Source organism: Lissotriton helveticus, chromosome 7, assembly GCF_964261635.1.
Source record: "Lissotriton helveticus chromosome 7, aLisHel1.1, whole genome shotgun sequence".
In the NCBI taxonomy this organism is placed as follows: Eukaryota; Metazoa; Chordata; class Amphibia; order Caudata; family Salamandridae; genus Lissotriton; species Lissotriton helveticus.
This window is the reverse complement of record NC_136068.1, coordinates 1,285,841,985-1,285,986,163: the sequence shown is the minus strand read 5'-3', so window position 1 is coordinate 1,285,986,163 and position 144,179 is coordinate 1,285,841,985. Positions and strand designations below refer to the sequence as shown.

The window sequence follows — 144,179 nt, the reverse complement described above, 5'->3', positions numbered from 1 at the left end:
AAGCAACAGAATTCTTTGGAAGGCAGGGGGTCTCGCGACCCCTGGCCGCATTTATTAAAATATGAAAACAAATTAAAATTTAATAAAATAAAATTATTTACATAATTATTAAATTCAAAATTCAGACATTAGATTTACAGCAAGTTAGACAGGTATGATGGGCTAACCTTAACAAATGTCCAATACAGCGTTTTTCCTAACCAAATCTAACATCCTACATATCAATTTTGCATTCTAATAATTTCTGGTCCTACGGCAAGGTCGTTAACCGGTGTCTAATCCTTTACCCAGCTACGCTCTCACGTCCTATATGCGCATGCGCAACAAGGGCCCGGTTACCAGGAGAGTACGTCCCTCTCCTGGTTGCCCTCGTACGCTCTGTGAACTCCATTTAACCAAAAAGGAGGGCCCTTACACTCGCGCCATTTGCTGACGTCATAGTGTATGTGCGGGGTGGCTACCAGCCCGAGGAAAGCGTGACTCCCTCCCCCGCACCCTTCCAAACGGATATCCTGCCCCTGAAGTTCTAGGAGAGACCATTGCCCCCCCCCCCCTGGGCAGCCCTATTCGCTAATGGTGCCGCCCCATAAGGACCTTAAATTGCTGCTCACCGATTATGACCTTACCACCACAGACCAGCATAGTTGACCGACTGTCTGGCCCCCCCCAACTGCCTACACTGAAAGGTCATACCCTCCTAGCAAAACCTTCTACCCATGCTAGCATGTTCCTTATAAATAGGGCATTCCCTGACTGTCAAGTGGACCCCATCCCGCAAGTAGAACTGTTCCCCCCAAATGCAACCATGAGGTATACTCTGTAGGTAAGAAGTTCAAAATAGCTTGTCTATTTTATTGTTGACCCTCTTTACCGAGTGATTCAACGCCCTGACTGATTCACCCCCCCTCCACTGCAGCCTCGGTATCAACTGTGACCACACTATAGTGCAATCCGGTAACAGTTTCGCCAGCCAACCTGCCGCTGAGATGATTTCTTCCAACAGGACCCTTCTGCCCAAGTCGACTAAATCATTCCCCCCCAGATGCAGGATGACCACTGAGGGCGGGGAGGTGTGTCTTTCGAGCAAATCTGACATGTAGCCCCTAAGCTGCCTGAGGCGAAGCCCCCCTCCGCCATGGAAGGAGACATTGAAACCCCCGTACTCCGCCCTCCGTCTACCCGCTCCTGAAAGGAAAATTGGTTTAGCACGTTTCACATAAGAATGACCGACTACCCATACTACATGTGTCCTCCTTTTGTCTTCCTGCTGTTGCCGAGATGTTGATGGTTGGTTTTGATGACCCTGTGGTAATTTCTGCCCTGCGTCACAGGCCTGAGAAACTAGAATATAAACATAGACAAAGCAGGCGTCAAGGGGTGTCAACTGACCCTTACAACATGTGCAGCCGCACATAACGCTTATAGGCATTGGAAGACCACCTCCCAATCCTCTTCACACTATTGACATTCAATCCCCTTGCAATGGCCTCGGTGGCTGCCCCTATCCGGAAAAATTCCTTGGGTTTTAAACCTGCTTTGGCAATACTCATAGCTAAGACTCTTTGGAATTGAAACCTGGTCAAAGGGGTACCATCCGCATGCATTAGCAATGCTCCCCTTGTCTCATCCGCCCGTTGTTTGATTAACGCTTCTACATGTGACACTGGGCAGCACGGGTTATTCGGTGCCCTATGTAGCACTAAACTCTCTCGTCTGGCCTCCTGATCAGTCTTGGATTTCCGGATGGTAACCCGCATTGTGTCGCCCTGAATACTGGTATCTCTCAGCTGAAGGCCACCTACCTTGTCGAGTTTGTTGCTAGCCACTAATTCGCCCACCCGGAACGCCCCGTAAAAAGCCAGGGAAAAGGCAGCCTTGAATAATATTACCTCTACCGAAGAACTGCATGTGTCTGGCAGGGCGAGGAATACTACTGTTAACCGTTCTAGACCTATCGGCCTTCTGCTTTCGGCGGTGGTTGCCTGTAAGCGCCGCCACCCCTTCAAAGCCTTTTGTATTAAGAAGCTGTTCGTAGGATCCCTAGCTCCCCTAGCTTGTGCGAAAAAGGAAACAGCTGCCTTATGTCTGCTAGCTGTCGCCGCTGAGCGCCCTTCCTTATGTAATGTGTCCATGTACCCATTAAAACTAGCCTCCTGATCCCATTTGTTCTCCCAACCCTGTCCTAGAAATTTACAGTAAGACCTGAACGCCCCTTCGTAAGCTGTCCTGGTCCTGGGAGCTAGGCTGGCTGCCACGAGGTCGTGTAGTTGGGGGCAACAATCTGCCAAAGTGTCGATGGGAAGTGAGGCCTCTGCAGCTGGCAAGTGTTCCCTGAATGCCTGCATCTTAAAGCGAGAAAGGGCGTCAGCTGCGTTATTCAAGACACCTGGAACATGTGTGGCCCTGAACTGTACATTCAATTTCATGCATCTCAGCACAATCTCCTTTAACAGAGGCAGTATGAACTGACACCGTGCTGCCTGTTGATTGATGCATTCCACCACGGTCATGTTATCTGACCAGAAAATAACCGATCGATTAGCCTATTGCTCGGGCCATACATTTAACGCAACCCAGATTGGGAACAGTTCAAGGAACTCAATGTTTGCTGTCAAACCGCTCTCTTCCCACCAGATGGGCCATCTTTGTGCCACCCACTTATTTCCCAGTATGGCGCCAAACCCCACACCGCCTGCAGTGTCAGTACATAGTCCTAACTCTGCTGATGTCAGCGTGGGGGCACCCCACAGTACTCTGCCATTGAAATCCTCCAGGAATGCAATCCATATCCGCATGTCCTGGCGAACCTCGACTGACAGTCGTGTGCGATGATGCTTTTCCTGCAAGCCCTTCATGGCTTGCGTAATTGAGCGGGAAAATGGGCGTGCCATACGGATGACCCTCAAGGCAAAATTTAGCTGGCCAACTGTCTGCTGCAACTGCTGTAAAGTGACTTTCTTCTTTTGCAAACATAGTTCAAGGGTTGCCCTGAATTTCTCGATGTTCTCTTTGGGTAACCTGAAAACACCTTCCACGGAATCCAATTCAATTCCCAAGAATTCCAGACATGTCAATGGCCCTACTGTTTTTCCTTGCGCGAGCGGGACCCCAAAAGCACGCATGAGCACGCAAAATTCCTAAATGCCCACGCGCTCTCCTGTGAGCCCGCCAGACCCAGGAAAAGAAAATCGTCTAAGTAATGCATGACATACTGGTGGCCCGTAGATTGTCTCAGAACACACTCAAGGAAAGAGCTGAATGTTTCAAAGTAAGCACATGAAATAGAGCAACCCATGGGCATACACATATCCATGTAGTATTTGCCTTCGAAGGAAAAACCTAGCAAGTGTTGGTCTGCTGGATGCACTGGGAGTAGTCTGAACGCTGACTCAATATCTGATTTCGCCATCAGTGCCCCAGGACCCAAAACTCTCAACATTTCAACTGCCTGGTCAAAAGACACATATTTCACACTACAAATGGACTCATCAATTGCATCATTCAAGGATAAGCCCTTCGGTGCAGACAAATTGTGTATTAGCCTATACTCGCCCTTTTCCTTCTTTGGGACCACTCCTAAAGGCGAGCAGACAAAATTCTGTACAGGGATGTTAGGGAAAGGCCCCGCTACCCTACCTAGGCGCAGTTCCTTCTCTATTTTGTTCACTACCACCCCGGGATTGTTCTTAACTGACAACTGGTTCATACACTGTGGTGTCCCGGTATAACCCCCAGCTGGAATCAGGAAACCATGTGTGAAACCCTCTTGGAGCATCCTTGCGGAAGTATGGTTAGGGTATCTATTAAGCCAAGGGATCATAGCCGCCACTAAAATAGGTGAAAGCGCAATAAGGGGGTGTCCTCTGCTATTCTGGTTTCCTCCTCCCTCTGTTACCTGACGCACTACCTTTTGACCGGCATGTCGCTTCTGGGTGGGAAGGGTGGCCGCATATGTAACACGCGTGCCTGAATTTGCAAGTGCCCGGTGCCCTGTTGCAAGTTCGCCTATTGAAATCCCAGCAGACTCCTTTCCCACCCGTATTACCTCTGGCCTTATTGGCCATTTCCCCACCTTGCGCTGGCTGAAAGGGCTGCTGAAAGGGCTGCTGGGGCTTGGGGGAATATCCTTTGTTCCAGTTAGCGCTAGTACCTGCAGGTTGCCCCCTCTCAAACTGAGAATGACAGGAAATAGAGTCAACTTTGTCCCAGGCTAAAGATCTGTTAAACTCCCTCGATTTCCTGAAAGCTATGTCATATTCTTTCCATGAGTCCCTCCCATGATTCTCATTAAACATTGTAACCCTACTCTGATAGCAAGCCATCTCAGTTTGCATACCGGGGAAACGTTCAGCGGTAACTGCACTAAACACAGAAAAAGCCCTGATCCAGTTGATGAGCGTCTCCTCTACCCTAAATTTGTACAACTAAGATCGCCATTCACTAGGCAGCATCATCTCCTTCTGTGATTTAGCATATTCCCACTCCCTGTTGTCAATCAGCAATGAGAAAATATTAATACATTTGTCTGCCCAAATCAATTCCTTCACACTTTGAGATACATGCTGTGCCAAGCTCTCCCCCCTGGAGGGAATCGCGCCCTCGCCCAGTACCGGCAGGGCAACCTCCTTACCACTTTCGGCGGGTTGCGTTGGTTCTTGACTGTGTCCCCATTGCTCGCTGGACCTGTTTGGGGAGAAATCCGTGCGCCCGGCGTGCTACTTTCACCCCTAGCCGCCAAAATTTGATCAACCATCCTCTGCGCTTCTGCTGAAGGGTCTGCTGCGGGAGGTAACATTCCCCCAATCCCCAACCATGGAAGCACTGCTGCTATCTGTGCCGCTAGTTCTGGTGGCACCTGACCCGGACTTGCTGGAAGTACCGGCGGGACAATGACCGGGACTGGGTTAATCGGTGGTGCGACTGGGGGCGGGAGAATGACGGGGACTGGGTTAACGGGTGGCATAACTGGCGCTATCGGCACGCTTACTGGAAGTTGCGGGGCAGGCGTTGGTGACCCAGGTGCAACAGGCGCTCCATTCGGAACTGGCCTCGGGGACCCCTCTCCCCCTATGTCCCTGGGGGGGCGACCACCAACTTTCTTAGTTCTGGCACGTTTCGGTGGTGTTTCGAAATCCCCCCTTGTTTTGGGCGGCACTATAGTCCGTTTAGGCCTTCCCGTTGGTCCTGCCTGTGCATCCACCCTCGCACCCAGCTCAGCGACAGTCTTACTCAATTTGTCCACTTTCCCCAAACTATTGTCCATTGCTGACATTCTGCGCATCATGGTCTGAAACATTAGCTCCACGTTCGCACTCCCTGCACCCCGTCTGGCAGACATACTGCTCTTACACCTACACTGCTCAGTGCGTTAGTTATTGGCACAATGTGCCTTGTACCTGTTCAAGTTGGAGGTTCACAGGCTGGCCGTAAGCACCACGCAACTGTGACCGCACACACCAGCTAGCCTGGAGTGTTTGGGCGAGCGAACTCTAGCCCCGCGGCCCGCCAGAAGCAGTGAAATGCAGGCCTGCCCGTGTCCTCGGATTTCGCCGTCCACCGTGAGCTCCTCAGCTACCCAGTCCGCAGTGACCCTTGACTTTAAGCCTAAAATGAGAAAATCGTTAAAACCAAATTTTTGCTGCACAAAATTAGAGGGGGTTGGTGATTGGTGATTGTCCTCAAAAGAATGCTGCTAGAATTTCACCCTCATAGCCCTACTGATCACCTTAACAAAGGCTGCCACTAGGCCATGATAAACAATATGCCAGTGCAAAAGAAACTGTCTCATAAGTAATTTTTTACAGTGCAAACTTGACCTAAACCAGCTAACACGGTGCTTCACTTAGCCCCCATACATTCATGAGGATACTTTACTTTCGTTAGGTACATTGGGATTAAGTGATTTGCCCAGAATCACACCTTATCACGACTTGTCCCGCTTCCTAAAATGCCTTCTCCGGCTTTGTGACACAATTTACAATGGGCCAGTGAGATTAAGTGATTTGCCCAGACTCACACCCTAACACAATTTGCACCGCTTCAGTCTTTGTGACATGAATTAAACTATGCCCCCCACGTACATACACAGCGTTCCGTTTTTTATGCACACAGGGGCCCTGTACCCTTCTCCCCTCAATTCGCTACCGAGGCCGATCCTGCTTTGCCCGTGAAAATCAGATGCCCAGATGATAGCACACGCTCCGATGGGCCAGACCTCTATCGGCCGTACCGCGGAGCCCGCCACGTACCTTGTGGTCAAGAAAACCTGTTCTCTACCCGCTCGCTCTCTGTGCCTGCAGCTCCCCCTCCGCTCGACCACGGTTCACCGCCGCTGACTCGGCTCAATTGCCGTCTCCGAAAGGCGACGACTCGGTTCCGCTGCAGTCTACAAACGCGAACTCCCGCTCTCCTACACAGCGATCCGCTGATACTTGAAACGCCGTGGAACCTAAAATATAAAAGCAAGAAAATTACAAGCCCCACAGCGGGGCGAGGAGCGAGCCTGGGAAGCGCGGGCACCAAGAGGATGCTTCCCGTGCTCCCCAGGCTCTTAAACCCCCCCTTTTCTAAAGGTCCCGCCTCCTTGACCCGGAAGTGTAAAACTACTTCCGGGTCAATGGTGGGACCCACGGACCAATCAGGGCGGGTGAGGGGGGCTGGGCCCAGCCATGTGTGCGTGGGGGCCGAGCAGCCCCCCCCTTTCCTGTGGCCGCTCTTCAACAGCCCATCAAATTTCTGCCGTGTTCCGCTGACGATTTGGCACGAAGGTCGGTGCAATGGCTCATTTATTCTATTGATGTTTTTAAAGCTACCTTATGCTGCTTTCAATTTCTTTGGGCCGTTCTGTAATTTAGTGGGCCTCTGTTCTAAGTGGATATTTTGTAAAGGAAGCACTTTGTTCAAAGTGTTTATTAGTAAAGGCAGCACGTTTATGTTCTACTCGCTTATTTGTAAAGGCAGCGCTTCTCTGTTCTAAGTGCTTATTTATAACCCGCTCGGTGCGCCTCTGAAAGGTAGTGCGTCTCATTTATGTATTTCATTCAAGGTTCCACGGTGGGGGCTTTTAACATGGCTATTTACAGCACATGGCTCTTGTTCTTAATCAGGCGTCACCTCGTCCGCTCCGTAAAATGTGCGCGCTGATCTCTAATGGAACCAGATTTATTCCAGGTTCCACAGCGGGTGCTTTGAACGTGGTTCTAGCAAACCTCCCGTGCAACTTAATAATGTTAGGTGCACAAAACTGATTCAGCGGCCCGGACTGTGCTCTAGCTTTCAATGTGCTCCGATGCCATCAGGGAAGTGAGGCCTATGTCTCAACTTCAGAGGACTATCGGCTTACCTTACAACAATCTATCTGCATTCTCGTTTGCTTGAGCATTTGAGATGCTGGTGGTATGTAGGGGTGAAGCGACGCCCCCTGCTGTCCTGCTCACCTCTGTGCTCTCGACTCCTCCTCTTCTACACTCATCTCGGTATTTCTGCTCCTCTTTTTATGCACCCATGATACTTCATCCCTTGATCCTCCTCTACTCCGCTCAACACCTTAGTCAGTGGTTGACCCAAATACCACTTCAGGACGCATGGCGACTCCTGCACTCAGTGGACTGTGAGCAGGGCACAAGTCCTAAAAAAAAGAAGTGGGGGGACGCTGACGTCACAACAGGCAGTGACGTCACGAAAGGTGGCTTGCACCATTAGACTCATTGCCTCCCCTCACTCACCCCTTAGATGCAATTGCATCAGAGAAGCCAGCGCGTGAGCAGCGTTCTCAATGAGCTCCGATCTCGCCCCAGAGGCCAAAGAGTGAATGTGTGGCTCCATTTGCTCCAGTTATTGAGCTCCCAGTAAAATAAGTGGGGGGACGCCGTCCACTCACGTGGTACCCCGACTCGAGCCCTGACTGTGAGTACTCCTTATGCTCACAAGTATACGACGTACACACTAGAATTGATCTACTGCTAAGCACGGCCCCACTTGGTGCCCAGTTGACCGGGGTGGAATTTCTAGAATCTATCATGTCACATCATTACCCGTTGCTACTTACCCTACGATGGGGACTACCTACTTGGCGTCTACAAGTGGAGGCACTACACAATACTGGTACTGCGGCCTTGCAGGCTGTTGAGTGGGGGCCCACAAGTTGGTGGTATGCGGCCACTGCCTATCGACCTCCTGGGGGATACGTAGGGGGTTATTAGAAGACCTATTGACCACCGACCACAACCTTTTCTCCCTGGAAATACTGGTGACCAACTAGGCAGCCTCAACTAAACAGCTCCATCAGCTGCGCAGATGGCACGGTGAGTAGAGCAGACCTTAAGCAAACATGATTACTGGTGTCGCGTGGCCCTGCATCACACCAATGGGGACCGCTCAGGGAGACTGCTAGCGTGGCTTATGCACAGGGCTAGCAGCGCACTCCCAAAGGTGCGATCTGCTCGGCAAGGAGAATGTTGCTTACTACGCAGTGGACATCAACTGGGCCTTTCGAGACTATTATCGAGAGCTTTATGCTGCCCCGGCCACTCCACCACTACACTGCATGTGGGAATTCTTTGATGTTCTCTAGTTGACACGACTGAATGCCTTGCAACAGGCCGATCTGGATGAACCATTGCAACTCGTGGCAGTGCTTAGAGCCATATCATATCTCAGATTACACGGTACAAGACCCTGGGCACTGGTGGCTTACCAATTGAGTACTACACCACTTTCCTTACCCAGACCACCCAACGCCTCCTTGACACCTTTAATGAAGCCAAAGTGCGGGGACACCTGCCAGACTCGCTCTGTGAAGCCCTCATTGTAGTTCTCCTCATGCCCGGTAGAAACCCATTGGAAGTTTGCTCATATCGCCCCCTCTCCCTGCTTAACTTGGATTGTAAAATCCTGGGCAGGATCCTGACAAACCGTCTCCTCCCCATCATACAGTTACTGGTTCACACAGATCAATTGGGTTCATCGGTTTATCCATTAACGCAGCACATTTCTGAACGTACGCCACCTTCTGCTCCTCCTACAGAACACACCAGGGGATGATAGACATAGAAAAAGCATTCAACACCCTGGGCTGGGATTTTCTTTTCTCCGCCCTCCCAAACATGGGGTTTGGACCAGATTCCTGAGCTGGGTATGTACCCTCTACGCTGACCCTGTGGCACGCTAAAGATCAGACAGGTGATTTCACATAAGTTCAATATCTGCAGAGATACAAGACAAGGCTGCCCCTTATCCCCTCTCATTTGTGCACTGGCCATAGAGCCCCTGGCCTGTCAACTTCACCAGCGGGCAGCGAAATACAGCATTTATCAGTGGGATATGTATCACATAATCTCACTGTATGCTGACAATGCCCTGATCTTCCTGCAGGATGTGGGGTCTTCACTTCCAGACCTAATGCAGATCCTCGAGGGCTTTGGCGCGGTTTCACACTTACGTTTAAATTGGCCTAAATCATGCGTGCTTCCCTAGTACACATACCGATCAAAGACCAAACGGTAGCTCCGGAATCTTGCCTGCAATGGTATTACGACACTTTAAACAAGCATTTACAATGCAATGGTCTCCTCTTTGTTAAAGTTAGAGCTATTGGCATTGCTCATGACATTTTTTTATTTTTTTTATTTTTTTAAAGAACCTTTATTTCAGTTAGCATGAAATTACAAATACGGGCCTACAACCAGTGTGGCCGGCCGCTAATCAAATCGAGCAAAAATTGAGTAAGAAGTATCACATCAATCCGGCGCTTAAAGATAAAGCCACATCCAGGATATAGCAGAGAATCAAGATAATACGTGATACCAAGGATTTGAAACGGTTCATTTTTAAATAACCAAAAAGTAAATCGTAAATCGACATCGCATTGTCATTCCCGCTCCCAACACAGTCAGCTAAAACACATTATCACTCCGATGATGAACATAGATTGAATGGGAACGGAGAAGAGCACCAAAGTCAGGATAAATGCAATAGTCACGTACCAAGCACGGTATGCAAACCCCACCCCTGAAAGGGAACGTACTATGGGAGACATGAAGACGACGACATCGAAGAAAGAAAAGGGCAAAGGGCCATAGAAACAAAAAAGGAGCAGAAAACAAACCCATCCCCCAACCCCCCACCCTGCACCCCTGCGAAAGGCTACGGCCTACCCCCCCAGCAGCGTGCCTGTCGCCCTAAATGAGAGACCCGAAATATAGAAAAGAAGGAGAAAAGAAGAAAAAGATTTTGAGGAGAAGAGCCGGCGATTCGGTTACCCATTCCCTCCCACCCCCGCATACTAGAATCAGATAAACAGAAGCAGTATAAAAGTATAAGTATCAGCAAGCACATAAAACGCAATCAATTACAGCCCCACAAGACGTGCCCTTGAATCACCATTAACCAGCAAGAAGTCCCTCCAAATCCCAAACGAGGTCACCCCTGGCCACTTCTGTCAATAGTATCAATGTTGAACAGTCCTGCGGATGGGATACAATTCGGTACAAAAGGTCCAATCGTTCCAATCAGACCAGGTAGCGCAGCCGCCCAATATGGTCGTAGCCACCGAGAGACAACTGACGATGCATGGCGGAGGTCGGAATGCAACAATACCCAGACCACCAACAGTCTCAAGTCCAAAAACAGGTCCGCCAAGCACGGAACGGAAAGCACAGGATGCGGGAAACAGCGCAGCACAGTCCGGGCCTCGTGTACCATGGATCGATGTAGCTTCTCCACTCGCTGGACAGAAAAAGGCCCCGGTGAGACAACCACTTGCGGAACAGGTGTAACAACAGTAAGCTCAGAAACCAAATCTATTCGCGCCTCCAAGACTGTAAACTCATCCGGGGAATATGACACTGTAGCAGAGGGAGACGCATCGGCACCAACTCGAAAGCAACCCAGTCCGCTACAAAATGGCGGGTCAGCAATGGCGGCGATCCTTCCTTCCAAGTCCCGGGCTCCCCGGAGCAAGGCAGTCCGCAGGGTTGTCAGTGCAGCCAATACGTGGCTACGCGTAAGCGTTTCCCCACATAGCCAAACTTCGGGGGTCTCAAGTTCAGCAGTTTCTCTGTCCCCGGGAGGGGTGCACCCCGAGGCGCCATCTGCCATTTCAGCCATCTTGTTCTCTTCCTCTTCCCCTCCACTTCAGAGTCTCGTCCGACCACTGGAGTCAGCAGGCCCCTCGGCTGGATCTCGACAGTCGGCACTTGCTGCAGAAAGGAGAGTCACCGAAAGGCCGGACGTGCTCCCCGCAGCTCGCCGGGAGCCACCCGCTGGATCCCGGACGGGACTATCAACATGGCCGGGCGTCTCACCCAAGGGGAACCGGGCAACATGGGCTCTCTCCGGCTCGGCAATATCTCGGGTTCATGGGGCAACCCACTATTGGGAGTGGGTTGATACCAACTCTCCCGGCTCGCGGCTCACAGGCTCCCACTGACCGGCTTCTCATCCCAACCAGGGCCGCCAACGCTGCGATCACTGCAGGGCACCCTCTGCACTCGAGGCCCCGGCTTCAGCGCCACGAAGGCCGGCAAGCAGACGGGGACGGTTCTTCGGATCTACTGCACGGTGGAGCCCCAGAAACAAACGGTAAGTGATTGCTTCCCTTCAGCAACTTAGATCAGTGAACCTTGCTCAGGATTATCTTCAGGATATACGTGCGGGGAGGAAGGGCCCACGGAGCCAAGCGTTTATGCAACCGTTCCGATCGCCATCTTGGCTCCTCCCGCTCATGACATTTTTGTTTTTAAAACATATAAATAAATGGCATTGTCATTTACAATGCCAATAGCTTAATCTCTCGCAAATGCGAGACCTATTGCATTTGCACCCACACACACACAAAGCCACACAGACAGAGCCACACACACACACAGACAGAGGCACGAAAAAAACGGATCACAAGCAGGGAACAGAGGCACGAGAAAACCGGATCACAAGCAGGGAACAGAGGCACGAGAAAACCGGATCACAAGCAGGGAACAGAGGCACAAGAAAACCGGATCACAAGCAGGGAACAGAGGCCCGAGAGAACCGGGTCACAAGCAGCGAACAGAGGCACGAAAAACCGGATCACAAGCAGGGAACAGAGGCACAGAAAACGGATCACAAGCAGGGAACAGAGGCACAGAAAACAGATCACAAGGAGGGAACAGAGACACGAAATACCGGATCACAAGGCTTGCCAGAGAGGTGAGACTGAGGGGGGTCGGAGAGGTTGAGAGCGCTTGAGTCGTGCCCCCACCCCCCAGACGGCGGGGAGGGGTGATCGGTGGAGAAGCGGCACGGCTGGGCCCGACTGAGAGGAAGCTGAGATCGGGGCACTCTGAGGGCCCTTACGAGTAGCACAACGGATGAAGGACCAGGTTGGCCACAGTGCAAAGAGCACCCCCCCGACTGAAAGGCCCAGAGAGCTCCTGGGCTTTCCTGCGTTGGGCACCTCCGGCCTGCAGAGCACGGGCGTGCAGAGGCCTAGACCGGAACTCAGGGCACCGGTATCGAACTAGGCCAGGAGCGGGGCCTAGATCTCAGGGCCCGTAAGTACAGCACAGGTGAGGAGAGGCCGGGGAAGGGACGTGGGCCATACGCAGCACTGGTGGAGAAGTTACCAATTAAATTCAGGCCAACGGGCGCCAGAACGCCACCGCCGAATCACCTGGACCACTAGGGGGAGGGGGGGCGGGCCAGTGGGGGCAGAAGGGGCCCACCTATTCAGATTTTGCACAGCGGCTGCCCCGGTTCCTTCGGCGGCTGCTCAGCCCCAGAGGCAGCCCCGTTGCTCTCACCACCATATAGGGAGCGCGGGACTGCTCTTCAGAGCCTGGGCAGCGTGCAGGCGGCTCGGGTTGGGCTGGCTGCGGTGGCTGGGCTGGTGCTGCTGGTCCTCGTGCTGCTCTCGGCCTGGGAAGGGGGGGGGAGGAGCCGGCACATGGGAGCCCCTACACGAACCACGACGAGGAGGCAGGAGGAGGGACCCTCGCCGTGTGAAGCCACAGAGGGGCAGTGGAAGAGGCGGCAGGGGGCTAAGAAAGACTGGTTTCAAGGAGGAGCGAGAGAGGTTGTTAACAGTTAGCGAGCTCCGGCTGGAAAGCGGACCACGCCATACACACCGCCATGTTTCTCCGAGGCGAAGCACGAATGCCTCGGAGAAACCACCGTCATTTTCGGGGCGTGTTTTATTTTCTCTCCTCTTCCCATTGGCTGGAATGTAAAATTCCAGCCAATGGGAAAAGGAGAGAAAGAACCTAAAAAAACACGCCCCTCAATCCCAAAAACACAGAGCTTAAATGGACAGACGCCCCTCTCCTCCAATAGCTGGCCTCCGTTTAGGAAGCCAGCCAATGGAGAAGAGGGGTGGGTTCAAGCCCCTCACTGAAAAACATAAGATCTCGCCTACGCAGGCTAAGACCTAAAAACGTAGGCGAACAGATATACCATACCGAGCGAGACCTTAAAGAGGGAAATCTAGACAAAGCCATCGGATCCATATGCCGTTCACTCCCCTTCTGGTGCTCGCTTCCCTTAACCCTACTGGGTCATGTAGCAATCTCCAAAATGCTTGTTCTTCCCTGACTGTTATATTTTTTTGCTGCTTCCCATTCTACACCCTAAAAGCTACTTTCGCGAACTCCATAACTTCTTACTGTTATTGATATGGAGCTCGGGTTGCTGCTGAGTCACACTACCCATCTTGCAACACCTACTCACTGAGGGCAGATTGGGGGCACCCAATTTCGAGCTTTACTAAACCGTGGCACAATTACAGTGGCCAATGGCCTGGCTGAGCACGCCATAACAGGCCGAAACTTAGTGTGTGCGCGCAGCGCTACAGGGAACGAGCACTTGCACCTAGCTCTCTGATCCCACCGTCCGCCCAAAACATGAATTCAGCCAGGTGGCGATTGCTAGTTCCTGTTGGCATTGATACTTACACCCCAAGGCCCCAACACTCCCTTATTCTCTATCAACTTCTATTTGGGATTTACCGTATCTATGTCGCGCAGCACAGCATATTGACCCGACCCGATGGAGCAAAGTGACAGTCACACAAATGGGTGATATCTACAATGAGGGTACACTTATGTAATTCCAGGGAATAGTGGCGACATATTTATCTGAGTGCCGGTAAGTTCCTAATATATAGTGCTCTTCAATGTGTGAGTCATGAGACACTGACCACTGGGAAGGTTGAACCACCTATATCACAGACATTGAACACATTGCTGACCGCCACATCCTTATACACAACCCTTAATATTCCTCTGCCTGATCATGCAACGAGTGAGCGCACCAGATGGAACGAGGTGTTGCAGCAGCCACTCTCTGATGCGGCCAGGGCCTGTGTCCTACAGATGGTAAAGAGTGTGTCTCGCAACCCTAGTTTCCGTTTCACACAGTTTACCTACATTCACCATACCCACCTCTCCCCAAAACGCATCTAGGGCATGTTCCGCTGAACGCCTGATGTAAACTACAGAATGCAGATTTGTATCACATTTTGTGGGCATGCACACAACTGCAACTAACATGGACAAGGGTCACCGCAATGGTGACTGAATCAACAGCACATCATCTCACTCCCACTCCTGAATCTTGTTTACTGGGACTACGACCCTGGGCAAAGGGAGTTGAATGAATGAATGATGAAATTTGTAAAGCACTGGCCTTCACTCCACTGGAGCATCTTGGCGCTAAGAGTGAGTAGACTGAGTGTCAGGGTGTGGTCTCTAATGTCTCCATGGTCAGATGAGAGATAGGGCCAGACTATCTGGAACTGTGAAAATCCAAGTTTTCAGTTTTTTCTTGAAGATGGACTCTGTCTGAGTTAGTCCCAATTGGGTGGGTAAATAATTCCAGGCTTTTTTCCCAATTACAGCCATAGATTTACCTCCTCCGGATTTCAGACAGAAATGGGGGAGGGGGGGAGTCCTAATAGATTTTCCTTGGAGGATCTCAGATTACGTGCAGGTATATAAGCTTTTAATCTTGTCCTAAGGTATGTAGGACCTCTTTGTTTTACAGCTCTGAAAGTTATCACAAGGATTTTAAAGAGAATTCTCTTGTGTATGGGTAGCCAGTGAAGGATTTGAAGAGCCTCAGAGGCAGAGGATCCCTTTGGTAAATTCAGTACCATACGGACTGCTGCATTTTGTACAGTCTGCAGCTTTTTCAGAGTACTTTTCTTTATACCTGCATAGAGACTGTTGCAATAATCAAGTCATGATAAGATCAAAGCCACTGCCATGGGCTTGTGAGCTATTGCTGGGAGGAGGTCAAATAATTTTTCCTGAGTTTTTATCAAATGAAAACAAGTTCCTACTACCGACAGGGCCTGCCGATGAAAGGAGAGGGATGTATCAAATCAGACTCCTAGATTTTTAGCAGTGTCAATAGTATTGGGGGGTGGGGCTGCATCTGTTGGCCACCACATTTTGGGTGAAAAGATATTATATTTCCCCAACAGCAGAATCCCCGTCTTTTGGCTGTAACATTCAAATGGTCGGTCTTCATCCATTCGAAGACAGCCGAGAGACATAGTTGAAATTTTCTTCAGCTGCTGTGGATTCTTCATCCAGGGTAAGAATTAGCTGTGTATCATCAGCGTAAGACACAGTCTCAATATCAAAAGATGCTACTAGATCTAGCAGGGGTACCATATATATGTCAAAAAGTGTGGGGCTCAAAATTGAGCCCTGAGGCACACCTGAGAGCAGCTGCTTCTCTGTTGAAGTATAGTTGCCGAGTGTTACTGATTGTCTTCTGTTTCCCAGGAATGATGTTAGCCAAGCCAGTGCCTGCTGTGAAATCCCTGGTCTTCTTAACTGTTTGCCCAGAACAACATGGAAACAGTATCAAATGCGGCTGAGAGGTCCAACAGAATTCTCACCGCCATCTTTCCTTGATCCAGTGCGAATTTTAGCATCTCCGCAGTGTGTAGGAGGGCTGATTCTGTTGAGTATCAAGCCCGGAAACCTGATTGCCTGGGGTGTAACCCGTTGTTTAATAGCAGGAAGTCATTTAGTTGCTTGTTTACAAGTTTCTCCGTTATCTTGCTTAAGCAGGGGAGTAAGGAAATAGGTCTAAGATTGGTCACGGTGGTTGGATCCGCAAGATGTTTCTTTTGAAGTGGTTTAACCGAGGCAATTTCCAGCTGTAGTGCTGCCAGTCTGAGTGAAGAGTTGATGATCTGTTTAATAATGGTATTAACAGTATCAATCAGCGCATGTAGAATTTTGGGGGGGCAAGGAACGCCTGGAGAACCCGATCTGCATGTCAAGATAGCCTGTCTGGACTGTTCAAGGGTGATCTCATTGAAATGATTCAGCATCGGTCTGTTTTCTAGATTCAGAGTTGACCCTTCTGTAGATGGTGTATCTGTTGGAAAATCCTTTCTAAGGTCACTGACCTTTTCATCGAAGTAGTCCGCTATCTGATCACACAGTTGTTGTGATGGGGGAATTTCCTGATTAAATATCTTAGGATGAGTTAATGATTCTACAATTTTGAAAATCATTTTTTGATCATACGCTGCCTGCTTAATGAGGTTAGTGAGATAAACACTTGCACCGTTTCATAGACCTGACCTTTGTCCTGTTCAAACGCAACATAGCCATGGCTTGGAAGTCCCCCACTCCTCCAGATATCCAAGGATGGCTTCGCGTTTTACTCACATGTACCAGGGCCGAGGTGCACACCCTCAGAATATTCCGCAAGAAAGGCGATTCCAGCACGGGGTGAATGCTGGGAGACTTTTCTGCTTAAAGTGGAAGCCAAAATGGATGAACGAACACCAACAGCAAATGACATATCACTCATACCCACCCGTGGCACATCAATAGATGGTATAGTGATTGCCACACTGTTACCCCTCACTGCACAACATACCCCATCCTTGCGGCACTTCCACAGACCGCCTTATACAGCCCACCCTCAGTGCGTAGCTGTCCAAATGGCCCACCTCCAGTAATCCTGTCACCCGTTCCCTTTCCTTCCTGTGGCATGCAAGGCAAACAACTGTCCCACAAACTTGACACCCCTATGTAGTTGTACACACACAATAGCTAGAATGTTGCACCTGTCCCTACCGCGACTGTAAGTAGAACTCGTGATGTTTCCATATCCTACTATATGTCTCTCATGGACTTCAGAGCTCTCCAATTGTTTTTTTCTATAATTCTTTTTATTGACAGTCATTGACATAAAACATACAGTGCAAAGGATTGAGCATGTGTTCATGCAGTGGAGTCAGACAAGGAGTACAAATACAGCATTACTTTTCACTGGATGCTACGGAGTAGGTCCTTCATCCTCTTCGACATTCCGGGGCAGGTTACATATATTCCCCCGGTACGAATTCCAGGGGTTCCAGATTTTGGACCACTTTTGGGGGCAGCCTCTTGCTATGTAGACTGTCTTTTCCCTGTACATACACCAATCGAGATCTTTATTCCAGATATTAATGATAGGGCTTGTCCCCTGATCTCTGATTTAAAGGCTTCCCACAAGATTTGAGGAGATTTCACCATCCCCACATTTTCCCGGAAATAATCCTCAATGGATTTTATCAGTTCTTTACGAATTTGGGGGTCTCATAGATACCATGGGTTGATGGGGGCAATTCTTCCCACCTGTGTTCCGTTAAGGACTAAATGCACCCATAGTGGGGAGTGGTCAGAGATACCCCTGGCTAGGTGTCTGATTTTATGGATGTTAGTGATCTGCGGTGCGGGGACTATAATGTAGTCCAGTCAGGAGAGACTATTGTGCGCCCCGGAGTGGAATGTATGTTGTGTTTTATCTGGGTTGTACGCTCTCCACCCATCAACCAGTCCCATGGCATCCAAAAATTCGGTAACCGACGTGACGACTGCCCCAGTTCCCGGGGGGATTTGGGGGGGTAGGGAGGGTGTTGATCTAATGTGTCTGAGACTATGAAATTAAATTCACCGCTAAGCACTAGCAAACCATCCGGTAGTTCTAGGAAAATAGAACTACATTCTGTAAATGTGGCAGCTTGCAGGCCCGGCGGTACCTAGATTGACATTAGTTTAACAGTCAGTCCCTCCCATGTACCTGTGACCCCAATATAGCTGCCCCAATCATCAGACCAAGTAGAGTTTACCGTGAGAGGGAAAGATTTTTTCATCATAATGCCCACACCTCGTAAACTAGACGTGAAGCCCACGTGTGCAATCATTGTGAAACCCCATCGGTTCAATGCCTTACACGAGTTCCCAACCAGGTGTGTTTCTTAGAGCATAACAATGTCTGGTGCGTATCTCCTGACCTGCTGGAGAACAACACTACCTTTGATCTTGTCCCCAAGTCCGTTAACATTCCAACTTAATATTTTAATATTCTTGTCCCTCTGCGCACACATTATGTTTAAGATAGATGTCTATGCCCTCTACAGTGAGGTATACCTGTATTGTTGACGTACAAACCGAAACAATGAACAAACAACAATCCCCCACCCAACAATCCCCCTCCCTGCTCCCCTGCGCCTTAGGTGAGAAATTGCCAATTGACAACTTGCAGAGTGCCTGTCGCCCTAGTAAATAACTAAAGGTAGTTAAAGGTGGAGCGTGTTGTCCCGTCCTCTATGCCTTCCCTTTCAAATTGTCATTGTATAGTCCCAACAAGAAGGAAAGGAGTCATTTTCAAAACGTATAAGGTGGCTGGCCCCAGAAGAGGCCCCCCAAACGATCCATAACCACTATCAGCCCCCAATACCTGAATATTAGTCCCTCAGTGTCACAAGTGCCCTTGAGTGTCGGCCCGCATGACATGTCTCTTCAGCCCCAAGGTTGGGAGGCCGGATCGTCACAATCGCCGTGGTTGTCAGTGGGTCAGGTTATCCTTCTCTCAAGTCCGATGCAGCCTCTGGGGGCTCGAAGAACTAGGCTCGCCCCTCAGATTCTACGCGAAGGCGCGCCGGGAAGAGCATCGCATATTTAAACCCCTTCTCCCTGAGTTTCTTCTTTACCCCCAAAAAAGGTTTGTCTCTGTTTCTGCACCATTTGTGTAAAATCTGGGAAGAAAGTGATAGTGGCGTTGTCAGTGTGGAGCAGTGGCGCTGTTCTGGCAGCTTGAAGGATCACATCCCTGTCTCTGAAGTTTAGAACTCTTGCCAACATTGGGTGCGGGACCCCTTAGCCTAGGGCATCCCCCCAGAACCCTATGCGCCCTCTCGACGACAAAAATAAAAAAATTTACTGAGGCCTTTAGGCTGTAGGCGTTTAAGGATGAGGTCCTCTACGAATAGGTCTGGTGACTGTCCCTCTGCTTTCTCTGGCACTCCCAAAATGCGCAGGTTATTCCACCGAAGCCGCCCTTTGTAATCATCCAATTTGAATTCTGTGAACTTACGGAAGGACTGGAGGTCTTGAATGTCGCTCTGGATCTGCGAGACATCCCCAACCAGGCTCGTTGCTGTGATTTCCAATTGCCTGACCTTCTCGTTCACTTTAGTACTATCTGCATGAATTAGGTTTACGTCTATGGAGAGAGTGGCCATTTTGTGCTCAGGGAGGTCTTTATGCCAGTGATAACTTCCATTACATCTTTGAGGGTCAAGTCTGGACTCTCACCTATAGGTTCAGCCATAGATTTGCTTCTGGTGTGGGGCTCCTGCGGTGACTCCCTGTAGAAGGTGTAGTGGTCAAGTTTATTATTCTTGGAGCCCTTTGACCCAGCGGGCTTGGTCCTGTCCATGACAGCGCTCGTCCGTGCCAAATTCAGATTTCGTCCACCTCTATGGGTCGGAGACAGTGGTAGTGGCACAGACCCTCAAGGCCGAAGTCCGGCGGGTCCGTCCAGCGAGTAGATCTCAAGATGGCCGAGCGCTCTTCCTGCTTCTGCACACGAGCTAGCCCCGCGCACTTGTGGGAGGTCGTGCAGCACACAGTGTATGTGACCCCGGGGGTACTCCAGAGCCAGCCCCGTTTCAGCTGGCTAATATGTGGCACTCCAGTTGTAGTACGCAGTCAGGCCAGAGGGGTACTTCCCCCTCAGTTCATCCCCTCACTCCCCGATCACCAGAGTGGTAGCTTGGGCCAGAAGTGGGAGAGGGCCCATGGGGGCGGGGGGCTACGAGAATGCCAATAGGTTTCACCACCGTAGTGCCTCTTCCTCCTCGCATCCCCTGAGGCGCGTTATGGTAGTGCCTGCACCGCCTCGTTATTGCACTGGCTCCTCCGTTCTGTGTCACGATATGGAATATATTAATCCCCTCCGCCTTTTGTGTGTCGTAGGGGAGGGCCGCTGGGCATCCCCCCTGCCTATAGGTTCTCAACTGGCCACAAATATGACCCCGGATCTTGCAGCTATGGCGATACGCCCACCTCAGTCCCTCCGCCACTCACCCACGGCACTCCAGGCTCCGGCTGCTGGGTTCACACAGGCCCAATCCGATTAGGTCTCGAAACAGGGGCAAACACTGAGGTCGGATGTCGGGAGACCCCGACCGCAGCCCGCACACGTTCGCCACAGTTTACCTCTCGTGGACGTCGGATTATGTCTGCGGATAGTCGCAGGGGAGACACGGGTGCCCGGAGAAGACGAGTTAGGCGGCCATCGCGGTCCGCTGCTTGGCCACGCCCCAAGCTCTCCAATTGTTGATTTGTTTAATGTTCCTCATTTGATTGTTCTTTACTCTTTCCCCTTCCTTATTTCTTTACATAGTTGAAGGCCGCACAGTAAATACGGTAACTATTATCATGAACTGCGCAATGATGCATACAATTCTAATGCAATACATTTACCTTGTTGTTATAATGTATACTTGCATCATATGGTGGAAGCTTCACAGACATTTGCTGTAAGATAAAAACGGTGTTGTCAATAAAAACATGTTTTAAACTTGTGAAAATGTATAAAAAGTGGGGATATGACTGGAAATCAATCACTGTACTATATCTCTGCCATGCTGGTGTCCTGGCTGATGCTCTGGAAGTCTGCATTTCACTAAACTGTCTCTATTTTACCATGAGATGTAATTTTTCTACTAATAGTGAAAGTGGAAACTTAGTAGGAAATTGTATATGGGTAGGATTATGCCTCCTGACTCAAATTAAAGAGACAGAATAAGGGCCATTCGTCTTCAGGAATAGTAGCCGTGCAACCAATAGGCTGCACCACATTGCGAAATAACTGAACCAAATGACCAAATGACTAAACAACAAGAATAGAGTGTATTTGGACTCTCTTTTTTAAATTTTTTTTTTTTATTTTTTTATTTTTATTGGAATAAAAGGTGCATTAAAAGGACATTGTAATTAATTTGATACAAACAAACAGAGCCAGGGCTCGCGTCCAGCATAAAATTGATACCAATATACACAGAATAGCAATGACAATCAAAAAGATAAATACAGAATTGATGATAAAAGCACGATGGTAAAAAACGATTCCCATGGGCCACCCCAACTAAACATCTTAGGTATAACATTATCATATTACCTCCTATATCACACTCTTGCTTCTCTCCACTCTGTAATCGGGGCACAAATACGTCTCCCATCTCCCGTTTTTTTGCCCCCTTCAATTCATATAAACTGGACTCAATATTATGTATACCCAATAATCTAGAGAGCCACATCTGGAAGGAGGGAGCAGTAACATCTTTCCAGCCCGCAGAGATTAAAATCCGAAGCACTGCGACTGACATAAAAACTAGGGCCTGCTCGTCCTTCCCAAGGTTCAGCTTAGAGTCCGTGACGAATAGCATCAGGGTAGGGGATAGGTCGATCTTATGACCTAGCAGCCCCTCCCAGAATTTCATTATCTCGTCCTTTATTGGAACCAGCCGATTACAGTAAAAAAACATATGTAATATATCAGCTTGGCCGAAGTTACATCTGGGGCATCTATCATTTTCCCTTACACCCCAAGCAAATAACTTGGTCGGCGTATGATAGAGGTTAAAGATTGTTTTGTAGTGCTGAGCCCGGAGGTTAGAAGCCCGAAATATCTTTTTATTCATGCAGAGAGCAAGTTCCAGGTCGACATCGGGATTCCCCAATTTAGTTGCCCACTTACACTCCAGCTTCTCGATATCATCCTCGATCCTCTCTACAAGAAGATTATACACTACTTTGATCCTCTTGCAGCCTCTAGCTAATATCTCGACCAGAGGAAGATCCACCGTGGGGGACAGCTTTGGTCTTAAAGCCTTAAGGGTTCGAGCTATTTGACCATAAAGAAGCCAATTGTTGGCTGGAATACCAAATCTGCCTTGCAGAACATCGAACCCAAGTATCCTGTCCCCCTCCATAATATCCCCAAGGGTCTTAACCCCCAATCACTTCCAGACATGAAGATTCCTATCGGCTCTCAACTGAGGAAAAAGATTAAAATTACTCAGATGTAAATAAGAGTTCAACTTGGGGGCATTAAAAAATTTCAGAATTGATTTCCAGACCAGCCACGCCCCGAATAAGGTCTCAAGTCGAGCCTTTTTTATAAAATCTCCGTTCCACTTCACACAGCAGTAGACCAGTTGCCTTTCCCCCCAACAGCATCTTAAAAATCGGAGGGGGGGGACTGTACCCCTGGACATTCCACCCCGGTGCCCAGATCACATTGAAAGAAAATAGACATTTAAATCAGGAGGCAAGACCAGTGATACAGTCTTAAATTCGGGAGTGCCATCCCACCCCTTTCCCTAGGTAGCGACATCAGGTTGGTGGAGCGCCTAACCTTACCGTATTGCCAGATGAATCTTATAAATAAGGACTCCAAATTTTTCATTATTTTTTCATCAATAAATAAGGGAATAGCCCGAAACAAGTACAGTATTTTGGGAAACATGACCATTTTTAATGCGTTAACCCTCTCTACCAATGAAAGATGCAGCACATCTATTCTTTTTAGTTCAGCTTCTATAGATTTGATAAGGGGGGGTAGTTTTCCTCCACAATTCTGTCCACTGACGCATTAATTTTCACCCCTAAGTAAACGGCAGAATCCACGAATCTGGAATCAGATTTAACAATATTTTTCAAGCATATTATCTGAGTTTTAGATTCATTTAGAAAGTACCCAGAACCGGAGCCAAAGACCTTTGCCATCTGAGCCAGAACAGGAAGCGCCTGCTGTGGGTTAGTAGTAATCACAACCAAATCATCTGCGTACACCAAAATTTTATTCGAATGGCCATTAAATATCACAGGGGTTATCCTAGGGCATTCTAAAATTTCCTGGATAAAAGGATCAATAAACAGGGAAAAAAGAATGGGGGAGCAGGGACAGCCCTGACGAGTCCCTCTCTTAATGTTAATTTTATCCAATACCTCACTCATTACCATAACTCTTGCTACCGGATCTAAATACATGGCTTTAAGAGCTCTGATCATTTTCTCGCCAATACCTCTCCCCGCCAGAATACCCCAGAGAAAGCTCCAAGCAACGCGGTCAAACGCTTTCTCTGCGTCGAGCAGGATCATGGTCATCTCCCCCCCCCCCGCGGCAGCCTAGGCATCAAACAATGTAATTGCTCTGCATGTGTGGTCTGTCGTACCCCGACCGGGGACAAACCCATGCTGCCACGGGGAAACAAGACCGCCGATGACCCTACTCAACCTTTTAGCCCATATCTTAGAATACAATTTTGTGTCCGCGTTGATCAACGATATCGGACGATAGGACCTAGGTTTTTCCCTCGGTTTCCCCTTTTTATTGAAGATTATGATGTTAGTTTCCTTCCAGGAATCCAGGACCACCCCTGAGTACATAACCCCATTAAACAAATCTACCAAGAGAGGAGCGATCTCGGATTCCATGGCTCTGTAAACCTCCTGGGGAATCCCATCTGGACCAGATGCCTTACCTGGGGCTAATTCCTGCAATGCAGCTATGACCTCGCTTTGTGTAATATCTTTGTCAAGTTCTTCTCTGGCTGCATCATCCAAGCAGGGGCCCCTGTCCACAAGTTCCTCCCCCTGATTTCTACCGGGATCTTCTGAGTCATAGAGCCTCTGGTAAAAATTCTCAAAGACCCTCAATATGTCCTTCACTTCGGTATACTCATTCCTGCCCTCCTCTATACGGGAAATAATATTCTTGGCTTTTTCTTGCCTTAACCGAAGAGCTAAAGCTCTCCCAGCTTGCTCCCCTGTTTCATATCTTTTGGCCCTAGAGGATTGGAATTCGCCAATCGCCTTCTGGGTTACCTCCTTCTGTCGCACTGCCTTCAACGCCAATAATACATTTTGACTTTCATTGCTATCCCCCCCTAAGGCAATATCCTTAACATGCCGTTCTTCCGCTTTACCTAGGTTCCCCATTAACTTCTCCACCTCGCACCTGTCCTCTCTTCTAAGCCTGGCTGAGCAGCTTATAGTCTCTCCCCTTAACGCAGCTTTAAATGCCTCCCTGACCCCATTCCGGGAAGTGCTATATCTGTTTGCTGCAAAAAATTAATCCGCCCATTTAGTAAGATGGTCTGTGAACCTATTATCTGCTAATAATCTTCTTTCAAAAGTCCAAGTTGTCCTTTTCGTTACCACCCTTCCCAGATCATACGTTATTACCAAAGGGTTGTGGTCCAAAATTAATCTCAGGAGTTTTGTAATACCCACTCTATTAATTTCAGAAGATGATATAAAGATGTAATCCAGCTTCGTATATCTCTGAGCGGGATTTGAGAAATATGTAAAACCATGATTCTGAGGTTCTTTAGCACCCCACACATCCTGCAACCCATGCGAGCTAATAAGAGCCTGTACTGCCCTAAAAACTCTGGGTTTCCGCCCAGCGTAAAGTGCTGTATTACCCCAATCCACTGAGATATTAAAGTCTCCCGCTACTACTAGAGGGGTAGGCCAGCTAACTAGTTCTGCTTCAAGATGGTCAAAGATCTCAGGGTCATCTTTATTTGAACCATAAATTACACTAAGCGTGAAGCCCAATTCCAATTCAACTATTGCCCATCTTCCATTGCTATCCACTTTAACATTTCTCGCTTTTCCCAAGGATGTTCGTACTAGGATAGCAACCCCCTTATAGTTGAGGTTTGCGTTGAGCATGCCACCAACTCAAAACCATTGAGGAGCAGCAAATTCCTCTTGGCCCATGGGAGGTGGGTCTCTTGGAGGCAAAGAACGTCTATTCTGTTATACTTCACGAGATATGCCAATCTCTGTCTTTTCTTCCAGTCATTCATACCCCCATGTTAATTGTGCAGATTCTAATGTTTGCCATTCTGCTGAACAAAGCCACCTACAGCAAGAAACTGATCCTTAATCATCCTCTTTTTAATCAATCTTATACCTTGTCCGATAATGCACCTTTCTCCTTTTTTCCGAGTTTTCCCCCAGCACCACACTTACCCCCTCCCCCACCCTACTGACCCGACCACCCCTTGCACCCTCCACCCCACCCCCACCCCCCCCTGAACCCCCTACCCTCCCTACTCTGTGAGGCGCTCAGACCTAGTCTGTGCATGTGATGAAGCACAGTGATAGCGGTGAGGGCTTCAAAAATAGCTACAAATCAATTACCTCGTCCAGCGTGAAGCCCTAGAATTCCAAAAAACAAAACAAAACCAGAAACATATGAGGATCATCCATCAGCCAGATTCACCCAATCCAACAATCTGTCGCCACTAAACTGTAATTAGAACTTCCCATCTAACTACCTAACTACCTAAGGAGTCCATATATTCCTTCGCCTTTATTTCTGAAGAAAAAAACAATGTTCTCCCGTCGTTGATGATTTGTAATTGTGCCGGGTTTATCAGGAATGCCTGCAGATTTTTGTCCTGGAAGGGCTTAATCATCCCTCTTAATCGCCAGCGTCTTTCTACTGTCGAATGACAGAAGTCAGGCCGGGCAAAAAATGAGATCCCTTCACTACTTTGTCTGGCATTTGGTCTGGCTAAATCCGAAATAGCCTGTCTCAAAATGAAATTGCAGAGAAAGATCAGGACTGCCCTGGGCTTATCTCCGTCCTTTGTGTTCCTTCTGATTTTAAAGGGGGTGCGGTGTACTCTCTGCACCTCGGTGGTCCAGTTCCAGCTGCTCAACTCGGGGAATGCTTGTTCAAAGAGCTTAATGATGTACGCCCTGATGTCTGTGCCCTCGGCTCCCTCCGGGATTCCCAATACCCTCAAATTATTCCTACGAAGCCTATTTTCCATCTCCTCAAGCTTCCACTGTATGTCCACCACTTGGGAGTGTTGTGCATTAACCTTGGAGACAGCCTCAGCCACCTCCGTCTCAGTTGATACTATCCTGTCTTCTAGATTTGAGACTCTGTCCCCAGTGTTTACACAGGCCTTTGATAGCTTCCTGACAACGCCCTGCATTTTTCTCATGGCTGCCTGAGATTTCCGTTTGTCCTGGCGCATTTCCTCCCTATGAGCAATAATTTCCTGATGTATTGTTTCTAATAGTGACATTTGGGCAAGCTCCGTGCCAGGACTACCCTGCAGGGGCATAGCGGAGGAATGATCCCAGCTCAATTCGCGCTGGGTATGTGCCTGGCCTTTAACCGCCACTCCTGAGGCCTTTAAAGCAGTTGCCGGTTGATCCATTTCAGGGTCTCTCTCTGAGTCCAGATAGGAGCTACACTCCTCATCCTCCTTGGACCAGCCGGCTCCATCCGAAGCCGAGAAAAAGGCTTCACTTGGAGCAATCTATCTCCCATCCCCAGTTCCACCGACTGCCATTTCATAATACAGTGGTTCCCTGCTCTGATGGCTCTGAATGTTCTGCCAGAATAGTGACCATATCCATCTGTGGCAGCAGTTGAGGATCAACAATATGTACCCCAGAATCGGGAAATCCCAGATGCCCATCCTTCTCCCCCGATAATACAGCGGCATCTCCGGGGGTCACTCCATCGATTGGACCCTCCACTTCCACCTCCCCCTGTAGGTCATCTCCCTGCAGCGTGGTCTCAAGTATCGGGGAAGGGATCTATGGGGAGGGACGCTGCTGGTATCGGTACCGCCTTGATGGACCTCCGCATCTACATCAACTACCACCTCCAGCGGAAAGCCCCCTGACTCCTTCAATGTCACCTCGACCGCCTTCTCCTTACCAGTTTTGGCAAATAAATCAGCAATTGATGTGGCAGCCAAGCGGGTCCGAGCAGTGGTCTGCTGTTTCTTCTTCGATTGCTCCGCCGGCAGGGGTGTTTGAACTCCGGGCACCTCCGCCGCAACTTCCTCACGTTGGTTCTTCTTTTTCCCCGCCACGGTTTTAGTGGCCGAATTCACTTTGGGGGCCATAGCTCGCTTCAATGCCGCACCTTGCTGACCCAGCACACTCAATTCTTCAGGTGCTCCGGCTTCTGTCCTCCTCTGTTGCGGCAGCCTTCGACCCTGACTCTGCCCTCCTGTAGGTTAACGCCGCTTCCGACCAAGCGAAAGAGCAACAAGCATGGCCGTCAACTCCTGCAGCAGTTGTCTCGCTGATCCGCGGCACGCCAGAGTCGTCAGCATACCTCCAAGGATCACCTCTTAAGTGCTGTGTTTAAACTCCGATAAGGTAACTCCTGGCTAAAACAGAATCTCCATTTGGCTCCATCCACTACCAGCCCTCACCGCTCCGCCGTTACGGCCACAGCTAAGCGGCCGCCATCTTGCCGTTTGATTGTTCTTTACTTTTTCCCCTTCCTTATTTCTTTACATAGTTGAAGGCCGCACAGTAAATACGGTAACTATTATCATGAACTGCGCAATGATGCATACAATTCTAATGCAATACATTTACCTTGTTGTTATAATGTATACTTGCATCATATGGTGAAAGCTTCACAGACATTTGCTGTAAAATAAAAACGGTGTTGTCAATAAAAACATGTTTTAAACTTGTGAAAATGCATAAAAAGTGGGGATATGACTGGAAATCAATCACTGTACTATATCTCTGCCATGCTGGTGTCCTGGCTGATGCTCTGGAAGTCTGCATTTCACTAAACTGTCTCTATTTTACCATGAGATGTAATTTTTCTACTAATAGTGAAAGTGGAAACTTAGTAGGAAATTGCATATGGGTAGGATGATGCCTCCTGAGTCAAATTAAAGAGACAGAATAAGGGCCATTCGTTTTCAGGAATAGTAGCCGTGCAACCAATAGGCTGCACCACATTGCGAAATGACTGAACCAAATGACCAAATGGCTGAACAACAAGAATATAGTGTATTTGGACTCTCTATGATAAGATGAATGTTTTATTGGTTAAATAAATGTTACAGTATGTATTACAGAAAATGCTGTATGCATATACTATGTGAAAATGCTGTATGCTATGATGTATGGATGTGAAAGTATGTGTGTAACATAATCTGAAACAATTCTTCTCTGAATTATACTGTCTGTCCAATAAGATGGTATTTTGTTGACTAAATAATTTGTGAATTCATCCGTACGGAGAAACCCTCTTTTGCTGCAGCCCTCTAATTGGCCAGAACATGCCGTGTTCACTTTCTCTTCTGTTGGCTGCAGCACGGAACAAGTACTGATTCCTTCAGCTTGATTGCATTCCTTTTACCGGTCACGCTGTGATTGAGGTACTATTTTTTTCTCCACGTTGCTTCTTTCTATCCCACCCCCATGTCCGTATTGCTTTTGTCCTCTCCCTTCCTCTTGTCCGTGTTGCTTCTTCACCTCCCACCACCCCCTGTTGTCCGTGTTACCCACCCTTCACCCACCATAAGAAAAAAAGAGCTATCATGGCCAGCACTGGCTCCATCATTGTGCTTTTTTATGCCCTTTAACTCCCTTCCTCCCTATGTGTTGGTATTGTCCGTTCCTTCCCTCCCACCTTCCCGTTGTCTGTGTTGTCCATTCCACCTGCCATAAAAAAGCGCTATGAAGCAGTCAGCGCTGGCAGTATTATAGCGCTTTTTTAATAAACGTTTAGCCATACTGCACAGGAGCTGCGCTGTTCTACAACATGGCTGAAATACATTGACAAAGCCAATAGTTTAGCATTAGCAAGACCTATTGGCTTTACCAATGCTTGTTTAAATAAATGTTGGGTACGGTCCCCATGCCCCTTCATGGGAGATGTAATCTTGATTGGTGGGCACAATATATGGCTAGGGTTGAAATATTTTCTATAGCTGTTTTTTTGAGGTTTCGACAGTGCATGCATGCGCTGTCAGTGAACTCTATTGTTAACAAATAAAAAGCTTAAAAACAGGCTTAGAGCGCACCTATTACTTATAATTGGCTGGCTTCCACATCACTTTCGTTTCCTTGCTTCTGATTGGTCAGTGCCTCCCGCTCCTTCCTGCTCACTCCAGGGGCTTCAAGTGTTGTTTCCTGCTGTAGAGCATGGATCTAGCACCGCTACCTGTCTGTGTCTAGGGTCCTTCCAGGTCGTGCGCTTGTGCAGGTACTTTTTTTTTTTTTACTTTCGGACATGCATTGTGAAGGTTGCATGTCTTAATTCCATCTCCCACCCCTCCCTAGTGTTGTTTGTGCCCATCATCCTCAGCCCGCTGTCCCTTGTGCTGCTGCTCCCTCTCTCCTCCCCCGTTCTGCCCTCGTGTTCCTCCTCCCACCACCGTCCAATGTTGCTGCTCCTACCCTTCTTACCAGTTACATTACCCAAGGACACATTCATTTTTTTAGGTACGGGAAGATTACCTGAGCTTCATTTCCTCATCCTGTTATTGCTGCTCCCACCCTATCCTCCTCCCCGTGCCTCCCTTGTGTTGCTCTCCCTCACGCCGCTGTTCATTGTTGCTTCTCCGTCCTTCTCGCCCCCACGCCTCCCTTCTATGGCCTCCTCTACTGTTCGTCTAAACTATAAAAAAAAAGCACTGTGACGCTAGCCACGTCATAGCGCTTTCCTCCCTTTACTTTAAACCATGTTGCACATCTGCCTGTGCTGCTGTGCAACAGGGTTATTAAAAAAGTGCTATGCCGTAGTTAACGCTGGATGTGTCATAGCGTTTTCCCCCCTACTTTGTGCAATGTTGCACAGCAGCTCGTGCTTCTGTGCAACATGTCTAAAAACACTGATAAAGCCGCTAGATCTCGCATAGGCGAAACGTATTGCCTTTGCCAATGCTTGTTTTTGATCCTAGTTCAGGCCTATGAGCGTACATAGTGGCAGAGTTGTTCGTCCACAACTTCATGAAGTTTTATCAAAACGTTCAAGCATTGCCACCTTTCTAAAGTTTACATTATGAGAAAAAATCTCGCAGAAGCACTCTTGTGAAAAGAAACCTCAGCAGAAACCAGTGTTCAGTGGGAGAATCTTGAAATGAACTTTTCGCAGAAAAATCAGTCCTCAAAACATTCTTTGCAGGACTTTTTGCCTTAGTATTAGTATTGTGCAGCTTCCCTGAAGTGCAAGGTTTGTGTACTATGTCAACCTTTGCAAGCAAAATATTTATAGAACCGATTTCAGATGTGTCTTTACCCCATTCCACCTCTATTTCTAATGGCTTCTCACTCTGGCAATGCCTCGAAAGTGGCCTACTTTGCAAAGTAATAAAATAGCAGGTATGACTTCTGGTGTGGGCGCAGGGCGGCTGCTCGCGTTACGCCAAGCACCCTCTTAGAGCGGCTCTTGATCGCAGACATCAATGAGGCGCCACAAGGAGGCCCTGGAGCCCAGAGCGGGGAGGAGAGAAGAAAGGAGATCAGACAGCATCTTGGGAGCATTTCATCTCCTTTTAACCGGCTCACCGAGAAGTTTAACCCATTCTTTCTCGGATGCTCTTTTTCTGTCAGCATCTTTTGTCCCATCCATTTTTATTTCCTATCCTTCACATGTTTATCTCTTGCTACTTCCATCTCTGTTCATCCGCACCGTTTTCCCTGTACTCTTTATTTCATTTATTCTCTTTCCCTCCCTTCTTTTTTTTCGTGCAAGTCGCTGCTCCACACTGAAACAACTCTCAAGAAGATAGACAGCTGTGATTAGTGTGGTATAACGAAGGGCGCAGCCTTTTATTCACATCTTCACGTGATAGCGGTGAAATGATAACCATAGCAAAGCAGACATCATTGTTATGAGAATACAGGACGTTAGCAGCAAAGACATAATGATTATTATTACGAGAATACAGTACATGCATCAGCAAAACAGCTCAAAGAATACAGCATTTGTCTCCGCCGCCCATGACCGCGTAACTCTTCAGAATGCGAAAGTGCCAGCAGGCCCCTTTCTTTATCCATCGCCCCCGCCCTCAACAAGGGCATCCACAGCATACCTTAGTGGCAACTTCCCCCATCACTCAGAGGGATGGGCAATATCCGTAACTCCATACCAACACATACTCCAGGGCACCACATAGAGCGTTGGTCCTTCTGGGGTGTCTATCACCAGGCAAATCCCCTAAAATGTTCATCATTCCAGGCATCTCAGGTTAGGGCAGAAAGGTCCAGGACCACCAGCACGTCAGCCCCCCTCATGTCTGCCCACTGCCCACACAAATCTGTACTCCTCCAGTGTGCAAGTTCAGTAAACCAGCCCAGAATTTTAGGTAGCCCCCTTTTTCTGCAGCAAGAAATTCCACCACAGGATGAAGAGGTCACTGGCGATCTTACACTCCCCCAGTCACCACGGGGGTCTCAGTGACGTCCCATGCACAGCGTCTGACCCCCAGATGACAGATCTCCATTCTCCTGTATACCTCTGCCCCAGTTTACATATTGGGCAGATGTGCACTGGCTGACTACACCCGCACCTTGAACCGTATGCCACACCGCAACCATGACTCGATGCACTATAGCACTGTCAGTACACCCGCCAATTGCAGATTCCTCCAATTAGAACGGAGGAGCGTCAGCCGCCAGGAAGGTAAGGGAAATTACTTTTTCACTTTTTTTTTAAACTCCTGCCCCACCTCTATTGCCCTGTAGCAGCCTGTACCGCTATTTCGGTGTGACTATGAACATTGCACCAATGGCAAGCTTTCTTTTGCGAGCATATGGCGAAAGCAGCCTTATCATGGACTGGCACATTAGAATATTTCAGTCCAGCGTACCAATGGTGCTGCTTAAGTTACAAAAGTGGCCCAGTATGTTGGCATGTACGAAAGTGTTATGTATTTGTTGGGTGGAATTAATGCCCCGATTACTTACCGGTAATCTTCATTACTCCGAGTCCATGTCTTCCTCGCCACAGTAATTACACATGAGCCTCCGGCTCCACACAGAACTCCAAGCATAAAAAAACAATGCTCTAGTCTCCCTCTCCCTCCTCCAAGATGGCCCCCAGTGGCTCCAGCCAATCCCATAAAGGGATACAGAAAGACCAACACGACCTGAAGAACCAAGCCGCAGACATGAAGCCACCAACAGGGCCGGGAGGGAAGGGAAACTATACTGTGGCGAGGAAGACATGGACTCGGAGTAATGAAGATTACCTGTAAGTAATCGGGGCATTACCTCCTCGTCCTGTCTTCCTCGCCACAGTAATTACACATGAGCCGATACCAAAGCAATCAGCTTCATGCAAGGAAAACACTCCACAGAAATCATGCAGAGAAACAGAATGAAATCACAAGAGGCAAAAAAGTCCACAGAACATACACCTCAAGGAAATCCCAGCCGACAGTACATAAGAGGCAAAGGAAACAGAGCCCCCATCCTGAAGGCGAGAACGGGACACAAAAGAATGCGAGGACGACCAAGAGGCAGCCCGGCAAACATCTACCATGGATACCCCCATAAAAGTGGTCCACGATACAGAAACAGATCCGGTGGACCGACCCGGAACAGGAAGAGGGGGAAGACCAGAAACAGAACCATAAGCCAACAGCAAGGCCTCCACAAACCAACGACAGACAGTGGACAGGGAGGGCAACAGGCCCTGCCGAGACAAACCAAAATAGACAAATAAATCGTCAACCTCACCAAAGGAGAAGCGCGTGACAAAGAAACCAACAATGCACGACGCACTTCCAACAGGTGGATAAGGCAATCCTCAGCCGAGGAAGGACCAGGACAAAGAAGCGGAAGAACCACTTCAGCAGAATAGTGAAAAAAAGAATCCACCACAGGAATAAACGTAGGATGAGGGCGCCATACCATACGATCAGACAAAAGGACCAAAAACAGGAGCAGACCGCAGGAAGGCACCCAGCACACCAACACGCCCGGCATATGCAAAAGCCATAAGAAACACCACTGTGAGTGTCAAGAACCTCAGCCCACCGACTCCAAAGGCTCGAAAGGAGCCGACCGCAAGGAACGCACTACCAGAGAAAGGTCCCAAGGAGGAGAACAGAAGATAGGACGGGGACGTTACAAATAAAGCGACTTAAAAAGCCGAGCCACCAAAGGAGAAACACGAACCAAAGGCATGACATGAAATGCCCGAATGGCGGCCCATCGAGCCCTGAGAGTGGAAATGGCCAAGCCCAAAAGGAAACCATCATGAAAAAATCCAGAATTCGAGCAGGGTCTAAAGAAACCAACGAAAGCCTGTGACACACACATCAAGAGGCAAAGTGATCCCAATGCTTAGCGTAGGACATTAGAGTAGCAGGCCTCCGAGAGTGCGAAATGACGCCAGCAAACGCAAAGAACAACCTCCACGCATCAGCGATTCCCTCTCAAGAGCCAGGTCCGTAGACCCAGGGACCGGAACACAGGCAGAGGCAGAAGAGGACCCAACAGATGAAAAGGCACGAATGGGAACGGCCAGCCCTGATATACAGCCAATTCCAGCAACAGGGGAAACCAAGGACGACTGCACCACCCCGGAGCAACCAGAAGGACAAACGACCCCTCCCACCTGAACTACCGCAAAACCATTGGAATCAGGGGAACGGGAGGAAAGGCATACAACAGGCCCCATGGTCAAAGGAACGACAGATCGACCACACTCCAAGCATCCAGATAATGCACAAACGTGTAAAAACAGCGGAATGTGGCAGAGGATCGGGAAGCAAAGAGGTCTACAATCAGAGACCCAAACATCCACCGCAACCATCCGAACACCAAGGGTGGCAGGGACAAAGACCCCATGGACGGAAAACACACGGCTCAGACAATCCGTCACAAAGCTCTCCCGACCAGGCAGGAAAAGCACAGACAGGGACGCCAGGCTCATCTCCGCCCAACAACAAACCGACGGCCGAGGCAACCGAGGGAACGTGACAGACCGTCCGGACCCACACACGGGGACCCCGCGGAGAACCGAAAAGGACAACAGACCCAACAGGAAGGACCCAGCCTCTCATAGTCGGAAGAACAAGACAACACCGCCGGAGGCCAAACCCCCGAAACATAGAAACCCCCAGAGAAGAACCCAACCGCAGCAGGCCGGAATCGGCACCGACAACCCGGGAGGGAACAACCAGAAACGGGCGGCCCCTGGACAGACGACATTCGGCCAACCACCACACCAGGACCACCCGAACCCCCGGGGACACAGGGAACAAAACATACATAACTAGGGAACAGGGGATCCAAATGCAACAAAGTGCGGGACACCCACAGACATATGTGAAGGCGAGCCCATGGTACGGTCCACAAAGAAGCAGACACCAGACCCCGAACCCGCAACCACAGGTCCACAGGATGAAAAAGGCCACGACAACAGGGACCGCACAGCAGACACCAGGGACAGAAACCGAGCAGGGGTCAGGAACACCATCCCCAACCAAGACCTGAACAGAGCCCCAACGAAAGTCAACACCAGTGCCGGAACCAGGGAGGAAGTTGGAACAACACCCAGAACCCTTGAGGCACCAGGACAAGGCACACCCACCGGACATGCAATTCCGCCTCCGAAGAGAAGAAGCAGAGAACAAAATACCGGACATAAAGGGAAAAACACCAATGCCCTGCCCTTGCAAATGGCATAGTAAAAATCCAGGGCGAAGGTACCCGGACACCAAAGTGATGACCCCGGATGCAGAAACAGAGAAACCTCTAAGAATCCGGGCGAACAGGCACATGCAGAGAAGCATCCCTCAAGGCCAAGGAAGCCAGTAAATCCCCATGAGAGATCAGAGGGAAGGAGCACCTGGAGGGAAACCAAAACGAACGACGAACGACGAACGAGAGAATGCACCCATCACAAATCCATCACAGGACTGAGATCCCATGCGCGTCTTGACACCAGAAAGAGGATGGAACAAACCCCCAACCCCAAATGAACGTCAGGCACGGGAACGACGGCCCCCAACAGAACAAGGGACTCGACACCACTCAAAAGAGCCACACGCAACAAAGCGTCTCTTGGAACAAGGAGTGGACATGAAACCGTCCGGGGGAGCCAGGGAAATCCAAGAGGAACACCCCCAGATACCACCTGTAGCACCCACTGAACTGACACAGACCAGCGCCAGGACACCACGAAGAAAGTGACGCGACCCCTAACCGGACCCACACCAGTAGAGAACCAGTCAGGATCCGGAAGCGGGAGCGGAGGATGAGGAAGCACCCGAGAACCGGGAGCAACCAAAAGAAGGCGCACCACAGACACGCCCCCTCCCACGAAAGGGCAGACCAGCCTGACCCCCATAGAAGGACCAAAAGACCTCCGTGAACCAAAGGCCCGGAATCGACCAGGCCGTTCAGGAGCAAGCAGTACACGGCCCTCCGCTGGCCACTGCACCATCTCGTCCAGAGGCGAACCAAAAAGCGTAACCCCAGTAAAAGCGATCTTCATAAGCAGGCATTTGCAGCGCAGCATCCGCTTTCCATGAACTGAGCCATAACTGTCGCCTTGCAGCCACAGAAGACCCTGCCGCTGAAGCTCCTAATGAAACAAAGGAGACATCTGAAAGCAGACGAACCTGCTGCTGCATCATCGCCAAGGCAGAAGAAACAACCACCCCCTGGGCCATCAATCCCGACAGAGACTGAAAATCCGTAAGCAAGGATCGGATAGTGTAAGATGAACAGGTAGCAGCCCGATAGAAAAATTCGCAGCCGCAAAAGGGCGTTTCACCGCACCATCCACTCAACGGTCAACAGGTTCAGCAGGAGAAGAATCCCCAGAAACAACAGACCCATGAGAAGACATGCAGGCCAACAAGAGTCAACCTCCACTGAGGAAGGGAATTACACAGCAAAAATCCTGTAGCGGGTACCTCTCACTCAAAAAACGCGGAAAGGAACCCAAGTCCACATCCTACCAGTCAGTTCTCCAAGACCTACAAAACAGAAGAATGTAGAGGGAAATAACCAGGCCTGGGACGCCGATACTGGGAAAACAGAATGTCCACCAGAGGTACCACAGAAGCTGGAAACACCAAGTTCCCACGAATGCGACCCAGTACCTCCTTAAGGTCGGCACCCCGCACAAAGCGACCCCTGACATCAACTCCAACCACAATGCCAGAATCAGCAGCAGCAGCAGCACCAACAACCTTCACCTCCTTAGGAGGAACAGGCACCTGACCGTGTAACGCTGCAGACTCAGTAGAATTGATCATCAGACGTAATAATTCCAGAGAAGGAACATGCACCCCTGAACCAGAAGCTCCATTCAATGAACCAGGAGCACTAAGTGCAGAAGAATCATCATGACAGCCACACATGTGAACGAGTGCAAAAACAAACACAGGCAATGAGTAGAACAACCCGCCCGGTAAAAAAAGGCCCTGAGGTTGCTAGGCAACCAAACAAACCACACCATAATACCAGCCGGAAGAGCCGCGCGCACACTCAAAAACAGCCTCAGACCGTCACGTGCCAAACAGAGCCCTGAATGCGCCCCTACCGCAGAAGACACAAGACGAAGAGGCAGCAAACACAGGCTGACGCTCAAACCGGCAGTAGGTAAGGAAAGCGAACGGAAGCCTCCGGCCCCCATAGTCAGCACACCCGGCCGCGCAACGTCCGCTCAGCAGGACGCGCGGCCGGCAAGGAAAGATAAAAAATAAAGAAGTGGCAGAGCAGGACCCAAGACGTCCCGCACAACGGTAGAAAAACAAACACAGCCGCAAACAAACGCCACGAAAGTCCGCTAAGCAAGACACGAGGCTCGGAGGCAGAAGAAGGGGAAAAAAAAAAATACAATTGAAACACATCAAATAAAAACGCCATGAACATACATATTAATAAAAGAACAAACACTACTTTCCCCCAACTAGATACCTAAGGACAGAAGGGGTTGCTTAAGCAAGACCCCAGTCCCACTCACCTGACCAGCAGGGAACACAGCACTTGGAAAAGTGCAGAAAAAAAGAACAGGTCGTGTTGCTCTTTCTGTATCCCTTTATGGGATTGGCTGGAGCCCCTGGGGGCCATCTTGGAGGAGGGAGAGGGAGACTAGAGCGTTATTTTTTTATGCTTGGAGTTCTGTGTGGAGCCGGAGGCTCATGTGTAATTACTGTGGCGAGGAAGACAGGACGAGGAGGTAATGACAGGATCCGTTTTTAATTGTTTACTGAAATCTTCGAGACCTTTGCTAGTGTTTGTGAAAAGAAATGTAGGCGCATCAATGGAGCAAGATAGCCTTGTTTTTGGTGTCAGTATAAGGTGGTCCAGAGCTTCCAGATGCCCTCAGAGGAGCCCGCCCTCTTCACATTCGCAGCCTACCAGATGTATCTAATAAGTGACGTGAGCGGTGTTATCCCTTCCATTCTGTCTCTCCGGCAAGTTTGTTCTTTCGCTTCACGCTCGAGCCGTGGCTTCGCTGATGGTTGGAAGGGCTGCAGCTCTGTTGTAAGGCTGTGGACTTAAGTGGCTCAGCTATTTCATATGGAGTCGGGCTGAGGAGAGGTTCGAGCGCTGGCGGTCCTCCACTTCCTAGGGACTGGCCTTCAGGGTCATTGTGCTACCTTCTTTCATCTCTCTGACTGGAGCCAGTTAGCAGGAGAGCCGTGCTTAATTTGACCCAGTGGTTTCCTGTGCTCAGCACTAGTACTTAATCATTAACACCGTTGGTTTTCGTGAGCACTATTTAAGGATACATTAGCTTACAGGGAGATAAATGATTTGCCAAGAAACACAGGAAGTTGAGCCTACGCCGATACTCGAATCTGGTTCTCCAGCTCTGAAGGCGGCGCCTCTGGCCATTACACCACATCCTCTCTCCACTTTCATGTTTAGCTTGGTTCTGTTTTAAGCGGTGCTAACAGGAGAAATGAGCTGGTGCATGCTGCCTCCTGACGAGAGCCCCAGCACGTATTTTTATACAAATTAACCACTGTATGAGAGACACAGAACATGGTTCACACCAGGCCCAGCTTCCCCTCTGTGTCATTATAGACCCTCAATATAGGCCCTAATAATATATATTTTTTTAATTCCATAATTCCCTCACTATTGTGGGAATGATTACTCCCCCTCCACCAATGAGCACTCCCGGCTGGGTCTGTACAAGCCTGTATCCTCTAGGCAACATTAGTGGCACCAAATGGGTGCTTATCCCTCATACCTACAAGTTAACCGTTGTCTTTTTCCTTTTCCTCTTGCATAGTATCTGAGATACGTGGATTAGTGCACGAGGTACTGTCGGCAGCTTGATCTCCATGGCATAATGATGATTAGAGAAGGTATGTAAAAGCAATGCTGCTTCCCCATTCGGGAGAGCCGGTGACAGGCCATTGAGCCCTCTGTTCGCTGTACAAGCACTAATGCCTTGGAGCACCCGAAAAGGAAATTCCTGTTCCTGGTTGCAGCACAGAGCTAAAACCATCCTACGAGAGAAGAATCAGGACTATCTTGAAGGAGCCACAGGGGGAGTGTCGGCTCCTCCGCTATGGCAGGGGAGCATTGCATCACTGCTTTTGAGCAGTCCAAAGTAAAGGAAATATAAAATGATAATAACTTTTGAGGTATTATCATTTTATGCTTCCTTTGCAGGTGGGCGGATAGGCGGTTTGCTCTGCTCTTGGAGCAGGGCTGGGGAGGAGTAGTTTGCCAACTCCTAAGTACGCAATAACTGTTTGGTACAAGGTAAGTATATATATATATACTTTTTTCCATCACGCAACTCCGGTGACCCCCACTTCCTCTTGCCCCCCCCGCCCCGCCACACACGAGTCATGCCGGCCGCCACCGCACAGGGGCGTCTGCCACCTGCTGCACACAGTAAGGCAAAATAAAGCCACCATACTTCAGGTTCTGTGAGTGCTTTTGAGCGACTGAGGGAAGCATTCCTGAAAAAAGCACACAAACCCCAGTCCATATCCTACAGAATACAAGATAACTGCAAGAGGAACCTGGATTTAAGGAATGCCCCTGGCTGTCCTGATGGGGACTCAGATGATGGGGCTAGGACAGAAGGGGACCAAGATGAGGTCTAGGGTGAGGAACACTGGCCCAATAGACCCTGGTGCCCAGATGCAGGGCTGAAAAAACTAAGAACCAAAAGCCAAGACTTAGTTGGCCCTCCAGCTAAATAGGGATCTGATATCCTAGATCTAGAAGATCTTTACTGCCTAATGTGATTGGACTGTATCCAGGCAGAGAAGTTGGAGGAGGGCCTGGAGGGTTTGATGGTGTTGTATGACATTACCAGACATGTAATACCATGTGTTGCATATACTATATATATATATGTGGCAAAGGTCCACAGTGATATGCCACAGGTTGTATTACATGCATAGTTATACAACGCATGGTATTAGAGAGAGAGAGAGAGAGATAAGCCAGACACTCAGGCTCCACCCCTTTAAAAAAAGAAATTCCAATTCCGCAAAACTTTCGCAGGAGGCAGCACGAGGGGTGTGGAATTCCTATAGCCTGACTCCCTGGACATATAGTTTGGGGTCAAGGATAACATGTATTTGTGTTTATTCTGTTCTTGGGTCCATAAGGCCCAACATCCTGCTGCACAAATCCTTTGGCTGCCACTTTACAGTACTACATTATGGATCAGAGAAGAGCATAGCCTTCAGTTAAGGTAATATTTGTATCCATATGTTATGCTGTTTGAACTTGTATTTACAGTTCAATAATGGAAAGCCTTTATTATTAGGGTGAGCGCTCTAAGGAAATGTTGTAAGCTCGAACTGCACTGCTAAGAGTGGTCCCAGTATAAAAATGTGTATACACGCTTGCAAAGTTTAAGAATATGCGGCTACGTATAGAGTGCTCAGAATGCTCTCTGATTAGAATTAAATATTTGCAGAGGCTTGAAAGCAAGATTGATGAGCCATTGTTTTCAAAATAAAATGTACCCAAAAAAATGTAACTAGGAAATAAAACGTTTTGGTAAACTAAGATGAAATTTTAGGTAGTAGTAGTCCCAGGCACTGAAATAAGCTACTTTGTGTGCGGAGATGCTCCTTGCAAAAGAACGGAATGCTGTCACTCATAGTGAAGCCAGCCTACAGATAGAGAGACAGAATTGTAATAAAAACAAAAGGTCTTGGTTAACTCAAGACCTTATTAGGGACCTAATTCTTACATTACGTGGCAAAAGTCGACCCATGGTACATGTCCTTGCAGTAGTGCAGATTTACAGCTTTCTTGAATTCACAATATTTTTACATTATGTAGTCCAGGAAATAGTACTACTAGAAAATATTTGGGAAATTCATTTTAGCATGAGCAAATATGCATGTGTAGATTTGCTCTTGCGAAAATCTGTTGAGCTTTTTCAAGTTCACTTTTCTTCCAACAACTTTTTTCCCAACCCTGTAAGAAGTTTTACTTCTGTCCTTGTCCCAACCTTTCTCAGTATGGGGAAATATTAGAGAAGAGCTGGTGAAAACCCCTAAAACATGCAAGTTAGTAGGTCTGCACAGAGACAAAAGTGCATTCCAAACCTGAAACTATTGCTTAACACTACCTTCAACCCCAGTATTCATATCAGTGGAAAGGTGGCAAAATAAGGGAATTGCCAGAATTCAAGCCCTAGTATAGTATTTGCCCTCCCATTATCAGAGAGGATATCAGAGCTCTTATAAAATGAGATTGCTGCCATAAGTTGTTGTTGATCTACATGGCACCAAAGGGACAGGTGGATTTCTTTGCAGGACAAGTAGATTTATGAAGCAAACTATCCCATGGACAAGTAGATATATATTAAAGTTCACACCGCGGTAGATTGCTCTAGTATTGAAGTTGCGCGATCACGGATCTCTTGTGGGCCTTAAATGAACCCAACCATCTAGATATGCAAAATATTTGAACCACAATTTATCAAAAGCTGCATAACGTATTTACACCAAATCACAAAAATCACGCTTTCTGGACCAAGATCTAGCTCTCGGCCAACTCTGGTGTAATTCTGTTCAGCCATTTTTGCGGTATCGCTATTTCCTATGGAAAATTGCAAGGGGAAATTGCATTTTGTGACTGCCTCTTTTTTCTCGGCCGCTGACGTATCACCCCTGAGCTTAAAAGAAAATGCTGAGGTTGAGGAAACTTTTTTGGGGAAAGTTTTGTGAAGATTCGTCAAACAGTGCTAAAGTTATTAGCCAACAAAAAGCACTCTTCCTATGGTAACTGGGTCCTACTATAACTATACTGTGGTGGCTGTAATATGCGTGTGTGTGTGTGCATATATAAATATATATACATCTTTATATATACCAGCATATTTCCCTGAAAGTGAATCCAAACAGGAACCACAGCGGTACGCCAGGTATTACAAAAATCACTGGTATTGATGAATTTCATTATGTGGATTAAAAACAAGTGCACTGATATATATTAATTTTACTTTGGGGGACCATCTCTTTAGCTATACCCACCATTAAGCCCTAAAATCACAGTTATCTCCCTCTACTCTAACTCAGTCTTAAACCACTTTTAAAAAATAACACAAAAATGATGTAATTTGAAAACAAAATACTAACCTGTTTCATAAAGTACTGTGTGGTAAAAGTAGAAATACTTACATGTGTGTAAAGGTATGCGTGGTAAAGGCATACATGGCAATGCATGCTGTTCCCTGTAAGGTGGTTCTTAGTCCAAGATTGATGGCAAGATGACAACCTTCTTCCTGAACATATTTATTGTCACTGTGGGCATGCCAGGATAAAAGATTGGATGTTAATGGCCCTCTTACCAATATATTGGATATGACTGATTTGGCCAAGGAATCAGATAGTTTGTTTTCCTGGGCATGATTTTTGGTGGGCCCAATGGGTGGTCTTTTTTTTAATTAACACAAAATGTGCTTTATCAACAGAGCATAGACATTCACTGCTGATCAAAATAGACCCCTAACTCGAGGATATAGCAACATCAGAGGACTATGCATGAGAGAAAGCTGCCCTTTACTGGAAGCCTTTCATTAAGGAGCTTGGCAAATGTGTCCCTACATTCTCCTTACCAGACAAGTTCTAAATATCTATCAAAAAAGTGTTTGGACAGAAGATTTGTACAGGTGTTTATTGCTCCCAGGGAGTTTGGCAAGTCGTTCTATCTTCTCAGGCTCTCAAAGAGGACATGGAGAATGGCAAGGCAGTCAATAGGAGGATCACAAGATGTTCGGGAGTTGAACTTCTTTTTATCGAGAGGCTGTGTTTGAGGCAGTAGAGGAAGATTCAAGGGTGTAGCAAATGCATCACGTGGTTTGTCTAGTAGAGATTACCCTTTTTACCCAACCAAAAGTAGAGGGCTGATTGGCATACTTTGCTCACAGGTGGCACCTGATAACAGAGTTCTTTGGTCCCTCAGAAGATCAGATGTCTTCAGACAGAGTTGTGCAGAATTTCAATACAGAGACCCTGTCCTCTATCCTTATCACATGTGGAAGAGAAATTGATAGACAGATGACAATTTTCTCAGAAGGAGTCAGTGGTCAGGACTACCCTTTAACCTGGAGGCTTTTTGAGCGTCATTTCTTTAGTAGAGTAGAACCAGTCATCAACCTCAGGGAGTTCAATGAGTTGTTGATGCACCAGCATTTCAAGATTCAAGATGGAGTCGAACCACCTCCTTTGAGACATTTTTTGCCAGGGAGATTGGGCCTTCCGACTGGACCTGAAGGACACATAACTTACAGTACCGATATTCGAACTATATAGGCCTTTTCTCCAGTTTATATGAAGAGAATAGGTACTCCAATTTGTGGCACTATCATTGCACCTCTCGGAAGCATGTTGCTGCTTCAACAAGGTGCTGGTAATAGAGGTCTTGAAGTCTAGAGGCTCTCGACTCATGGTGTATCTCAATGACTTTGTATAAGGGAGCAGTATCGCCACAAGTTGCAGGATCATCTAACGATGAAGGTGGACCTTTTTCAGAGTCTGATTTCCTCATTAAAAGGAAGAAATCAGAGCTAATTAATTACAAAATGTTACATTCCTGCGTTTACTAGTGAATTTGGAGATTGCGACATTGAAGCTCCCACAGAAAAAGATAAATTATATGCGAAAAGGACTGAAGCGGTCACTCATGGAAAAGTATGTATCTCGAATGCTGTTGGCCAGACTAGTGGTCCTCCTGGCTTTATCCATTCAGAATATATTTCCATGTCCCCTCCATTACAGGGCACGCCAGATTCTGAAGGCCACACACCTAAGAAAAGGCCTAACCTGCTCAGAACAGATTAAACTGTTGAAAGAAGCCAGGTTGGAGATTCAGTACTGAATGAACCACACGAACGCCTGAAGCAGTAGAGCCATATTTGGAACAACTCCAGATCTCATCATAGAGTTGGATGCCACTCGACTTGGCTGGGGTGCAAGGTGTAGAGATATTTCAACTGGAGGACAATGATCAGGGCAGGCATTGGATCTTTATATCAACAGATTAGAACTCCTAGTGAACTACTTTTTAGTGAAATCTTTGACCAAGGTCACATGCGCACTGCTTTTAAGGATGGAAAATATATCCTCTGTGAAGGTATAGCAACAGAAGGTTGGCACTTGGCCCAAGGCCGTTATGGAGCTGGCTAAAGGCTTCTGGCCCTTCTGCTTAGACAAGAGGATCTTGGTCATGGTAGAATATCTTCAAAGGGAGCAGAACTTGGTGGCAGAATGGAACTCCAGATTTATCAGGGATTCTAGTGACTGCCAACTGGACCCAAGTGTGTTCCATAAGCTGATGGGCCGGTAGGGGTCCATGTGAGGTAGATCTTTTTGCTTTGATGTTCCACATAACTCCCCAGGTACTGCAGCTGTAGCCAGGAGCTAGGGCAGGGGCAGTAAATGCAATCAGTCAGGACTGGGGGACAGGACATATTTACCCATTGCATCCTATCATTATGATTGCCAATCTCACAGCTCTAGTGAGGAGGCACTTAGAGGTTCTTGTTCTGAAAACCTCACTTGGAGGTCATATGTGTAGTTTCTGATTCTCTGGAACTTTCCTGGGATTCTGCAATGCTCCTTCCCCAGTCCCTAAATCGATTACTAGGGGAGATCGCACTAGCTGGCCCTAGCAGGATCTCTAGGTGTGTTGACATGTAGGATTTCTGGCGTCACTGGGGAATCCCAGGCCTTTCACTCCAGGGCGTTGGTCTATATCCAAAGAGTTTGGGCGTATCCTACAGCCAAGCAGTACAGTGCCTGTAAAAGTTGGGTTATAGATGTGTCATATGGAGTCTGGATCCCCTGGGGGGTAGGTGTTGTCCACAGAAAGAATCAGCATAGAGAACAATCACTGCATGCTGTTCTGCCATTTTAGTGGGTCACATCCCTGTCAGGGAATCCCAGTGGGGGAACACTTAATGGTATGTCAGCTCCTCAGAGGTATTTGGTTAGCAGTTTCACTGATTGAAAAATACTTAAAACTTTGGGACATCAAGGTGGTCCTTAATTTTAAACATTCATGGTTGGAGAACAAATTTCCATTAAGAAAAGAGCTCTCTGCGAAGCTGGTAATGCAATGTGATGGGTAGAGTGCTTACTCCACAGGGGATCATCTCCAAAGTCCAAGTCCAATACTAGGACTATTTCATACTCTGTTTTCCCTGAAATGCCTGAACTCTGCATGATCAGATATCTTAAGATTTAACAAACGAAAAATAGGTAGTAGTGTTCCCTGAAAGGGAAAATCGCACATCAATAAGAACAGGTATTGAAAGAACTAACATTAATCAGCGTGAATAATAATCAAAGTTGCTGTTAGTACAGCGAGGTGCTCAACTAGCTTAAAATACCCACTGCCTAAGGGTGCTATCAGCACGTTAACAAGATAACATGCAAATTGACATCCAAAGTTCAGGCTCAATACATGGACATTTTGAGTTGACACCTGTTCAATATCAGTAGTCGTCTGTCACATTGTGGATCCTCTGTTGACAACATTGTTATTACTTGGTGGGTTTCTTACGTTTGTCGATAATATTTTTGGATCTTCATCACTTTGGCTTAGTGCTTCTTTTCTTTCTCTTGACACTAGTTATTTTAGTGGGCTTATGAGTCCCACTCAAGTCTTTCTGTTTTTCTGTTCTTATGGTTACGGGTCTATTCTGCTTTACTTTCATCACATGATTCTCTCTATTGGAGATTGTGTTCCTGAATGTATATTCTTGTTTCTCTCTTCCTTTCTTGCTTTTTATTAATCTTTTATCTATCAGAACACCGGTTTTTGCCTGTGTATTTTATGATGATTAACTCCCGTTGTGAGATTTGGTGTTTGTTCTGGGAAATGTATTATTTGTTGTACTCATTGATTATATGGCTGCATTATATATTGATTGTATTGATTGTATATATGTCTATTTTTCCAGCCTTGAGAAAGTCTGAGTACTGATGAGTACAGACGAAAAACCTGTTGGCTGCATTGTTTGCTGGGAATTGTTTTGAAACCAATAAAAATAACTTTTCTACAGAAGATGTTTGTGGACTACCTATTATGCCCTGCATAGTATTGGATTTGTTGTAATAATCTCCTGATTGCTTTGATTGATTGATTTAAGATTAGGATGAACAAATGTCCATAACATTTCTTTGGATCAATTTAAACTAAGTAGGGTGTGCTGGATTATCTTTCACTTTGGATCTTGAGATTTAAGAGAACCAAATAGCTGAGGTTAGACCTCCAGGTGTATAACAATTTATTTCTATAAGAAAACTCTTTGTGGCAGTGTCATCTCGTGCTATTGCAAGATGGGTCAGTAAGATCATTACAGAAATTGATGTCTCTATTATTGGGGTTCATTCTGTGAGTGGAGGTTGTCTGGATGGGGTTTGTGATGGGAGGTTGTCTGGATGACATCATGTACGCAGCAGATTGTTCAACCGATTGGACGTTCAAGAAATTCTGTGTCAGGTCGCGGGACTCAGTAGGTTGTATGGAAAAGCAAACTTGCAAAAGATGTCTGAGTTGCAGCCCCAACCACAAGAGGACCAGACACACTGACAAGATTCCAGGTCAGCAGTGGCAATTAGAGTTTTAGGCCAGACTTATACTGAGCTCACTTCTATGGCAGCAGTGGTTGTTGTGACTCCCCGCTCCTTGCATCAGTTCACACTTGCTGTGATTCATTCCTTCACCTTAGATGTTTTTTCCCCTGTTCAGTTCCATCGGCTCCCTTTCTCCCTCTCATTCTGTTCCTAATATTCCTCTTGCTTGCCCACTGTTGAACTATATTTCACATGCAGTCTACTTCCCTCATGATGCGGCAGTGGTCTTTATCTTCAGCTCCTGTGTTGCTTTTGTGGTATACTGGGGGCTAGTTACTACCAATTGCTTTCAATGGATAAGTCCCTGTCTGTGGTGTTTGTTTTCATACTTACATCCAGTTTTTAGACCTTCTAGTAATTTATGTTCTTTCACACATAGGTTGAAGCCTACCTTTAATACTTCTGACTCGAGAAACTGTACCCGGCAATCTACTCCAGATCTTTCAACTACCAGCCTGCAGAAGTGTCTCTCTCTCTCTCTCTCTCTCTCTCTCTCTCTCCCTCTCTTTCTTTTTTGTTTTCCCTTGTGCCTGGATCTTCATCAACATCCTTGACCTCAGACAATATGGTGAGTCATCCTCTATGCGGAGAGCGAGGGATTGGCTTCAACCCCATCATGCTTGCTTGCAATACCGAGTCTGTGATATTGTATTTCAAATGAGTGATGTGGGTAGCATCATTGGATGCAAGCGTTGAAAAGGCATAATCTTTGCCTTGAGTCCTGACATAGAATTTAACATGTTCTAGCTATTGTGAAGAAAGGTTTACATTTTATTAAGGGTGCAGGGTCGGTTTAAGTACATGATTTTATTTCAATGTATAACTACACAATTACGACATGTTGTAACATGTTCAGGTTTTCTTTGTATCTGTAATATTATCTTCTAGGCTAGAAAATCAGTTCTAATGCTAGATGTCTGTTGTTTAGAGTAGTAGCAGAGACGAGACTGAGTATGGAAGACGATTGACGCAGTTCAAGAGGTGACTGGCACAAGGAAAGAGGAAGCGCTGTCCTCTTCTAAGCTGTTCATCTTGGGGCTCAAAATCAGCTATTGGCCAGTGCTTAATTTGAGCAGGTACTTTCAGGTGCTCAGCACCGGCACTTCTTTCACAGGGCCGGGGCTACAATTTCTGCAGGTGGTGGTCTCAATACTAATTGTTCAAATTCAAAATAAAAAGAATAACATACATTGCATGGTGACTGGCTGGTAAATATTCATAGGCAGGCCGGCATACGCCTATCATGGCAGGCTTAATTGCGTATCACCACGTTAGTGATGATGTCATCACACTGATCACAAATCCAAGAAGTCATCGACAAACTATGGCTTGCATTCTGTTCCCCTAGTCTGCTGCACCCTGCCACTGCCTGAGCCTAAACCTCCCATTGGATAATTGTAGCTGGGGGCTGGCTCAAGATGGAGTTAAGGCAAGGAAGCTGCAAGAGCGCATTTGGAACTTGGGAGTGAGTGCTCTTGAGGAAGAATAAATGAAAGTAAGCGTGGACTTTCCACTTGTTACGTAGCCATAGTAGCATATCCGGCAACCCCGCATTGCTGCTATCCTCAATGTGCTCAATGCGGCAGTGGCCCAACACAACATTTGTGTGCCATGGCGTTACCTGTAGAATCTGTGCGCTGCACCCCAACATGGTAATTGCTGAGCGTGAGTAAGTCCAGTAGGCACCAGAGCCATACTTACCGTCATTGGCAGCATTACTGCTGAGGACAATGCCTGTGCTGTAGCAGGCAGGGTCACAGTAAGCTGAGCAGTGGATGCCGATGCCGTCGCCATCCCTGGACCTACTAATTACAGACAGCACTAGCAGTGACATGACCTGCTGTGCTAGAGCAGCCGCCTGTTCTGCAATAAACCCAGTCATACCACACTGATTAATATAAGCAAAAAAGCATTTTCATTTGGTGTACATTTAGTTTTTGCACTCGGTGTAGGTAAGAAAGTAAACACGTCATCTTCCGCTCCTTTAGGAATGACAACAGGAAAACGCAGAGTACAAAATAGCAGGGACCTGTACAGGGGTCACAGGCAGCAGCAGTGTTAGAGATGAGTGACAGCAAGAGTAAAGAGGAGAAGAAACAACAAAAGATGAGAGAGATAAAATGGAGCAAAGTAGAAGAAAAGGAGGAGAGCAAATTAGATACAAAGAGAAAGCAGCAATGATGTGAAGAGGAGAGCATTAAGAAGAGAGAAGATACAATGAAAGGATGTGGAGGACAGGACATAGGAAAAAAAGCTTACGAATGATAAAACGGAGACACAGCTAATCACTGCTAGAGAGTGATAGTAAAGAGCCAAGATTGAGGGGAGAGAGAGCAGAGCATGGATAGAAGTGAAGAGAAAAAAGGGCAGGGCTAAAATTAATAGAGGGCATATCAGAAATACAGGGTGTGACAAAGATGATAGAAAACAATTAGAGCGATGAGAGGATAGACTCTTAGAGCAAATACTTAGGGGACAGACAACAGATCAAGGCTACAAGATACAGACTGAGGCAGTGCGAGTGTTGAAAGTGAGGCTCACCGGAGGAAGAAGTGAGCGATGGCCTCCTTGGCTAAATTTTCAGCACCTGCACTTCTTTTTTTTACAAATTAAGCACTGCTATTGGCTGATGCTGATGATGAGATGCATAGGTCGTGTAGTCCAGAAGTATGTTAATTTATTTTGTTGCAGCTGCTGAGAAATAATGGAACACACCTAAATCCAAAGTCCTCACCTCTGCGTCCTAAATATGTCCTAAATAGAATTGAAACTTTCCTTCACAGTAGCTAGGAAATCTTATATTGTGCTTTCTTCTAGAAGGTAAATGATCTGTCTGTATGTCCAAACCTTAACACGTTGCAGTGTCTAAGACTTTCTAGCCCACCTAGACTCACCTATCAACCTGAAGGCATTCTGTCTTGTGTAGAGCAGTACTCAGACAATCACTTGCAGAATGAGAATACATCTCCGCAGCACACCTTCACCCCATGTTCACAATTGAGACATTGTCAACATTTTAATGGGTGTCTTTCAAAGCCCTGGGGCGACAGTTGGGCGGCATGAAGTGCTATACAAATACTCTACATAAAATAATGGTGAAATAATTTTTGGATGCCCTATTAATTCAGTTTACGATTTGCCCAGTACATTTTCATACTGATTGTGTAATAAGGGGAGCACACAAACAGTCATACATTAAAGGCGATAAATGGTATTGTCCTTTCTTCCTCATCTTTTAGTGTATTTACAACCTTCAGTAAATCAGAAACAGTCACTGATTTGAACACCCACGTGTTTTATAGAGACTGGAAATTCACTAGTGGACTAAAATATGAATACTCCGCAATAGAGCCTAACATAGCCCCTATGGTATGGCAAAGCCACTTTGAGGCGTTGTATGCGGAGGGAGGGGGGGGGGCAAAATAGAGCTGGTATCACAAAGACATCTAGCCCCACAGGGGTTCCTTTTACTGAAAAAGAGGTGAGGGAGGCCATTAAAGGCCTAGCTGCTGGTAAAGCCCCGGGACTTGATGGGGTGCCAGGGGACTTGTTCAAGCAAGAACCAGGGATATGGGCACCTTATTTTACATTGATATTCAATGCCATTCTGGGGGGAATGGAGGTACCTGATACTTGGTTGGGAGCAGAGGTGGTCCCAATTTACAAAAAGGGATCCCCTCTGCTTCCTGCCAACTATCGTCCCATCAGTCTTATCGATATATCCCAAAAACGTTTCGGAAGACTGATTCTGAATCGGCTCCAGGCCTGGATTGAAGAGATGGACATCCTGTCCCCCTATCAGGCAGGATTTAGGCAGGGTGTATCGACTATAGACCAAATTTTCAGGCTGAATCTCCTTTATTGGAGAACAGCGGTAATCGAGGGCGGCACTCTGTATACTATTTTTGTAGACTTACGTGCCGCCTTCGATTTGGTACCCAGAGCGAGACTGTGGAGAGTTATGGAAGAGCTGAACGTCCCTGGTGATATTTTGGCAATTCTGATGAGACTACACTATAACAACTACGCTCGCGTAAGGTGTAGCAGAGGTGGAAAGTTAACCGAAAGGTTCCCCCTTTCGCAGAGGGGTTAGACAGGGTTGTGTGCTCGCACCGACCCTGTTTTGCCTCTTTGTGAACGGGGTTGTTGCCCACCTAAACAGGATTGCCAACACTGATGCCCCAAAGTTGATAGGCAGCAGGGTGCCAGCAATTATGTTTGCAGATGACACCCTGCTGCTGTCTAAATCCCCTATGGGGATCCAATGCATCTTGGACGGTTTTTTAGAGTTCTGCTCTGAACGAGGATTGGAAATCAACCCACAGAAAACTAAATTTATGATTTTGAATCCTAACCCCCATAATCGAGCCCCACCTAGGCTAGGCACAGCCCAACTACAACGTGTGCACAATATTGAATACTTGGGGATTACTTTAAATGAACATCTAACGTGGACGACTCACCAGACTAAAGTGACCATCAAACTGGCTCAGTTGGCGGGTGGCACAATGCGTCTGGCGAACAAATCCTCCTATCGCCCACTAACCCCAATCATTCATATCTACAAAACTCAAGCCCGTGCAGGTGTCACATATGGGGGTGAGCTCTGGGGACACTCTCATCTCCCTAAATTACAGTCAACTGAAAATAAATTTCTGAGACAGGTCGTTGCCCTCCCTCAGAGTACTCCATTGCTTCCCCTTAGACTAGACCTGGGAATTCGACCGATAACAGAGGAGCTAGGACTTAAACCCTTAACATTTTGGAGGCGTCTGTGGTGTAGCCCAGATCTTATAAACTATAGAGAGGAGCTGCAGGAATTCTTGGAGCTACGGAATGCCAAGAGGATCCCGTGGTTGATTTATGTCAAGAGAATGCTAGAGGAGATGGGCTACCCGGAACTTTGGACGGATCCCTCAAACACCTGTCTAAAGACTCCAAAAAAGGCACTTGTGAGAGCATACCGAGAACTGATGCTCACAAAAGCTATCGACGCCACTCGTGAGGGATCCCTGACACATTTGTTCCTAAAAGTGAAAGACTCCTACTGTCTCGAAAGTACTCTAGACGCTATGTCTCCAGTATTAACGAGGAAATTATTTTTACAATGGAGATACGGAAGCCTCCCTTTAGCTTCATTTACAGCGTCCTGGTCATGCCGCTCCACCACAGAAACATGCCCAGTGTGTGCTCATCCGAAGGAGGATGACGCTCACGTTGTCTTCTTCTGCAAGGGCTATGAGAGGAGCAGGAAATACTGGTTAGTCCCACTACTTAGGAACTTGGGTTTTAGATCTTTTCAACCTGCTTATAGAGTTTTAAAGACGGACCTCTCCCCCACTGTAGTCTTTGCCCTCTCGAAATTTTTAACATCTATGTGGTTCACTCGAAGCCGTTGGGTCAAAAGACTTGTATAAAAAGACTCCTTGATAGTTATATACTGTTTTCGCAGCACCCCTTGTTTTAAAATGTTTTATATTAGATCACATTCTGTTTAATTGGTTTTTAATTGTGTATAAATGTTATGTATCTTTTATGATCTGTGATCGAAATAAAGATTTTTTTGGAATGGAAAATATGAAAACACTGCACCACTAATTATCACTATTTTCCTGAATAGTTCACATACAAATCTTTAATAATCATTTGTGAATGTCGATGTGCTGCTCCTATAAATTAAATATGTAGATCAGGGGCAAGTAGTTCCACTCCCTATTCAGAGTCTAACCACAATAAGATGTGAAGATTTTAGCATTCTTTACGAGCACAAGGGTACTAGATTGTGATTTTGCTGATTTTGTCAAAGTTACCTTAGTATGACAGCCACTGCTGTGGCATGGACCATACCAGTGGTAACAAGAAATGATCCACCTTTAAATTACTTTGGGCCTTATTTAGATCTTGTTGGACGGGTTACTGCGTCACAACAGATATCCCGTCCACCGAAACATAAATCCCATAGAATGTAATGAGATTTATTTTTTGGCAGATGGGATAGCTGTCACTGTTGTGACAGAGTAACCCGTCTGCCAAGACCTAAATCAGTCCTTTTGCTCCTTCCTTGGCTTGTTTTGGCTTACGTTAGAACGAGTCTTCTCAACCTGATGCTAATGCCTCTGTGAAGGAAGAGTTGTAGGATCTCCAGTGGGAATCAATGGATGCCCTGAGTATTGGTAATTATTTCAAACAGACATCTACACAAACTGCTTGGGTCGAGAGACCTCTATTGACACTTCTTAAAAGACTTTAAATGTAAATGTAGAAAATATTGGTTGGCCTGGATGGACTGATCAATTTGATCTCACAGATTGCAACTTGATTATAGGAAAGAAAACAGTGAAGTGAATGGGAACAATGTAAAGTTTTTCATCTCTTCTACAGATGGTTTAAAAATAGTAATATTTGCATCACGTGTTGTCCCTAGTCCATTTGAAAAACATACATTGACAGTGGCCTGTTTTCAGATGAAAAGAAGGCTGTGCCTCATTGCCTGATGTGATGTCTTTATTATTGGGGAGAAACCTAATTACTCCTTCAAGCCCTTTGAGGTTTTCTCAAGGTTGTGGCAAGAGGATTAGACTAGGTGGTTGGAGTGAGTACTTTGTTACAAGCTACAGCTTACTTATACCCCAATCACAACTTCAGCTTCTGTAACTCCTCGATTCTGCGGCTTCTGGTGTTTGAGCTGCTCAAAAAAATATCGCCTGTGCTGTGGGTGGGATCCCCAGTTACTGCCCAGTTGTCCTCAATAGTGTAAGGAACAATTTTCAGGAAAACCTTCATATTGGTTTTATTGTTCCTCGTCATTTGCTTGCAGGTGCTTGGTTGGTCTTGTGCTTAAAAGATTTTAGATTGTCACTCGTATTGATCAGAGAGAGTTCAAAATACTAAATGTTAGGATTTGCTCGCTATAAAAAGCGATATTTGTGATTCTGTAAAATGGTCACTGTTTCTTGCAAAACTGACTATCCGTCTTACATGTTATTTTTTTACAAATTAAGGACTTATGACAACTAGACAACATTCATTAATACTTCATTTTGTCTCTGAATATATGGTAATGCATTTTGATTTGTGTATTGCTCTAGCCAATTTGCAATGTATTATGGATTCAATATTTTCGGATCTTTAAAACCAGTATATTAATATATACTACCATGTTGTATTTGATCTGTTTCTTCCTTTCTTGAGGTAGATGGAAGCCATGTCCACAGAACATTCTTTAACATTACTGTCATAACCAGTCGACAGAAACATCTCACTAGTCTAAATTTCAGGAGTAGTCTGTGAGATGTATTAGATTTGTTTGAGCATGTGTTGGTGCTGACAGTGGACTTACCCTGGACCCTCCCTCTCTCACTGTGCCTGTTCACTTGGAAAAGGACTTGCACTCAAGCAGTCTTGCTTTTTGCCCGAGTGTTTGTTCTTGACTAGGTGGTGGGGCCCATTTATAGTGTTTTTAGTCTTTTGTGAAAGAAGTGGAGTGCATACCATCACGGGTGACAAGAAGTGCTCTGTAAATCTACTGATTGATTGACAAATCTTCACAATTCCTCAAGACGGTGATTACAGTCAAGGTGTAAATATTTGACTCAGAAGCCATAATGGCAGTCAGTTAATTCTTCTCATGGGATCAAGATCAATACTTTATGGCTACTTTTCAGCTTGTCCCTACCTGTCAAGTATTTTCTGTGTTTGGGGGGTATGAAGAATCTTTAATTAGAGGCTGATTGTGTTACAACTTCAGATATTTTAAGCCACCAGGTTTCTCAGACCTACATTCTTTTCTACACTCAGCGTCTCGTATTTAAATCCGTGACCTGCTTCACCGTGGCTTGTTTCTAGTTACTGGCTACTCTTTTATACTCCAGTTCAGTACATGCCTGAAAAACAAGCAATTATTCAGCCCTTTAAGGCGTTTCCTTTTTTGGTACTATTTATTAGGTCGCAGCCTGCCAAACAGCTAAATACATCATGGGGGCATTCAGAATGTTGATCTAGGAATACATTCCTTCTGTTGCTTACCATTGGCTTTGTTGTTTGTAACTCACATTTTCTGGCTTTCTATTTGCTGGCTTTAATTGCTTTAGGCTGTCCAGCCCAAGTTCGTTCCTCCTGTTGCCTAAACCTTGTTTACTGCATTCTTCAACAAACTCACTTTCTGTAAAAAGGCCTTTAAATCGTGTCCCTGTCTTGTCACATTTGCTGTGCATTCAAAGACGCAGGTCAAATGTCAGGCTGTGTCTTCCAGGAAGGTTGGTGTTTATTTTTCTTTCTCATACTTCAAAGTCATAGTGCGAGGATCAATGTGGCAATCATGCTGGCTACTGGGAGTCTACGTGAGGAAAGCTGCACCATGTTAATTTTTTTCTAGCACACCACAAAGTTTAAATGTCTGTAAAGTAACTGTGCTGGTGAGCAATCATATCAATACATTTCGTGATGACATTTCCACACAATATCGTTGAGTCCCAATGTAATGGTCATTTCAATTGGACATGTGTTGTCTGTAATGACAGTATGCTATTATAACATGTATATTCCATGTTACCCCATTCCACTCTACTCTGCACCACTCCACACCAATGCACTCCACTCTGCACCACTCCATACAATACCACTCCATACTGCGTCACAGCACTGCAATCTGCACCACTTTAATTTACATTTCTCTACTCCACTCAGCTCTATGCCAAAGCATGCTACCCCACACTACTCTACTGTGCACCACTGCACTCTTCGCCACTGCACTCTACACCATGCAACGCCACTCTATGCCACCCTACTCTGCAACACTGCACTCTGTGACACTGCACTCTATTCAAAAGCATTCTACTCTGTACCACTACACTGTACGCCAGTGCACTCTATGCCAACCCCCTCTACGTCACTCTAATCTACTCTGCACCACTGCACTCTACTCTGAAACAATTTACTTTACACTACGGCACTCTGCACCACTCCACTCTACACAACTCTAGGCCACTGCACTCTATGCCAATGCACTCTACACCACTTTACTCAAAACCAATGCACTACGTCAGTCTACTGTACACCACTACACTATACGTCACTATACCCTATGCCACTGCACTCTACGCCATTGTACTCTGTCATTCACTCTATACCACCCTATTCTACTCTGCATCACTGTACTCTATCCCACGGCTATCAACTCCAATACACTCCATGCCACTCTGCTATACCCCATGCACTCCAGGACAGTATACTCTGCTTCACTGCACTCTCTGCCACTCTACTCTGAAATAATATACACTAAGTCACTGCACTCTATGCCATTGCACTTTATGCCACTCTACTCCACTCCACTCTATGCCACTCCACTCTGCAACACTGAACTCTGCGCCAGGGCACTCTATGTCACTACTCTACACCACTGCACTCTCCCCTGCAACACTCCACTCTGCCCTGCACCACTCCACTCTACACCACTCCACTCTACTCTGAAACAATGTACTTTATGACAATGCACTCTATACCACTGCACTCTTCACCACTCCACTATATGCCACTGCAATCAACGCTTCACCACTCTACTATAAGCCACTCTACGCCACTGCACTCTACGCCACTACTCTATGCCACTGCTTTCCACTCTGTGCCACTATACTGCACCCTGCACCATTCCACTCTACTCTGAAACACTGCACTGTACGCCACGGCACGTGTAGTCATTCTACACCATTGCATTTTATGTCACTGCACTCTACTCCACTCTATGCCATCCCACTCTATCACAATCTACTCTGCTCTACACCATTCTACTCTACAACACTCTACTCCACTCTAGCCAACACCCTCTATGCCACTCCACTCTGCATCACTCCATAACACTCTATGTCACTCCACTGTACGACACCCTATTCATGTCTGACACTGTACTCCACCTTCCACCACTCAACAATAGGCCTTCCACTCTTTGACACTCAGCTCCCTCCACGAAACTCCATAACACTGTACGCTACTCCATGACACTCCACTTTACTCCTCTCTACGCCACTCCACACCACTCCACTTTGCACCACTCCACTCAACTCTCCTTTATCCCACAATATTTTAGCCAAGCTGCATAACAGCCATATTGGCAAAACCAATAGCTCTTGCATAGGAGAGACCTATTGGCTTTGCCATTGCTTGTTATTACTGTACAGCCAACATCGTTTGGAAAAGAAATTCTTTACCACTCCAGGAAGGCGCTGCCCCTTCTTGAGGAAGGTTATGTGTAAGCTACTACATATGGCCCTTGACAGTGCAGTTCACACGGAGAGGTCAACCGTTTGTCAGGGATGCCCAAGGATTGTGTCATGGGCAAGTGGGGGACTTTGTTGCCTGGGAAACTTCCACTAGGTTGTGTGATGTGAGCATAGGGAGGTCATACACGTATCCTGGACATATCCCAGGATGAATGCAGTATGCCAACAGGGACTCCAGACCTGTGTCCGGAACTTGTGTAGTTTGTATTCTATATTATGTTGTTTTGCAAAAGTAAACATTAGAATAGTATCAATGCAACCGTTCCAGCAGTTTCCATTGGCAGTAGACACCCCAACAATACCGTACAGTGCCGTTGCGCTCCACAGCGCGGGAACGTGTGCAGCTGCACACGTCTGGAGTGTTCCCGCTCACTCTGTGCTCGATGGGTGCGTTGCGCAGTACACAATCTCGCCCCTCGAGGCACACAGCACAGGCTGGATCCAAGCATCCACATGTTGCAAAGGCACAATCAGAGTCCGACACCCAGTCAGGATTCCGCACCAGTAGATTTTATTCACAAGTGGAACATTTGGTCATGCCATTGGACATACCACACAGAACTGAAACACAGACCAAACCACAGATATTACATGCAGGGGGTTATGGCCCCACAAGAAACAAACTTTACACCTCAAAAATGGATTTTGAACAAGCCCAGACATGGCATGAAGAACAAATATAACCGGAACCCCGGAACTCCTACAGATTCAGGGGCACTGACCTGCTGCGTAACCAGGAACATAAAGCAACCATTGACTAATGGGCATGGAGCAACACAGAACATGGCCTACACAATACATAGGTGCATGGACTCCCCAAGAGTCAGAGTCTTGGCTACCCATGGATCTACTGATATGGACCACCCACAGAACCAGGAGCATGCTGGACCCACTAACCCTGGGGAATGGACCACCCAATGCATGGAATACTCATAGGTCTGGGGATTTGGAACACTGAGAGATCGAGGCGCCTGGAGCATACACAAACCCAGGAGAGCAGACCACCCATAGATCTAAGAGTTCATTGGCCTGGAAGCATGGGGCAGCCATAGGGTCAGGGACATGGATCACACACCGAATCGGGGGCCTGGAGCACAGTAGAACCAGGGGCATGGAGAACCAACAGAACCAGAGCATGGACTACCCACAGATCTAGCGAGGTGGCCCAACTATAGAATCATGGGCATGAGCCACCCACAGAACCAGGAGCCCAGAACACCCACAGATCTAGTAGTGCAAAGGCATGAGAGAGCAATGGATACAATGACATGGAGCCCATTCAGATTTAGGGACATGACCCCTGTCTACAGCCTGCTGTATGGAGCATCACAGACCAGGGGCATGGAGAACCACATATTCAGGTGCATGGAGTCACAACAGAACTAGGGGCATGGAGAGGCACTTATCCAGGTGCATGGACAACCCATACCTGGGGCTTGGATAACCACATATCCAGGTGCATGGGCAACCCACAGAGCCAGAGGCATGGAAAACCACATATCCAGGTACATGGAGAGCACACTGAACCAGGGGCATGGAAAACCACATATCCCGGTACAAAGAGAGCACACTGAACAAGGGGCATGGAGATCCACCTATCCAGGTGATTGGACAACCCGCAGAACCAAGGGCATGGAGAAGCACATAGCCAGGTGGATGGACAATCCACAGAACCTGGGGCATGGACAACCACGTATCCAGGCATGGACAACTAACAGAACCAGGGGCATGGAGAAGCACATATCCATCCGGGTGCATGGACAGCCCACAAAACCAGGGCCATGGAGAACCACCTATCCAGATGCATGGACAGCCCACAGAACTAGAGGAATGGAGAACCACCTATCCAGGTGCATGGACAACCCACAGAACCAAGGGCATAGAGAAGCACATACCCATCCAAGTGCATGGACAGCCCACAGAACCAGGGCCATGGAGAACCACCTATCCAGGTGCATGGACAGCCCACAGAACTAGAGGAATAAAGAACCACCTATCCAGGTGCATGGACAGCCCACAGAACAAAAGGAATGGAGAAGCACATCTCCCGGTGCATGGACAGCCCACAAAACCAGAATCGTGGGCTACGCACAGATCTAGGATATGGACATACCCACAGAACCAAGCACATGTGACAGACCAGCCCCACTATAGCCACCCGAGATTAAAAAAAACTCTTAAAAATCAAAAAAGCAGATGCACAAATTACAATAAAAAAAATCAAGAACTGTTATTTGTCAGCAAAGTAAACCGAACGTTTATCTGTTTTGTCATTCTGTGAAATCCATTCAACGAGACGCACTTACTAGAGAGTTATGCTAAACCACCCTCACTTCACCCAACTGTTTATTTCATTTCTAAGGTGAGTTTAGTTTTAATACATATATGTAGTGATTTGTGCTGCCGGGCTGAGTGCTTGGTAGCACTGTAAAAACATATAATTTAAAAAGGTGACTTTGAATTCCATGTTGAGGGAATTTTAATATATGAATACAGACATTTTAATGTTCCACTCACCACCACCCATGCCACTCAGAGCTGGAGCCGAGCTCAGACACTCCTCAGATGACTCTGCAACACCTTACCAGATGACCCTGTGCCCTCACGGATACAATTCTGCCTCCATGGGATTTTCTATGTGAAGGTTTTTGTTCTGCTGTTTTACTACAATTCAACCAGTTCTAGTGAACCTTGACCCGGTCAGGCTTTAAGCATGAGATCCGGCAGAGCCTGGTAACAATCCACCCTCATTCTCCAAATCATGGTTCTACTAGGACAGGCAGGATGATATACTGGAGGGAAGAGGGAAATGGGATTGATGGAGATTTGGGAGACAACCAGGGCTTCGCAGCCTTTCCAAGGGGTTTCTCGCTTCTGAGCGGGAATATCACAGACTGCCTAGGGTGACCAACTGACATGGAGGTACATTCTGGGCAGGAGTGTCAAATTGTCAGAACAAAGAGTAAACATTCATGACAAAGGATTGAAATTCAGGACAAAAACTCAGGACAAATGGTCACTTTTACAGACACATCCGAGGAGAGGCCACAAAGCACTATTTTATCAGTGCATTTATCTACTCGTTTCTACGTAGCATTATTTATTCAAAATGGCCTTTATGTGATTGCTTCTAATTATGCTGCATTCAGGTAGCACATTATGTCCTTGTTCAAAAGTTAATTAATGCCCTTGAGCACGCTGTTAATAGCATCACCCCTAACCAGATTTACCCCAGCTGTCTTGAAGAGAAGGCAATAGCAAACTTTTGATTACGTTTCTAAACATTTTAATACCTCTGTCAAACAGTTTAGGAAATATTTAAGTAAGCGGCCATCTACTAGTTTAGACAAGTTGAATAAAAACACCAGGCTCACCTCAACCTCCAGTCAATGTTAAACCTAAAAATAAATAATGAGGCAAAGCAGATGGTGTTGCGCATTCTCACACCTAATGTCAGGATGTGAGGTATCCACAATGTGTATGCAGTCTCACAGCACGAGAGTGTGCTTTCGGGACGCTATATGTAGTTCAGAACTGGGAGCTCAGAATACCAGACAAATAAAATTAAAGAGCAGAATGAAATTGCGATCAGATGCGAGATCCACAGCGACTGATTCAAAGGGTTGTTGCTAAGAACCAGGAACATTATGAAGAGAAAAACAAGGTGGGACAATTCCGAAAATTATACAAGGCGCGCCCACCATGAGTATCGGAACGTATTTTGGACCTGGGGATTTGTCTCAGCAGAGATGTTAGAAACAGAAGCGGCACTGTCAAGTGGTTGAACAAGCAGCACCCACTCTGGCAAACTCTGCTGTCGCAATGGTCCGTGGTTGTGCTTGTGAAGAGTGAGCAGGGGCCAGACCCTCTGGAAGGTTGTGCCGGGCAATTACCCACTCTGTCCATGTCTTAAAATGATTCTGCAGTCGAGCCAAGGACGAACCAGTGGTCTGGCTCATCCTTAAGTGCCAAAGTACATGCGGAATCTTTCAAAAGTACATGCAGAATCTTCAAAATATTTAGGACGTAAATTATACAAGCAAAATTTAAGAGCATAATAAAGATTTTATAATGTAAGGAGTGTTTCTTTAACATATAGTAGTGTTTCCCCTTTATATACGGTTAGACCCCAGAATGACCTGGGAATCGGTTACCTTTCAATACCTAGGAATTAATATCTACCATGACCCTTCTGACTTTCAGGATGAAAATCTGAGCAGAGCAGAGCGACACGGTCCTTCTGAGACCAGTTTCCTTTTTGGTCTTCTCTTCCACTTTCAGTAATGAGCCACGTTGAATCACGATGTGCTCTTAAAAGATGTCCCAGGTTCAAATTGAGAGGATGTCTTCACCTTACCTTCCTGTTCTCCATGAATACACTTACCAAAATATTTAACCCAAGTTACAGGGGTCTGTAAATAAAAAAATAAAAAAATGTTAAGTGTGCAAAAACGCTTTTTTTGTGGTGAAGCGCCATGCCAAGCAAAAAACATGTAAATGCCTGCTACAGAATAACAAGTAGAGGAACCAATGGAGGAGGCGGTGTATAAATAAAGTCCGGTGATGCCGAGGGGCATAGCAGCACACGAGGGAGAGAGCAACACAGAGCGGGGGCAGAGAAGGAAAGAAGAGAGAAGAGCACATGAGGAAGACAGTAACACGGATCATGGGGAAGAAGCATACGAGATAGAGCAGCACTAACAGGAAAGAGCAGAACAGAGTGTGCAGGTGCTTGAGGGAAGCAGCACACGAAAGAGAGAGAGCTAGAAAACACATGCACCGTCACGGAGTGCTGAAAAAAAGAAACATTGTAATCCTCTAAAAGGGAGCAGTAGAACGATACAAGTGTCTGAAGCAAATGAATGTTAATGACACTTATCCAGGGGAGGGTGAACAAGTCAAGCCATCGAGTAAGAAGAAAGTAAATGAGAATGTCAATAAAGCTAACCAATGGAAAGCAATGGATGAGTCCAAGTCCACTGTGAGCTTTTGGAAAGCCCGGAATAGGTCTTTTGCATCCAGGTGGCTTGTGCTCTCTGAAAGGCGAAGCCTAAAGAGGCAGGGAATTTGTATTACTCTGTTGTCCTCCTCTCTTTTCTTCCATAAAAAAACATTGGCAAAGATTTTCCCCCTTGCTAGAGGGGTCCGTCAAGGTTGTCCTCTTTCTCCTTTCTTGTTTAATCTTGCCCTAGAACCTTTTCTTTTGCGAATTCGCCAAAATGATGCCATAAAGGGCTTTACGTTCCATCAATCCACAATCAAAATGGCTGCTTATGCAGATGATGTCTTATTATTTTTGTCTGAACCCACAACTTCCCTACCTGCTTTTTTAAATGAAGTCAATTCATTTGCCTTTGTTTCAGGTTACAAATTAAACAAAGATAAATGTGAAATTTTACCTCTTACCAAATTTACTTATAAATCTGACTTCATTTCCTCCGGCTTCACGTGGAATCCTAATTGCATCAAGTATTTGGGTCTTCATTTCACCCCCACTCTTTCAGGTACGGTTTCCCGCTGTGTGGATGAATGCATTAGAAAGTTGACAGATCTCACCACTAAATGGCATCCCTTATATCTTTCTTGGTGGGGTAGGCTGGATACGATCAAGATGATGCTTTCCCCCTTGGTCTTGTTTATGATTTCCAACATTCCTTTCTCTATTCCTTTATTCCATTTCAAGAAAATTAACTCCATCTTGTCTTCATTTTTATGGGGTCGCAAGAAGGCTCGTATGTCTTTATCTAAGTTAACAAGACCAAAGGAGGAGGGTGGGGTGAATTTTCCAAATTTTTCTTTGTATCATAAATCTTTTTTATTACACCAAGCTTCTAGATGGCTCGATGTTTCTCCTACCTTCTCTCCCCTATGGACAACACTTGAATTGGAATACATTTCTCCCTTCTCTTTCCTAGAATACCTCTCTTTTTCTCGTTCACCACAATCTATTTCTACTCCAATTCTTAAATATACCTTAAAAATTTTACCGCCTCCTTTGATCTCTTCCTTTCACGATCAAACCATATGGCACAACTCTTCGATTTTAATAAATAATAAGCCTTTATTCTGGAAGTCATGGAGAAATCGTGGTCTTATATGGGTACGTCAATTATTCCATCAATCATGTATTCTCCCATTTTCTGTTATTGCAGAATCCTTCCGTCTCCCTTCTTCCTTTCGCACCAATTATCTCCGATTAACACAAGCACTTCAATCTGCATTTGATTTGCATGTCCGGTTATCTTCTACACCACCTCAGGAGTCTCCTAGTATATCTCAATTACGAACTTTACTTACTAAAGGATCCAGGGCGTCAAAAATATATTCTTTCTTACACGCTCCAATATCACTACGCATCAAGACAAAGGTAGAGGAGGCATGGGAAGATGACATGGGCCTTTCCTGGCCTGTAGATCTTTGGGATAGACTATGGGTTAAGTTACGAAAATCATCTAGGGCTGCAAATACTATTCAAACTCTATTTTTCATCTATAATCGACTCCTACTTTCCCCATTAACACTTAGTAAAAGATATCCTGCCCTATCTCACGCTTGTTGGTCCTGCTCAACTCCTCAGGCGGATCTACTACACATGCTTTTTAATTGCAAGCTGGTTCACCGGTTTTGGGTTCAGGTTTGGTCTCAAATTAACAAAATCTTTTCCACTACACATCGGTTTCATATATCCCATATTTTTTTAGGTAGTATTTCCGATATCTGGAATCCTTACAATTTCGATATAAAAATAATTGACCTACTTCTTGCGGTAGCTTTTCAGCAAGTTACCAAAGCTTGGAAAGATTCCACTAAACTCTCTTATCAGGCTTGGTGGTATGCTGTGTGCTATAATCATAGATTAGATACAACATATGTTTATCCACCTGTTTTAGCTCCAAAACGAAAGCAGTTGTGGGACCCAGTTACTTTCATTTTTTGATTCTTGTGCCCTTCGTTCTCTGCCTAAATCTCCCTTTCAACAAGAAGTTGCTAAACCTCCTTGAGTTCCTCTTTTTGTATTAATTATTTATTTATTTATTTTTTCTCTTTTTCATAACATTCACAAAAATGCTATGTTGTTTCTTATTATATTTCAAAGTAATGTGTTATTCTTTATCTCGTAGCTGGTATTTTTCTTTTTTTTCCTTTTGTACTTATCTCATATGAACTGTTTTTTCTTATCTATTTTTGATTTTTGATTCTCGTTCTCATGTGTTTCATTTATTATTTCTGTATCAAGTTCATGCTTTCATGTATTTAAATTGTGTATATGACTTTTTTCAAAACTTTCAATAAAGCTTATTTTGAACTTAAAAAAACATTGGCAAAGACAATTACGTTAGTACATTACATTGAAACAGATGTGAGGGAGCCAGCACCAGAGAACAGAAAGAGTTTCAGAAGTAAAGTAGTGCCTTCTGCAGTTCAGTACAACCATCCAATGGAGATGGAAGGGTACACATAAACAGCCAGTAGCACAGGAAGACACAAGAATACTCCACTGCACTGAGACAGCACTTGATTGACAGAGTGTCAAGCCAATTAGTGAAAAAGGCTGGTTGAAGAAAGCCAGTTTTTGAAAGGGGTGGACCCAAAATCCAATCAAAGTGTATAGTAGTGTTCTTTCACAGATCAGCATTCAAAACCCATAACTACAAATAAAACCACCAAAAGGGGGTTATGGTACATACAGAACTAGAATTCAAGCATAGAATTTGCAAAACCCATGACTTCTTTATCACACAAAACATCACACCTGGAAGAAGGACTGAGGAGTAATTTCTGCAAAAGGCTGAAACTGTAGCCCTTGTGGCAGAAATGTGAATTTTTGGGCATCTCTCTATTCAAACAGGGATGTATGACATTACAACGCATGCTTTTACCACGCATGCTGTTACGACGCAATTTTTACAACGCATGCTGTTACAACGCATAGCGCTTTGGGGTGCTGGATAGTGAATAGTTTAATTTACTATTCCAACTCCAGTCCCTGTGGATAGTAGGGAAGGTGTTGGATAGTACATTAAATCTATTCCCTATCCTAGAGCGCCCCCAAGCGCAATGCGTTGTAATGACATGCGTTGTAATGGTTGCGTCGTAAAGGCACTGCGTGGTAAAAGTTGCGTTGTAAAGGATGTTTCCCTTCAAAGAGGGCATAAGGTATCACTTGCAAGAGAAATGGGAGTCCTCATTCAGAAAAAGGGATGGCACATTTCATAACTGAGATGACAATATAATAACACCAATGGCATAAGCAATAGAACTCTAAGAAAAGGTGCTACATTTCTCTACATGAAAAGCCTGAAATTTGCTGACTTTCCTGACAGAAATTGTTGCAAAAAAAGAATGTTTTCCATGAGCGGCTGATGGAATCACAGCATGATATTGTCTCAAAAGGAGAAAGCAAATTTAGAATTCACTAAGGTGCTCAGTGTTAGCTAGTGCCAGCTAGCAAATCCAAAGGGCTGGCAGCCTGTCCAAGGGATATTCAGCTGCTTTGTGTTTTAATGGCAAATATTGTCTGAACCGGTATATCAGTATCTCAAAAGATATCACGCTCTCTCAAAGATCAAATGCTGTTTTGTAGTGTAATATTTCAAAGAATGAATATACATACAATGCTTAAGTCGACTACAAAAAGTGTTGCGTGGGAAACAGCTTGAGCTCCGCGACCCACATTTTCAAGTTCACATTTTTAACTGAAAGGTGAAGAATCAAACATTTCTGCTCCGCCACGAGGTTCAGCTTTTGGATGCGGTCCAGGGTTTTGTCTTCATGAAGTGATAGTACTTCCAAAAACAATTGCTGGTTAGGCCATGTTAAATCAATAAAGAGTTGGAGCTTCTTCTGAACTGCTTCAAAGCCCCATGAAGCATCACAATGGGAAAAGAGATAACGGGGGACCCTAGCTCACTTGATGGGAACTCAGTCCCCTCTGAAAGTCAGACTCCAACCCATCCAGGAGGTACATAGGAAAGCCAGATCTTTGTGGCAATGAAGAAAATATCTGACAGAATATTATAAGTGTTGATCATATGCTAGGGAGCCTGGTGGTTCAATTTCCATTTAAGAAGCGGGTGCCAATGTCTGGGAAGCATACACTTCCACATTATTAACTTCCAAAAGGTGGGTTCAGTAACAGTAGAAACATTGCTGTACATGTGTCACTGGTTCAAAAACTGTATTACTGGTCAGAAAAGTTTGTTTTCTGCTGCTTTTCCTTGGAGAAGACAGAGAAATGATTTGAGTGCGTGGGAAAATGCATGCATCTTCAAGAGGTTTCAATAGGCGTTCCTGTCTGACCAGGGAGTGAACGTTCAAATATGGTGCCAGTGGGATCCTCAACCCTACTTAGAAAAGTTAGTGGCGATGCAGATCTGTAGAGATCTGTCCTCGAAGGGAAAACTCTAAAAGGTTGTCTTCCTGATCCAACAAGAGTGACATAAAGGAAGGGTGTTTAATCCTTTCTTCTTGTGCTATCCTATTTGGTTTCACCAAGAAGAGATGTGGAATTGTGTTTTCAGAGGAGACCTACATACCACTAATTGTATGATTCTTGGAAGCGACAAACATATTTTTGGGATCTATCTGCAAATGTGCTATTTTCTCTTAAGAACAGGACTCTCTCAGAGGGAGAAAAAACCTGACCATCATTGCTCACAGCATCTTAATGAACTTTCCGGACACAGAATTTAGGCAGAATATGAGACAGTTGTATTGCTGATAAAGACCTCTGATCACTGGTTTGATATAATTTCAAGCACTTTCCCTTAATAAATGCCTCCTACTTTTCACTGGCAAAATGTGTCTGGTAAAATTCTGGATTTGTGTTTTTTTCCACAAAATTCATAATCCTGATTTGGTTAGAAATTCCAGTTTACGGCTGAATCAGGATTAATGGCAACCTTGTTATGAGGACCATATATTTCTAGTGTACGCTGAATCCATGCGCTCACAAAAAGTCACTGTGTGGATGTTTGCCAATTAGCAGAGCTGATGTAGATTGTAAAGATGTCAGAAGGTTTTTGAATCATGATTGTTCCCTACTGTGACCTGTCTGATCATCTGGGCTAGTTCAATGACTTTTAAGGGAAGAATACTTTGGCCATCAGTGAGAAGATCCGGGTGACCTAGCTTCATAAACAATATAATGAATCTTTAGAGGCAATACCTCCAAGAAGTGTTGCCTCAATAAAGTGCGCTGCCAAGATTTTAGTAGACTTTTTCACCTAAATATTCCCAGTCTTTAAATTCTTTGTCCCACCTTACAAAAACTGGGAAACTCGACCCTTATTTCTTTGACTAAGCTATCAGTGACAGGAACTAGTGAAGTCTGTGCGATAAGATTGACAGGAAATCTGAGGGCTCATCCTTTAGTGTATGTGCTTCATGCCAAGAGTTGTTGAAAGACAAAGGTGAAGTGTTTCAAATAATGATTTTTTTCTGAGCTCAACAAAATCAACACTAGCCTGGATTCAGTTAGACAGCACAAAAATTGGTGGGTCGAATGTTTAAATGAATCACAGCCTCTGGTACTTATTCTGGGACACTTTACAGTTCATTGTGGTTTTTTTTTTACTTTTGTGCCATTACAGACAGAGACCAGACATATGCAAATCAGTCGAGGCCCTCCACCATGAACTGTCCAGACTGACTGCCATACCACATCCCCTCTGAATAGACATGGAGCTACCACAGACCCGTGTCAGCCCTGTTGGGTCGTCTGCGAGGTGTAGCGTACGTCCTCTGGTGCAGCCATTTCAGGCTCTTCATTTAGGCTTACCCTGCTACTTAGAGTCCTAAGCCTCTGATAATTTCTCTTTGCCACGTTTCATTAGTTCATTTTTTACCCTGTCTGTGGCATTACAGGCAGAAATCATGATTCCAGGACCTTCACTCAAGACAGGTGCTGGCACACTTTCTTTTTGCTGTTTGAGAGAAAGCACTTCTTAGTACCAGAGGAGGATTTGATACAGAACAGACATACATTAAACATGTTTGGTCATTGCTGCTCCACTTCTTTAACTTCCGTTTCTGCTTCGGGGGTTTTCTGCAATGAAGAAGAACATAGGAAGGTGTCATTGGAAGATTGGACCTGACGTTTTGCAAAACATGCTTCTTCCTTCCTCTTGGATGGTCTGCAGTGGGGCAATTCACAGAGCAATATTTGAAGGGTACTTGAGAAGAAACTAGTGCAGATAGTTGCTAAATAAATCCAAGCCTCAAATGTATTTGACTTGTCTGGTCAACCCAGCAACATGTTACAGCACTGTGAAATAATCTTGCAGAAAGAGCTCTACAGGGTCAAACACAAGCATAAGGTCAGCGAGCGATCGGAGAGTTGGCTGTTTATGAAGGTGCTTTGCGATGTGGTGTTCTTTGAAGAGGCGAGGGGCCACTTCCGTTCTTTCCTAATTTGTAACAGAGTGGGAGCTGCTGCTGTCCTGATGGATACAGGAATGATGTTTCAGATCCTGGGTGCATACATGGAGAAGGCCTACTGGCTTGTTTTTTCTTTTATACACTTCTTAGTCTGCAGTCTGATGGGTCCTGGCTGGAAGCATACAGAGAATCTCTAGAGATGGTGAGCTTGTCTGCAAGATGAGCGGGGGTTCTTGTCATGATTGCTTTGTAAATATTTCATCTGGGTTTGAAGATGGTGTATGCCAGCAAGTGAGAACGTGCAGTGGGATGGGATGGTTTCCAAGAAGGGGCCGTAGGGAAGGAGGGACTGAAGCCTTAATGGTGATAAATGACATGTTGCTTGAGAGGTAAAGTTTTTAGATCTTTTGTCGAGTTAATGAGCCCAATTGTAGAATGATGTGACGTTGGGTGAGGTGAGGTTTAGATCCTAGCGGTATAACTTAAAAGGATGTACGTCCTAGTTTTGTCGTGACTGCACTTTGTTTTCCCACGAGTCTGGCAGTATGAGTATTGCAAAGGCACCCTGAGATGGTAAACTGTTCTGTGATGAGGTTGGTTGCACAATCAAGAAATACGTTTTCTTAGAGACAGCGAGGCAACACTTGCGCAAGATGGGCACTTGGTCACAGGAACAGACTGGGATGCCTCGAGAAACCCACAGACGTCCTTCAAGTAGCCCCATGCGCTGCGAACATGACCTGTGCAGAAGTGACTATGAAGAACCAGTGTTTGTGCACAAAGTGACTGGAATACAAATAAATCCAGGATTTGTAAAGCCCGGCAAATCACTGTGAAGGTGTCAAGGCGCTGAATTGTAGGGACCGAGAGATTAAGTCGACCACAGGATGTTGACGCTGACGCAGAGACGCAAACCTTGTTCCCCTGGCTCCGAAGTCGGCTGCTCGTGCCTTTATGCCACATTCACTCGCCTCTGGAAGGGAGGAGCTATGACGCAGAAGGTTTTCAGCAAAACAATGCTTTAGAAACGCAATTTCTACCTTTACCACTACTTATAAGGAGGAATGTGAATAACTCCTGGAGAGTGCTCTGAACAAGCAGTGTACTTGGCCCTGAACCCGCAGGGACAGTCCACGAGGCCTTTGAGACAGCCAGAAACTCTGGCAATGGCCAGACTGAGGTAACAGACACTCCACCGCTACCTGGGTAGGAAGTAACTGGGTGAAGGTTCCCCAAGTAAGTGACGCAAGGTCGATGCAATTATTGCATTTGATGCATGACTTGAAAACAGAGACAGTGACGTCACAGAACAAGTTGCAGCTGTTCATGCACAAAAGGGAAAATACAACGACAGGACCAGAGATTCCGAACTATATTAAGACAGGAAAGACGTCAGACTTCTCAGAGGACAGAACCGCAGCAGAGACGAGCAGTCCCCACCCCCACTCTGTGGCAAAACAGAGAGACATCAGGTCATTACATTAGTGGTGCAGAGGAAGAAGTGGTGCCTGGCTTGGGGGCAGTTGGGCACATGAGGGTAGGAACAGACTTTTAAATTCAAATCTACTGCATCTAACTAGAATCTGTTTATAGAAGCTGTGAAAGACGACAAAAACAGCGACAAAACACGTTTCTATGCGGACTGTGTGCTGTTTATGGCTGTAGGCCACAATATATTGGACAAATGATAGACCCTCCAGTATATCACCATCTTATCGCCTAACGCTACATCATCCAGGTCAATCTATATGTCCTATTGATAACTCTACATCCACGTAGACTGTCCTTGCGATGCAGTGGTAATGTCGATATAGTGGAGGCGATATCTGGAAGGTCTACATTGTAACTGATATAGAGGACATTGCTGCACACATGATCTTTGTTATTAACATTCCCCATGATGAGTCCTCCTGGGTGCAGGCCTGGCGTTCTTCTCATCATGGGCGGCAGTTCCTGCTGGGAAAGGGGGTGGGGGGGGGTCTCACTAAGCCAGGGTCCTTCCGCTTTGTGTATGAAATCCCACAAGACTTCTTGCTTTCAACCACTGCAAACATGCACCATTCCCAAAACTGTTTTTGAAGCATGGTTTGGCCCTAGTGTGTGTGTGGTAATGTGCTCAGCGTCGGTACATTTATGCTTTGTCAGGTCATTCTCTTTCTTGTCACTATTAGTCTTTCAGGTTGCAAACTGCCCAAACTATTGTCCTCCACTTGTTCTGCCTGAAGGTTCCTTACACTGGGCAAGAGGAACAACTCTTCAGAGCAGTCACACTGGGGCCATGGAGAAACTGCTGAATTTCCTCGGTAGCAAAAATGGAGAGACTGGGACAGTTAGTCGCATGCCGGACATAAGCCTAACATGTGACTAACTCTACCGAGTCCTGGCAGTGTTCCAGGGGTGCAAGCTTGACATGGAGACAACGGTTCTCCAACTCTACTGGCTGCTCAGAGAAACCAACTTTGACTATCTCTGGTGCAAACCAGACCTGGAGTTTGAGTGACAGCCCTTATAGGAGAAGGCAACAGAGATGTGTAGCTCACCCCCACCATTGAGTTTTTCTGCTTATTTTTCCATCAATGCCTTGGCAACTCTCACAGAGGTGTCAGTATCACAGAGACTGGGAGATCTCCACAAATAAGTCCCCTAGTGCACAGCCACTGTCACTGGCAAGGTAGCGGGAGAAAAGTCCTCGGAGTACTGGCTCTGCTGGGTGGAGTCTGAGTTCATTTTCAGTGAGACGCTGGCTTCCGTGGCACTGTTGTTGACTCGAAATTGCTCCTTGGCAGGTCGGATGGCCACCAAGAACTGGCGCTTGAAGGTCTCGCTCAACGCGATATAGAGGAAGGGGTTGATGCAGCTGTTGGCATAGCCAAGGCTGATGGCCACGTTGTAGGCATAGAAGAAGGCCACCGAGGGTTCGTCCACAGCCAGGTGCACCAGTTGCAGGATGTAGTAGGGGGCCCAACAAAGGAAAAAGGCTGAGCAGATGGCCACCGCCATGCGAGTCACTTTGCGGGTCCGCATGCGGAGGCTCCGCTGGGGCAACGGAGCCACCGTGGTGGCCATGTGCTGCAGGATCTTGAGGTAGACAACACAGATGATGACCAGAGGCAGAGCAAAGGCCAACAGGAATTGGTACAGAGTGAACCAGTAGATGTCGGTCTCAGGGTTTGGTAGCAACAGTGCACAGCGGACAGTGCCATCGGCCAGGGGCATCAGCCCTGCGTACAGCCAGACGGGAATGATGGTAAGAAAGGAGAGCAGCCAGACCAGACAGATAACACTGGCAGCGATACAGGGGGTGCGTACGTGTGTGGACTTCAGCGGGTGGACTGTGGCCAGGTAGCGGTCCAGCGTCATCACTGTCAAGATGTTGGTGCTGGTAATCTGGCTGTTGGAGTCCATGGCAGTGATGAGTGTGCAGAGGGGGCCCCCGAAGTGCCAGGCACCGTTGCCCAGCAGCTGATGGATGAGGAAGGGCATTCCCAGTAGGAAAAGCAAGTCCACGATGGACAGGTTGAAGATAAAAATGTCGGGCACGGTGTGCTTGCTGCGCAGTTTCCGCTTCTTCACGATGGTGTAAAGGACAACACAGTTTCCCACAATGCCAAGGAAGCAGATGATGCCAAACAAGCTGGGCATCAGGACGTTGGTGTATGAGATGTGTCTGTCCACGCCTAGAAAGAGAGAGTAAGACAGAAGGGTACAAGAGTCACTGATTATGGTACAACATAGAGTCAAGGATAACAGCATAATAAATACAGCTAACAAACAAGAGGCCAACACCTCTGTTAATTGCACAAGAGAGAATGTCACTGGAGTGACTCAGCAAATTTACAAGAGAACTCCACTACTTATGTCACAAGAGAGAGGGCTGATGCAAGTGGCACAAGAACAAGAGTCGCGGATAATAACAAGAGACACAGCTAATGTACAACAGAGTAGAGTTGACAGCTCATGGTGTAAGTGAGCGTCACCTTTAAAGTCACAAGACTCACTGCCAATGACGCTGGAGACATAGAGAGTGGAGTCACTCTAGGAGCTCGAGTGAGAGTAGAGTCACTGCTCATTGCATTGGACAAGAGACACTGCTAATGGCACAAGAGAGGGTCACTGCTAACGGCTCACCATGCCACAGCTAGTGCTACAAGTGAGAGTCACTGCTAATGGCATTAGAGTGACTGCCAGTGGCAAAGGAGAGATAACTAATGTATGGATTAGGGAGGGTCACTGCTCCAGATACAAATACACGCTGCTAAAGGAACCAAAGAGAGTCACTACTAATGGCATGGAAGAGAGTAGAGCGGCTGAAAAACAAGGGACTGGAGTGATGTCATGAGCGATCATCAGTGGCTGAGAAGAATTCACGCATTCCGATATTCATTTTTTTGTTGTAGTTGTAAGTGTGATGGGTGTACACAGATGAGGGTCTCATGCTCACTATGCTGTACCTCACAGGCGAGGCCTTAGTAGGCTTAAACCGGTCTGAGGTTGCTTGATTTTCCCCTCTGGAGGGGACCTCGCCTGGCAGTTCGGACTGGACTGTGCTGTTGGGGGGGATTAACCATGTTCTGCATATGGCCAGTGTGAAAACAGTTTGCCTGGAATGTGGCCGGGAGTGATTGCCAGTGGCTAGGATGAAATCAATAATTCCTTCCATCACTTTGTTGTGCAAGAGAGAGTCAGTGCTGATGGCACATGTGAGAGAAGAGTCACTGTTCATGGGACAAGGTACACCACTAATGGCACAAGAGTCACACATAATGATACTAGGAAGAGTCGCTGTTAATGTCACAAGAGTTACATCTAAAGGTACAAGAGAGGCTCACTGTTAATGTCTCAAGATTCTGATAGAGACTGCTAGCTGCAGATTGCTTACCTCAGAAATCTTCCTATGTGTCAGAATAGATCCAGAAATGTTTTTGTTAGCAATACCCCTGCTTGCCAGTAGCATCATCGGCATCATACGGGCTGGAAGGGAATTGCCCAGTGCCTATATAGTTGCCACCCCTTCGTGCTGATGTCAGTTCTTTTCTTTCCACGTCAATCAGTGCAGATCTGGCGAAGAGCTACACCCAATCACTTTTTGACTGATCTTTTTCGACCTTTGACGAAGAGTTTTTGAAACATTGTCTCCAGCTGTGGCAGGGATGTCCACGAGTAAGGCTGGTTTTAAGCCCTATGGTGTCTGTCACCGGCAAATGTTAGAGACGGACCACACGTCTTCTGCCTCTGGTGTCTCAAGTGTGACTACGATGCCAAGACCTGGGTTGACTGTTGTTCTATGCACCCCAAGGCCTTGAGAGAGCACTATCTCAAGGTCCTTGCTGTTCGACATGCAATGGTCTTGATTCCGAGAGGAAAGTCCAGGTATTGGTCGTAGAGACACTCCAAACGCTCGTCATCACACTCAAAGTTGTCTGGGAACTCGGGTAAATTTCACAAGAGCAAAAAGTGCAAGAAGTCGAAGAGGTCTTCGACTTAACCCCATCCGTCGAAGTCACTCAACGAGACAAAGGAGCATCAGCATTCGAGGTTCGGCTCCGCCGTTGAGCCTGAGCTTGGGCGGTCTCCGCGCCTCCCCAAGTTTCCAAGAGCCGGAGTGATCCCGCCAAACTCTGGCAATGTTATGAGGCCAGATGTTTGTTGCCTGATGCCAACTTCAGCGCTGACTGGAGGCCTTCAATCCAGGTCAGACACTATCTCTTATTACTATGGACTACGACTTGGGGATGACTGGGAGGGGCCACTGGATCCAGATAAATAAAACATTTAGATGTCACTGAGGACACATGGTGTGAGGATTTGGTGGTTGTCAGTGGAATGGACACCTCTCCAGATGCTGGCTTGGTCTTTCCTCCTACCGTGGCTACGGAGGAGGGAGCCTCATGTCCTATGGTGGTGAGGGGGGTGGCCGAGGTACTGAACCTTCAGCTGCCCTCTGTGGATGTCAAGACAAACGTCCATATTACTTCTCCTGCTTAATGAAGCCCTCATGGATGTCGTACTCGGTGCCTGGTGCAAGCCCTGCACAGGGCAAATAGGACAATTGCCCACTGCCGTCGCCCTACCTCAGGAAACCCCAACTTCCTCACACAACACAACACCCCACCACGGTCCGCTTGGTAGTCCATGCCTCCACAACCAGAGTAAATCCTGGTGCATTTCCTACCACTCCACTGGAAAGGGAATCCAAGAGGCTGGATACCTTGGGAAATAAGATTGTTCTTCTGCCGGGTTGGAATTGGGGTCGGTGAACACCGCGGGCCTTGTGGGCCAAAACACCCATTCGCTCTGAGACTTGGTTGCGCAGGTGCTGCCTACGGTCTTGGAGGAGGCCTGAGTCATGCTGTCCTAAGCTATTGCTGATGGGAGGAAAGCATCTAATTTGACCATGCGCTATGGGCTGGATACTAACAGCTCACTAGGCAGAGTGGTGTCATTGTCGGTGGCCCTTAGGCACCACGCTGGATTTGAATCGCTAGCTTTCGGGGAATGTCCAAACCTCGCTCTTGGTCATGCCCTTTGATGGCTACCATCTCTTAAGATACAAGGTGGACTCAGCTCTAGAGCGCTTCAAGGACAGCAGTGCTATGGCCAGGTCCTTGGGCCTTTCCATGGCCCCTCATCAACCCCAGTCCACTTTTCACTCCCTTTGTGGCTATAGAAGGGGCTTCCAGCCATGTCTCTACCCTCTCAGCAACAGCGGCAAGCAAGCTTCCTAGCCGATGCATGGCTGAGGACGCGGTACCCACAGACCTCATGGGTCATGTAGCCAGAGGTCGAGCAGTCTGCCACCCTCTCCCCCAGCAGCGTCAGCCTCTTGGACTCAAGCCATCATGAATATAGCCATATACCCCATGAAGGATATATGCAATAATGAACACACTGACCACAAACAAAAGTGACTTCTTTAGTATTCAATCTTAACAAGAGTTTGGTTTCTGCAATAAATCAGATATACTGTCCAATATACATAAAAAACATAAACTGAAAAAACAAAGTGTCTAGGTCATGACGGGTGACTCAGTGTTACAGGTGACAAAACATAAATACATAAGACAAAAAGCTTTTTCAGAATATCCACTGTAAAACACAATAGTCACAAGAAATTTGAATTGTTCTTTTTGTTCAATGGGACTTTGTGTAGATGGATATATGGCATATTAATATTGCAGAAACCAAACGCTTGTTAACATTGAATACTGAAGAAGTCACTTTTGTTTGTGGTCAGTGTGTTCATTATTGCATATATCCTTCATGGGGTATATGGCTATATTCATGTATTAAGTACTATGTTCAATTGAACTGTGATCCGACAGAACCATTGTTGTTTGTTTAATTACCCGCCCAGGTTCTGAGGTTTACAGGGTTACCTCATTACACTTAATGGTACTCAAACCATCATGAGCATCCAGTGGGAGGCAGGATGCGCCATCACCTGCACCACTGGAAGTTCATAACATCAGACTGTTGGATTCCCCAGATTGTCCGAAAGAGCTACTCTTTCCCTTATGTGACTACCCCTTCACCCATGCCACCCACTTGTGACAGGCTGATGGATAACCATATCTCCTTACTCTGACAGGAAGTGGTGGCTCTCTATGCCAAGGGAGCTATAGAGAGGGTGCCGGCATCAGAAGTAGGTAGTAGTTGCTCACACTCGCTTAAGTCTTGTCTTCCCTGACAGGAAGTGGTGGCTCTCTATGCCAAGGGAGCTATAGAGAGGGTGCCGGCATCAGAAGTAGGTAGTAGTTGCTCACACTCGCTTAAGTCTTGTCTTCCCTGACAGGAAGTGGTCGCTCTCTATGCCAAGGGAGCTATAGAGAGGGTGCCGGCATCAGAAGTAGGTAGTAGTTGCTCACACTCGCTTAAGTCTTGTCTTCCCTGACAGGAAGTGGTGGCTCTCTATGCCAAGGGAGCTATAGAGAGGGTGCCGGCATCAGAAGTAGGTAGTAGTTGCTCACACTCGCTTAAGTCTTGTCTTCCCTGACAGGAAGTGGTCGCTCTCTATGCCAAGGGAGCTATAGAGAGGGTGCCGGCATCAGAAGTAGGTAGTAGTTGCTCACACTCGCTTAAGTCTTGTCTTCCCTGACAGGAAGTGGTCGCTCTCTATGCCAAGGGAGCTATAGACAGGGTGCCGGCATCAGAAGTAGGTAGTAGTTGCTCACACTTGCTTAAGTCTTATCTTCCCTGACAGGAAGTGGTCGCTCTCTATGCCAAGGGAGCTAAAGAGAGGGTGCCGGCATCAGAAGTAGGTAGTACTAGGTAGTAGTTGCTCACACTCGCTTAAGTCTTGTCTTCCCTGACAGGAAGTGGTCGCTCTCTATGCCAAGGGAGCTATAGAGAGGGTGCCGGCATCAGAAGTAGGTAGTACTAGGTAGTAGTTGCTCACACTCGCTTAAGTCTTGTCTTCCCGGAACCCGGGAGACTGGATGGTAGCATTGGGTTTGCAGGACACATACTTCTACATCCCCATCCTGCCTGCCCAGAGATGTTACCTTCAGTTCACGGTAGGCCACGAGTACTTTCAGTTCACCTTGCTCCCCTTTGGCCTTACCAGCCCCTCTCGGGTGTTCACCAAGGTGATGGTGACAGACAGAGCAGCAGTACACATTTTATAAAATAAAACAGCTGATAAGACAAATGTTTTTTACAGAACTGAGTCATGCAGCACAGTAGGAGACTCTTTCAAACAAAACTCTGCCCCTGGTGTCATGAGAAGGCCGCTGCGAAGGTGAGCCTTCATAGCAGAGTGGTAAACGTGCATGCTCACCCAACCGTCTCTCAAAACCGGGACATATATTCATTTTTTAAGTAAGTGTCGGGACACCATGACAATTAAAAAAAAAACAGGACTGTCCGGGCAAATCTGGGAAGTCTGGTGACCCTATGTGACAGTAATAATGCCCTTCCGTCTTGTGCCATGAGCAGTGACTGTTAGATGCGCAAGTATAGTGTGTCTCTTACACTGAATCTCACGTATGCCATTAACAGTGGCCATTAGCAGGGATATATGACGTTAAAACGCATATTTTTACAACGCATACCGTTACAACGGGACTTTTACAACGCAAATACTATTACCACGCATGTATTTACAACGCATTTTTTTACAACGCAGGTACCTTTACAACGCATACCATTACAACGTAAGTATTGGTAAGTATATATATTTTTTTTTATTGTATATTATTTAAAATTATTTTTATTTAATGTAATTGTATTTAATTTAATTTAATTTAATTTAATTTTATTTAATTAAATTAATTTATATTTATTTTATTTTATTTTTTTCTTGTACCCTTTTATCTAAAATTCCCAAAACTGACCCTGAACCCTAAAAATACCCTTTTACCCAAAAACCCAAAACTGACCCTGAACCCAAAAAATACCCCTTTACCCAAAAACCCAAAACTGACCCTGAACCCTAAAAATACCCCTTTACCCAAAAACCCAAAACTGACCCTGAACCCTAAAAATACCCCTTTACCCATAAACTGAAAACTGACCCTGAACCCTAAAAATACCCCTTTACCCAAAAACTGAAAACTGACCCTGAATTCTAAAAATACCCCTTTACCCAAAAACTGAAAACTGACCCTAAACCCTAAAAATACTCCTTTACCCAAAAACTGAAAACTGACCCTGAACCCTAAAAATACCCCTTTACCCAAAAACTGAAAACTGACCCTGAACCCTAAAAATACCCCTTTACCCAAAAACTGAAAACTGACCCTAAACCTTAAAAATACCCCTTTACCCAAAAACTGAAAACTGACCCTGAACCCTAAAAATACCCTTTTACCCAAAAACCCAAAACTGACCCTGAACCCTAAAAATACCACTTTACCCAAAAACCCAAAACTGACCCTGAACCCTAAAAATACCCTTTTACCCAAAAACCCAAAACTGACCCTGAACCCAAAAAATACCCTTTTACCCAAAAACCCAAAACTGACCCTGAACCCTAAAAATACCCCTTTACCCAAAAACCCAAAACTGACCCTGAACCCTAAAAATACCCCTTTAAAAAAAATCTAATATATATCATTTTAAATATAATTATATACTTACCAATACTTACGTTGTAATGGTATGCGTTGTAAAAGTACCTGCGTTGTAAAAACATGCGTTGTAAATAAATGCGTTGTAATGGTATTTGCGTTGTAAAAGTTCCGTTGTAATGGTAGTGCGTTGTAAAAAATGCGTTGTAATGTGTGTTTACCCATTAGCAGTGGCTCTTTCTCGTGCCATGAGCACTGACTCATGACAAGGACAGTCGCACTGAGTCTTAAGCCATTAACAGTGACTCTGCCAGTCGCGGTTCCTCCATGGGAGCTGAAGAGTGTCGCCTGCCCCCCAACACTGCTGCACAGAAAGCTGGAAAAATAAACTAGTAATAAAAGGATACTATTTTTTTCCCGCTTTCTGCCGAAGGGAGAGGGCAGGATGGGGTCAGCGCGTCATTGCTGCTGATTGGCAGCAAACACAAGTGGCCCTTTCAGTATGAATTGTGCACGTGGGTTTAACCGGCTACCTTACTAAGGCCACACCAACATGTGCAAGTCAAACTCTCCAAACCGACTGTCCTAGACAGCTGGGTTGGAGAGCGGCCACATGACTTCAGTGCTCTTCAAAGCGCTGAGGCAGCCTGCACCAGCCAATCCAGACACTTCACTTATGCAGCATTAGAGCAGTGTCTGGATTGGGTAAGGACTTGTGGGAGCAGTGAGACCTCGTGCTTGGACAAGTCTGGAGCCAGGGGCTGGAGAACACAGAGGACGTGCTGCAGACTGACGTAAGTAAAAAAAAAATCATGTTTAAATGTGAAAGTATGTATCTCTTTTCGAGCCACTATTTTTGTGGGTCACCATCCACCACTGGGAGTAACTCTTGTGACATTAACAACTCTCCCTTGTACCATTAGAAGTAACCCATGACATTAACATTGACCCTCCCTAGCGTCATTAGGGGTGACTCTTGTGCCATTAACACTGGCTCTCTCTTGCACCTTAGAAATAACTCTTGTGACATTAACAATGATTTTCCTCTGCATTATTAGAAGTAACAAACAAGTTACTTACCTTTGGTAACTCCTTATCTGGTATAGACTCTATCAAGCCGCAGATTCTTTACCATAGGATTATTCCCAGGTGTCAGACTGGATCTGGAAAGTTTTTGTGAGCAATAACCTATGTGCTGGTTATTTAACTCTGCGTTGCTTTGTCTGAACCGAAATTAACGTGTGTGGTGCCTACATAGGCACCACCCCAGCGTGCTGACTCTTCATGACTTTCCATGCCAGGAGCGCGAAGCCACAAAGAGAAAAAGGAAGTAGCCCTGTACCTATATATTTGTATGCAGAGTGGGGAAGATGGGTAGGTCGGTAAATAATCTGTGCTAGATTGAGACTCTACAAGATAAGGCATTACAGAAGGTAAGTAACTTGTTCATCTGATAGTGAATTGTAGCCGCAGAGTCCTTAGCTTAGAATAGATACCCAAGAGATAGCTCTCCAGAGGTGGGTCTTGGAGTCCTGCAGGACTGAACAGGCAAAGTGCCTGCCCCCACGAACCTGACTGTCCAGGCAGTAGTGCTTGGTAAACCTATACAGTGAGGCCCATGTTGTTGCCTTGTAGATGTCCAAGACTGGAACTCCACATACTAAGATAGTGGTCGCAGCCTTTGCTCTAGTGGAATGAGCATGCAAATCCTCTGGGGGTTGCTTCTTGGCCAATGCATAGCAGATCTTAATGCAGAGTATAATTCATCAGGGGACAGTCCGTTTCTGCATGGCCATCCCATTTTTTGGCTCCGACATATCCTACATAGGGACTCAAGGGACTGTGCATAGTGCATAAGACGCTGTACGGAAAAGCACCAAAATATCTTAAGTCCAGAATTTCACTCTATACTCCGAGCAGGACTTTACGCTCTTCGGATGCTTCTCTTCTATCCCAACCCCGATTCAGACTGGCCACGGTGGGGGGACGTGCTTTTTCTAAAACACTCCCGGCTCTGTGGAATAAATTGACCCCAGATCTAAGGAAGGAGCGTAATTTGATGACTTTTAGGAAAAAGCTAAAAACTGTTTTATTTAAACAGGCATGGAGCAGCCACTAAGCGCCCACCAAGATTAAGTAAAATGCTCAGCCCCACTGGTTAATTTGGACAACCAGCGCTTAGAGGCCCCGGTGGCTATAACGCGCGATACAAATCAAATAAATAAAATAAATAAATAGAGCGAATCTTCCACCTAGAACAGTTTTGTGTGGTCATGGTAAAACAACACTCTTTTTGGGTCCAGACATCGAAGCCTCTCCTCTTAGAGGGATGAGGCATAACGTGAAAGGTTGGCAAAGTGATGTGTTGGCCTACATGGAACGGGGTGACTACCTCTGACAAGAATTGATGCTGGAGTCCAAAGGACCAGTTTGTCTGGGAAGAAAGAGATGCATGCACCTGCAGTACACTGACCCTTCGGGCAGATATAATTGCTACCAGATAGGCCCGCTTAATGGTAAGAAGCCTATGAGGGCATGTATGAAGCAGCTCAAAGGGAGCACACATTAGAAAAGTAAGAACCAAGTTAAGGTCCCATTGAGGCATAACAAAGGAATCTGGTGGGAATAAGAATTGCAAACTTTTCAATAGGGGAATTGAATAGAGACGGCTGATCTGCCAGCCACAGGAAGGCAGAGATGACACATAACCTTTCCAATGTGCCAAAAGCATATACCTGCCAGGCCAGGGTAACGATAAACAAAAGAACTTGAGAAAGGGGTGCAGATAAAAGGTCAATCTGCTTGGCTGTACACCATGTCATACACTTGCTCCAATGGCTGGCATACACTGTCTTGCTGGGTAAAAAGCTGTCAATGGTTGTTGCGCAATCACACGCATGAAGGTGGAATGATGACAGGTTTGGGTGGAGAAGCCTCTCTTGCTTCTGTGACAGAAGATCCTCCCAAAGGGGCAGCCTGATCGGAGGACCGTATGCCGTGCTCAACAGCTTGGGTTACCAGACTCTCCGAGCTCAGTCTGGAGCCACGAGCCTGGCTTGGGCTCGGTCGTTCCTGATCTTCTTGAGAACTCTGGGCAGGAGTACTAGGGGCAGAAAGGCATACAAGAGGTCTGAGCTCCATTGAAGATGAAAAGCGTCTCTGAGCGAGAGCCACCTTGTGAACTCCAGCGCGTAAAATGCTGACATTGCACAATCTTGGTGCTGGTGAACAGATCCAACCAAGGCTCTCCCCACTGCTGAAAGATAACTTGCACCACCCCCGGATGATGACACAATTTGTGTTCTGCTAGGCATCTTTGGCTGAGTTTGTCTGCTCTGATGTTCAGAGATCCCGCCAGGTGTTTTACCTCCAGGGAAATGCCCTGATGTTCCAGTCATGTCCAGAGATGTAGGGCATTCTAGCAAAGGGTCCACAGTCCCAACCTACCCTGTTTGTTGCAGTACCACATGGTGGTGTTGTTGTCCATCAACACTTGCACTAGCCTTCTCTTGATGGAAGGTAGAAAGGCTTTTAATGCCAGTCGGATCTCTCATAGCTCCAACAAGTTGATGTGGGGCCCGTATTCTGCCGGAGACCTCAGATCTCCACCTCTCCCAGGAGTGACACATCTGTCACTACTTTCAGATCTGGTTGGTGGAAGGGAGAGGTGTCCACCGCTGGCCCAATCATGGTTCGTTAACTACCATGGCAGATCTTTTGCCATGCCCTCCAAGATCTGGGCCATATCGGAGAGATTTCCCATATGCTATGCACACTGGAACTTCAGGTTTCACTGTAGAACCCACATATGCCAGCAGGCATGTGTCAAAAGCAGGATGCAGGAAGCCATGAGGCCCAGCAGCCTCAGACTCAGTCTCACCGAAATCTAGAACAGAGGCTGAAACAGCAGTATCATAGCCTGAATAGCCTGGACTCACTGCTCGGGACAATAAGCCCTAAACCACACAGTGTCCAGAACAGCTCCGATGAAATGGAGCATCTGAGAAGGGGTCAGGTGTGACTTCGACACATTGATAGTGAATCCTAGAGAGTGAAGGAGGTCCTCCGTAGTCTGAAAGTTGGAAATGACAGCCTGGTTTGTGCCCGCCTTCAACAGCCAGCCGTCGAGATAGGGGAAGACTTGCAACCCCTGACCTCCGCAGATGATCTGCAACCACCACCCTCGCCCCCATTTCCCCTTTGTAGTGGTCAGGTGGTGCGTTTGCTCGCAACACACCGTACAGGGCATGGATAAAATTTGCCTGGGCTGCTTTGTGTTCCCAGTTCGTCCCTGTATGGCACCAAATAAAAAGTGCCCCATTTAGCAAATGTGATATCTAAACAAACATTGGCAGAGCCAATAGTTGTCTTTGAGACTTCTTGTTTTTTTTTTTAGCAACGCTTTACAGCATCACTAACAAACTATTGTGTCACCCAAAAAAATTAAGTTGGATGTATCCTTCACTTCCCGAATGAAAATAAAATGTTGCCTTTGACTCTCAAGCGCTCTCACGCTTTTTGTGGGTAGGATAGTTAGCCAAGCTGGAGAGTTCCAAAAGGTATCCTTTGCAGGACACTTGAATATATAATGTCGATGTTTGAGCAGATCACTGTCTGACATGAATGTGGAGAAGCTCTTGTGGGGTTCCGTGAGTCAGATCAGATACCCCTGAATAGTCCTTTTATTTTATTAGCCCTGCTTAACCCCTTCCTTGCTGTCCAAGAGTGCAACAAAGGCACACGTTTGAGGCAAAAAACACCCATTGATTTCTGAACAATTAGTGTAAAAGCATTAAGGTAACCATGTTGTTCCTGCTTATATTTTGCATGCTTTACATAACCTAGCATTGCTTATGAGTGTTTGCTTTTTCCATGATGTTACTTTTTTCAGGCAGTGCATAAGTTGAATTGAGTCACATTCAGGTGTTTATAACGGATGTATGACGTTACAACGCAGGCTATTACAACGCCTGCCTTTACAACGTGGTTTTTACATCGCATACCATTACAACGCATAGCGCTTTTGGGTGTTGGATAGTGAATAGTTTAATTTACTATTCCAACTCCAGTCCCCGTGGACACTAGGGAAGGTTATTGGATAGTAAATTAACCTATTCCCTATCCTAGAGCGCCCCCCAGAGCAATGCGTTGTAATAGTTTGCGTTGTAATGGTTGCGTTGTAATGGTAGTGCGTTGTAAAAGATTCGTTGTAAGTGTTGTTCCCCGTTTATAACAGGGCACAATGGGTTGTAGCTGAAGGCACTGCAAGTTTCTCTAAGTGGGGCAGAAAGGTGTTCAGGGAGGAGAGGATGTGGCACTATGGTCCGAGCTACCGAATTTGGAACTGGGGAACCAGGATCAGGCTTCATGACCAGTCCACCAGACCACTCTGCTGAGGGAGCACATTACCCTACTAGAACTTAGAAGACCTCGCTAGACCATAGAAGCTCTGGTCTCTTAACACCAGCAGGTGGACCCTACCAGTGGCCAGTGTGGGTTAACCTTGAAGCCCTGTCCACCACAATCCATACTGAAGTTCACCTCTAGTCTTGCGGGCAGGCCTACGAAGCAGCACACCCTAGAGGAACAGACACTTTGTCACTGAGGTCACAGGACCCCTGATGCCAATCCACCTCATCCATTGGTGACTCCTTTGGCCTTTTTCCAGCAGTAGTAGTGAAACTCACAAGGGATCAGCAGTGCAGGATTTGCACGCACACCAAACTAACTGGAATATTTATGAGAGCCTTGCATGATGCAAATCTCCAAGCCATATTTATAAAGCCACTCATAGCATGATTTGAATGGTTTCATAAATATGGAGTGATGCGACACAGCGCAAATCACCGCTTTACCTTACTCCATACAAGGGACACATTGCAGTGGGTGTTCACACGCAACTCCCATGTTTTTTTACGCATTCCTTGATTTACAAGGACATGTAAACCTGAGAATGCATCAAAATCTTACACCTCCCAAAGGGAGGCACAACAAGGAGAAACATCTTTATTTCTCCCTGTTCTTTTCTCCTTTTATATGTGCAGCACGTAGAGCTAAAATTATGTGGAAAACATTTTCAAACTAGGATATTTTGCCATTCATGTTTGAACTTCTCTCAAGTGGTCTCTGTTGGGTGGTATTCTAGAGACCAAAAGTCCTTGTGGAGAGTCAAAGGGTGAAGGTGTCTAATAGTGATTGCTGAGGATTGTAGTCTGAAGGGGAGTAAATAACTGATTGAGATAATCTGAGGACCACTACCTATTTCTGACTCTACCAATGTTTGAGTCTCATAATTCCTGAATTGATACATTTGCAATTCTCATTGCTAATTAACTTGAGTAGTAATTACACAAACTACTAATAGCTGTATCTCATGTATCTGATTCTGCTAAAAGCATCTGCAAAGCCAACAGGTCTGGGTTGTTTTAGGTGTATATAATCCTTTTTGAGTGCTATTTCTAGATACAATAACAGGAAACCAGGAGGCATCTAATGCTGGCTTCATGACATGATGCATGAAGCACATAAACAAGGTAGGACTACAATTTTGCATTGACTGAGGGGCACAAATTGTTGTATTTAACAGTGCTCTCCAACACGCGGGGCCTCCTGTCATAGAATTTAAACACAAATTTTATGTTCAGAAATCGTAAGAAAAAGGGAAGAAAAGTGCTGATGAAAGAAACTGCATGGGTCGAAGACAAATGGCTTCCAGTTCCACTTATAAGCGTATTTGGGACATTTCGTGATTGAAAACGCATCCCACATTGTAAATGTATTTTAATGTCAATAACTCATATATTAAACCTAAAATAAACATGTATCCATTGGTTGTAGCAAATAACATTATAAGCTGTAATTGGTCAGTGAAATGTCAAACATACTACAAATTGGTATGTTTTGCTCTTTCTAGCCACACCTCTGACTCCACCCACTTACCCAATTCTCTGGTTGTTCCCGCCCCATGATGCTCCGCCCACAGTTCCCCTACTTTTTTACCCACTTTTGATTATCCTAATGTTGCAAAAAGGGTTCATTTGGACAAAAAACAATTCTGGTTATTAAAGAAAACCCCCAACCATGGTGTTGCATTCTAAATTCAGAGGTTGTGTTTCTCCAGACCAATCATTATTAAACTATACTGCCTAGAAGTATGATTGTCATGTGACACCTAGTCCTTTGTCTTATGTAATATTACCTATTGGGATTTACACACATACGATTGATTGTCTCTGTGTAATGTGTGATATAAAGTTCTCTGACACCTACACTGGTATCAGTGGCGCTGTAAATCAAATTAAATGCATCTGAGCGAGAATGTGGTTATGGAGACTTGAGGGGTACTGTTAAAGGGTGGTAGTAAGGGAATCCGTGGCAGAGCAAGTCATTGGGGGCATCAACATTGTCGCATAGGGCACCACCAGCGCTAATGGCGGTCACTTCTACTTCCTACAGTTCTAACACCAAATCAAAACATTGACTTGAAAACCCCTTGAATCTGAAGCATACCTTCAAGTCAATGTATGATTTAGCAGAGGTCTCGGTTGTTCTTAGTCTTTTTTTATTAATGTACAATCTTTATTTGTTTGCAATGGCGTCTTGTAATTTTGTACTATATGTGTTGTGTTTTTGCACTTAACATAGTGCTGGTGAGTAAAGAGCCTACACACAAAAAAGATTGTCCTACGTCTCTTAGCATGTGCGTGTGGGATACTGGAGAGAGGATTTACGTTAAAACAAATGACTAAGTATTAATGTCATCCTAAGGTAGCACAATAATGGCACAGAAAGATACGGGAGCCTTTTGAAATTTGCAATTATATCCATGGTGTGAGAGGTTTCCTCTTGTGTCATTTTATATTTTTAATGATCCCGCCCCTCATTACCTCAACAGGATCTCCCCCCCTTTATGAGGCAGAACTGGAAAGTGTATCATGCACTCATCTGGAAACAATCAGTTAACAAGGAGTAAATAATATACATCTTTGTGAGACCTGCTCCTAGCTTTTCCATCCAATGTGACAAATGTAATCCATTTAATACAGTTTTTAAATATATGGACTTATTTAATTTGTATATGTATCTTTTTGTCCATGTTACTGATAGCCATGTTAAGTCTCTTCAGTGATGCCAAATAAGATCAATAGTCCTGTGAAGTCACTTTCTGTGATGTCTCGTCTTGTGATGTTACCAAGGGCGGCTCCTCCACTAGCACGGAGGAGTGTCGCCCCACTGCTTTCTCGCAGTGCGAGCAGCAGAAACACAAAATGCTAAAACTACCAATTGTATGTTTCTGCTTCTCGCACTTCGAGAAAGCAGAAGTGTTTGGTTGGGGGCAGGTGGGTCTGCTTTAGGGCAGGGGAGGAGTGCCTTGCCTACTGCTAAGGGCACTGACTGTTTGGTCGGCCCTCCGGAGCCGACCAAACCAGTCATGCGCACTCTGACCTTTCTCCATGTAGGGTGCAATGCAGCCTAATGGAGAAAATGCCCTCCCCATAGGCGCCAGGCTGGTCGGCGCCCCGACCAATCACAAAGCTGCCATTGCAGCGTTGTAATTGGCTTAGGGGAGGGAGGCTGCCTGCTTCCTGTTCCAGGAAAGCAGGAGAGCAGGTCAGGAACAGAGATGATACGAGACCTGGTAAGGTACATTTATTTTATTTTTAAATTAAACCCCCCCTGCGCGTGAACCCCCACGAGACCGCTACCTGCGAGACCCACCACCTGTGAGTCATGCCGGCCACGACTGGATGTTTCATGCAAAGTAGAGGGGCCTCACATCTTCCCTTTCGCTCGGGCCCCAGAAGGTCTAGGACCGGCCCTGTTAGTGACAGCAGGGGGGGGGGGGAATTGGAGGTGCCGCCGAGCTTTTTGCCGGGCTGTTTTTCGGCCGATTTTGGTACAGGGCTGATTTTACAGCTATGCTGCAAAAACGGCCCTGTAACGAAATCGGCCCCCAGGGGCCCAAAACTGGCCCCCACCAGTGCGGCACACCTGGGGATTGCCCAGTGCCCGCTATGGCCAGTCCGGCCCAGAAGGGTGCCTGCGTTACTGGCGGCATTTTTTGTGCAGGAACACCTTTCTGCACAAAATAGAACGCTTAGAGGCATTTTATTCTTTCTATGTGTGATGCAGAATGATGCATGCATAGAAAGAGGACGTAACTAGGAGAAATAAAGATATTTCTCCTTGTTACGCCGCACTGGGGAATTCGTGACATTTTGATGCATTCCAAAGTTTACTAGTTTTTGTACCGCACCAGAATTCATGGGTGGGTGCATGGGAACACCCATGTTCCACCCATGGAACACCTTTCAGATGCAGGGAGCTAAAGGGGCTGCATTGCGTTACTTTTTCCTGCAAACCGCCCCTTGGATGACTTAGTGAAACTCAGTGAAGGACTTGTAATGCCTTGCATTGCTTTGCAACAACTTGCAACGCAAGTCCTTGGAAAACCTTGGCCTCAATCTGCCCCAGTCTAATGCGTCGTTCAGTGCACCTGCCTGAGATGGGGCTGACTCTTAAGAAGGCCCTTCCGGACTGTCATGCACAGGCCTGGCATTAGTCACCCTCTGCCCTATCTCTTCACGTGCTTGGCGTGGGAATGGCTGTGTGTGCACTGTTCATACCAGTCGGAGTTTGATAAGTGGATTTCTCTTCCACAGACCCTACAGCCTATGGGAGATACAGACCCTGCGTGCGTAATTGCGCCCCACTGAGATTCACCTATCCACCACTTTCAGCTCATCCTCTGAAAAAGAAAAGAAGTCGAACACAGGCCACTTTGTGATGTAATTTGGACATACGTGCTCCCCTGTGATGCCGGGAACCTGTGGCGAAAAGAGATTATGAACAGAGCGTGGGCACCTTTTCACGCTCACCTCTAGTCTGCCTGATACAACGGCACGGAGTCACGAGCGCCCTCCCCTACAAGCCGCACTAACTGCTCCCCCCCCACGCTCCTGTCTCCTGGGAAGCGTCACCACGTGCTCCCACCTGAGGCAGGCAGCGCTTTGATCAATGCTCGGGTTAAATAAATGATGTCTGTGCCCCCGAGCCCCAGAGTGACAAGAGTTTTCTTCCCCCATCTGTCTGACATGCAGGGCCATTCATTGACTAGAGAACTGACAGGAAATTAACCGGGGCCGACATGATGAATAAGTGATATGTGCGCGTGTGGGGGCGGGTGGTGTGCACGGCCGGCGCCTGGCGCTAGCCTTTGATGTGCCCTCTTCCGGTCGAACATACTGTTTCTATACGCATTAGAGGTGGCTCGAGGCGCTGTATTGTGTCTGTATGCATTTGAAGTGGGCGAGCCAAAAAACATAACTGGGAGAGTCGAGTCAAGGGTCTTGTCTGGCTCGAAGAGCCCACAAGGCCGAAACCTGAACATTTTTGTTTTGTAACTCCTAGAACATCGCCTGTCTCTTTAAAATTAAAAAAAAATCTTTAACTAGCAGTAGCGTTTCACCTTAGCCGACCAGATGGCATTGAGAAGCATTGATAGCTTTTAAACGTGATCTCGGAAACATTAAAGCCCCATCAAGGGAGTAGCCAGAAAATTAAATTAGCTCCCACTTTGAACAAAAGCTGCTATGCACCAAGAGCAAGTCATCGCGACCCTCCCCAGAAGAGCTTGCTTATTTCTTCCATCCATGCATCTATCCATTCATCCTTTCATCTTTCCATCCTTCCACTGATTTCCATTTCACCTTCACATTTTGTCAGCCATTCAGTCTTTCATCCATCATCCAGTCTATCACCATTCCGTCCATCTGTCTGCCCATCTATAGCCAAACCTTTCTATCCATCTTCAAACGTATCCATCAAACCTATCCATCCATCCGTCCATACAGCCTTTCACTCATACACCTATTCTTTCACTTATCCACCCCTTTTATCCATCCATCCATCCTTTCAACCATTCATCCTTTTGCTCAGCCATCCATCCTTTCACTCCATCGATTCACTCTTTCACTCCATTTATCTATCCTCTCTTTCGTTCACTCATCCATCCACCCATACACCTTTTCACTCACCATCCATCCTTTCACTCATCCATCCACCCTTAGACCCATCCATCTATCCACTCTTCCATCCATCCTTTGACTCACTCATCATCCATACTCCATTTTACTCATCCGTCTTTCCATTCACCGTTTCATTCATCCATCATCCACCCTTTCATCCAGCCAGCCATCTACCCTCTCTTTCACTCATCCATCCAGACTTTCACTCATCCATTCTTACATACATCCTTTCTCTCATCCATCCATCCTTTCGCTCATCATCCACCCTTTGCCCCATCCATCCACTCATCCAACCATTTACCCTTTCACTCATCCATTCATCTTTTCACTCACTCACCATCCATTCATCCTTTCACTCCTCCATCCAGCCATTCACACTTTCACTCAACTATCCGTCCACCCTTGCATCCAGCATCTATCTAGCCTCCCTTTCACTCATCCATTCAGCCTTTCACTCTGTTGTTCATCCTCCCCCTCCCTCCATCTATCCACTCATCCAGCCATTTTTCATTTTACTCATCCAGCTACCTTTTCACTCACTCATTCATCAATCCACCCTTCTCTTGTCCTCCATCCTTTCATTCTTTTACTCATCCTCATCCATCCATCCTTTCATTCATCCACCCATCCACGCATCCATCCATCCAACCTTTCACTCACCCGGAGAGCAAAGGACAACCGCTGTAGTGTACATCCCTGGCCCCGCCTTACAGACTGTAGTACTATTGCCTCAACTTGATCAAAGGTTTAAAGCCAAATGCATTCAAAATATGCCTGACTTCTTGTTCGAGATGCCAAGGGGACTGCTACCTTTGTGACCAAACTTGCCCCAAACTTCACCCCCATCGCCGCAAGAAATACGAGAAATCAGGAGCATACACATAAAGGAAAATCAAGACGAGGAAAATGAGCTAAGAACAATCCTCTGCTCCCCAGGCCCCAAATTGTTGGACTATGGACTTGTAAAGAAATGGAGCCCAGGGCAGCGGGTCGCGTTGACAGTCGGCAGCGGCACAGTGAAGTAGGTGATCATCAACCCACGGCCTTAAAGGCACCTTCTCGTGCCCCTGCCCACCACGCAGGTGACCCCCAGTCCAATGGCAGCCAATAGGTGGCAAGTGCGGCTTCCTGGGCAATCCGGAAAAGCGAGTGAAAATTGAAAACAAACACCCAGCAGCAAATGCAGTTAGTGTGCCCCCCCCACCCACCCCTTGGGCAAGGTGTCACCCCATTTTCTGTGGCAGTAGACTTCCATTACGGCGATGCCCCTTTATTCAGTCTGTTTGATGTCAAAAGCCGGGTCAGAAAAACATGTTGTCGACTGTGAAAACGACATGACTGTCGCCTGCCTTTGTGACTTGACAATATTGACCGGTTGATGGAGAATGTCTGCTGTAACCCATTCTTTTTATTTGAACCTGGCGTCCATTGTGAGGACAGATCTTGTTCTAGGCCTTCAAGCAGCCGGCCCCTTAGGGTCAAATGACAGTTGTGCAGTTGCAATATGTTATGACGGGACTGGTTTCAAAGGATAGGTTTTTAGAGATAGCATCGTAGGACCCAGCTGGTAAAAAAAACTCAAAGGGTTTCAGCTGTTGCTCATGAGCCCCGTCTCTCTCTGGGGGTCCGGGAGTAACAAGCGGATTCCCTTAGACGATGGTAATTTGGTAATAACCCGTCTCCTGGGCGTCTCAAAGCCCGCAGATGCGCGTTCCCCGGGGGTCCCATGCGCTGGGTGATATTAGCACGTTGACAGCACCAAGGGACTTAGATACTGAGCTCTTTCTGCCGCTGCACCAGTGCCGGTGGGTGCACGCGCTTCGCGGGAGGCACGCACAGGGCAGCACCAGTGCCAGTGGGTGCACGCGCTCAGCGGGGGGCCCGCACAGGGCAGCACCAGTGCCAGTGGGTGCACGCGCTTCGCGGGAGGCACGCACAGGGCAGCACCAGTGCCAGTGGGTGCACACGCTCAGTGGGGGGCACGCACAGGGCAGCACCAGTGCCAGTGGGTGCACGCGCTCAGCGGGGGGCACGCACAGGGCAGCACCAGTGCCAGTGGGTGCACACGCTCAGCGGGGGGCACGCACAGGGTCACTTAGCGTTCCTGATCTCATCTGGCGAGCTTGAGGTTGACAAGCAATCTCTAAAGCAGGAAGTCCTGAAACATATTAGGGGCATGTTGGGGTTTCAGACTAAGGATCCCCCAGAGGATATTTTTGTTCCCCAATACAATACCGCTCCTGCAGATGACAAGTCGTTTCAAAACTTTTATTCGATTAACATTCAGTTGAATCATAAAAAGTACATCATAAAAATCGAATGAATTGTTTAAAACACAGTATTATAATACAGATAAAAAACAGAGTAGTATTTAAAACATAATTAAAAACCTGTATTTACAAGTTGATCGATAAAACATTAATTCACATCAAATCAAGGAGAAGGTAGCCCTATGTTACAGCGTATTCTCAAACATGATTTTAGAAAAAGAGCTACACATTTGGCTACATATGGTGAGTCTAACAGCTGGAGTGTCAAATAAGCTGGCCGACATGTTCTCAACCCCATTGATCGAAGAAGTGGGATGATCCAGCGCTTGCGAGATTGCTCATAATAGCGACAGAACAAAGTAAGGTGGATGGTCGATTGTGATGATACACCATCGCACGGACATTTTGCCAGGTCATGTGACCAATTTAACTCATTTGGGAAGGTAACAAGGCGAAAAAAGGAATTAAAACGAAACCTAGTTAGAACAAATTTTTCGTGGTTAGATAGAAAGAATGTTAAGTAAGGCTGGATGCCAGGGGAAGTTTGAACCATAAGAATTTGCACATTTGTTGGCTTTGATACTTCATTTAAAAGGCGGAGATCTCTCAGATGATTTAGACAGAGAATTTTCAGCGCCTTTCTACTGATGTCTGATATTGAGGATGGTTCAATGAAGTAAGATGTGCAGTTCAAATCCTTTAGGAAGTTGGAAACATACAATAGCCAAGGTATTTTTTTCCAACTCGCCAAGGATAGGCAGTCTTGTAATAGGGAACGGGTTAGGTGGCATTGGGGTTTATTCCATATACGGTGCCATAAAAGAATCGGCTGGCATCTGATGTTATCAGTTATGTAATCGATACCTAGCTCGATATGGGAGCCGTATATTGGAGCACTTTGGGGAAGTGCCAGAATGTATTTTAAAAACCCATTTTGGACCAATTGTAAATCGTCCACGGGAGCATAGCCCCAGACGCCGGCACCATAGGTTGCTACGCTATGGCATTTTGCGTGATAGATTTTAAGCAACTCTTTTGGGGATGGTTTGCCCAGTTTTCTTGAAAAGGAAACAAGAGCTGAAGTTGCTCTCTGAAAGAGCATTTTTTTACTTGCCACTGCTTGCTTCCAAGCTAACTGGTCGTCCATTAAAATGCCTAAATATGGATATTCCCTAGCACGCCCCAATCTAACGTGTTCTATAAAGATGGGTTTAGGGTTCTTTGCCTTAGGACCGAAGTGCATGACATAGGTCTTACTTTTGTTAACTTTTAACCCCAAGGAGAGCATGAACTGGCAATATTTGTCTAATTGTTTTTGTAACTGTATTAATGTCCTTGCTAAAATGACGGAATCATCCGCATATAATAAAGCGGGAATTGGGCGATGATTGATAGATGGTAAGTCCTGGGTTCCTTCCAGCATGGCTGTTTCCACTCCGTTGGTATAGAGGTTGAACAGGAAAGGGGCCAGGACGCACCCTTGCCTAACTCCTTTATTTAATGTAAATGAGGGTGTTAATTCACCGCCTATCCCGTATCTCACGCACGCTATGGCGTCAGAATAGAGCTCACGAAGGAATTTAATGAGGGGGGGATCTACCCCCAGTTCACTAAGAATGGACCACAACTTAGAATGTATCACACAGTCGAATGCTGAGCTGAGGTCGACATACACTATGTATAGGTTGCCACCTTTAGCCCCGGCAAATTTGCCTATTAAAAGGGTTAAATTTAATGCCTGTTCGACTGTGCCAAGTCCCTCCTGGAATCCATACTGGAGGTCGGTCAAGATGTTGTTCCCCGACGCCCAGTCCTGGAGACGTTCCAGGATCAAACGCCCTGCAACTTTCCCCAGGGAGTCCAGGAGAGAAATGGGCCTATAACAGGCTGGGTTGTTACGGTCCCCCTTTTTAAAGATAGGGAGCAAAATGGAGGAGGACCAAGAATCTATTAGGCCAATTTTGGAGACTGCCGCCATCACCTGGGTGACGATGGGGGACCATAATTCAATGTTGTTTACAAAAATATCTAGTGGGACTCCGTCGGGGCCAGGCGCCTTACCAGTTTTGGAAGATATTAATGCGTAAATGACCTCGCTTAGGCTAAAGTAAAGTTTGATGGGATAAACTTGTGCCTTAGAAGGGTCATTTACTGGCTTGACCGTTTTTGTGATGTCAACTGGGAAGCCCCCGAAAATTTTTGAGAAATGGGTCACCCACACGTCAGCGGGCACAGCCACAACCAGGTGCTGGGGAGTTTTAGCGTCAGCTAAAAAAGGTGATTTAACGACGCGCCAAAACTGGGAGCTGTCTTTACTTAGGCAGCTCTCATGCAGTTGGGCCCATAAATTTTTCTTTAGTTCCTTTTTGCAATTTTGTTGAGCCATTTTGTAGTCCTTTCTTAATTTGGCTATCTCAACTATATTTCTGTTTGGATTATGTAATGCCTTTTTTAGGGCAGAAAGCGCTTTTCGACAAGCTGAATCAAACCATCTTAGGGACTCCTGAGTACCAGGTTTGTGATTGCGGAATAACTCAGACCGCATTGCTGTTAAAATCTCCGAGAAACTAGATAGGATCAACTGAGGTGGGGAGTCCTCTGCCAAGCAATTGTTTATCCAGGGAAGGGTTTTGGATATAACATTGCCACTGATAACTACGGGGGGTCGATTTTGGACCATTTCACAGAAAAGCCGTTGACTTTATCCATGGCCAGCGATTGGTGGGTTAATTGGCTGATCCTAGTAGGATGAAAAACATCAGTATCTATGGACAAAGTGATGCTATTCGGATAATGGTCACTTGAGATATCAGTACCTGTAGTAAACTGTTGGAGGTTGCCCTTTAGCGCTAGAGAACATAAAATAAAATCAATAGTGCTGAACAAGCCCCTACTGTGGAATGTGGGTCTGAATTCAACTGAAGGGTCCACTAAGTCGTTAGCATAATCTAATTCCAGTGTGAAAAGACTATCATTCAAGGCATTGCCTAAAGGTGTGTGCGTGAAATGAGTTAGTGGGCAGTCGTATTCATCTAAAAGACCGCAGATACCTTTCTTATGGTTGGTACACAGAGGAACATTGAAATCCCCCCCCCAGATCACATAGCATACATATGTTGGGTGCTTGTTACGTTGTTCATTTATAACTGAGGAGATTTCATTTACAGACTTAACACATTCAGCGGGGCAAAGGTTGTTATAGAAATTAATAAAAAGATGTAACATACAATTACTACATACAACCATGATAATTTGAAAGTTCGTGGTGGTATATAAAACAGATGATTTCCTTGAGGGTAAATTGTTTGAAATATACACCACTAAACCTCCCTTAGATCTGCCATGAGTGGTAATGCCAGCTGGGGAGTGGAACGTTTTATAGCCCTGAATGTGTATGGGATCTATAGCCCAAGTTTCCTGTAAACAGACTATTTGATGAGTGTTTACTGTGTCCAACCATGGTTTAAGGTTTAACTTTGAGCGGAGACCCGCTACATTCCAAAATAGAACGGAAAGCTGTTGGGTGGAGGGAGTGGACTTTCTACTGTTCAACATGAGGTCAGCAGACAAAATTCCTGGGCGGGGAGAGGTATGTATTAATGGAGCAACGGGATGTGTTATGATATGAACCTCTTTCTTAGAAGTAGGAAATTGTGCTGATATGGGTAATAAGGTTGGTGCTTCTGGAGTGAGTAGAGTACCAGCTGTGGGAAGTGGGGTCAAAGAGTGATACGGTTGTTCTGGCAAATTAAACCTTCGGGAGGGGGAATCGGTGCATTCCTGTTTACTGTCGGATAATGGTCAATCCACCATTTCCAGGCAGTCATATCTGTTGGTCAGTGGCACGCCTCTCCATCCGAAGGTTGGAGCTGCATCTCTGCCCCCATTACTCGACCAGTCAGCCCAGTCACGTCTTCTGTTCCAGTTTCCAACTTGAGTCCAGTTCCATTCTGGGCCAGTGTTATAGTGTTGGACTGGAGGGTAGAAGAAAGAGTCTTTTGGTACCTATCCCATCAGATGTAAATTGTGAACCCCAGGAGCAAATATGCTCCACAGTGTGGGGATCCTCAAAGTTGACAATGACACAGTCACCCTGGATAGATTTTAACTCTTTTCCTATCCAGGGGACTCTGCGGACTGTAGTAACTCTATTGTCAGAATAGGGGGGAAGGGGCATATTGACAGATAGCCAATGAAGTACCTTGTTTCTGAGGGACCAGCCCGGTTCCTCCGAGTTTGTATTCAACTCGGGGACCCCAGTCATGATGACAACATAAGGAGCAGCTTCTGGGGGTAGGTGAATAGAATGACCACCCTTCCTCCTGTTCTTATAGGTGGTATTTTGGATCCCTGGTATCTTTGTTTGAATAGGGGGCTGAATAGTGGGCTGAGTAGGTGGGGGGGCAGAAACTTTGGATAAGGTAGGGGCGTTAGTCGCCCGTGTAGGTGTGGGTTTACAGTGTGCAGCCGTTGCTGTGGTAGACGATTTTGTTACTGTCACCCCGACATTGGTATTTTTAGATTTTGGTTTTTGGGCCGTTATAAGGCCGGGGGCAGACCCTTTGTTAGTTTTTAGAGCTGAGGACAACTCTTCTAACTGCTTTTCTATTTTTAAGAGGGTGAGTTCAATCGGTTGGATGTACGATTTAATTAATGCCCCAAACCTGTCTAGTAGTTGATTGTTTAAACCACAGGGTTCACTGTTTCTACCCACATTAGTGTTAGCACTAAGATTGGCTGATGTGATGGAAAGGTTTATTGTGTCAGAGGGAATGGGGTTCTCCTCTTGCAATGGAGGAGCAGCTTGGTTGGGGGATTGGTTAATAGGGAGGGGTTGAAGGTTGGGGTGCGTCGTTTTTTGGATCTGCTTGCGAGAATTTTTATTTTGCTGAGGTTTCCTTTTATTCTTAGGTATTGCTCCCTCCCTTATACCCCGAATTGTAGTTGTGGTGGAGTCGTCCCTACTCGGGCTAATGAAGAGTGCTGGAGTTCTCTCCAAAGACAAAGATAGCTGTGATGTCTGAAGGGCTGATAGCTCTAAAGAGACTGACAAGTCCACAGTGCCTGGGACTGTATGAGGGTCAACATGATCTTCCAGTAAAGTACCAGGATCTGGTGGGCGCTGGGGGGTTTTGGCTGCCGCCAATAAGCCCAGCTAGGAGCGTTTAGCGGCAGTCAAATCCTGTGAGACCCTCCGTTCTAGCAAAAGCACGCCTTGATTAATGGCGTCATTTGCTCTGGCGATAAACTGATCGATTGGGCCAGTTGTTTGGGCAACACGGAGTTCCTTGTTACTCCTGGTCCCTCTAGGTTACATGCTTCAAGGTAGTGGAACCCAAATAAGGGGTTTACTCAATGCCGACAGCTAAAGCAATGAAAATATGGCAATTGATGAATACAATTATGCAAATGTCGATGAGGGGGCCCAGACCAGTCTTACCCGGTCTTGAACGGGCTTAAACGGGCCTGCCCTTGGCCCGGGCATCGCCCGGTGCTCCCGCGCGCTCCCGCGACGCGGGTGTGGGGCCTGATTTAACTGTGCCGCCTGGCGCGCTACAGAGGGCTAGGACTTCCGGTTTTGGCGAGGGGCTGCTGGGTAAGGTCGTTTTTTAATCCTATCGCTCTCCCCTACTCGGCGGCTGCTGGTGGCATGCAGCGGCGAGGGGAGAGCGGAACTCCAGCAGCTGTCCTCCCTCGAACGAAAGTCACAAGGCAGAAGATAAGGCGTCAGCAGGTCACAGGTAAGGTAGCGCTGAATGAAGCATCCCCCGCTCCACCGATGTGGAGCCTGATTTAAATGCGCCGCCTGGCGCGCTACAGAGGGCCAGGACTTCCGGTTTTGGCGAGGGGCTGCTGGGTAAGGTAGTTTTTTAATCCTATCGCTCTCCCCTACTCGGCGGCTGCTGGTGGCATGCAGCGGCGAGGGGAGAGCGGAACTCCAGCAGCTGTCCTCCCTCGAACGAAAGTCACAAGGCAGAAGATAAGGCGTCAGCAGGTCACAGGTAAGGTAGCGCTGAATGAAGTATCCCCCGCTCCACCGATGTGGAGCCTGATTTAAATGCGCCGCCTGGCGCGCTACAGAGGGCTAGGACTTCCGGTTTTGGCAAGGGGCTGCTGGGTAAGGTAGTTTTTTAATCCTATCGCTCTCCCCTACTCGGCGGCTGCTGGTGGCATGCAGCGGCGAGGGGAGAGAGGAACTCCAGCAGCTGTCCTCCCTCGAACGAAAGTCACAAGGCAGAAGATAAGGCGTCAGCAGGTCACAGGTAAGGTAGCGCTGAATGAAGTATCCCCAGATGACAAGTCAATACACAAGGTCATAGACAATATGTTGTCAAAATAGTGGAAAGAGATTGACAAATCTGGGTTTCCTAAGCTCCTTGTAAAAAGATAGATGTTAGATAAATATGAGGATACATTTCCCCAGATGACTTCCCCTTTATCATTGGCTTCAGAAGAAGCGTCTCTCTCAGACCCCACAGACAAGAAAGTCCAGAGGGCTATTTAAAGTTCTTGCGCAGCTTCAAATGTTTCCTCGCGTGCATCCACTTTTGCAGCTGGTGCCACGCAAAACCTCCCAAAGGCCTTTCAATTGTTGCAGGACTGCCTCCAGGATCAGAAGGATCCCACTGACATTCTAGCAAATATGGAGCTCGTTGCAGTTCCTATCGGAAATATTTGTCCCCTCCCTTTGGACTTCAGCTAAGGCAGCAGGGGCCTCAGTTTCTGCGAGACATTTGCTATGGATGAAATGATGCAGAGAGGATGGATCCCAGCAGTCATTCATTCTGTAGTGTCTTTCACGGGCAAGCTATTCTCGCCACAATTAAGGAACCTTGGCAAAATAGCAGCAGAAGAAAAGAACATTCTGCAGACATCCAGACCTTTTACAACCAAGAAATCTTTTATCCACCAGAAGTCATCACAAGGTCACCAAGACGTCCCTTTCGTGGCTGTGCTTGAGGCCAGGGAGCTGCACAACCACAGCTGCAGTCCCAAAACCAGCAGCAAGAGCAATGCCAGCCAGTCTCCTGTGGTGGGAGCAGAAGAAGCCTCTTTAAAAAATAAATGGCAAAACCCCATAACAGAAAAGCGGATTTTGGACATTTTCGAAATAGGATATACAATAGAATTTCTCTTATTTTGTGAAAACTCCATGACTGAAGAACCCGTAAAAAGAAAGTCAATATGAGTGGGAGTGGGGGTTCAAGGCCATCCAAAGAAAAGGGCAGTGATTCCAGTCACATCCTCTGAAAGAGGATCAGAATTCTATTTGATTCTTTTAATTGTTCTCAAGTCAGACAGCTTCTAGTGACCAGTTCTAGATCTAAAGTAGTTGAACGAGTAAGTCGAGCATCTGAGTTTCAAGATGATTTTCCTTCAAGGGTCATTCCTTTGGTGCCGGCATGGGACTTTCTGATAACCTTTGATCTAAAGGATGCATATTTCCACATTCCCATACATCAGGAATCCCAAAGGCTTCTACACTTCACACTAGAGAACAATCATTTACAATTTCCCTTCGGCCTCACATCTTCCCCGAGAGTGTTCACCAAGGTACTTGTTCTAGTGGTTGCACATCTGCATATTTTTAGTGTAAAATTATTTTCTTATCTGGATGACTGGCTAATTACTGCATCTTCATTGTTCTGAGGCAAAGGGGCATAAAAGTCTAGTCTGTGCCACTCGGGCCTCGTTGGGTTTTCTTCTCAACAAAGAGAAATTGAGTCTTGCTCCATCTGGACAGAAAATATCGATCGGGGCTCTATTCGATATTGCGCAAGCAGGAGCATTTCTACCAGAACCTCAGAGACTGATCCTTCAATCTCAGTTACATCAACTTCTAACAGGCCAAGTCGGGTTCAGCCTGTCAGTAACTGAGGATCCAAGGCCTTATGGACTCTTGTACTGCAGTGGTACCATGAGCCCATCACCACCTAAAGCCCTTGGTACTTCATGTCCTGTCTCACTGGTGTCCATAATCTAAGAACTACCATCTTCAGATCCCAGTATTGCAAAATATAGTTCATGCTCTCCAATGGTGGTTGCTCCTGACAAACCTACGGAGGGGGGTTCCAGATCTCAGAACACCTGCCCCTTGTCCTAAAACATAAGCACATCAGTGGAGTTGAGGTACAATATGGGAGAATCGGGAAATTCAGGCCAGTTGGTCACATGCAACAAGTAAACGTTCTTAAAATTGGTGAGAATTGGAAGCCATTAACAGAGCTTTCTACTCATTAGAGAATCTTCCAGTGAACAAGCCGGTGTTGGTAAGGACAGACAACCAGGGTGCAAAGTGCTCTATAAATAGGCAAATGGGGTACAAAATCCCTAGCTTTCGCCAGTTTGGCCAAAGAGATTTTTTCATGGACAGAGGTAAAACTAATGTCTCTCAAGCTCTTGTACATTCCAGGGAAGGGAATTTCCAGGTGGACAGTCTCAGCCAGAATTTTGCTTCTCATTGAATTTCAGTCTCAGCCCGGAGACTTTCTAATTGAAAGCAAGTCACTGGGGTCTTAGGGCATTAAACCTTTTAGCATCTCCCACAAATGCACTTCCTCCGTGCCTTCTTTTGCATGGAGACAATCTACAAAGATGCATGGGGGAGGGATGCTTATTCAATACTATGCCTCAGGAGCTATTGTACGCCTTCCCTCCGATTCTCTGCATGCAGAAGGAGCTTCAGAGGATTTAGAGGGAGATGTTTGTAGTATTTTTTGGCAGAGGAGCCAATGGTTCCCCTCTGAACACAGATGGCAAGAGAACCCCACCTTCTTCCCTTTCGTCCCAAGCACCTTTGCTCTCCAGTGCCAACATTCAAAGAAGTTTTGTCGGTTAAAGATGGTGGCCTGAAGATTAAGAGGGCTAGACTGCAGCATATAGACTACCCAAGACAAGCGTCCAGGAACACCCAATCCGCCCAAAAACTTAGACTTAAATCATGCACCAAACTTTGGGGGAACTTTGTAATTGGTGTTCAAAAACAGGGTTGGATTTTGTGTCAGGAGATCCATTTAAAATTCTTGATTTCTTGCAAGATGGTTTTGCCAAGTGGTTGTTGCCTTTTATCTTAGCAGCCCAATGAGCTGCAATACATTCTTGTAGGGGAGCTACTTGGGATTTCTCTCACATTCCCTTAGCACAGAAACTGCTAAAATCTTTTACGTTAAAGAAACTGAAGGTCACTAACCCTATTTCTTCATGAGATCCCTCTTTAGTCTTACATGGATAGAAAAATATTTGAACCATTAGATCATGCACACATATCATGGGTTTCTGCTAAAGTTGGCTTTTCACTAACAATAACTTCAGCAATAAGGTTGGATGAATTAACATCTTATTTTCTTACCCATATTTTTTTCCTGATAGAGTCGCCCATAGGTCAGACCTGAGGTTCAAACCGAAGGTACAGCCTTGTTTTTATGTATTTCAGGAACTAATTCTCCCAGTATTCTTAGAATCAGACAGTATTCCCTCCTCTATAGACATCAGAAGTTCTTTGCTGACCTATTTGGAGAAGTCAAAAGATTTTTAAGAAATCTCATTCTCTGTTGGTTTCCTAAGAGTCACCAAACAAAGGAAAACACCTCAATGTCCAACATTATTAAATAGGTAAACCAACCAGGCCTAGGTTCCTACTGCTGAAACTTTGCCAGATAATGCACAAGCTCGTTCAACTAGAGCCAAGGCTATGTCTTGGGCAGAAGTGGGGGGGGGGGGGTAATCTGTGGAGGAGATATGCAGAGCTGGCACCTGGGCAAATCCCAATACTTTTCTCATTCACTACAGGTTAGAGCAGAGGTCTTCAATCTGTGGGGCGCGACCCCCAGGGAGGTCGTGGAGTCCTTGGAAGGGGGTCGCAGATTCTGTCAGAGAGTGCAGTTCCTGGCGTCGGGCTGATTGAGGGTGCTCAGGGCGGAGGCCTAATTCACACCGAGGGGTGGAAAACATCAAAGACTCATTAACAAGTAAAAGGTCTTTTAAAGACCTGTGAAGTACTCCGGTGTGGCTGTGTGTGTCCCTGAAGCTGTTTCAGATGGTCTCACATACACAAGCGGGGGGCGGGGTGGGGGGAAGGGGGGCTGGGTGAGGAGGCTGTAGCCCTTTGAGTTCAATGGACATTGCGCGCCTGGAGCTGTGGGTCCTGTGACACGTCCCATAAATCATTGGTTCAAGTCCCAGGAGCCCTCATACCTGGCACCTGTGCAGGAGAAATGTGCCTGACTCTGTTTTTCATGGTGAGATGTTGCTACAGTCTATCTGCCCCCTCCCCCCCCCCAGCAGGGAAGCACAGAGATACCCTCCCATGAGCAGGAAAGAAGAAGGAAGAAGACGCAGAGAGATACTGCCCCCCTCCCCCCATGAGAGAGGCACAGAAAAGGTGGGTGGATGAATGATGGGTGGATGGATGGATGAAAGGGTGGACTAATTAAGGATGGATGTGTGAAAAGGTGGGTGGATGAATGATGAGTGGATGGATGAAAAGGTTAATGGATGGATGAAAGGGTGGATGGAGGAAGGATGGATGGAAGGAAGGATGAAAGGGTGGACGGATGAAGGAAGGATGGAAGGATGAAAGGGTTGATGGATGAAGGATGGATGGATGGAAGGGTGGATGGATGAAGGATGGATGGATGGATAAAAGGTTGCATGGATGAATGATGCATGGATGTATGTGATGAGGTCTAACAGGCGCATTTATGGTTGTCAAAAGTTGATGATGAGGAGTACCAGTTTCTAGAAACTTTTGTTGGAAGGGGGTCCTTACGCCTAAAAAGGTTTTACAAGGGGGTCTCGGCATAAAAACGTTTGAAGACCTCTGGGTTAGAGTTGTCTTTCGATAATAAGGGGTTTATTCCCCCAGTGGGTTGGGGCAGGTTCCCTCCTTCTTGGAGACACATTTCACTTGCACGTGACAATGAGTTGGGGGCCACAATAAGATGTTACCACTGTTTCCAGTTTGTCACACTGGTTTAAAAAATACCTTCTTGATGATATAGCATGGGAGACGGCTCAGCGAACTGAGCACTCGCTGCTGGCACAATGTGGTGTGCCTGAGGTCATCCTGGCAGGGCAGGCGCAAGGCTTCCATCGTTCTGTAGGTCAGTAAATAAAAAGCTACGTGTTGGCAAACGGCAACGGCAATTACAGCCCTGGAACTCATGTAAGCGTGAAATTGATTTCTATATAAAAATATGATATTATTAAGCTATTAATAGTCACAATTAACCAGTTCTACAGTGCAACTGAAATGAAATAGAATGTATTTATTTCTTCTTCAAACAGGATCCTTTACAAACCAATTGCACCCCTTATTTCCATCCATCAGGACATGTGTCGTGATGATAATCATAAGCCTTGAGTAAAGCATTCTGTGATGGACAGTATATTTTGGAAGCTTGAGTAGCCCGCGCCATCGCCTCCTTGGGCATGCCACCCCGCCTGCCCCCACGCAAGGAGCCTTCATTATAAAACAAAGGTCGATGAAGGAAGCCTCGTGGCGAGTAAAAGCAGCAGAGATATTAAACATAAAGACCCACTGGAAGTGAGTGATCTGCCCCCAGCCGGACTCACCAAGTCGAGTCGATAGGTGCCTTAATGCGTGACCTCAGCCCTGCAGCGGTCAGTCAGTGAGTGATAGGAGCTGTGGCTAGGTTTGGATCCACAGGGGCTAGGAAAACGTCACGTTGATTGCACTGCTGAATTGTCAACGCATTTTTATGGATTGCCTGCCTGACAAGTGTAAAAATGGCATTTGCATGAAGTGACCACTACTAAAAGGACGGCAGACTAAATGGTGGTGCAGAAATGGACTGCCGTGACGCAGACTGTAATCCAGTCACATGTTTGTAAAGACGTCTCCAGGTGGTGCAATGGTTAAATAAGTACAAAAGGGCATATTTACAATGCCCCTGTAGGACTTTTACGCGCCTTGATCGTCACTTTTATGATTCTCCAGAGGCGCAGTGTGCCGGCCCATATTTACAAAATGAAACATGAGCGCGACTTAGTCCGAGGAGGAAATCGGTGTTTTTCTCGGCGGATTTGGCCTGCGAATAAGGTTTCCGTGAAATTGGTCTGGTATATTGGAAGTGATAAGATACCTTAATAGTTGGAACAAACGGATTGTCTATACGAAGAAGTTACTTATAATCAAAGACGGAAACAATTGTTCTAATATCATTCATTATTTGCTTGGAAGAAATACTTCACAACGCAGATTTACTTTGGGAGACCGATGAATGCCCTGAAGAAGTTCTGACTTACAGAACGAAACGCGTCGGCTGTGGCTCAAAATATTTAAAGAAAAATAAAAGCATCTCAGAAAAGAACTACAACCATCTACTCTATTTGGACTTAATATGAAATGACCTGATTATATATGTTTGCGAAGTGGTGCAGCACCAATTTAAGAAATATTTACGTTTAACTCTGTTGTTAAGAGTGGTGTCCTTGGACAGGGGGCACTTTTGGAGCTGGCACACGGAATTATTTTTGGCATTTAGACATATACTGGTTTACTAACTGGGGTTGGTACTACGTAATGTAATTGGTCCACTGTCCAGTGCAGGCCTCTGAATCACCTGCCCAGCTTGATTTGGGGAGAATAGGTACATGGCATAAGTCACCAATAAATATACACAGGTTTCCCATTCTCTTATTTTGCAGGTGTGACCATAGGTTTGGCAAGAGGGGGAGATGTTTAATTTCTAATTTGTATAGAGGAGTGAGTTTGTGGGAGTGGTGCGCCTCCAAATCAAAGGTGTATCGGATTGAGCGCTCCATGTGAGAGGAGCTGTTTGGTATCACTGTTATCTGTGTTTTGTTGTCTGTCTTGCTTGCAAGGAAAGCAGTGCCATTTGTCTAACGTACTGTTTTATTTTGGATCAGTCAGGTCTGCACTAGGACACCGAGGGATCAGATTTGCAGGTACTGCTGTAGCTCAGGTGTTCCTCTTACTCCTATTTGAGATGGAAAATAGTAGGGTTAATACAGCCAAGAGATGGAAGACCAAGGAGGGGAGAATAAAGGGTTGGCTTAAGTTGCTTTACTGCATAGCTGCCAAGGTTAAATTTGCTTTTGTGCAATATTTTCATAATTTGAGTGTAAATATGAGCGACAGTCAACGACAATGAGTGCCACTTTCTTGCAAGCATAATCAAGTACTGAAAATGAGGGAAACACATAGATATCAGAAATTACACCCATTTGTGCAACAAGAAACTAAGAAGATCTAAAAACTGCTGCAAAGCACAAGAAGTGTAAGGGCACTACATAGCTGTCAAGGTTTCAGACTGCTTATGTGTGGCATTTTGGTGGTTTCAGTGTCCTGCTCGTGATTATCCAGTGGTTGCTATTGTCACTATGTTTTAGACGCCTTAAGCATGATCACTGACACCTGAGTGTGATGCATGCCTTTGCTCACTTTTGTTAAGGTGTAGCATGATCAATTTAGAACTATAGATACTGCATTGTACTAGTACAGTAATCTTTATGATTCTTTCCTTTTACAGGTGATGTTCAAGGTCTACAGGTACCACTTTTTAGGGTGCTGTAAGAGTGGTCACTAATTTTTACAACTTTTGGACCACCACCAAAAAGTGTAGATAGATCTTACATCGGTCCTGAAGAATTGCCGTCTATTTGACCTTTGACAAGAAACATGTTGGCCTGATTTCAAAGCGCAATACCCTGTAACCTTAGAACAGGGGTGCGCACATTGTTGTTTTAACCAGTATGGTGGCCACATTTATTAAAGTTGTCCTGAGTGGACCACTATTTCCTGCTTTAGTTTACCATTTCCACATCTACACTCACTAGGGCCCTCACACGCACTGCACCCAAAGGCAAGGAAAAAGGATCTCCGCTAAAAGGCCCCATTATGGGTGCCGATCGGGTATTGCAGCGCCGACCCGATGAGGAGCAGACCCAATGATGAAGCAAGACACCTAACAGACTGGGTGTGTGAGGGTCTTTTTCTGAAAGGAGGACTGCGTTCTTCTGCTCTGAGTGAACACATGTATTGTTCGATACACACATCTACCTGTACCATTTAGGAGGAACAGCAGACCATTCTGGTTTGTATAGCGTTTGGATAAGTGACAGTCTACTGCCAAATGAGTGAACATTTCTCACAAGTAAATCAAAGCAGTAACTAGTATTTTTGTGCTTCTCTGTGATTTTTCAAAGGTAAAAACCCCGCTTCTGTAGCTAACCAGCGGAAAACAATCAAGGCCACACAAATGGAAAACCTTGCAATACGAACAACTCCAAATCACATGCTTGTTGATTCATGTTGATAACTTTATTTTGCATGGTTATGCTTGCCTCACCAACTCAAATCACTATGAGTGGCACTGTCTTTGTGCATGGCTACTTTGCTAAAGTGACTGTACCCTGTCCAAAGGATCTGATTGGTCGTTTGATTTTAAGTACAGGAATACACTCAGTGTTAATTTTGTCATGGCTCTGGGCAATGCACATAGGATCTCCACACTGAATCTCTAATCTGAGGGTAAGGTGACTATTCAATCTATACTAGCCCTGTATTGCTTGTCAAAAGTCTCCTATTGACTGTTCTCTCGAATGAGAGAGGGGGAAACAGCAACAGTGGATTCTAATGACTACATTAAAAAAACGCAGAGAGTTTACATCACTTGCCTTCAAACTGCGGGGCAAAGCCACAGGGCAGGGCTCTCACACAGGGCGGGGAGCAGCCGGGCCATTTGCCTCAAACCCCTCTCCTTTCAAGGCCCCATACTGCTACGGCTCATTCATTTACATAAAGGTGATTTAGTCTGTGTGCAAGTTACATATGCTGCCGCATAAGTCAGCCTGGAGGTGCATAGAGAGTAATATTTGTCAGAATGGGGCAGAGAATCTAAATTCAAATAGATTCCAGTGGCCCAAAATGTAGAGAGTAGATTGCTGCCATTCACCAAAAATGCATCCCTGCAACAGCCATATGAGGCGCTTGAGAACTGCAAGCGCAAAATAATGATGGCACCTTCACATGACACCCCAGACCCAAAGTCGGATTGGGATTGAAAATCGGTCCGGGCACACACAAAAAAATCGGACCCCATTTGCATAATGCTTGTCCTCAAATCACTGCCTTAGCGTAAATGCATTAAAAAGAAGGAGGGGGGGCTTAAAAAATGCATGCATTCGTTTACACTGGTGAAACACACCTGAAAACAAGTGAGCAGGGGCGTAACACAGGCCCCTGCAGCCCCCGCGGTGTGGGGGGGCCCTCACCCTCCAGGGGGCCCCGTCAGCACCGCACTGCTGCTGGGGAGCTCTAGATTGAGTCCAGAGGGGGCCCCTTCAGGTACCCTGCAGGGGGGCCCCCTCAAGGTTCGTTACGCCACTGCAAGTGAGGCCACTTCTACTGAGGCCCCCTGCCCCGCTCAGTATGTGCATATAATGGGCTGGCCAGTGAGACAAAGGGAGTGATATTGCCTGTTGCTAAACCGGCGGGAGAGGGGGGGTTGTAATGAGCGCCCATATGCCTGCAGAAAGGCCATTCAGCCACCCACTGGGCCGCTAGCTGGATTCCGAAAATAGAGACAACGCCCAAATTGGCCCCAGACTGCTCAAAAAAGCAGCCCATAGCAGGAACTCGGACACCGGCCCCTCGGGCATTCCCCGAGTGCCCGCGTTACCAATCTGAGGCTCCAGACCTTATCTTATCTTATCTTATCTTATCTTAAGGGGTTCTTGTATAGCGCACTGACACCGTAGGCTTCCTGGGGCTGGTTGAGTGCTGTGAGGTATAAAGTGGGAGTCTAGCCAGTCTGCATAAAAAGGTGGGTTTTCAGAAGTTTTCTGAACTCCAGAAGGGAGTTGGCAGATTTGAGGGGGAGGGACAACTGATTCCAAAGAGTAGGAGCCTGGTAGGCGAATCTGCGGCCACCGAACTTTTTAAGTTTAATAGGAGGGACAACTAAGAGTTGGCGATAGGAAGACCGGAGGTTACGTACCGGGCAATAGGGGATGACCAGTGAATTGAGAAAGGCGGTGGAGGTCCCAGACACAGCCTTAAAAGTCAGGCAGCCGGTCTTGAATGCAGTCCTCTGCTCCACCGGCAACCAGTGGAGTTTGCGAAGCAATGGCCTTGCAGACTGCCACTTTGGGATTTTGTAGGCCAGTCTCGCCGCTTGATTCTGTACAATCTGGAGCCTGTACAGAAGTGATTTAGGTAAGCCATGGTACAGAGAGTTAGAGTAATCCAGGCGAGAGAGCACCAGGGCAATCAGGACTTGTATCAGGGCCTCTGGTGTGAGGAGGTGAAATGAAATGAAATGAAAGGCATTTTTATACCGCGCAAAACTTAGCCCCAAGGGGCATCAAGGCGCACTAGAAACAGACATAGAAATCCAAAACTCCAAGTGACAGGACCAGAGGCCAGCGGGAAAGCAAAGCCTAATATGCCTGAGAGAAAAGCCAGGTCTTAAGTAATTTTTTGAATATTGCTATGGATGGTTGACTGGAAAGCTCAAGGGGGAGGAGGTTCCACAGTTTGGGTGCCAAGGTGGAAAAAGCTCTACCTCCCCATCTAACCTTACTAAACCTAGGAACCACCAGCCTGTTCTTTGAAGATGAACGAAGAGTTCTGATAGGGGTGTAGGCACACAGAAGAGATCCAATGCTTTCAGATCCTGAGCCATGGATAGCACCATGGGCCAAACAAAGAATTTTATAAGAGATCCTAGATGGAATTGGAAGCCAATGAAGATCCCTTCTGGCCATTGTTGCAGATACTCTCCTAGGGAGACTTAGCACCACTCTGGCTGCCGCATTTTGTACCATTTGGAGGCGATGGATGGAACCTTTATTGATGCCACCATAAAGGGCATTACAATAATCTAGCCTCGATAGTACTAAGCCAGCTGTAGCTTGTTTCCGGGCTGCCAAGGATAGATAAGGAGCAATTTTCTTTAAAATTCTGATGGTGCCACAGCAAGTTGACACTGTCCTATTTACCTGGGGATCGAAAGAGAGGGTAGGATCAATTTGTACTCCAAGATTCTTAGCAATAGGAGTAGGGGTTGGACAATCTCCAAGGGACGTGGGCCACCACTCCTTCGACCAGATATCTTGGCTCCCTCCGAAGACCATAACTTCGGTTTTTTCACCGTTTAATTTTAGAAAATTACACGTCATCCATTTGGAGACTGCCTCCATACAGGTTCTAAACTTGGAAGCAATCTCACAGACTGGCTGGGTGATGGATACCAAGATCTGTGTGTCATAAGCGTATGATAGCACATCCAGGCCAAATGATCTTACCACCTGTGCAAGTGGGTTAACATAGATGTTAAATAAAAGAGGGCTCAATGAGGAGCCCTGAGGAACCCCACATTGCACCTTTTGGGGATCGGAGAGGAAGTTGCCCATTTTTACTCTCTGCTCCCTGATGTGAGAAACTTTCCTGATTTTCCTGAGCTGAAACATGCATGATGACACAACCGCGCCAACCTGCGGTTTAAGAGAGAGCTCCGTGTCAATTATGACCCGAGACTCTTTGCTGACTTTGCTGCGACGGGCGGGGAGCAAAGCTCAGTCGGCCTGAACTGTGGGCCCCAGTGACTAAGACTGTTGCCCGGGAGAATTAACTCGGTCTTCCCCGGGTTCAGCTTAAGCTGGTGGGAGTTCATCCAATGCTGGATGTGTAACATCACCGCTTGGCATTCGAGAGCTGCATTAAGAGTGTTAAGCGGAAAAATGATTTGCAGATCGTCTCCGTAGTTGAATACGGTGACATTCCACCTCTTCAGGGAAAAGATAAGCGGCCGAAGGTAAATATTAAAAAACAGAGGGGACAGGGATGATCCCTGGGGCACTCCGCAGGTGGATGGGACCTTCGCGGCTATAAAAGGGCCTAACCGGACCGCCTGGGTTCTGCCCGACAGGAAGGATTTGAGCCAGGCAGAAGCCAGGCCTCGGATGCCGGCTTGCTCGGCACGATGGACAAGGATGTTATGGTCCACCGTGTCGAATGCTGCCGACAAGTCCAAAAGGACAAGTGCTTGTGGTGTCCCTTTATCGGCATTAGCCCTGAGGGTATCCATAACTGCCAGGATCACAGCCTCGGTGGAATGGGCTGGTCTGAAGCCGGCTTGATTGGGTTCGAGGTAGTTGGAACACTCGATGAATTTAGAGAGGCAACTGGTGACATGTGCCTCCAAGAGTTTGGATAAGTAGGGCAAGAGAGAAATAGGCCGATAGTTGGCGAGGTCGTCCGGGTCAGCTCCCGGCTTCTTCAGCAGGGGCACCAGGACAGCCTCCTTAAAGGAGTTGGGCACCACACCTGCCTCAAGAGAGGTGTTTAACAGAGGCAGGATGCAGTCCGGTAGAGTCTAGCAGATGTCCCGGAAGACAGAGGGAGGACAACAATCATTGGGCGAGCCAGATTTGACCCGAGCAGCAAGTCTGGCCAAAGTACTGGGGTCAAAGGCGGGGAAGGATGATAATGAGAATGGGTTCTCAGGAGAGGAGGCTAGCATGCCATCAGGGGAGACAGAGGGGATAGTATTCTTGATCTTGATGATTTTTTCGATGAAGAAACTATTTAAGGCATTGCAGGATTCTTGCGTCGGAGTCTGAGAAGGAAGAGTCCTAGCGTCAGACGTGAGCTCCCTCATGACTGAGAAGATCTCCTTAGATTTATTGGGAGCAATGAGGATCCTTTCCGAGATGTAAAGAGCTTTTGCTGCCGTAATTGCATCTTTATATTTTTTCCGCGCCGCAACGTATAGTTCTCTGTCGATGGGTAAATAGTTGCGTCTCCACCTACGTTCCGTCTGGCGCAGTTCAAGTTGCTGGATTTTCAAGGTGGCATTAAACCACTTGTGGGACTTGCTGTGCCGGGAACGGGGGAATCTGGAGGGGGGGGCAAAGCGATCACTGGCTTTGGTGATCCAGTCGGTGAGATCCTCCTCCAGAGTATAAACAGACGAGGCGCTAGACGACAGAGGGCGGGTCTAAGCCAGGAACGAAAGGAAAGCCTGAGAATCGAGGGTGCTCCATTTACGAGCAATCCCACCTGCCAGGGGAGGGACCTTCATACAGCCCCTGACTGTGATCACCGTGTCGATCAAGTAGTGGTCAGACCAAATACAAGGAGTGATCACAGGACAGGAGAGAGTAAGGTTGTGGGTCTAGATGTGATCTAAAATATGGCCACCGGTATGGGTGGGAGAGGTGACACATTGGGTCATGTTAAAGCTGGCGAGAACTTCGAATAGCTCGGCCGCATGAGGACCAGCGTCACTATCGTTATACCAGTAATTGAAGGCGACTCGAGCAGATGAAGTAAGTAAATTGGCTAACTGTTCACTGAAGGCAACAGGGAACAGAGGCATAGGGTGGGGAGGACGATAAAGAATAATGATGGTAAGAGCTCCCTCTCCAGTCCCCAAGCTGATGATGAGGTTGTCTACGTCAGTGAGTGTGAAAAAAGACGTGGAAATAAATTTAAACCCCTTCGGATAATAGCTGCCACCCCACCGCCAACACGACCAGAGGGTCGGTTCGTATTAAGCAGGTAATAGTCGGGGGCAGGGCTGCTAAGATGTCAGGGAGAGAATCATCATTTAGCCAGGTCTCGGTGAGTAAAAGGATATCGGGCCTTTCATCAATGAGAAGAAGAAATAGATCAGCCTGATGCTTTACCATTGAGCGTGTATTTAAATATAGGACCCGGATGCGCGTTCCGTAGTACTGAAGCCGACTGGGTGCTTACTGCAGGAAGATGGGAAAGAAACATTACGCGCAGTACCAAGTGAGGAGATATGACCTAAGTTTGTCAGAGATAGATCGCCACAAGCGCGATCCAGCTTCCTAAGGGCAGAGGGAGAATAAACAAGGGGGGTGGCGGCCTCCATAGCGCTGACGGGCGCAGACGGGCAGGACTCTGGCACGACTCCGGCGCGGGTCAGGCGCCCCCGCACTGCGCGTCCGCTGCGCGGAGGCATGGACATCCCCTTTTAAGTGCGACTAGAGCGCTGTGAATCCCACCCACACACAAGATGGCCGCCGCTTTTCTATGCCCGGGACCGGCTCCACAGCGTCAATGGTCGGCTGGGAGTGGCCCGAGGCAGCGGGAAAGAAGGGGAATGAGGTGGGACGATAGAGCTTATTAAATCAAGCTATTTTACTTAGCGTTGCAAAGGAGTAGAAAAAACGCCGATTTTACGATTTTAAAAACAGGTAAAAACAGCAATACTAGATAGCACACAGCCTCCCGGCTTCCGCCTCAGGAGGTGCACAGCAAACACACAATCAAGCGCTGGGCAGTCCGGGACCCCTTTTAAGCGCAACTAGAGCGCTGTGAATCCCACCCACACACAAGATGGCCGCCGCTTTTCTATGCCCGGGACCGGCTCCACAGCGTCAATGCTCGGCTGGGAGTGGCCCGAGGCAGCGGGAAAGAAGGGGAATGAGGTGGGACGATAGAGCTTATTAAATCAAGCTATTTTACTTAGCGTTGCAAAGGAGTAGAAAAAACGCCGATTTTACGATTTTAAAAACAGGTAAAAACAGCAATACTAGATAGCACACAGCCTCCCGGCTTCCGCCTCAGGAGGTGCACAGCAAACACACAATCAAGCGCTGGGCAGTCCGGGACCCCTTTTAAGCGCGACTAGAGCGCTGTGAATCCCACCCACACACAAGATGGCCGCCGCTTTTCTATGCCCGGGACCGCCTGCACAGCGTCAATGCTCGGCTGGGAGTGGCCCGAGGCAGCGGGAAAGAAGGGGAATGAGGTGGGACGATAGAGCTTATTAAATCAAGCTATTTTACTTAGCATTGCAAAGGAGTAGAAAAAACGCTGATTTTACGATTTTAAAAACAGGTAAAAACAGCAATACTAGATAGCACACAGCCTCCCAGCTTCCGCCTCAGGAGGAGCACAGCAAACACACAAACCTCTGAGGAGGGTGTAACCTAAACCAGTCACCACATTATTTGAGAACTGAAGGACCGGTAGGACTGTTACAGAGCACAGCTGGAGTGCCGGTCTGATGGCAGGCAAGCCCTGCCCATCGTGACAACTCCCCCCTGCACGGGCTCGGCTGCGGCTGTGGTCCTCCAGGAGTCGAGTCGACAACTACTCCTCACTGGGGCGTGCATTCTGATGCCTGACTGCTGAGCTCAGTGCTGCCAGACTGCACTGCAGCAGGCTGCCTGTCAGGCACCACCAGTCCGGCGGTGGTCTGGACCGGGATGGGGCTTGAGGGTCGACAGATCTGAGTGCCTGTCATATCACGGCATGACTAACTGAGCCAGATAACGAAAGTGGTGTGCGAACTGCGGCGTCTGGCGCTCTTCTAACACTGACCAACTAACATGAGTCTGCCACACAGCCCTCTCACGCCCGGTCGGCCTGCCAATATATAAAGAGAATGAGTCTGTCCTATACCATTGGTTATAGCACATTGCTGCTATGTACCAATGGTGTTTCAGAGAGAAGCAGAAGATTTGACACAGGCTTACACCTGCTGCATATCCACTCTAAAGAATGGGTAACAGGAACCTGCCCGGAACAAGAAGTACATGGTTGAACCTGGTCTGTCAGTGAACTGAGCTCAGACTTATAATTTTCCAATGGCCAAATATTTTTGAAATGGCACTGCGGTGAACGAACAGCCAGACCCATGAACCTGCGTGGTGCAGGACTTGCAAGGGGACGGAGACTGCTGAACTGTGGGTGGGAGTGTGGCCCACCCTGACCAAGTCCTGTGTGTTTTGTTCTGTAAAATGGCCAGTGTCAGCTAAGCCCAAGATAGCTCTTCCGGACCATCCAAGAGCCACAGAGGACGCTTCTTGTGAGGTAGATCCATTTTAACTTGTCTGGCACTGGACTTGGTGAAGATTTGTTTTTAGAACTGGAAAATGAATGACAAAACTAATTTACACTCACTGTGAACTGGTATCCAGAAAGAGGATTCTCCAAAAGAAGGCAATGACTTACAGGTCAACACCAAGGACTGGGCTTGTGATTGAGGAGGAGGGGAGGTTGGTACCCTCTTCTGTCATAGAAAGAATCAAAAGGACCATATAGACTGTGTTTGCCATGGCAACACAAAGTAGAGACACTCCCACAGGAACTCTGTGAAGTTTGGAAGCTGTGAACTCTGCTTGCCTGCACAAGATGACTGACTCTCAGCTGACCTCTGTGGCCTGAGTGAAGTCAAGAGGAAGCCTGGAGCTTGGAATCGTGCTGGCTGTGTTAATGGCGGGAGAAGAAGCATCCAGTGGATATGTGTTAGTACTGTGCAAGAACTTGCATGTACTGTCTATGCAAAATGGAGAAGGCAGGTGGATTGGAACTGTTACTTTTAAAAGAAATGACTTTCTATCCATATTGTCATTTTAGTCTTATTTTAATAATAACCTACTTTTTGATTTACCAAATTGATTTGGGCAATTTATTAAGCTGTTTCTTGATCCAAGTGCACTTTTAACTCTTATCACACATTCTCTGAAGTCACCTCCCGTCTCCGTCCTGCAACACTAAGGGGTACATAAGAGTGTCTTAAAAAGACAACTTTTGCCTGACTAGGAGCTGGTCAGTGGTGGAAGGAGTGACACCACTGAACAACCTGGCTTCCTACTGAAGCAACAGTTTAGATTGCAGTTTAATATTCTGTAAGTAATTATAAGAAAGTGCCATTTCATTTTTGTCCCAACGCTGATTGTTATGACTCTGAAAGTGCACAGGCCCCATTGCCAGATCTCTCTCCATAAAACTGATATGTGTGAATTGGTAACCCCAATTGACAAAGGACTTTAACCCTCTTGTAAGTCCCTAGAATATGGTACCAGTGGTACCCAGGGCATGGGTGTTAAAGGGGTTACCAGTTCTGAAGCACGGTTTGTGCCACCTTGAGTGATCCAAGTAAACAATTGACAACAGCTCCCATTGCAGACTGCAGGAACAGTGTAAACTGCTCAAACTCAATTTTTTCCTCGCCATGTGTGGCAAAGGTAATGCTTATTTTAACATATGTTTGTCACCCCTAAGGAAGGGATCCTAAAACCCAGGAGGCAGGGTTCATTATATTAAAGGTATGGACATGTAAGTGCAAGCTTATATGTCCATATAGTGGCCTTTACTATTAAAGGACACTGTAGGTGTTAGACGGTCCATTGAATAACATGAGCTGGCATCCGGGCAAACCCGAGGTTAGCAGCTCCATTATGGTATGGCCTAAATATATTGCGTTTGGTATCAACCAATGTGCCTCTTCACCTCTGACATGACTCTCACATTGAGAATAATGTGGCATACACCCAGGTGGCTACCCTAGATGTTGCCCACCTGGTTGCCCCAGCCTTTCCTGTGCTCTGGCTGGCAGCCCGCGCCTACTGCAACGAAGACAGGATTCTGACCCCCTGCCAAGAGGTGTGAAATCTCCCAAGGGTCGGAAACAATGGACTGGATTGGAAGGAAATCCCACCTCCCTAACTTACAGGCTAGCTAGTGAAGTGGCACATTAAAGCAACAAACTCTGCCTCCAGGCACATTTGTACCAAGTCAGGTGGGAAAATTAGATAGACAGGAGGTGCACACCTGCAGAAGGCTGGCCACACCTCTAGGGTGGGCTACCTGGTCTGTACCGCTGAGGAAGACTTCTGCCACTTTAAAAACACCCCTACAACTTGGATTTAGGGGCTATTCCTTGACACAAGAACCTCAGTTCTGAAATAACCTGTGCCAAAGAGGAGACCGGAGTCTGCAACAACAGAACTTGCACAAACCAAGAGAGAGATACTATGCACCTGTGGCAACACTCCTGGAACTGCACAATCAAGACTCGTCCTAGGATAAAGCTTGGTTCCCCCAGACAGAGTGACCCCGTGATAGCTACAAGCAACCTCAAACCCCAGTCCCCTGCCAGGGGCATAACAAGGGGGAGGGGGCCGTCCGCCCCAGGCGACACAAGTTTTGAGGGCGGCGGTACCCCGAAGCCCATCACTCTTTCATGTGTTTCCCGTGGGGAGGCAATCTCTGGAATATAGTTCCAGCAAGCTCCCCTGCTCTTACGGCCACCGGGGGCAGGAAAGCTCTTACGGCCACCGGGGGGCAGGAAAGGCAGAGACCACCACTGGCAGCTGAGTGGCTAGCTACGCCACTGTCCCCTGCAAATTGCAAGTAAAACATTGCTCCGGATCAAAAAAATTGCTGGCCATTGGATCCTCCCAGGGATTTCCCAAATTCACATAGTCTAGTGCATTGTGGAAACTGTACTCCTGCCCTCAAGAAAGTTTCAGGAAGCAACTGTGTTTCCCGGGACCACAGGACATAGAAGTAACCAACTGCTATACTTACTGCTACCAAGGCGTGTTGGTCATCAGTCCTACAAATGACCCCTTCACTCAATGTTGCATCTAGAGGAAACTCCACAAAACTTTCAGGTCAGGTCATTACGTCTTTATTTCGAAATAAAATTCATAAAAGACAAGCATACAATACATAAAATGTTAGTAGAAAATAGCATTCTAAACCCATTAAAAAAATTATTAAACAGTTGATAAAGACATTACAGTAAAAATACCTTCGGAGATTATCATTTATAAAATATTCAGATTCCTAATACGGATCAGCCACGCCCCGCCTAGGAACTTGGCCACACTAACTACAACAAACTCAGACCTGATAGTACGAAACATCCTCAGGGCTTCGAGGTATCCCCTACTATCCAGTCTGCTACATAAGGGTTTGAGCCATTTTAAACGTGGAGCCCGATAGGCTGGGCAGGCAAAGAAAAAATGACCAATACTTTCCAAATGGTCCGGGCACCAGGGACATTTGTTATTTACATTCCCCGCCCACTTAACAGTAAATGAATTAATGAGGAGTGTCCCGACGCGGAATTGATGATACAATTTCCGGTCGAGGGTTTTACAGATCACATCCCAATAAGGCTCAAGAAAAGGTGTCAATTTATGAGTTAGAAAATGGCCTGTTAGGTTGGTATCTATTGATTGGGTGACTGCAGTTGACTTGACAGATGTCCAAAATAGGTCTTTGAAATCTTGTTTGGAGGGGAAAATAGAACCCCCCGGATTAGTCCACAACTGATAGAGACCCATTTCTAACAAGACATGTTTAACTTCCTTAAGCCAGGGGATTCTAGAAGCTCCCCACAATGATTTTACCTCCTCAAGTTCTTTGGCAAAAAGGCTAAGCTCGAATTACGTAGCACGCACTGCATCGCAAAATGCGATGCAGTGCACACTACGAAATTCGTTTTATTAATTAAATTGTTTACTTACCTGCAATTATCCATATGCCGGTTTTTAGCACCCTCCACCCTGCCCCTCCCCGCCTCCCTGCCCCACCGTAACTCCCTCCACGGGCCGCGGGGTGGTTGTCACAGAGAAATGATGAGGGCCAGGATCAACCAGTTGCCAATATCAGCAGGTGACTCCTCCCTAAAGAGTAGGGTTGGAGTGCTATTTAGAGGGTAGACTTTGCTGTGGTTTGGTCCCTTAAGAGGCTGAAACTCTACTTGTTTGGGACTCACTTCAAGCTTCAAACTAACCACAGACCTCTCAGATTACTGATGTTGCCCCGATGCTGATGGCCATGACTTTGAAAGTGTACTGGATGGAGCCTGCTGCCCAAACCGCAGTGTCAGTGCTCTCTCTCTAAAACTGATATGTGTAAATTGGTAACCCCAATTAGCAAAGGACTTTAACCCCCTTATGAGTCCCTGGCATATGGTACCAGTTGTACTCAGCACATGAGTGTTAAAGCGGTCACCAGGGCCTGAAACACTATTTGTGCCACGCTAAGTGACCCAAATAAACTACTGACAACAGGTCAGCCATTCCCAACTGCAGGAGCAGTGTACACTGCTTGAACTCAACGTTGCCCTCACCATGTGTGGCAAAGTCAATGCATTACTTTTAATATATGCCAGTCACTCCTAATGAGTGCCTCCTAAAGTCCAGACGGCAGGGTGCACTGTATTAAAGGTGAGGACATGTAAGTGCAAGTTTATATGTCAATATAGTGGCCTTTATCATTAAAGGACAATATAAGTAATAGACGGTCAACAGAACAACATGGGCTGGCACCCAGGCAAACCAGAGGTTGGCAGCTCCATTATGGTACCACCTAAATATGTCATGCTTGGGATCAAGCAACATGCCTCATCACCCCTGACACAAATCTCATGTCGAGGAGGATGTGGCATGCGCCCAGGTGGCTACCTTAGCGGTTGCCTATCTGGTTTCCCAGCCTTTCCTGTGCTCTGGCTGGCAGCCTGCACTTGCTGCCACCAAGACAGAATTCTGACCCCCTGCCTGGAGGTGTCAACTCTGCCAGGAGTCAGAAACAATGGCCACACATTGTCCCTGACAAGCTGGCTAGTAAAATGACACACCAAGGCGGGAAGCTTCAAAGGCTGCACTGCCTGTCATAAGCAACCAGGCTACCTCAGAAAGTAGAAAACAGCCCTCCCCCTGCCCCCCAGCACATCTGCACCAGGCATGCAGAAAAGGAGTTGTTTAACCCCAGAAGGCTAACCACACCCCTAGGATGGGCTACCCAGTCAGTACTGCTGAGGAAGATTTCTGCCATTTTTAAAAGCTGTAGAATAGTGGGTGCTGTGTAGAAAATGTGACCTACACCCCGATGTGGCCACTTCAAGGGTGGAAAAGCCGCTGGGGCAGGTAGCCCATTGACCACTTGCACCCACGACTCTATATTTAGGATTTAGGAGCTAACGCTGACACCTGAACCTCAGTCCTGAATCAACCTGCATCAAAGAGGACAAAGAGGAGACTCGAGTTTGTGAGAACTTGACTTGCACAAACCAAGAGAGGGATACACTGCACCTGTGGCAACATTCCTAGAACTGCATGACCTAGACTTGTCCTTGGCTAAAGCTCAAAACCCCCAGACAGGGAGACCCCTGTGAGAGACAAAAGCAACTTCAGAGTCACCTGGACTAATGGCAGTAGTCCCCTGCAAACTGCAGGTAAAACAATGCTCTTGATCCGAAGAATCACTGGCCTTCGGACCCTCCAAGGGATCACCCAAATCTAGATGGTCAAGTGTATTGTGGGAATTGCAGTCCGATCCTCCATGATGTTTCAGGCAGCTACCATTTTCCCCCGGACCACCAGACATCAAAGTAACCATCTGCTGTACATACTGCTGCCAAGCCTTGTTGGTTGCCATCCGGCAACTGATCCCTTCAGTTTATGCTGCATATACAAGAAGCTCCATACAACTTTTGTTCGACGTCAGCAGCCAGTCACATTGTTAAGATTTTGTGCCCTGTTCCTCAGCAGTACCGTGTAAGCCATAAAAGCATCTCTCCCGCTGCCCCAGTTCAGGACCAAGGACAGCAAGGACACCTATGCAAAATTAAACTGACTTTTGTGGCTTGGTCCTGGGACCCGTATCACCTTTACCCTACTTGGGTTCGACGGAACTTGACCTGCAGGTGACCGATTGTCACTACCACTTTTTCCTATTAACCACAATGCATAAGTTCTGCAGTATTGAATTGCTGTGATTTATGTTTTCTTCTAAAATACATAACTCTGGTTATATGTACTTGATCATTTTTTATTTTGGTGTCTCAATTAATATAAAAATCTGCTTTATTTTCATAAATTGGTGTTGAATTTCTTTTGAGTCGTGTCAATTACTCATCGTCCATTTTGGCACTCTGAAATTCTTAGTACATATTCCTCTAGTAAAGGCTGAATGCTCTTTGCCACTCTAACAGGACTGAGCTAATGATTTATTATAGTGAATCCAAGAACCAGCGACTGCGTTGTTACATCGCAGCACCATTACTATGCAAGTCGTTACAACGACTTGCTGTAGGGGGCGCTGGATGTTGTAATAGTATAATTTACTATTCGAACTCCAGTGTGTGCAACAGTAGGGAAGGTGTTGGAATAGTAAATTATACTCTTCCTTATCTTAGAGCACACCCTACAGCAAGCCGTTGTAATGACTTACGTAGTAATGGTACTGCGATGTAACAACGCGGTCATTGTAATGACCACGTTGTAATCGCATGCGGTGTTACGCATGCAATGTGATGGCTGGTTCCCGTCTGTGAGAGCATATTACTCCACCTTCCTCCAATAATTATCAGGATTTCTAATATAATCTGAAACATATGAACCACCCAGTTAAGGTTGTTAAACCAGAATGCCAGAGGTAACTATAGTAATAGCAATGTTTTTAAAATGATTGTGTAGGAGAGGATGCTAAACAGAAGTGAAAGCCTGCAAGACAAAACCAACAGATTGTCCGGAATAACATATTACCCCAGGGACTGCTTTCCCACGGAATGTTAATACCAGATAACTACACACAGCTAGCTCAAAAGGCCAAAGATTCCGCTATTGGTTCTACACAAGTGGAAGAGACACAATTGAAACAAGCATTGGTAGTCTCACCAGATGCAGCTTTAATGTGCTACAGCCTGCACTCCCACAGGCACACCGCTCAGCCTGCACTCACACAGGTACACCTCTCACACTGAGCTGAGGCACATCTATCCCCATGCACTCACACAGGCACACCTCTCACTCTGCACTCACATGAGTTCACCTCTCAACCTACACTGACACAAGCACCACTCACTCTTAAATGTATACAGGCACATTGCTCACTCAGCAGTTACACGGCCACAACTCTCCCCAGGGCACAACTCTCCTCCCTAGATTCACACAGACACACTTCTCACAATGGACTCAAACACACACTGCTCACCCTGCACTCACATGCCACCAGTCTTTCCCTGCCCCAGCATGGGTATGACGTCTGTGATCAGAGGAATAAACGTTTCTATTGGCCAAACCTAAAAATGGAGTAAGCTGAACATCCGGTCTCCCGGTGGAGTAACTTCCTATCACTTAGCCAAAATCATCAAGACGCTTCTTTGCTGAGCTCGCGCTGCGACTGTCTTCGTTTATTGCTTTCTGACTAGTTGTCCTGCTCCCTCAGGGTACCCGTGCAATTATTTAAATTCCTCTGGACCCAAGGGCCTTGAGAGGCGAGCCGCGAGCCCTTCTTTTCTTGTCACCACTCACCCCCCTCAACAGACCTGGTGGCTGCTCTGTTTTTGCCGCACGGTCAGGCCCAGCCTTCTTTGTTGCTGGGTGCAGAGGGAACGGTGCACCCTTTTAGTGACATAGGGGGGACCCTACTGCCAGGGCAGTGCTTGTTAGGTTTAAGGGGGACCATTGGGGCAGGGAACCACCTATGTTGTCCCTACAGGTAGCAAAGGAGTACTGCTAGATTGGAAATGTGCCTTGTTACACAACCACTAGTTGCCAGTCCCTCAGCTTGCAGGACTAGGTGGGAAATTGAACAAAGGCTTCTCACAAAGGGTCTTTTAAATTGCCCATAATTAGGAACCAGAATTACAGAACATGCATTGTCATCATGCCATAATGTTTGACATCTTTTATACTATGATGCTGCAGCAAATCATGCCACATCCAGCTAGCCATACTGCTACTGGAGTTGGGTCATGTGCAACGAAACACTCGAATTTTTTTTTATTGAAACTACTATATATACAATAACTAGGCCTGGGTGACAATTAAATTGCGCTGGCTTAACTTCAGTCCGGTAAGGAATTGCAATGCGGGATGTACAGTATAGGTAATTGTTTAAATTGGCATTTGTTTAAACGAATAAGTGTCAGTCTTTTGAACCTTTAAGTTAAGTGTGTTATTCCTTTAATTGGGGCAGTCAATAAACATTTCAGGTAGATTTGTTTACCCTGGAGGACCGTTCAGGTAATTTTTGAGTTTGAAACTACGAATACGAGCAGCAATGTTTCGAACCTGAGCATCAGTTCCTTTAATGCAGGTGGTGAACAAACATTTCTGGTAGATTTTTTATCTTAGTGGAATGTTTGAGTAATTTTTGAGCACCTACAAATCTGAACAAGAACTTGTCGCAGCGCTGGCGACAATGGCGACGAGGATGGGATGTCTCTAAACCCCACAAGCAGCCCCGCTCAGCCACTCAACGTGGCCGACCACCGAACCCTGCAGCGGGAAGAAAATCCGCCGAAGCCCAGAACACACCTGTCTGCAGCCGGCGAGAAGCGATCGCCGATACTGCCCTGGGAGGAGAGGCACGAAGAAACCAGAGCGCGGGTACTCAGAAAATACCCCAGGCACCCGACTGCTGCACTACGAGGTAGGCGCGTATGCCAGAGCGCGACCTCACGTGCCAGAAGCAAGCAGCCGAGTGTGTGCAGCACTGGAGAGCGGCACCCGATCCCAGGAGCGAGCGAGGAGAGAAGAGCCAAAACGGGACACAGCCTGAGGAGCGACGGTGAGTCCAACCTGATCGCTCCCCTCACGCGTGTTGTCTGCCGGGTCCAGGGACAGAGACACGAGGCCTGCTGTCCCGCGCGGCGGCCATTTTGGAGTCAGGCGCCGCCCTTCACTAGACCCACGCTCCCTCCTTGGCGGCCATCTTAAGGTCAGGCGCCTTACTAGATAAAAACATTACTGGTTCACAGAGGCCACAGAGAAAAAAAATTACTCAATAAAGAGGACCATAATAACGCATAAACACTGCGTGCAACCAATAAACACTGGATTAACGCCTTTATAGCCAGTTAAGCGCAGATGTCCAATCCGGGCCCTGACAGCTCCTCAGGCACCGCTACCACAGCATCAAGTGCCTCAAGCACAGCAAGCTCAGGAAGCCCTGCTCCCAGCACAAGAGGCCTTGCTCCCACGGCACCTGCAATGGCAAACAACCCGGTGGGAGCCTCCTTCATGCGCCAACCTCAGCCTTTACCACTGACGCCAGGCAACAGCATGGGCCCATCGTGGAAAACATGGAGCGAAGACTTTGAGGACTACATGGTCGGATCCCTAGTACAAGACAACAAGCAAAAACTTGTGGCTCTGAGGAAACTGATTGGCCCGGACATTGCGCAAATCATCAAAGAGCTGCCCAATGCTGCGACAGCCACCTATGAGGAAACCAAAGCTGCACTTGACAGACGCTTTCTCCACAAACGCAATGTGGATTACGAGCGTCACACATTCAACCTCGCCACACAGGAGAAAGATGAATGTATGAGTGACTTTATCATGCGCATACGGAGACTCGCACGATACTGCGATTTTGATAACTTTAAAACGGAAGACGCCCTGAGGCTCCGCATCATTGATGGTTGCTCGTCTGAAACTCTGCGCCGAAGGCTCCTCAAAAAACCATACACATTAGAGGAAATCGAGGAACTGACAAGAATCAATGACCAAGCGGAGGACTACGCGAAGCGAATGGGGTCACAGAAATCGTCGGATCACAAAGACCACGCTTTGCGCATTCAGGCACACAGATCTTCCAAGCCCATCAAGTCTACATCCAAGTCCCACAGGTCTCAGCCTTCACGTCGAAGCCCACGACACACGAGACCCTCGAAAACATCGCCCACCTGTTTTAGGTGCGGTCAGGACTACCCACATTCAGGACAATGCCCAGCCATCGGGCAACGATGCCACCGCTGTGGAAGAGACAATCACTTTGAGGTCGCATGCCAAGCCAAGCAACCAAGTCACAGATCATCAACCAAGGGGCACGAGTCCCGCCATCACGCTCGAGCCATAAAAAACAAGGGACGCAGATCCTCCAGCTCGTCTGACTCCAGCGTCCGGTCAACATACTCACATCAGTCAAGAGGCAGCTCCGGAAGTAGCCATCGCTCCAGACGCCATGCTTCGGACTCCTATCGGTCGCGCAGAGACACATCCAGTGAGTCACCATCGCGCACCCTCACGTCACAAGACAGTGACGAATACATATGCATGGTAACTACTCCGGAACGCGACGAGTACATATGCATGGTTGCCGACCCTGATCGCCTGAAGCGATATCCAAAGCTCGACATCCTGATAGGCGACCACCCAGCTAAATTTGTCTTGGACTCCGGAGCATCGTTAAATTACATCTGTGCTTTAGAACACCAATCCATGAAACACAAGCCCAAACTGGAACCAGCCGCTGTCCGTGTCTTCACGTGGATGTCACGCAAACCGCTGCCCTGTCTAGGCCGTTTCCGCACCACTCTCACGTTCAAAGACCGGACAATCGATGCCTACATTCACGTGGTGGAGGGACCAGATCTGGCGGACTGTCTCCTTAGTCTCCCCACTGCAGAAAGACTCAAACTCGTGGAACTCCTCTACATGACAGAGGACACTCCCGACATCGTTGCAAAATTTCCCAACTTATTCAAAGGGCTCGGGAAGCTCAATCATTTCAAAGTAAAGCTTCACATCAACGAGAACGTGACACCAGTTGCCCAACACCATAGGAAGGTGCCATTCCATCTACAAAAGGCCGTTGATGATGAGCTCCAAGATCTCCTTCGGACAGACATCATAGAACGCACAACGGGTCCCACTCCGTGGGTATCGCCGGTTGTAGTAGTTCCAAAACGAGGAGAAGACAACAAGGTCAGGCTGTGCGTTGACATGCGCGCGCCCAATACCGCCATCGAGCGGGAACGCCATCCTGGGCCACATATCAGTGATATGATTACCAAACTGAATGGTGCCACAGTGTTCTCCAAGCTCGACCTCAATAAAGGCTATCACCAGCTGGAGCTCCATGACAAATCGAGATATATCACAACGTTTACCACTCACCAAGGCCTTTTTCGTTACAAACGTCTGAACTTTGGCATATCCTCGGCTGCCGAGATCTTCCAGGAAGCCATCAGACGGGTCATCCAAGGCATCCCAAATGCCTTCAATTACAGTGACGACCTGCTGGTGTTTGGGAGGGACAGAATGGAACACGACACAGCCCTGGACAGGGTCTGCCATGCGCTGCTGTCGGCGAACCTAACACTTAACGCCAGCAAGTGTGAATTCCATAAAGACACCTTAAAATTCTACGGACACATCTTCTCGAAGGAGGGCATGAGACCAGACCCTGAGAAAGTGGCAGCCCTGGCCGACACTCAGAAACCCCGAGATGTCACTGACTTACGCTCTTTCCTTGGCATGGCAAGCTACTGCGCGAGGTACATCCGCGACTACGCCACAATCAGCTACCCGCTGCGAGAACTCACTCGCCAAGGTCAGCCATTTGACTGGACGGAAGCGTGTCAACATGCATTCTCTGTCATCAAACATGCCGTGGGGTCAGCTATCAATCTGGCGTATTTCGACACGAAGAAGAAAACTGAAATCCCCGTGGAGGCCAGTCCAGTGGGCCTGGGTGCCATTCTGGCCCAATACCGAGAAGACTCAGACCAACGACACATTATTGCCTACGCAAGTCGCAGCCTGACGGATACAGAAAAAGCTTACTCCCAGCCGGAGAAGGAAAGCCTGGCCGTGGTGTGGGCATGCGAACACTTTCACCTCTTCGTGTATGGCAAACATTTTACAATCATCACGGATCATCAGGCACTCATTACCATCTTTGGCAACCCCAATGCAAAAATGCCACCACGCATTGAGCGGTGGGGCCTGCGCCTCCAAGACTACGTCTTCTCCATCATCCATAAACCTGGGAAAGCTGAAAACCCAGCTGACTTCATGTCACGACACCCACTGGCGGGTGCCCGTTCTGCTCTCTCTGTAGCTGATGAATATCTTCACTTTGTCGTTGACACTGCGTGTCCTCCCACCGTTCCTGTTGAAGCCATTCAGGAGGCATCTGCACTTGACCCCCTTGTCCAGGCAGTGATGACCAGGATCCGCTCCAACTCCTGGAGGGACACGAAGCAGTCCTCCTCCGAGTCTGCTCAACTCCGACAAGACCTAGCTGCTTTCCAACGAGTGCGTGACGAGCTCTCCATCAGTGACAATGGTCTCCTCTTGAGAGGGGGGAGGATTGTAATTCCTCTCAAATTACGCCAAGGAGTCATCAACCTGGCACACGAAGGACACAGGGGCATAAATGCAACCAAGAAAGCTCTGAGAGAACGTGTCTGGTTCCCCACCCTTGACCACATGGTTGAGACAACTCTGAAGGACTGTGTCACCTGCCAAGTAGTCAGCAAGGAAGAACCACCGGCACCATTACAAATGTCAGAACTACCAGACGGAGTATGGCAACAGATAGCGGTCGACTTCTTTGGCCCACTACAATCAGGACAGTACATCGTCGTTGCCATGGATAAATACTCCCGCTTCCCTTTTGCGCAACTGATCTCATCGACTCGAGCAACAACAGTAATCCCAGTGCTTGATGAGATATTCGCAGCCTGGGGTATCCCACTGCGAGTAAAAACAGATAATGGACCACCGTTCAACGGTCATGACTTTACGAACTTTGCAACTCACCTCAACTTCAAGCACCAGAAGATCACTCCGCTATGGCCACAGGCAAATGGCATGGTGGAGCGTTTTATGGGAACACTAAAAAGAGCAATCCAGCAGGCAGAACTGACCCACCGAGATGTCCAGCAGACATTGAATGAAGTACTCAGAGCGTATCGGAATACGCCACACAACACCACAGCCCAGTGCCCAGCAACTGTCATGCTAGGAAGGACACCCAGGACCAGACTGCCCATGCTAAATGACAATCTGCAACCCCGGACAGTCACAGTTGATCACAACACCCTTGTGGACATTGATCCCACCCTCGTCGCCATTGTCGCAGCGCTGGCGCTCATTGCATAGACCACACCGAGGCAGAGGTAAGGAATGCACGTCTTACTTTATTCCCTGCCAGCCTCACACTGGCTTACAGACTAAACTCCTCCCTGTGACTCACTTCCTTTTCCTGCTGCCTGTCCTGTCTCATACAGGAGGTCAGGCAGGGCGACACTACAGAACTGAAGCATTTTGAATGTAAGCACCCAGAAAACGGCTTGAAATTACATTTTCAAGTTGGATTTTTACTCGAATGGATCATTCTGTAATTTTGTGTGTGAGATGCATTTTGAGTAACTTTGCGTAATTCTGTCATTTTGAATAATCATGCTGCAGCAAATTACACGAGTTGTGCACACTCCTGATAACACTTCAACAACGCTGCAGTGCGTAGACACTTCAATATGCATGAAACGCAATGGACATGTTTGTCAAGCAGAAGCACACGACTATTGTCTAGTTAATTGCTTTCAGAGTAGATCAACATGTGGGCGGAGCCAAAGCCCCCTCTCCATACTGGTTTTATAGATCTTATTTTCTGGTGATTACATGAGCTCTAGTAGGCATTTGCTCTGTCAGGCGAGATCTTATCACGAAGCTGAGTGATATCACCAACAACATGAAGGGGCATATTTACAAGCCCTGTGCGCCGCCAGAAGGTCACTTTTTGTGACGTTCCGGTGGCTCACAGGGCTTAGCCATAGCTACAAGGCATCGTAAAGCCACGCTGCATGGCATTTCATTGCCTTATTATGGAGTAAGGCAAGGCAGCGAACTTGCCTTACTCTGTGTGAAAGAGGCATTCCATGGGTGTTGATGTGGGGTTTCCAACTCAACCCCCACTGAATTTGATGTTGCCCCATATTTACATATTAGAAGGTATGTGTGCCGACAAGGGATTTGCTAGACCATATATTCACATTAATTTCTGCATTTAATGTTGGCAAACTCTATCAAGTAGCTTGCAATTCAATTCCTTCTGATACAATTCTGAATATTTACGTATGAACAAATCTTTAAAGACATTTTTAACACAGGTATATGTATTCAAATAATACATTTATAATAGCCAAAAATTGCAAAGAGTACAGAAAGATAGAAAAATATTCCATAGAAAACACAATGCAACCAGACGTTACAATGATTTGATGTTACAAATACTTCATTGTTACAATTGTGAACCCCTTTTCCAAATATTCATAGGGAAATGTGGCTGACTAAACAGACAACATTGCCTTCAATCCAATAATACAAAAATAGGTGTGGTTGGCGACGTTTCGGTGTAATGTTGTATATATCTACTAGACCATCTTCAAGACATTTGATATAAGGATGAATGACCCTTCAGAAATTATGGGAATAAAGTTTAGGCTTTGTTCTATAATCCACAATCAAAGGGCGTGGTGGCTAAACGACCTCCCACTTTTACCAGCAAGAAATGCCAGTGGTTAGAGAGCGGTGACCATTAATGCGGTTATTAATCAGCCCTCTGGTCCAAAATATGAGTGAACCTGCATTTTGACGAGGTTTGATTCAAAAGACGTACCGCTAACTCAAATCCTGGGGCAGTGTCAATCAATCAACCAATCAGGGGATTTATTGAGCGGGGGGGGTGCAGCTCCGGTTCAGTCGAAGAGCCAGGTCTTGAGGTACTTCCTGAAAGTGTGGAGGGTGTGGGAGCGTCTGATCTTCACTGGGAGCTCATTCCAAGCTTTGGCTGTGACGTAAGAGAAAGCTCTTCCTCCTGCTCTGGTTCTGTAGATGCGGGGATCTCTGTGAGGGCGAGGTCCACAGAGCGAAGGTTCCTCTTGGGTACATGGAAGGAGACCCTCTCATTGAGGTATTTGGGTCCGATATTGTGGAGGGATTTGTAGGTGTGGGTGAGCAGTTTGAAGATACTCTCTTCTCAACGGGGAGCCAGTGGAGGTCACGTAGGTGTTGGGTCATGTGCAATGGCATAGCTAGGGGGGATCCGCCCCAGGCGGCACTATTTTGGAGGCGGCGGCCCGTGGCGACAGCCTTTATAATTTATTTGGGGACACTCACTAACATTACAGTATGAGTCAATCCCCAAATAAATTATAAATGCCGCCGCCATTGGGGCCTGCGCGCCGCCCCCCACGTGAAGAGCAAGCGCACCTGATTGGATTGGAAAGCATGCTGCCAGCAGTGCAGCATGCGCGAGTACCCTGTTGTGGCTGTTGTTGTGGGTCTAGTCCCAGGGCCCTAAATCTTGATACGCTTTCGCGCGCTACTAATGACGGCCCTGTGGCCATAAAGTTTGGTAGCCCTTGCATGCAGCATTGCGCTGAAAAGTAGCGCAGCCGTGACGTCAGGTGCACCACCACACGCGCTCGCCTCTTTTCCGGCACAGGCAGCACAAGGATTTTGCTGCAGGCATCGGGATGATTGTCTGATCACGGCGGTTCGCGTCGGGTGATTTAGATGAGTCAATTTGTTTCAGGTGAGCCTTGACATGGAAGTCACGTCATGGAAGTGACACCAAAGTGAATGAGTGTGTTGGGTTGAATGTATGTTAGAATGAGAACATTGGTTATGAGGGGAGTCGACTTATGCTTGTAGTTGGTATAATTTGATTTCATTGAAACGAAACAAGCGTGTTATTGATTTGGAAACAATGATTATGTCACAATACATAGAAATAATCGCTGAATCATATATGTAGACTGTACGTAGGCATTCCTGACTATCAACTGAAGAGACTTCAGTTGATCCAAAATCAGGCTGCTCGCCTGATCTACCACCAACCTAGAGATCAACATGTCTGTCCCCTCCTAAAAAGTCTCCACTGGCTTCCGGTACCTGCTCGCTGCAAGTTCAAGCTCGGCTGCATTATTTCCAAATCTCTTGCAGGCCAAGGCCCCCTCTTTATCTCTTCTCTCCTCCACCCGTACGTCCCTTCTCGCAATCTTCGGTCATCTCAGATGGCCCTGCTATCAGTTCCCAGATTCAAGAGGAAGAAACATGGTGGCCTCAGCTTTTCATTTCTGGCTCCATCTTTCTGGAATTCCCTTCCCTCTCCTCTTAGGCTGTCACCATCATACTCCGGGTTCAGATCACTCCTCAAAACCCTCATTTTCACTGAGTCCTATCCTTAGATTTTGTCTCACGTTCCCTTTCCCGCTCCCTCAATAAACCCTCTCTTTTCACTGAGTCCTATTCTCAGATTCTGTTCCACGTCTCCCTTTCCGCTCCCTCAACATAAGCGCCAAGAAACCTAATGGTGTTAGCTGCGCTCAATAAATTCTTTTAACATAACATAACAACATAACTGTTCCAACAAATAAACTTGTTTATTTGTTTATTTATTTTTTCACAGGCAGCACTCCCGATCATAGTCATTCACTTCAAAATTAGGGGACGTTCACTAGTCAGTTTTAATGTAAGCGGGTGATTTGGCGTTATTAGATCTCCCCCTTAGTGAGTTGCAACATTAGTTAACAGTGTTAGCTAATTATGCCCAAGAAATAATTTAATACAAAAGTTAAAACAAAGTAATCATCATTGGAGCAAAAGACTTACATTCTCATTGCCGGCACATAAACACAAACTCTGTAGGTGTGTAAGAGCTATCAGGGCTTTAAGTTGGATGAAAAAACTGGGGGGAGGGGGGTCTCTCGAAGGGGCGTAGCTTAAAATACCTATGGCTTAAAACACCTAAGCTAAAAATCTGTGTTTAGCATAGTGTGCCACCCGACTTGTATTTTGCTGTTTCTGTAATTGTATCCAGATATATGATACAACAAGTAACATCATACCTACAAGTCAGGACTATTGGCTTTGTCAATGGTTGTTAGTTGCATAAGATACATAAGCAGCAAATATGGCTTGTATATAATATTGAAAAATCTTACACTTAAAGCCCTGGTGACACCACCAAAAATTGCTCCTCCTAAGTTTCAAAAAGAGAAGGGAAATCCAGAGAGAAATTAACTCTCTCGAAAGGATTTCCCTTCCCCTAAAATGCTCACCTGGCATGACGTCATGACGTAACTTCTCCACTAGTGAGAAGTAAGCGCTTTTGCCAGGGCACAAACCAGAGCCCGATAGAGACCCGTTTCGAGGCCCCCTTTAAAAAACTGCCGGTGCTCAGCACCGGTGAGACCCAGCCTACTTAAAGCCCTGAGAGCTATCAATATTTACAAATGACAATAACCAAAACATTTCCTTAGTCCTTTCATGCCCAATGTCACTTAGCTAAGGAAAATTATGTTGGGCGTGGTATTTTTCAGTTTATTAAAACTTTATAAATAGAGACTTTTATTACTTTTAAAGGTGCTCTCACAAAAAATACTGTCTCTTGTGCTCTACACAAGTGAAAATCAAATTCCTAATTTCTTAGCCAAATCAGAAAAAGTGGAATTCCACCTCTGGAAATGATTTCTGACCTTAAAAAAACAATGCTGATCAAGGCTTTTCAATATGAAATAAGTTTCCTCTGAATAAGATATAGACACCGGGTAGAACACCGAAGAGAAGCAAACTGTGAAGAGCTGTGTAAGATGTTAATTTAAAGTTTTCTTTATCAAACATATGCCTCTGTTGCTAGATTGTCTCAGATTTACAAAGAATGATCGTAAAGGAACTGTCTAATAGAGCAGTAATGAAATCCTGGCTAATGTTTCACATTGGCAAGAAGTGTGACACACATCCTGCATCAGACACAGAGAATATAGTTGCTTATTTGCCCATTTAGGATGAATTGAGATATTTATAAAAGCAGAACTTGATGCAGAGTTAGTAAATGTATGTGTATTTTTAAAAGGTGGGCTTGCAATTGGATTTTATATAGGGTTGAAATGCAAAAATATTAAACATGTCTTCTCTAATACTAGATCTTTCATAAATTCACATGGTTGGATTATTTGACATTGTCATGCCTGGAACACTTGGTAAACACTGTTAACATAGCAGTGTACATTAAGACTCAATACCATTGGGAGACACTGATACAAGTGCGGAGTGTGAGCAGGGAGATGCATTGGACTCACCCAATAGTGAACACTTGTCGAATCTGACTGGACCTGACAGTAGTCCCTTTGAACAGGTGTTGCATCAGACTTGGATCTGAAAATTCTCCCCCCGACCTCCCCGTTGGCCACACACATGCACATTGTGTAGTAGTAACGTGTACGACAGAGGAAGGGTTTTTGTTCTTTCTTCTTTCCCTAAAGAAGTTGAGTACATATTGGGCTCCCCTGTCTAGTCTCTGCACCCACCACACATACCTAAGCTAAACTGTCTGTGTCAACTGTAACTATGCTGCAATGGGAGTTCTCTGTATTTTTTTGTTGATGGAAAACTGAATAATTAAATTGAAAGAAACACTCAACAGAAAATTGCAAATACTCAGGGTACTCTGCGCAGCCCTCTACAACTGCAAGTTCAGATAGTTAACACTTACTTGCACTAGTTAATAGACCAATAAAAAACTAGCATTACAATGATACACATGAGAAATATTTTGGGCCCGAAATTTGACAGTGAGGTGAGATTCCAAATTCAAGTCCAAGACTTAAGCTCACACAATAATCACAGGGCTGCGGATGCCATGGGCGGCATTCTGAAGGATAGTCCTGGGAGCCACAAGCTCTAGCTACGCCTCTGGTCATGTGTTCATGATGTGGGGTTCCAAGGATGAGTCTGGCTGCGGCATTCTGGATGGTCTGTAGTCTGTGTAGGAGATTTCTGTTGATTCCGGCATAGAGGGCGTTGCCATAGTCCAATCTACTGGTAATGAGTGTGTGGGTTACGGTTTTTCTGCATTCTGGGGGTATCCATTTGAAGGTCTAGGGGAGGATCTGAATTTAGTTGAAGCTGGTGGAGGCGATGGCGTAGATCTGGCGGGTCATAGTGAGGGAGGAGTCGAGGATGATGCTGAGGTTCCGTGCATGGTCGTCTGGGTGGATGGACTCCCGAGAGCGGAGGGCCACCAGGTGTTGTCCCAGGCGGAGGTGAAGGGTCTGAGGATGAGGACTTCGGTCTTCTCCAAGTTGAGCTTCAGGCAGCTGCTTTTCATCCAGGTGGCCAGGTCTCTCATTCCTTCCTGGAAACAGAGTCTGGTGTCTTCGGGTTTCTTTGTGAGGGAAAGAATGAGCTGGGTGTCTCCTTGTTTTTTTTGTTTTTTTTTAAAGTTCAACAGATTTTATTGAATATTACACATGTACCACAGCTGCGTGCCTACAACCCGGGGGCTGGCAGCGTATATCAAAGGAACAATCTTCAATGATACACAGCCTATCAGCCGACATCCCGGGGGTCCGGCGGCGATTTAGGAAAGGGCACTCCAAGTGGCCGCTGTACATGATAAATGAAGATGACATAGCATTTCCAGTTGAACTTTGTTTTTTCAGTTAACCAATAAGGTAAAAACAATAAGAGCATCACAGGCATGTAGACAATCTAACAGCAGAGCAATCAGCATGCAGTTTCTCAGATACCAAAAACCTCCTCCTGGAAACTGTTCAACACAGCAAGTGCAGCAGAGCAGACATAAAGAAAGAGAAAGAGGTCAGCGTGCGCGGGCCAACCTCTCATCTACGCAACCCTCTCGCATCTAAGAACTTCCTACATGTATGATTCAGCCTCCAGAATCGTATCGGGGTCAGCTGCAGGAGCCACCTCCACTGAGCCATCCCGCTCATCATCAGTAGCCACAGCAGTCTCAACAGGCACTTCAATATGAACCGCACCCTCCAGTACTGCCGCCCAGAAGTTCTTAGGTCTATTCTTGGGAGGCAACAGGTCACTATACAGCTCAGTCTGGGTGCAGCAATAAACCAGTTCCCTCTTCCACACTTGCACCGTAGGCGGGAGGCCTCTCATCCAGGCCCTGGCAATACAACGCTTGGCCATCAGAAGCGTCATATCCACAATACGTCGCTGGGAGGAGCGCAAGGGTTTGGAATAGCCCAGGAGAGCCAGTAAGGGTTCCGGGGTTAGTGTCAAGTTAACCGTTTTATTAATCTCAGCAAAGACCAATTGCCAAAAAGAAAAGACCATGGGGCATGACCATGCAACATGAAGGAAATCTGCCAGAGGGGCCCTGCACCTCTCACACTCCGGGGATTCGCGGAGCCCATATCTATGAAGCCTCTCCGGCGTATAGTATGTCCTGTTCAGGAATTTAAAATGCGTGAGACTATGGCGACCATTAAGAGAGATTTTGCAGACGCTGGCGCAGCAATAGCTCCAGAGGTCCTCAGTCATTTCGGTGCCCAGGTCATGCTGCCAGGCCAAGCGTGGCTTGGTATAATCCGCATACAGCTCCGTCTGGGCTATCCGATAAAGATTGGAAATCAACCGCAGTGGAGACTTGGCCGTGACCACATAATCAAAGGCAGTGACCGTCACCGGCTCCGCCATATCTGGCCCCAGAAGTTCACGCAAAGCACTACGTACCCTAAGGAACTGGAAGCGCGCCATAAAGGGGGGGGTCCTCCACCGCATTATTCACCTCGTCCCACGTCCGCGCCGTGCCTCCCGAGAACAAGTCACCCATAGCATGGATACTGAGCCGTCTCAGTGCCCGAATCACTCCCTTTTCCCTACAGGGACTCAACCAGAAGCACCACTCAAGATTCGCGCTCGGGGAGTATAGTAGCGAACACGCCTGGGCATTCGCCATGAAGTGCCAGGCGTGGGTGACCGACAGCAAGGAGTCGACCAGTCCAGTGCGGCGATCCCGAGCCTGTGTTAGCAGGGCAGGCAGAGGGGTCAGGTCCGCGACAATCTGTTCGATACAGACGTAAGGGGCGTCCTGTGGGCCGTGGATCCACGAGTACGCATGAGCAGCCTGCGCTGCACGATAGTAGAGCTCCAAGTCCGGGGCGTTGAGCCCACCCGCCGCATACGGTCGCAGTAGAATATGCCACGCGACCCTGGGTTGTTTACCCGCCCAAGCAAGTCTCACTAGCAGCGATTGGAGCCAGCGGAAGAACTGAACAGACAGGACCATAGGAATAGTATTGAATAGAAAAAGAAAACGCAGGAGTACCACCATCTTCATTAAGGCGATGCGCCCCAAGAGAGACAGTGGAAGAGAAATCCATCTCTCTACATCATCCTCCAACTTCAAAACCGCGCAGCCATAATTTTCCCGGAGAACGATCTCCGAATCAGTATGGAGCCGGATGCCAAGGTATCGTACCGCCTCAGTGGTCCACTGTAGTGGAAACTCAGGCTCAAACTGCACCGTAGCCGATGTAAGCGGAAACATAATTGACTTCGTCCAGTTCACCCGGATGCCAGAAAGAGCGCCAAACCGGACCACCTCTCGCAATACCGGGGAAAGATGATTCTCGAGGTCTCGAACGTAAAGAAGCGTATCGTCCGCGTAAGTAGAAACAATGAGCTTGTACGTAGGGAAGCAGATACCCCGATGTCCATGGTACTCGCGAAGGGCGCAGGCAAGGGGCTCAGCCACCAAAGCGTAAATTATCGGGGAGAGCGGGCATCCTTGTCTCATGCCCCTGCCAACCTCAATGAGACCAGAGAGAGGGCCAATACGAATCTGGGCCCTCGGCTTGGAGTACAGGACCGACAATAGCTGCAGGAAGAGAAGGCCAACACCCATCCTGCGCAAAACATGATGCAGAAAAGTCCACTCGACAGAATCAAATGCCTTCTCCATATCTAAAAATACGGCCACAGCCGACATTTCCGGACGAGTATGTTGAAAAGCGGCAAAGACCGTCCTAATGTTGTAAACAAGATTGCGTGTGGGGACAAAACCAGACTGCTCTGGGGCCACCAGGGTCGTGACCAGAGGATGTAATCGGTTAGAAAGCACTTTAGCAAAGATCTTCGTATCTACGTTCATCAGGGAGAGTGGGCGATACGAGGCACAGTCATTCGGGACCTTGCCCGGTTTAAGGATTGCCACAATTATAGCCTCAGGCATGGAGGGTGGCATAGAGCCTGAATTGGCCATATCATCGAACAGACAAAGTAGATGAGGAAGCAGCAAATCAGAGAAAGCCTTATAGAAAGCCACCGTAAGGCCATCGCTGCCCGGGGCGCTACCACCCCTCATGGAGGACAGGGCTAACACCACCTACTCCCTTTCAAAGGGGCGGGCTAAAAACTTATGGTCCATATCAGATAGCCACGGAAGTTCTATGTGTGACAGGTAGTCCACTATACCTTCCTCCGGAACGGGTCCTCTCGAGGCATACAAAGCCTTGTAGTAGTCCCTAAAGCGAGCAGTTATCTCATTGTTCGAGAGCGGGAGCCCGGAGTCGCCAGATCTCATTATCGGAACGGAAGAGCGCTCTCTGCCCCGCTTAGCCAAGCGGGCCAGCACCGCGCCCAGATGCTCACCCTCACAGTAAGTCCTGGCAACGGCATACTTCCCTAAGTGTTTAATCTCCGAATCCGCCTCGTCGTTGTACTCCCGGAGGGTCCCAGTGATCTCTCGGTCAACAGAGCTGTCGCCAGACCGGAGGCGCAGCTCCTCCAGGTCTCGAAGTTTCCGCTCCAAGAGGTCAAGCCGGCCCCTGATCGACTTTAACACGCCTCCGTGCTTAGAGATAGTTACTCCCCTAGCATAAAGTAACCTTGGGTGTAGTAGGCGTAGTGGGGCTACGCGAAGCTACGCGAAGTGGGCAAGAAACTACGTCCACCTACGCACTTCGAGTAGCCCCACTACGTGCCACCCGCCCGCCCTCCCTAAATACTACCCGCCTCCCTCCCGCCCTCCCTAAATACATAAATAACGTTTTTAAAAAGAATAAAAACCACTTACCTTGTCGGCTGCGTCTCCTGGGCTCCCTCTCGTAATCGCGCCGCCATCTTGGATACTAATGCGCATGCGCGGTCGCCCGCGCATGCGCATTTCTCATGAGAAATGCGCATGCACGGGCGGCCGCGCATGCGCATTAGTGTCCGAGATGGCGGCACGATTACGAGAGGAAGCCCCGGGGACGCAGCCGACAAGGTAAGTGGTTTTTATTCTTTTTAAAAACTTTATTTAAGTATTTAGGGAGGGCGGGAGGCAGGCGGGTGGCGGGCAACTTCGCTACGCCCACGGAGTGGGCGTAGTGTTGCCTGCTACGCCTACTTTGCAAATGGCGAAGTAGGCAACACTACGCCCACTCCGTGGGCATAGCGAAGTACTACGCCCAGGGTTAGCATAAAGTTTAAATGCTTCCCAAACCGACTGGAACGAATCAACAGAGCCCACATTGGTCTCAAAAAAAGTCTCCAGCGCCGTAAAGAGTTCCTCCTTGAAGAGGGGGTCGAGCAGAGAATAAGGGGGAAAACGCCAGGAAAAAGGCGGTATCCATCGTACTGGCACCTGGCAGGAGAGCAATAAAGGCGAATGGTCCGAGTAGGTCCGCGGGAGGATCTCACAGGATCGCACGTTCCGCAGGTAAGCAGAGGAAACAAACCAGTAGTCTATCCTCGTGTGAATTTTATGAGGGGCTGAGTAGTGTGTGAACCCTCCCTGCAATGGGTACCTATGACGCCAGACATCAAGCAGATCAAGATTAATCAATTGTGTAGTCAGTGTGCGTGCAGAGGCCGAAGGCATCCGGGATGGCCCATCTGACCTGTCCAGCGCCGGACGTAGTGTCAGGTTAAAATCACCTGCCCAAAAAACAATCCTGTCTGCCAGCGCATATACCTCCTGAGCCAGTGTCATGTAAAAGCTAGGAAGATCAAAATTGGGACCATATGTGTTCACTATACACATGTCAAGACCTTTGCCAGAACAGGCCGTAACCGGGAATCGTTCCTCGCTGTCAGTGGTCACAAGCGTCCAAGCGAGGGAGGACTTAGGATTAAACCAAGTGAGGACCCCCGGGCGTGAGTAGTAAAACCTGGATATTATCACGGAGCCCTCTATAACCAAGGATAGGGCTTTATGCCGTTAGATGTGTCTCCTGCAAAATCGCAATGTCCACCCTGTGCTTCGCTAAATTCTGGAGAACTCTACGGACCTTGCGATGGTCATTTAAGCCCTACACATTCCATGTCAGGAGTCGCAGTGTATCAGGAGTCGTCACCCCACCTGTCATCTCCCCTGCCATATGGGCATAAAAGAAATCACATCTGCCGCAGACTGCTTAGCAACTTGTAAGATTGCGTGTCCATCGCTGTCATCCTCACCAGTTGATCTACATGCCTCAAACAACAATCGCTCCGCACCGCAAAGCAACAAAAAAGTCTCTGAAACAGAACAATCCCATCCCCCCACCCATGCTTGCCCTACCCCAACTAGGCCGCGTTCATCCATCCACCCCAACAAGCAGCCCCCCCCTCCACATGCATCCCCCAGCACCACAACAGTCACCGACAGGCTGCGTTCATCCGCCCATCCCAAGCAACAGACTCCCTCCCCCCTCACATCCCCCAACAACAATACAGCCACAATCACCCCCACCACCCACACAACATCCACCCCCCCCCACAAAAAAACCATGGGAGCAGTGGTAAGCACACGAGGGCAGAAGTAGCCGAACTAACACGTGCCAGTGGCACCCAACAAAACTAGCACAAAGACCGCCCCCCGTAATCACCCCCCACCACCCCGGAACCTTGAAAAAGGTAAGCGTGGCAACGACACCACGATGCGCTCATCTGGAAAACCATAAAGACAAAAGAACAGAAGTGCATCACATCAAAATAGGTCACTGGGCCCAGGGCAGTACCAGTGCAACCGCAGCTACGCAACATAGAAGGGTACACTGTCAAGCACATTCCAGCAGGCAATGATTTACAGACAAATACAACGGCAGACCCATACATAGCCCTGATAGTGGTGCAGCGACATCGGGGGTTGAAGGCAAAATAATTCAAGTTCAGTATAAGAGAGCTGTCAATACCGGAGAAATAGATGTTAAACAAAGCATTCTGGGGGGCACTAGGTCCCCTGGGCCAGACGATGCCTCTGCCAGCCTAAAGTGAATAAAACTTCAACCAAACCTGAGGCGTCCCATCCTACAGTGAGCAGCTCGCAGCATGTCTCAATCAGTCCTGGTCCTCCAGGGAGCCCCCTTCCAGATCGTCGTCCCCCTGTCTCGGCCGTTGTTTCTCTCGCTGCCAGTCCTTCAGGGTCTTCAGCAGCGCCTTAGGGTCCGTAAAAATCAGGGACTTCCCCTGTCGATTGACGCGCAATTTTGCCGGATATAGCATCGCATAATCTGCACCCATTTCCCGTAGCTGGCGTTTCATAGGGGCAAACTGCTTCCGGGCCTCCTGGACCCGAGCCGTGAAGTCAAGATAAATGGACAAGGTGGAGCCCTCATACTGCAAAGGCTGTTTCTCTCTAGCCAGTTTAAGTGCAACATCCCGATCCCGATAGTTCAATAGCTTGGCTATAATGGGACGCGGGGGAGCCCCTGGCTTCGGTCGTGGCCCCAAGGAGCGGTGCGCCCTCTCCACCACAAACATGTGGGAGAATGCATCATCACCCAGTAGTTTCTTCAGCAGGTTTTCCATAAAGAGCTCCATGTTGCCCGTAGAAGTGCTCTCTGGAAGGCCCGTAACGCGCAGATTGCAGCATCGCAAACGGGCTTCCAAGTCCTCAGTTTTGTCAAGGAGCGACTGCATAGCCCTGCCAATCTGTCTATTGTCCGACTCCAGCATGGTGTGGGCTTCCTCAACCTCAGTAAGGCGACGCTCCGACATATCCAGTCTCTCCGCAAGCTTATCCAGCCTCTCAGCCATGCGGTCCATGCGATAGGTCAGGGCATCCAATTTCGTGCCAATAGCAGTCATGCCGCCCTGAAGATTCTTTTCCATGGCGAGGAGTATTTCTCTAAGGTCCTGTTGTTGTGTCCCCTCCAGCACGTCCCCATCAGTCGGGCCGCCACTCCCAGCGCCTTCCACCGTCTTCGAGGTTTTCTGCGTAAAGGAGAGCTTCGGCTGAGTTCTATCCTGTCGCCTCATGTTGCAGGCAGAAGCCCCTCCAAGCCCCAAGCATAGGTCCGCGGTCAATGCACACTTCAGCAGTAAAGATCTGGCCAAGTGAGTCGTAATGTCCCACAGGGGGGGAGAGACGGTGCAGCAAGAGAGAGAGGAGCACCCGCAGCCCCCTATGGAAGGAGCAGTGGCACGCAGGGGGGGAGGCAGCTCAGCGGGAGAGACTGGCGGCCCCGCAGACCCCATGTGCCCAACAAGTCGCCAGGGATCAGCCAGACACCAGCAAAAGGAAAATACTGGACACAGCGCCTGGGCCTCCAAATGCAGTCAAGCGATCCACAGGGACACCCAGTCCCCCCCCCCAGTACCCGCGCACAGATCCAATGGCTGGGGAGCAGGAAAGGTCACCACCAAGGGGGGGCCAGGAACAGCCAACAAGAGCGCGGGCCCGGAGCACTGCAGATTCCCCAATATAGACCTCACAAAGGGGCTCTCTCCACCGTAAGCAATAGGGATCCACTGGAGAGGAAAAGTTATGTCCGCAGGCACTCACCCCACAGCGCAGCACCAATGGGGGGAGCGCGGGAGGAACCAGGCACTAGCACTCACGGGGGTCCCCAGGCGGCAGTCCACACAGCGCTGCTCCACTCAAGTGTCTCCGCCGTGATCAGGCGTCTCACAGCACGCCCGGGTCCCGCAGGCCGCTGCAGCTCAGCCTGTCGGTCCCAACCCGGCACTTCAAATATTTCGCACTCGAGGGAGGAGGGGGCGTGGGGGGGGGGAGAATGATGCCCCCGCACACCAAACACGCACCCCTGCTCACCGCCGAGTCTGCAGGTCACGTCCCGCTCCGCAGCGCGGGGTTGCGCAGATCTCCACACCGGCGGGCACGGTTCCAGCAGCAGCCACAGCTGTAAATCGAGGCCGCGGCTTCAAAGGCCCGCCACGCGCCTCCTCGCCGGCTAGCAAGTCTCGGTCCCTCAGGTCACAGACCCCGTTTTCGCCACTAGGATTGAGGTAGTAGCAATCACGCTCACAGCAGGGCTGAGTATTGCCTCACGGGGAGCTCCGAACGAGCAGGATAGATGCAGGATGGTGGTTCCGAGCAGAGGAGCTCCGGACTCAGGCAGCCATCTCGGTGGCCGGCTAGCTCCGCCTCCCGGGTGTCTCCTTGTTGCGCCTCCCTAGAACAGGCATAACAAGGTGAAATGTTTATTATTTCTCCTCTTTCCACATGTACTGCATTCTGCAGCACACATAGAAAGAGGAAAATGCCTCTCGTGCTTGTTTTTGTGAAAGAAGGGGTCCCCTTCCTGCACAAATGCAATTGTGCCAATAACGCAGTCCATCTTGCATCCCAAAGATGCAGAGATAGAGAGACAGTTTGTTTGTTTACCGCAACATTCGTAAGTTGCTGCTGTACACAGGAATGTGCAGCCTCCGCTAGGAAGTCTTCCTTCAAAGTCTTCTTGAATGCTGGCTGGTGTGAAAGTGCATATAATCCAGTGTGCACACTCCTGTGGGCCTAATACCATCTTCCCTTCGATTCCGTGTTTATGCATCCGGTACTGGTAATGTGCAGATGGGAGGCCTAGATAGCTTGGCAGGTATGCTGGGAGGCAAAGGACATAGGAGAGTTCCACCCTTTTATGTACCTCGTTTTCCCTCGTTTCTTTGTCAAGATTTTAGCTAAAGTGTGTGGTGGTTTTGGTGGCATGCATTGACCCTCTAGCCCAGGGTTGTCCGAAGTTGGTCCTGGAGGGCCGGATCCATTCCAGATTTTTAAGATAACTACATTTATCTAAATGGGGATATGCTAAAAAATCTGGCATGGATCCGGGCCTCCAGGACCGACTTTGGAGACCCCTGCTCTAGCCGCTATAGGAGTGGAGCGTAATTTCCACCTTGGTGGTGACTTCTACGTGCACGTGTTGTATCGCTCACTCCTCCGCCCGTCATTGCACTCTAAGGCACAATGACCCAAGACAGAATCAGAGCACCACTCTCTGGCCCTACTACACCAAACACTTCCCACGTATGCCACACTGCAATGCAACACCCGTACAACCAGCCACACCCATCTGCGCTACCTATGAAAGAAATTAAAACACAATCAGATCTGTAGTTTGAGGGCTCATCCATGCCTCACGCTTTGGAGTACAAATGTAGCAGTCATCAGTGCTGGAAGCTGGACTTCAAAGACACTAATGTAGGCTGAACTCTCCAACCACAGCATAGCTGTGTGCACCGTAGCAAATCCGTTACTTTCCCTGATTAAACTTCTTTCCGTCCGACAATAGTTTTCTGTATTTTTCAGGGACCGAGCAGATTCCCTGGTAATTTTAGGAATTTGTTCGAGAGGCTCAAAATCAAGAGGCTCAAAATCCCCCTGACTGACATCGGCCACCGTAGCAAACATCCTGACCTCAGGATATGAAAGGTGGGCGCTGGTGCTTTGCGTTTTACTGTATCGGATGACGATGGCGAAAGGTTTTTAAATTTCGAATCGTTTCACACGAGTCAAATGTACTTTCAATACATGAAATTTGAGGATATTCGTGCTTGTCGGACCCGAGAGGAAACGCATTTTAAAGGCAGCTTAGAGCCGTGGGGCAACACTCATTCGGGTCGAGCCACAGCGCCAAGAAGCCCCACCGGTGGCAGATGTGCGACGAACTGTTACATACAAGATAATACAGAACGGAGCATACTTTTGAGAATATCCCTACAGGACAGCATTTCAACAACATACGACCTGTTGAAACGAGGGGTCTGTGGACGCTCGCTGCTGATCGAGACTCGGACAAGCGCGGGATTCTGGGTCTGTGTCAGGCATGACAGGGATTCAATGAAATAACCAACTCTAGGAACCTGGAACTGATTAACAGCAGGTATGTGAGGCTGTCCTTTATCACAGAGGCTGAGGCGTGTTGCTGCTACTGTGCGGGCACAGGGGAGCGCGAGAGAGGCCCTTCAGTCAGTGGGGGCGGGGGGCTGTGTGTGAGGGGGGGGCTGTACTTGGAGAGGGCACGCTTGAACCGAACAAACGAGCACTAATGGAGAAATTGATGCCTTGTGCGTGACGACAGGGGCCCACCCCCACAGGAGCCTGCCCTCGGGGGCCATTAGCTGCCCGTACATGCATCTCATGGAGTCAATAAGAGCCGGTTATTGACTGCTCTGGAGAATGATTGGAAAGGCGAAGACCCCTCCTCCCATTAAAAAGCGTGCTCCTTGCGTCAGACTGTCACTCCGTGGCCGCCGATGCCAGCATGCCCCCCCTTTTCTGCCCCATCTGCACCCCGCAGTTTCATCCAACCGCCATCTTCTGGTTGGATGGGGGCGTTCGTCCAACCTCGGGAGCTGGAAGCCCCCTTTAGCTCCTCGCTTTAGCGCTTTATGCCTCTGCCCCCTCCCCCCTCAACAGGGTGCTACAGCACCCTGACCCTCCCTCGGGATGGAATACCCTGCCGTGCGTGACCCAGGTGCGTCATGCCTCAGACCCTCTTCTGGTGCGCGATGCCCCATGCCCCTCCTCCAGTTGCTGCACCCCCTCCCTCTGTCTGCCCCTGCCCGTGATGCCCAGCAGGCCCGGCTCCAGGAATTTTTATTTGGGTGTGCCGAGGGGGCATTTGGGTGGGCCACTGCGGGCTCAATTTGTCGCATATATGTCTGGACAGGCCTGCTTCAGGGCCCTTCTTTATCTCTTCTTAGTCTTACAAGGCCCAGTAAAACGCACTCTTTTCCAAATCTCTTTCTTCATATTATCACTCTCAAAAAGGTTTTTTTCCATGTAAAGTTCCTTTGATGGGAAGAGGAGGTTTCTGAGGTAGGACTATTAGGCAAGTGACACATCGCAGGCTCCCTCTGTGCGAGCCTTCAGCCCCATATCAGGCACCATTGGGCTCCACTTTCATTTTTCCCGGTAAAAACATTAGTAAAATCACCTTCAAACTAAAAACATTGAATATAGCTGTAAATATAATTAGCACGCACTTTAAAGTATGTCCACAGTAGCCCTTATGACCCGACTGTTAATTAAATAAACAAAAACAGGAAGGCCATGACAGGGTCGGATTTAGCGCTGATGCAAAAGTCTTTTTTGGTGCCACACCAATAACCTCTTTCTCCATAAATACCTTTACTCCCCCCTTCCAACAGTGCCCCTCATCCCTCCATGGCCCCCCCTATTGACCTCCTCCTCGGATTCCCTCACTGCCACCCTCCACCAGTGCCCTCATCTCTCTCAAGTCCCTCCCCCAATGACCTCCTTCCTGGATTCCCTCACTGCTACCCTCCACCAGTGCCCCTCATCTCTCCATAGCACCCCCCCACCCTTTGACCTCCTCCTCGGATTCCCTCACTGCCACCCTCCACCAGTGCCCTCATCTCTCCGTAGCTCCACCCCCACCCTTTGACCTCCTACTCGAATTCCCTCACTGCCACCCTCCACAAGTGCCCCTCATCTCTCTGTAGTTTTTACATTTATTTTTTTTTTCCCCTCCACCCCATGACCTCTTTCTCTGATTCCCTCACTGCCACCCTCCCCCAGTACCCCTCATCTCTCCGTAGTTCACCCCCTCCCTGTGACCTCTCCCTCACACTCCCTCACTGCCACCCTCCACCAGTGCCCCTCATCTCTCCATAGCTCCACCCCCACCGGTGACCTCCTCCTCGAATTCCTTCACTGCCACCCTCCACAGCGCCCCTCATCTCTCAGTAGCCTGCCCACCCTTTGACCTCCTCCTCAGACTCCCTACCACCCTCCACCAGTGCCCCTCATCTCTCCTAGCTCCCTCTCTATCCCATGACCTCTTCCACCCCACCAGCGTTATCTGGGCATTCTGTATTGTCTTATTGTTGTCCTGCACCTGCCATGATAATGATAAACAAGCATTGAAAATGCAATAGGTCTCGCAATAGAAGAGTTTGACATTTTTCGTTTTTCAAATGGATGAGTGGCGTTGCGTGGATGAGTGGCGTTGCGTGGATGAGTGGCGTTGCGTGGATGAGTGGCGTTGCGTGGATGAGTGGCGTTGCGTGGATGAGTGGCGTGTGTGAGTGGCGTTGCGTGTGTGAGTGGCGTTGCGTGTGTGAGTGGCGTTGCGTGTGTGAGTGGCGTTGCGTGTGTGGGTGGCGTTGCGTGTGTGAGTGGCGTTGCGTGTGTGAGTGGCGTTGCGTGTGTGAGATGTGTGTGCGACAGATGTGTGTGTTTGTGTGTGCGGTTGTGTGTGTAGTTGTTTGAGTGGTTGTATGTGTGAGTGGTTGTTGTGTGGGTGGTTGTGTGGGTGGTTGTATGTGTGGGTGGTTGTATGTGTGGGTGGTTGTATGTGTGAGTGGTTGTATGTGTGAGTGGTTGTATGTGTGAGTGGTTGTATGTGTGAGTGGTTGTATGTGTGAGTGGTTGTATGTGTGAGTGGTTGTATGTGTGAGTGGTTGTATGTGTGAGTGGTTGTATGCGTGTATGGTGGTGGGGTAGGAAATTAAACAGCAATCGAGTTTTGCATGCGGTGACTGTT

The 144,179-nt window shown here is 47.3% G+C and overlaps 1 pseudogene; it reads right to left on the bottom strand.

The window, feature by feature from the left end:
• Positions 1-70,473: 70,473 nt before the first annotated feature.
• On the bottom strand, positions 70,474-118,336 carry LOC144769450 (melanin-concentrating hormone receptor 1 pseudogene; annotated as a pseudogene).
• Between the last annotated feature and the right edge of the window lie 25,843 nt (positions 118,337-144,179).